Consider the following 142,510-nt stretch of genomic DNA (forward strand, 5'->3'; position numbering starts at 1 on the left):
ACCATGCCTGGGTAATTTTTGTATTTTTTAGTAGAGACAAGATTTCACCATTTTGGCCAGGTTGGTCTCTAACTCCTGACCTCAAGTGATCCAGCTGCTTTGGCCTCCCAAAGTGTAGAACCGCACCCGGCCTGTTTTTGTTTCTTATGGGTGATATGTACTTTCAGGTCACATATTGGTTTGGGGATCAGCCTCTGAGTAAGATGCACACTCACGTTCTGGAGGATGACACGGTTAGGAACAGGCTTTAGAGCCCCAGTGTGATCTCGGCAGATCTTTAATCTCTTCTCAATCACATTTGTAAAACTTAGGCAAAGACTGTGGTGACCTCACAAAGAATGTTCACTGAAAAAAGAAATCAGTGGTTCCCGGGCCACTCCATTCTTACCCCGTCACTCCCATGTCTCACTTTATTCTCAAGTGTAGTTGGAGATTGTCATCAACACCACCGGCCCCTGACGCCCCCTGCTGGCAACAAGGTCACCTGGGTGGGTCCTCCACATTAAGGGACTATGTGTGCCCTTTGTCACTCATCTGGGGCCCAAAGCTCTGTTCTCTGGATAAGTCACAAAGGGACATTAGTGGAAATACCAGCAAATCTTACCATATAGAAATAAAAAAAGTTCTGTGTTAAAACTGTTGTGAGCAAACTCAGAAAACAATCATGAAACTGGGAGAAATATGTGCAACTCATATCACAGGCAGAGGTGACTTTTCCTGATGCATAAAGAGCTTCCACTACTCAATAGGAAGAAGCCTCCCAACACAAAAAGAATAAAAAGGAGAAAAGGATCTAAACATACAGGTCACAGAAAAGGAAAGGCAAACAGATCTGGAAATTTTATTTCATTTTTTTAATTAAAAAATATTTTTTAGCTGACCATACAAAGCCTATTGTTCCAGACATTTTATTTTATTTTATTTTACTTTAGTTTTTGAAACAGAGACTTGCTCTGTTGCCTAGGCTGGAGTGCAGTGGCACAATCTCCGCTCACTGCAACCTCAGCCTCCTGGGTTCAAGCGAATCTCCTGCCTCAGCCTCCCCAGTAGCTGGAACTACAGGCATGTGCCAAGACACCAGCTAATTTTTGTATTTTTACTTAGAGATAGGGTTTCACCATGTTGGCTGGGCTGGTCTCAAACTCCTGACCTCAAATGATCCACCTGCCTTGGCTTCCTAAAGTGCTAGGATTACAGGTGTGAGCCACTGCTCTCAATCTGTTCTAGACATTTTAAAAGATGTGAAACCTTACACAACAAGAGAAATGCCTGTAATCTCAGCAGTATGAGAGGTCGAGGCGGTTGGATAACCTGAGGTCAGGAGTTTGAGACCAGCTTGGACAACATGGCAAAACCCTGTCTCTACTAAAAATACAAAAATTAGCCGGGTGTGGTAGAGGGTGCCTATAATCTCAGCTACTCAGAAGGCTGAGACACGAGACTTGCTTGAACCCCGGAGGCAGAGGTTGCAGTGAGCTGAGATCACACCATGCATTCCAGCCTGGGAGACAGAGTGAGAAAAAAAAAAAACCTAACAAATGAACAACAACAAAAAAACTGTTCTAAGAGAACGATTTTCCACCTATCATGTTGAGGAACATATTTAAGAGTTTCATGGCTAAACGTAGTGTCTCATGCCTGTAATCTCAGCACTTTAAGAAGCTGAGGCAGGCAGAAGGTCAGGAGTTCGAGACCAGCCTGACTAATTTGGAGAAACCCCATCTCTACTAAAAATACAAAATTAGCCGGACGTGGTGGTGGATGCCTCTAATCTCAGCTATTTGGGACACTGAGGCAGAAGAATTGCTTTAACATGAGAGGCAGAAGTTGCAGTGAGTCAAGATTGTGCCATTGGACTCCAGTCTGGACAATGAAAGCAAAACTCCATCTTAAAAAACAACAAAAAATTTTATCGGCTCATGCCCATAATCCCAGCACTTTGGGAGGCTGAGGTGGGTGGATCACCTGAGGGAAGAAGTTCTAGACCAGCCTGGCCAACATGACAAAACCCTGTCTTGACTAAAACTACAACAATTAGCCAGGCATAGTGGCAGGCCCCTGTAATCTTAGCTACTTGGATGCTGAGGCAGGAAGTTGCAGTGAGCCAAGATCGTGCCATCGCACTCCAGCCTGGGTGACAAGAGTGAAGCTCCATCCCAAAAAAAAAGGTGGAGGGATTATGACATGCTTTTTGGAACTGTGTGAGGAAAAAGGCACTTCTATACACTGAGGATGAGACTTCTTGTGCAGTATAGGACTAAAAGAACTCCAGAAATGCACACCCATATTGTTGTATATTGCAAGAATACATTTTTATTCTGCTTGTATATGTTTCTTCCTAAACTTACACATATTTATGGATAAAATAAGCTAGCATTGCTTTTACATAATGTTTAAATATGTAAATGTCAATCTGTGTTTAACAAAATTGAATTTTGTGTCAAAAGTTATCTTTTGGCTGGTTGAGGTGACTCTCATACCAGTAATCCCAATACTGTGGGAGGCCGAGGTGGGTGGATCACCTGAGGTCAGGAGTTCAAGACTAACCTGATTGATATGGTGAAACCATTTTTACTAAAAATACAAAAATCAGCTGGGCATGGTGATGTGGGCCTGTAGTCCCAGCTACTGGGGAGGCTGAGAGAGAATTGCTTGAGCCTGGGAGGCAGAGGTTGCAGTGAACCAAGATTGCACCACTGTATTCCAGCCTGGGCAATAGAGTGAAACTGTCTCCAAAAAAAATTAACTTTCATGGTATATTGACTTTAGAATAATTTCAAAGATATTTAGGTGACTCGAAACCCTGTACTCATTTAATTGATGGATATTTGCTGGGTACATAAATAATTTCTAGGAAAAATGAAAGACTAAAACATGCATTATGAAGCATAATTTAAGTGTATATGTTTTTGTTTCTTTATTTTTATTTAATTTTTTTTTACACTTTTTGTTCCTTTCTGTGGAAATTGGAGTCTTGCTATATTGCCCAGGCAGGTCTCAAACTCCTGGGTTCAAGCTATCCTTCTGCCTCTGCCTCCTTAAGAGCTGGGATTACAGGCATGAGCCACTGCACCTGGCCTTATTTTTATTTATTTATTTATTTTTTTTTTTTGAGATGGAGTTTCACTCTTGGTTGCCCAGGCTGGAGTGTAATGTCACGATCTCAGCTCACTGCAACCTCTGCCTCCTGGGTTCAAGAGATTCTCCTGTCCCAGCCTCTCAAATAGCTGGGATTATAGGTGCCTGCCACCATGTCTGGCTAATTTTTGTAATTTTTAGTAGAGATGGAGTTTCCATGTTGACCAGACTTGTCTTGAACTCCTGATCTCAGGTAATCCGCTGGCCTTGGCTTCCCAAAGGGCTGGGATTATAGGCGTGAGCCACTGTGCCTGGACTATTTTTATTTTTCAGACAGAGTCTTGCTCTGTTGCCCAGGCTGGAGTGCAGTGGCACAATCTTGGCTCACTCCAACCTCTGCTTCTTGGGTTCAAGTGATTCTCATGCCTCAGACTCCTGAGTAGCTGGGATTACAGGCGTGTACCACCATGCCTGGCTAATTTTTATATTTTTAGCATAGACAGGTTTTTGCCATGTTACCCAGGCTGGTCTCCAACTCCTGACCTCAAGTGATCCACCTGCCTCAGCCTCCCAAAGTGTTAGGATTACAGGCGTGAGTCACTGACTTACAAGTCCTTGCTTCTTTTTTAACATGCTACCAAGAGCTTACGTCTTTGGGTGTGTTAATGCACGTGTTTCTTTTTGCCACTTGGAGAAGTTATACCATAAGGGATGCATATGTCTGCAGAGAGTTGTGTCACGTGCGTTTATGAGCTTTACTGGTCTGCTAAATGTTAAATGACAGTCACAGTTACAAATATCCAACTTCCAGTTTTCTCTGTGAAACAGAATTTGCTTTGCTTAAAAGTTATCATTAATGTGAGTGATTGACACTGCTTTGGAGCAGTAGTCGCAGAGAAATACAACTGTGTGTGTGCTTCTGGGTTTTTTTATTATTGTTGCTGTTGTTTTTTTTTTTTTTTTTAGACAATCTCACTCTGTTGCCCAGGCTGGAGTGCAATGGCGCAAACTAAGCTCACTGCAACCTCTGCCTCCCAAGTTCAAGTGATTCTCCTGTCTCAGCCTCTCTAGTAGCTGAGATTACAGGTGTCTACCACCATAACCGGCTAATTTTTAGAAGAGATGGGGTTTCACCATGTTGGCCAGGCTGGTCTAGCACTTTGACCTCAGGTGATCCACCCTCCTTGGATTCCCAAAGCGTTGGGATTACAGGCGTGAGCCACTGGCCCTGGCTGCACTTCTGTTTTTTGTTGTTTTTGTTTGTTTGAGACAGAGTCTTGCTCTGTCGCCCAGGCTACAGTGCAGTGCACAATCTCAGCTCACTGCAACCTCTGCCTCTTGGGTTCAAGTGATTCTTCTGCCTCAGTCTCCCAAGTAGCTGGAACTACAGGTGCGTGCCACCCTTCTGCCATCAGGAGACTTACAATCTACAAGTACATACAGCAAATAAAACATAGTGACAGGTCCAGGACAGCAGGTTAGAAGCAGGTGAGCAAGAGAATTCACATTCTGCTGTGACCATAGATGCTATTATTACTCCGCCTTTGTTGGTGAGGCTCACAGAGAGGAGGTGAACTGCCTGAGGCTACACTACCAGTAAGAACAGAGTCACTATTTGAATGCAATTCCTCTGCCTCCATTACTAAGAGATGCTAACTCGGAAATGCTCTGAACAGTCAGCAAGGCAATGTCTTCAGACAGTTTAAAACTCTCACCTCAAGGAGCCAAAATAAGATTATCTCCCTAGAGAGCATTGCAGAGAAAATTCTCGAAGAACTCAAGGGAGATGCCAACCCACTGCTACCCGCCAAACCCACAGGGAATTCAAGAACAATAGCTTGATGCATTCTCAGGAAATAGCCATGGATTTCACAATGAGCTGAACTGACACTTAGCAATGTGAATCTGCTGCAAAAACACCTCAAAATTGAGTAAGTGGATACCAGGCACTATGGGTGGCTGAGTTCTTTTGCTGGACCCTCTATTTAGACCAGTTTTCTCCTCTTCTAAATGTGGATTTATCACTTCAAAAGACACTGGTTGGAAAACTGCTGTTGCTAAGCTCTGGGATAATCACAGAACCCATCGCATAGGGTAGCAGCCAAGATAACTGAAAAATAGACTATGTAGCATGGCATACTATGCAGCCATAAAAAGGAATAAAATAATGGCATTTGCAGCAGCCTGGATGGAGATGGAGACCATATTCTAAGTGAAGTAACAAGGAATGAAAAACCAAAGATTGTATGTTCTCACTTATAAGTGGGAGCCAAGCTATGAGGATGCAATGCATAAGAATGATATAATGGACTTGGGACTGGGGGGAGCTGGGGAGGGGTGAGGGGTAGAAGACTACACATTGAATACAGTGTACACTGCTCAGGCGATGGGAGCACCAACATCTCAGAAATTGTCACTAAGTAAATTACCCCTGCTGGTCAGGCGCAATAGTGGCTCACGCCTGTAATCCTGGCACTTTGGGAGGCCAAGGCAGGTGGATCATTTGAGCTCAGGAGTTCCAGACCAGCCCAGCCAACATGGTGAAACTCTGTCTGTACTAAAAATACAGAAATAGCTAGGTGGTAATAGTGCATGTCTGTAATCCCAGCATTACAAGGAGAATCTCTTGAGCCTGGGAGGCAGAGGTTGCAATGAGCCAAGATTGCACCACTGCACTCCAGTCCGGGTGACAGAGTGAAACTCTGTCTCAAAAGAAGAAGAAATAAAAGGACTTATCCATGTAACTGAAAACCACCTGTTTCAAAAACTATTGAGATAGATACAGTTACAATGAATAGGATCTACTATTTGAACAAAACAGGGTGATTATAGTCAACAATAATTGTACATTTTTGTTTGTTCTTTCTTTTTATTTTTACTCTACCTTTGCTATGTACATTTAAAAGTAACTAAAAGACTACAATTGGAATGTTTGTAACACAAAGAAACCATATGTTTGAGGTGATAGATACCCCATTTGCCCTGATGTAATTATTACACATTGTATGCCTGCATCAAAACATCTCAAGTGCCCCATAAAGATATATATCTACTATGTACCCATAACAATTAAAAACTAAAGATATTTTAATCAGAAAAAATAAATCTATAATAAAATTTTTACAAATTAAAAAGCCAGACTATGTAGTACTTCACTCCAGGTTGGACGTGATGTCAAAATCATGAATGCTGGCTGTTAGGACTATAACTATTGGTATTATAACTGTTAATATTATTATTATTTTTGAGATTGATTCTGGCTCTGTCAGACAGACTGGAGTGCATCTGCATGATCTCAGCTCTGTGGATCGAATCGATTGAACCTCTGACTCCCGGGTTTAATCAATTCTTCTTCGGAGTAGCTGGAATTACAGGTGCATGCCACCACATGTGACTAATTTTTAAAATATTTTTGGTAGAGTCAGGGCTTCACCACGTTGGTCGGGTTGGCCAACATCAGGCAATCCACCCTCCTCGGCCTCCTAAAGTGCTGGGATTACAAATTAAATCATGGCGCCACACCGATAGTATTATTATTATTTGAGACAATCTTGCTCTGTCACCCAGGCTGGGGTGCAGTATGCAATCTCAGCTCACTGCAAACTCCTCTTCTTGGGTTCAAGCAATTCTTGTGCCTCAGCCTCCTGAGTAGCTGGGATTACAAGTGTGTGGCACCGAGACTGGCTAATTTTTTTTTTTTTTTAGTAGATACGGGGTTCCACCATGTTGGCCAGGTTGGTCTCAAACTCCTGACCTCAGGGAATCCACCTGCCTCGGCCTCCTGAAGTGCTGGGATTACAGGTGTAAGCCACCATGCTCAGCCATAATTGTTAATATTAAACCTCTACCCTCACTCTACACTTGGCTTCTCCCTGTACCAAGCAGACCTTCCCATCTTCCTACATCTTCTCCTACCTGGGAGGATTCGGGGCCACATGTAAGAAAGGAGATAGATTAAAGGGGGATGTTTATTGCAGCACAATTCATAATTGCCAAGATACAGAATCACCGTAAGTGCCTATTGACCAATGAGTGGATTTAAAAAATGTGGTACATATACACCATGGACTACTACTCAGCCATTAAAAGGAACAAAATAATGTCTTTTGCAGCAATTTGGATGGAGGTGGAGACTATTATTCTAAGTGAAGTAACTCAGGAATGGAAATCCAAATACCATATATTCTTGATTGTAAGTGAGAGCTAAGCTATGAGGACAGAGACATGCACAGTGATGTAATGGACTCTGCAAATTCAGAAGTGAGTGCGGGTGGGGAGTGAGGGATAAAAAACTACACATTGAGTAGGATGCACACTCCTTGGGTGGTGTGTGCACAAAAATCTCAGCATTCACCATTATACAATTCATTCACATAACCAAATATAACTTTGGGCGCCCCCAAAGCTACTGAAATTGTATAACATGAATAACAATTTAAAAAGAAACATCTCCCTTTCTGCCTCCACTACTGCCATGGCACCCATGAAAAAGCTTGTGGTGAAGGGGGGCAAAAAAGAAGCAGATTCTGAAGATCACTCTTGACTGCACCCACCCATAGAAGATGGACTGATGGGTGCTGCCAATTTTGAGCAGTGTTTGCAAGAGAGGGTCAAAGTGAACGGAAAAGCTGGGAAACTTGGTCAGGGGCGTGGTGACCATCGAAAGGAGCAAGAGCAAGATCACCGTGACATCTGGGGTGACTTTTTCCAAAAGGTATGTGAAATATCACACTAAAAATGATTTGAAGAAGAAGAGTACGTGATTGGTCATGCATGGCTGCTAACAGCAAAGAGAGTTATGAATTACGTTACTTCCAAATTAACAAGGACAAAGAAGAGAGGAAGATGAGGATTAAATTTCATTTATTTGGAATATTTTGTATGAGTTCTTGAATAAAACTTGAGAATGAAAAACAAAAAAAACCTCTTTTCTTTTTTCTTTTTTTCAGACAGGGTCTCTCACTCTGTCACCCAGGCTGGCACACAGGGTAATCATAGCTTACTACAGCCTCGACTTTCCAAGCTCCTACCATCCTTCCACCTCAGCCTCCAGAGTAGCTGGGACTACAGGTGCGTGCCACCACACCCGGCTAATTTTTTATTTTTATTTTTTGTAAAGACAGGGTCTTGATATGTTGTCCAGGCTGGTCTTGAACTCATGCCAATCTCCCACCTCAGCCTCCTAAAGCACTAGGATTACAGGAATGAGCAACTACGTTCAACCTCAAAAAGACAATCTCAACCCATTGAGTTGCCCCCTCCTTTTCCTTCCCCCAACAGAGACATCCATCCACATTCACACTTCACTGGCTCACTTTCTCTGGCTCTAACTTCTGTGCCTTGCGTAGTAGCCCCTATCCATCTGTGCCGAGTAGCTAGCTTTGCCCAGCGCTCACTGAGAGCTCTCCAGGCGTGGGTCTTCCTGATACCTCTGGAAATCCTCTCTTGTGCCAAAGGGAGAAGACAAGGAGGCTTTGTCAGCTCAGGCCCTCCCAGCCACTGAGGCTCTTTTAAATGGGCTGTCTTTGACCTCACCTCTCTCCCCAGAGAGATGACCAGTCCCTATTTCCTGTTTCCTTTTGGCCCCTTGCTTTTGGGCCTGGGTCGGGAGAGCAAGCCCCTGCCAGATTCCCCACCACTTGTGCCCCGGCCCGGCCAGGCTGGGAGGACCGTGCACATCCTGTAGCATTGCCTGTGGAGGCAACGCAGATGTCTGGGAGGCAAATTCCCAAATTCCTAACTAGTCTCTGTATGCCCTGGGCCATGTCCTAACTTCTCCACACCTCACATTCTGTATGCTCCCGTGACCCTGGCAGGTACCGTCACAATCTGCGTGGATTGTGAGGCCACCTGCCAGGGTCATGGGAGTATTAAGTGAAAGAGAAATGTGTGCACATGAAGCACTTCATTCATGCAGGTGGTTATGAGCGTTCTCCCCTAACTGCACAGGGCGTGGCCCTCTGAGCCCCCCATATTCCATTTGTCCCTTTCTCACCTCCACTGTTCTCCAGATCCTCTATTTAGTGCCTTTCCTGGGACTTGAGAGTCAAGAGGCCTGATAATGCTGAGGACTGTACTTTTGAAATCAGATCTACCTAACTTCCAAAGTGGGATCTGCCATCCTCTAATCTTGAATCAAATATATTTAATAGATCTTTTTTGTTTTTTAGTGGGAATAGGATATCTACTTGATAGGTTTACTGATGCAAGGATTAAACAGGCTGATGCATGTACAGCCTTAGTACAAAACCAGGTTCAGAGAAATTCAGCAACAAACAGAATAATAATAGGCCGGGCACGGTGGTTCATGCCAGTAATACCAGCACTTCGGGAGGCAGAGGCAGGCAGATCACCAGAGGTCAGGAGTTTGAGACCAGCCTGGCCAACATGGCAAAACCCTGTCTCTACTAAAAATAAAAAATTAGCTGGTCATGTTGGCATGGGCCTGTAATCCCAGCTACTCAGGAGGCTAAGGCAGGAGACTCACTTGAATCCAGGACGCGGAAGTTGCAGTGAGCTGAGATCGAGCCACTGCACTCCAGCCTGAGCAACAGAGCAAGACTCTGTCTCAAAAAAAAAAAAAAAAAAAAAAAAGTAAAAATAGGATGATAATAATAAATAGTGAGAGGTATTATTAGATCCAGCTGGCCTGGCATATGGTTGGCATATGTCTCTAATTTCTGCCACTGATGCCAGTCTCCCCTACCTTTAATTTCACTGGTCACTTTAGAGAATACGGAAATAGGAGGTTTGTTAACTGGGTCCACTGGCTCCATATTATCATTTTTCCCAGGAGTTTCTCTTTACATGTTTGGGCTGGTTTCTATAGGTATAAGAAATAAATTGATTTCCAAACATTTATCTTAATTTAATTTTATTTTTTGAGATAAAGTCTCACTCTATCGCCCAAGACGGAGTATAGTGACACCATCTTGGCTCACTGAAACTTCCGCCAACTGAGTTCAAGCAATTCTCCTGCCTCAGCCTCCCTAGTAGCTAGGATTACAGGTGTGTGTACCACGCCCATCCAGTTTTTCTATTTTTAATGGAGACAGGGTTTTGCCATGTTGGCCAGGCTGGTCTTGAACTCCTGACCTCAAGTGATCTGCCTGCCCCTGCCTCCCAAATTGCTGGGATTATAGGTGTGAGCCATCGTGCCCAGCCAAACAGTTGTTGATAGTGGCATCTTTTTAAATTTTGTAATTTAATTACTTATTATTTATTTATTTTTGGGGACAGTGTCTTACTCTGTCACCCAGGCTGGGGTACAGTGGTATGATCATAGCTCACTGCAGCCTCCGACTCCTTGGCTTAAGTGATCTTCCTGACTCAGCCTCCCCAGTAATAAGTGCATGCCACAACTCCCAACCAGTGTTTTTTCTAAAAAACTTTTATTTTCTTTTTTAATTTTTGGTAGAGATGGGGTCATGCTGTGTTGCCCAGGCTGGTTTCGAACTCCTGGGCTCAAGTGATCCTCCCACCTGGGCCTCCCAAAGTGTTGGGTTTATAGGCATGAGCCACCATGCCTGGCCAATAATGGCATCTTTACCTCAATCCTAGTTTAACAAAGAATACATTTCTCCTTTCTCTTGTATGTACATGTGAACTATTTATGATAAAAGGAGTTGACTGGGCAGGGTGGCTCATTCCTCTAATCCCAGCACTTTGGGAGGCAGAAGTGGGTGGATCACTTGAGCCCAGGTGTTCGAGACTAGCCTGGGCAACACAGCAAGAGCCCACCCCACATATCTCTATTTTTAAATTTTTTTAATTTGAAAAATTATCAATACAAAAATTAAAAGTAGTTACCGTGTTAAGAAAATGTCTTACTTCCTTTGTTTTAATCTTGTTTGTTGTTTTTACTGTTTTTAAGTTAGCTAGGGCTGTTTAATTTCATCAAATTTGGTTTCAGCATTTATTGAAATTATGTCTATTTTGCATTTTTGTTTCCTTGACCTTGTGACAGACATGATGTATAGAGATTTTCCCAGAGCTCCCCTTGGAAATGAGTAGCTAACAAACTACTTTATGTTCAAAGTAGTGGCAAAAGGATTGGACCGTGCAATAAAGAACATGAGGACACTGAGACATCCGTTCAGGGGAAAATTGAAGTTTGATTCCTCCCTTGCAACCACATAACACTTCTAAGTGGATTAGACATTAGACCTTGAGGAAACCTTAAAACTGTTTGAAGAAAATACAGAAAAATATCTTTGCAGCCCTGATTCGAGGAATCATAGTCAAGTTGTGAACTCTGTAAGTCATAAAAGAAAATACTGAGAGATTTGGTTACCTAATATTTAAAACTTCTGAACGAGGAAAGACTCCACCAAGAAAGTTAAAGACAACGGAAGGCTGGGAGAAGATATTGCCAACATATATGACAGACATTACATTAATAATCAGATTATAGAAAGGAAAGCGAGGAAAATAGAAAAAAGTAATTGAAGAGGCAAATAAAGCCTAACCTCACTTATAATAAATAGTTTGTAAATAAAATAACAACTTTTATTTGGTAACTTTTTCCATCATCAAGCTGTCAAAATTTTAACTGACAAATATCCGGTGTTGGAAAATGTAGGTGACCGCTAAGTTTACACTCAGCTAACTGCAATCCAGAAGTATTTATGTAAATGGCGCCCCCTGCAGCCCAATTCCTACCGAGACCAACATATACTCCGGTTCACGTTGGAACAGCGCTGAAAGACTCCTGTCCCTCCTGTGGGCTTAGTGACAATTTGAGGAACAGTTTTTGGCCTACCTGGCAAAACATAAAATGTCCTTTGACACATGATTCCTCTTCCAGCCTTTCAGAAATACATGAACTATGTACATAAAGATATATGCAAAAGTATGTTTATTAAAGCATATTTTATATTGGAGGAAAAAAGCAATCTACATGCACATCAATAGGGACTGTTTGGACAAATAATCCTGCTTGTATCCATTCAATGGGATATTTTGTAACTCTTAAAGGAATGAAGTGGAATTATCTGTGCAACCTCCGCCTCCTGGGTTCAGGCAATTCTCCTCCCTCAGCCTCCTGAGTAGCTGGGCCTACAGACATGCGCCACCATGCCCAGCTAATTTTTTGTATTTTTAGTAGAGACGGGGTTTCACCATGTTGACCAGGATGGTCTCTATCTCTTGACCTCGTGATCCACCCTCCTCAGCCTCCCAAAGTGCTGGGATTACAGGCATGAGCCACCGCGCCCGGCCTGTTTTCTTTTTTTAAGACAAAGTTTTGCTCTGTTGCTCTGGCTGGAGTGCAGTGGTGCAATCTTGGCTCACTGACACCTCCACCTCCTGGGTTCAACCGATTCTCTTGCATCAGCCTCCTGAGTAGCTGGGACTAAGGAGTAGCTGGCGCCCAACACCACCACACTCTGCTAGTATTTTGTATTTTCAGCAGAGATGGCGTGTCATCATATTGGCCAGGCTGGTCTCAAATTCCTGACCTCAGGTGATCCACCCACCCTGGTATACCAAAGTCCTGGGATTACAGGCATGAGCCACTGCACCCAGCCAAGATTTAATGTTATGGCTGAGATAAACATGAATGAAAGCCAATCTTCAAAATATCTCTTATTTGATCTTATGTATATACATTTGCGTCTAATTGTACATTAGACAGATGAGGAATGCATGGAACTGGAACAGGCACAGCCTACCAAGCCGAGGGGACTGGACCTGAATCGTTGGATGGAGGGAATTCATAACAAAAAGGCTTTAATGTTTTACTCTGTATACTTAATTACTTTATGCTCTCCCACAACAAGAATGTATTGTATATGGTTTGTTTTTCTTCTTAATCTTAAATTCAGAATATAAGGTAGCCCACTGGCTCTGAGCTACAAGAATCCTTATCGGTTTGGCAGTGCTATGACAACTTTGCACCTGGCTGAACTATCAAGGAGTGTCCTACCACCAAGCATAAGATATTCTTGGCATTCCTGAAATAAATTCTTCTTCTGAGCCAGCTCATGGGGGCATCATAATCTCCTTGAGAGCTTTTGAAAGATCTAGACCTGGAGCCGGGCCCAGGGGCTCATGCCTGTAGTCCCAGCACTTTAGGATGCTGAGGAGGGTGGATCACGACGTCAGGAGTTTGATACCAGCCTGGCCAACATAGTGAAACTCCGTCTCTACTAAAAACAGAAAAATTAGCTGGGTGTGATGGCAGGTGCCTGTAATCCCAGCTACTCAGGAGGCACTGAGGCAAGTGAATTGCTTGAACCTGGGAGGCAGAGGTTGCAGTGAGCTGAGATTGTGCCACTGCCCGGCAGCCTGGGTGACAGAGCAAGACTCTGTCTCGATAATAATGATAATAAAATAAATAAATAATAGGTAATTTAGATTTGAGTCTGTCTCAGATTCTCGGGCTCAGAACCAGAATTTCTGTGTCCGAGGCTATCATGTCACTCTACGGGAGGAAGAACTGGATCACTGGTTAGCATGGTGACTGTTTTGGACAACACACAGCCACAGCCAAGAACACAGAAGGCAGAGGGGCAGCCTTGATCTGCAAGGGCTCCAGTTAACCCCAATGGGGACCCTTGATGGACAAGGGCATTCTCCCAGGCTTGCTGATGAAAGCGTTCTACTTACAGCCAGGCAAGGCACTCAGGGCTCTGCAGCAGAGAGGTCAGAGCTGCAGCTTTTTTGCTTTGTGTTTTCACTAAACCTTCATTTGTTGTTGCACTTTGTTGAATGGGCGTGTCCCATAGGGGAAGTTTCCACTACTGCGTTCCAAACTTTGGACTGCTTGTGGCATCTTACTTGTTGCCTCATTAATAATGAATTTAATAAAACCTTTAGAATATGCTAATTTCATCTTTACAAGAGTCACAATTTTACCTTTTTTTTTTTTTTTTTAAAGTACCAGTACCTTTTCACGTTGCTATCACTCCCTTACCAGAGCAGTGAGTTTCTGGGTCTCCTTCTTAGGGCCAGACACTGTTCCGTGTCATTAGAATTAATTTATCATTCGTAGGTAGACAAGCAAAAGCTTCCACACTCCCGGAGACAGGGATTCAGATCCTGTACCATCGCTGAGGGTAATGCCGAGGAAGGCACTTCTCTCCGAGCCTCAGTCTGCCCGCCTCTGAAATGGGCTCATAACGAACCCCTGACCCCAGGCTCCGCCGCCTAAAGCCAACGCCCTCACCCAATCCCTCCCCTTCCCTCCCGGGACCCCAGGAGGCGCGGGGACTCTGGAGGCGGCCCTTTCCCCGGGAGGCGCCTGGGTGGCACGGTCAGCGTCTCAGCTCCTGGGGTCTCTGGGCTCCGCGCTGCCCAAGGGGTGTAGAGGGGCCTCTGGAGGGGGTGGGTTCGCTCCAGCCAGAAAGCCCGGAGCCGCCCAGGAATGTTGGCTCGGACTAAGAGCATTTCCTCCCAGGCCGGCCGGGCGCGATCCGGGGAGGGCGGCTGCGGGCAGACGCGGCGCTGCGCTGGGCCGGGCCGGCAACATGCGGACCCTGCTTGGCGCGCTGGCCGGGCTGGCTTTGCTCCGCGCCGCGGGCGCTTTGGCTGGTGAGTGGGGCGCCGGGCGCGGAAGGGGACCCGCAGATAGCGAGGAAGGAATGGGAAAGAGAGAGACAGAGAGAGTTGGACACTACAGCGGGATGGAGAGAGAGGCAGATACAGGGAGGGAGGGATGGATGGAGAGAAAGACGGTGAGAGGAAACAGACGCAGAAAGGGCAGAGAAGCAGAGCAACGGAGAGATAAAGAAGAGAGGGAAGAATAAATCGTGAAAAGGAAAAAGGACAGGCCGAGACAGAAAGAGGCTTTGTAGATGAACAGATATGAACTAAGATAGAAAGAAAAAGGAGTTTAAGAGATCAAAGAGAAGGAAAGAGAAAGAGTGACTAAAATGGGGTGGAGGGAGAGAGGATATTGAAGCAAAGAGAAAGATTTGAGAGAGATCACAAAGGAGAGAGAGGGAAGCTCAATGACGGGAGTAGAGCTGGCAAGAGAGGAGCCAGGATCTGGGGTGGGAGGTCACAGCTGCTGCGTGGGGCAGCCCGGGAGGCCAGCTACATCTCAGAGGGCCTGCGGAGGCTCAGGCCTGGCTTTATAGGACATTGTCTAAGAAGCCAGACTCCAAAGGGTGAGTGACCCAGGCCAGCTCATACAGCCTCAAGGAGCCAGGCAAGCGGGCCCAGGAGAAAGGCCACTGCTTCACCTGCCAGGTGGCCGCAGGGGGTGTTGCAGTTGGTGAGGAAGTCAGCCTCCTGGTTTCCAGGGAGCTTCTCTGGGGGACTGAGCTGTTTTGGGTGGAGGTGGAGCCCTGGGTGGAGGTGGAGGGCTTTTCGGGAGGGAGAGGCTCTCTGGGTACTCCATTAGCTGGGTTCCTTGCCTTTTACTCTCCCTTTTCTTTCCCCCACCTCTCCCCTCAGCTTAATGTTGCCCCTTCACAGGTGAGGCTCAGGGTGACTCAAGTCAAGTGACTTACCTGACTGTAGTCTTGACTGTACACCGATGCTCATTCCACCACCCTGCCTATTGCACAGGACTCTATAGTTTACAAGCCACGACCCCATTTAGTCAGGGACGGCTATTGCTCACTTTAGTTGTCCAGGTGAGGGGTAAGCTCAGTTCTCATGGTGGTGCCAAGGCAGAGCCCTCACGAAACATCCAGGCCTCCTGCCCCCTCAGTCCTTGCCCCCACCCAGGCAGAAGTGCCCTGTGCTAAGATAGAAGCCCCCATCCCCTTTCAGGGCCCAGTGAACTGTGGGAGTGAGCACTTGGGGAAAGGATCCAGGCCAGCCCTCGTGATCCCTTACCTTGGGTGAGTCCTTTCCTTTCTCTGGGGCTATTTCTTCCTCTGTCAGTTGGGGAGAATAATACCCACTCCACAGGGCTGGCCTCAGGGATTAGATGAGGGAGGAAGTGCCCAGCAGGGAACATGCATCAGCACACATTCTCTCAGATGACTCCACTGATTTCTCTGAGCCTCAGTTTCCCCACCTGTTAAAGATAACCAGCAATGACTTTCTCACAAGCTGTATGAGGAGTGGCTGGGACTCTGCCCAGCATAGAGTAGGGCCCCAGTACACACCCTCTCATCCGCCTCTCCTTTACCCACATCCCAGCTCAGCCCCAGGCTCCAGGAGCTGAGGGCACAAAGCAGAGCCTGTGCTTCTCCCAGAGGGAGGAGGGAGTGGCCACTTTTGTAGAGAGAATTTAAACCCATTTTTAAACGTTGTTTTTCTTTCTGATTATGCACGTTCATTGCTACAGATTAAGAAGAAAAGGATTTGGGGAGGCCAAAGCAGGCAGATCACAAGGTCAGGAGTTCAAGACCATCCTGGCTAACACAGTAAAACCCCGTTTCTATGAAAAATACAAAAAAATTAGCCAGGCAAGGTGGCACATGCCTGTAGTCCCAGCTACTTTCAAGACTGAGGCAGGAGAATCGCTTGAACCCAGAGGGCAGAGGTTGCAGTGAGCAGAGATGGTGCCCCTGCACTCCAGCCTGGGTGACAGAGTGAGACTCTATCTCAAAAAAAAAAAAAAAAAGAGAGAGAGAGAAGAAGAAGAAAAGGAGGAAAGTATTCATGATTAATGCAATTTCACACTGACTTCATACGTTTTTGTGCATAATCTTTCAGATTTCAGATATCTTTTTTTTTTTTGAGACGGAGTTTCACTCTTGTTATCCAGCCTGGAGTGCAATGGCGCGATCTTGGCTCACCGCAACCTCTGCCTCCTGGGTTCAGGCAATTCTCCTGCCTCAGCCTCCCGAGTAGCTGGGATTACAGGCATGCGCCACCATGCCCAGGTAATTTTTTGTATCTTTAGTAGAGACGGGGTTTCACCATGTTGACCAGGATGGTCTCGATCTCTTGACCTCGAGATCCACCCACCTCGGCCTCCCAAAGTGCTGGGATTACAGGCTTGAGCCACCGCGCCCGGCCTGAATATTTTACATGGATGCCTGCAGCCCATGATGGCTACTGCTTTCTGCTGACAACCCCATCAGACATCTGGCTTTTATTATGGAACATTTCAAACCACACCCACAACAGTAGAGAGAAAAGCCGAATGTACCCCTACATGCTCATCATCCAGCTCCAATAATTAGCAACTCTCAGCCCATCTTGTTAGCTCTAAACATGCACTCAGGCCTCTCCCCCATCCCCACCCATGCCTGGATTATTTGGAAGTAAATCCAAGACAGCATAACATTTCATCAGTAAATATTTCAGTATGGGTCTTTAGAAGACTCGCCTTAAAAAAATAACCAAGGCACCTTATCATGTCCTCCTCCCTCCCCAAATTCAGGAATAACACCAGTATCTTTTGAAGAGTCTTTTCTAAGTTTAGTGGAGGGAAATAATGAAAAGGAAAATTTGAAAAACAGATTGTTCTCCACAAAAGATGCTCAGATTAGAAGGACGTTTTGTCCCTGGTCTTGTTCTTATCCCTGAGTGGAAGAGCTGAGATCTAGATAGAGTTGGAATTAGAAAATCACAAGGCAGGGGGCCCTACTTTGATGAGTTGAAGCCAGGAGGTCAGGGTGCCTGAGGTCCAGGCATTTGCTGATGGTGTGAGCTTGGGCAAGTCACTTGGCCTCTCAGTGTTACACATCCGTCACCAGCTCTGTCCTATCTCAAGACCTGCCCCCCTTCTAGACAAGTGCAGATGGCCCCTTGGCCAACCCATCCAACACCAAGGCCTTAAGCTACAAGCATTGCACCTAGAGAGCTCAAGCTCCGTAACTCTCTCCCCACACTGAGCTTTGTATGCCCACATCCATGGCCACAGCCTTGATATTGTCACTATCTCAAGCCGCTCTACCTGTAAAAGCGAAAATGGCAACATTCTTTACCTCCTGTTCCTCCTGTGATTCCTAAGACCTCCAGTCTCTTCAGCCCCCCTCTTCTCCCAGTTTATCAGCCCTCTTCTTGGCCTCATTTCCTTCCTTATCCCAGCTGGATTCCAGGGCTCCTCTCTTAAACCCCTGGCTGGTCCAAATCTCAGCTCCTTGGCCCCTTGCCTCCACCACATCCACCCTGCAGACTCCATCCAGCCATCTGTCTTTGCTGCTGTGTGCCTAGACTGTGGAGCACTGCTGGGGGAGGACTCACACTTCCAGGATCCCTTGTTGATGCCAGCTCATTCTGCATGGTCCTCCTACCCTGCCTCCCTCATTCTGCACATCCCCTTTTGAAGCCCTCTCTTTATTCAAGTCCCTTTCCTGGTGGTGCACTGATGGACTGGCTCTCAAAAAGTTAAAAAGGTGGGTGGGGTTGGTGATTTCTGTGGTGTAAATGTTCTCATCATGACCACCATTTTTTTTTTTCTTTTTACTTAAAAATTTTTTTTCTCTTAAGGGATGGGGTCTCAGTGTGTTGATCAGGCTGGTTTCAAACTCCTGGCCTCAAGTGATCCTCCCACTCAGCCTCCCAAAGTGCTAGGATTAAAGGCACAGGCTACCATTTCCAGCCACCATGGTCACTATTTTAACATCTGTGTTTAGTAACCTACTCATAGGATTCTTGAAATTTTAACAACTAGCAGCTCTCTTCCCTACGTGTTCTCTGTCTTACTGCACAGAGTGAACAGAGCCCATCAGGCAGGAGCTCACTCCACTTTCTGGCCCTCTAGTAAGATGGTTTACCTCTGCCCATTTGTGCTGCATTTCCTCTGTCTTCCTTCCAGATGTGTTCCCACCCCCTCTGGACCCAGGGCCTCCCATCAATTCAGGAAGAGCATTCCTTTGCTTCTCCTGTCTTCCTTTAGTCCCTCAGGCTGTAAACATCATTGTGTTTTCCAATGCTTAAAACACACACACACACACACACACACACACACACACACACACACACACACAAAACCTTCTCTAGACCTTGTGATCCAATCTCCTTTCCTTCACGGCCAAGCTTTGTGAAATTTTCCAGAATCCAAGTTTCTATCCCCAGCCTCACCTTCCCTTCTCATCTTACCATAATCCAAACTCTGCTTTTCTTCCACCACTCCTAAAAGTGCCGGGGTGACATCTAAGAAGGGCCTTTCCCATGCTCTTTTTCCAGTCCTTATCTTGCTAGACCTCCTCACTGCTTTTGATCATGCTGACCTTTTTCATTCTCTGCAGAATCTGTAAAGCTTGGCTGCTCTTGACCTCTGGGGCAGCACCCTTCTTCTTGAGTGTCAGTGTTCTCCAAGGTTCCAGCCAACTCTGATGCCCCAAAGGCATCTCAGGGTTACCAACTCTGAAGCCTGAGCTTGGAGTCCGGGCTCTTAGACTTCTGCGGTGAGGGTTGATGGTGCCTGGAAGAGCTAACTCGAGGAGAACAATGGAATGGCAGATCCTCTGCTTATGAGTAGTGAGTTTGGACACATACTTTCACCCCTCTATGCATCAGTTTTCTTACGTGTAGATTGGGCGTAACAACAGGTTGTTGGAGAGGTTAAGTTAACACCCTACGTGGTGCATGGTAAGCGCTCATCACATGCCAGCTGTTCCTAACGGGTCCCAGTGTCAATGCTGCTATTGAAATACCTCCTCTCACTTTTATCCTCACATTCCTACCGCTACTGCCTCTGCCCATCCCTTCTCCTTCATCCCTCTTACCCTGATTGCTGCAGTAACTCCCTGCCTTCAAAGGCATCTCCCTCCAGTCTATTCCTTATATTTTAAAAATTCATGTTTGACTCTGTAACTCTTCTGTTAAAATAAACCCCCTTGGCTGGGCGTGGTGGCTCATGCCTGTGATTCCAGCACTTTGGGAGGCTGAAGCGGGAGGATCACCTGAGGTCAGAAGTTTGAGACCAGCCTGATCAACATGGTGAAACCCCATCTCTACTAAAAATACAAAAATTAGCCAGGCATGGTAGCAGGCGCTTGTAATCCCAGCTACTCGGGAGGCTGAGACAGAAGAATCACTCGAACCCGGGAGGCAGAGGTTGCAGTGAGCCCAGATTGCCCTGCAAACATGCATCAGAACTGATTTACTAAAGCCTCTGGGCTAAAGCTCTGCCCCCTTGGTTTGATTTCCAGGATTTCCCTGTCCAGTCTCTCTCCCGACCACCCTGTATCTCCAGCCACTGCAGGCTCCCTGCAGGGTTTGTACACTGAGCCATGCTCTTTCAGGCCTCTCTGTCATTGCAGTTGCCATTCTCCCCGGGTGGAGCCCGTCTTCCCTTCCTCCCTGGGCTTCACCTCCTTGAGGAAGTCCATGTGGGTCTGTAGGTGACTGATGGGATTGAGATGGCTGGCACTCACACACCGACCCCACAGGGCCTTCCTCTGCTTGCTGTTGCATTTGCTTTGGGGACCGACCTCACTTGAGCCCAGTGTTTACAGGAGTATCTGGCATGATGGCAAACCAAGGGCCCCACAGTGACAAGACTTGTTTCCCCACAGCTGCAGAACCCTTCAGCCCTCCCCAAGGAGACGCAGCTCAGAGCACAGTGTGTGACAGACACATGGCTGTGCAACGCCGTCTGGTTGTCGTGGAGGAGGTAACAGCGTGGTTTGGAAGGACATGCGGGGTCAGGACCACCTTCTAAGACTGGGTTTATTTTTGAGAGGGAGCTTTGCTTTTGTTGTCCATGCTAGAGTGCAATGGTGCCATTTCTTTTCACCACAGCCTCCTCCTCCTGGGTTCAAGAGGTCCTCCTGCCTTAGCCTCACAAGTAGCTGGAATTACAGGCATGTGCCACCACGCATAGCTGATTTTATATTTTTAGTAGAGATGAGATTTCTCCATGTTGGTCAGGCTGGTCTCAGACTCCCGACTTCAGGTGATCCACCCACCTCCTCCCCCGAAAGAGCTGGGATTACAGGGGTGAGCCACCAGGCCTGGCCTAGGATGGTGTTTTTATGGGCAGATGCAAGCTTGCTTTGGAATGTCAGACTGTACAGGCCAATCTTGCACTGTGGCTGCCTTGTCCAGCATCACCCTCCTATCTAGTCTGGCTGTCCAGCCCCCAGTGGACCCTGCTTCTCCTAAGGCCTTACTTGCTCCCATGCAGATAGATATTTCAGCATCAGTGCTGGATGGGAAGGTAGAAATTCAGTCACTATTTTGTTATTTAGCCATGATTCCTAACTTGTGGGGAAAAAAGCTTGCATTTGTATTGTTGCAAGCCTTTAACTGAAATTGAGCATTCCCGTTCCTCATAAATACAGACAGCAAGCAGTGGTATTAACAGTACTATAGCTTGGTCATCAAGAGAAATCCAGATCATTTCACCTTGTTCTAGTTATGAATATCTCAACACATTATTTATAACCTTCCTATGTCAACTTTTCTGTTGTTGTTAGGCCTGATGTTAAATCATGTGACTTAATAAATACATTTTTTTTTTGAAGCATTGTCTCCCTGTTACCCAGGATGGAGTACAGTGGTGCAGTCTCACCTCACTGCAACTTCCACCTCCCAGGCTCAAGTAATCCTCCCACCTCAGCATCCCAAGTAGCTGAGACTACAGGTGCATGTACCACCATGCCTGGCCAATTTTTGTATTTCTTTTTTTTTTTTTTTGGAGAAGTGAGGTTTTGCTATGTTTCCCAGGCTGGTCTTGAACTCCTGAGCTCAAGCAATCCGCCCACCTCAGCCTCCCAAAGTACTGGGATTACAAGCATGAGTCACTATGGCTGGTCAATATGTATGTTATATCCAAAAGTTTAAATTTTTATTTTACAGAGTCCTGCTCTGTTACCCAGGTGGAATTCATGGTTCAATCTCAGCTCACTGCAACCTCTGCCCCAGGGTTCCTGTGATTCTCATGCCTCAACCTCCCGAGTAGCTGGGACTACAGACATGCACCACCATGCCTGGCTAATTTTTTGTATTTTTGGTAGACATGGGGCTTCTCCATGTTGGCCAGACTGGTCTCAAACTCCTGACCTCAAGTGATCTGCCCACCTTGGCCTCCCAAAATGCTGGGATTACAGGTGTGAGCCACTGTGCTGGGCCAAAAAGTTTAATTTTTAATAATGAATAATATTTTAATGCAATCGATGCCCCTGGTAATTCCATATGCTTTATTTTTTGCATTTAAGGCATTATTCTGAGAAGAGGTCTGTAGGCTTCATCACACTGCCAGTGGGGTCCATGGCATACACAGGGGAAAAAAATAACTATTGAGAACCCTGAGTAAATTTCAAAATCCCAAATCTGTCATTCAGCAGAGACACCACCAGGGAGCAGAGCAACAAAAGAAATGTGAGCGCCAGGCTGCAAAGTCCCAAAAGGGAGAAGGTATTCTAAAGGCGTTTCACCCCAACCTGTGACTGAGTGCCAAAAAGGAAGGAGCCTTAGAGAGCGAGCCCGCTAGGATATTGTCATCTGGGGAAACTGAGGCAGGTAGGGGCAGAGCCTGAGTGAGGAAAATCAGTTCCCGCAGCGCCCAGTCCTTTCCCACTGCACCCCACTGGACCGCTAGCTGCTCCTTAGGGCCTAGCTGATGAAGCGGAGTGCGGCACCACTCCTGTCCTCGACTTTACCCCCTTCCCACAATAGATTGTAGAGAAGACCGTGGAGCACCTGGCGACAGAGGTGAAAGGCCTGCTGGGCCTGCTGGAGGAGCTGGCCTGGAACGTGCCCCCAGGACCCTTCAGCCCGGCCCCCGACCTCCTCGGAGAAGGTAAGCACTGCAGGTGGCAGAGGAAAGCCTCTGAACTGCTGTCATCTGGGGCTGGACAGAGGCGGGGGGGGGGGGGGCTGCTCCACCGCACAGGTGTAGGCTGGACAGCAGGGAGGGCCCCAGCGCCCCCGGGGACAGAAGCGGGACGGCATCACCCCTCCTCACCAACCCACACCCGGTCGCTGCCGCCCAGTGTCAAGACGAAATTCGGGAAGAGCCGGCCCTAGATACCATCTCCGCACACCCCAGCGATGAGAAGCTGCCTCCTTCACTGGCCTTCTCCGGACTAAAGCTCCTCAGCTCCTTTCATTTCCCCCTTAGAAACCCCTCCTGTTCCACCCCAAAACCCTCAGGGAAGACGGCACCCCACTGATCAGGAAGGGACGGAGTTGCACTTTGCTCTCTTCTTGATCCCGGTGTCCCGGAGGGCTGAGGAGAGGAGGGAAGAAACTGTTGGGCAGCACAGGCCAGGGACCCTGCAGCACCCCAGCTTGCTCACTGGAGGCCGCCGCTTTCTTTCAGATGGCTTCTGAGCCCCGGAGCTGGAGCCCAGCAGCTGGAGGTGGTGCCCTTGCCAGGCAGCACCCTCTGAGAGCCAGCCCTGTCCGCTCGCCTTCCTTCCGCAGCTTCGTGTGCAATAAAAGCTCCTCCTTCTGTCTCCTCTGTGTCTGCTGACAGAGTAACCCGTTTAACTACAGCCCCCTCTCCCTCCACTTCCATGCCTGGAGGAGGCCTACAACCCCCCCCCAGGCTCAGACCTGGGGACACCCCCATTCCCGCCATCTGTGCTTTAGTCCTCCTTAATTACAGGAGCAGATGAGCAGGGGTTGATTCACAGAGGTGGGGGCTCTTCGAGTGGCCTTGCGTCTAAAAATGTGGCCATAGGTGAAAAGCAAGGGGATCAGGGTCTCAGGCCCCACCCAGACTTCTTAATCCAAATCTCCATTGCAATGAGACCCCCAGGGAATTTATGTGTACATTAAAGTGGTTTGTTGTTTTTTTAAAAAAAATTCCTATGAAGTGAAATTCAATGTAAAATTCATCATTTTAACCATTTTAAATTGTACAAGGCTGGGGGAAGTGGTTTACACCTATAATCCTAGCACTTTGGGAGGCCAAGGTGGGAGGTTCACTTGAGCCCAGGATTACGAGGCCATCCTGGGCAACATGGTGAAACCCTATCCCTGCAAAAAATACAAAAAATAGCCTGGCATGGTGGCATGTGCCTGTAGTCCCAGCTACTCAGGAGGCTGGGGTGGAAGGATCACCTGAGCCCAGGAGGTCAAGGCTGTGGTGAGCCATCATGGTGCCACTGCACTTCAGCCTGGGTGACAGAGTGAGACCTTGTCTCAAAAAGAAAAAATCATACAAATGCAGTGTCTTCCGGTACATTCACAAGTTGTCAGTCATTACCACCAGTTTCAGAATACTGTTCAAACTCTAGAAAGAAACTCTGTACCTGTTATGCAGTCACATCCCATTCCCGATCCCCCAACCCCCTGGAAACCACCGATCTCTGTCGCCATGAACTTGCCTATTCTGGACATTTTAAATGCAGTAGCCCGCTTTATCTGTGGTTTCACTTTCCATGGTTTCAGTTACCTGCAGTCAACCACAATCCTAAAATACTAAACTCCAGAAATAAACAACATATGAGTTTTCAGTTGTGCATCATTCTAAGTGGCGTGATGAAACCTCTCACCTTTCCCCTTTGTCCCACCCCGGACATGAACGCTTCCTTTATCCACCATGGTCCACGCTGTCTACACTTCCTGCCTGTTAGTCACTTAGCAGCCTTCTCAGTTACAGATCAACCGCCACAGTATCACAGGGCTTGTGTTCCAGCAACATTTCTTTTACTTAATCAAGACCCAAAGTTCAAGAGCAGTATTGCTGGCATATGGTGGTGGTTTTCCATGCAACTTTCCCGTCACAGAAACTGGCATATTGTTCTAATTGTTCTATTTTGTTCTTAGCTATCGTTGCTAACCTCTTACAGTGCCTGATTTATAAATTAAACTTTATCGTAGATATGCATGCAAAGGAAAAAACATAGTATGATAGGATTAGATATATTGTGGTTTCAGGCATCCACTAGAGGTGTTGAAATGTATCCCCTGAAGGTAAGGGGGTACTACTGTAAATAGAATCATACGATACGTACCCTCACTGTATCTGGCTTCTTTCTCTGATCATGTTTTCAAGGGCTGTCCGTATTGCAGCATGTATCAGTGCTTCATTCTTCTTATGGATGAATAATGTTCTCTTGTATGAATATACCACATTTTATTCATTTATTCATCAACTGATGGACATTTGGGTTGTCTGTACTTTTTGGCTATTATGAATAATGTTGCGATGAACATCCATATACGAGTTTTTGTGTCAATATTTGCTTTTTTATTTGTTTGGGGTCTATACGAGAAAGAAATTGCTGAGTCATATGGTAACTCTTACGTTTAATTTTTTGAAGAACCACCAAGCTCTTGTATTGCAGCTGTGCTGTTCTATATTCCCACCAGCAATATTCACTGTGGGTTTTTCCTGATGCCCTCTAGCAGGTTGAGACATTTTCCTTCTATTCTTAGTTTGTTAAGTGTTATTTTTCTGCATCAATTGAGATGATCATGTGAAATTTCTCCCCTTTCACTTTATTAATTATATGCATTAAAGTGGTTTTTTGTTTTTTGGTTTTTTTTGAGACGGTCTTGCTCTGTTGCCCAGGCTGGAGTCCAGTGGTACAATCTCGGCTCATTGCAACCTCCATCTTTGGGTTCAAGCAATTCTCCTGCCTCAGCCTCCCGAATAGCTGGGATTACAGGGTACCCACCACCACACCCGGCTAATTTTTATATTTCTAGTAGAGACAGGGTTTTGCCATGTTGGCCAGGCTGGCCTTGAACATCTGACCTCAGGTGATCCACCCGCCTCTGCCTCCCAAAGTGCCATCACAGGGTTGAGCCACCGTGCCAGACCTGATTTTTGTGTATTAAATGACGCATGCATTCCTGGGATAACTTTCACTTGGTCATGGTATATGATGCTTTTAATATGCTGCTGGATTTGGTCTGCTATCATGTTGTTCGGGATTTTTGCACCTATATTCATAAGACTTATAGGTCTGTAGGGTTTTTTCCCTTGTAATATCTCTGTTTGCCTTTGGTACCAGGATAATACTGGTCTCGTAGAATAAGTTAGGAAGTGTTTCCTCCTTTGCTTGCTTATTTATTTATTTAGGTAAGAGTTTGAGAAGGGTTGGTGTTACTTCCTTAAATGTTTGCTACAATTTACCAGTGAAGGCCCTGGCCTTTTCTTTGTTGGTAGGTTTTTGATCACAGATTTAATCTTTTTACTTATGATAGATCTATTCAGATTTTTTATTTTTCCTTGAGTCAACTTTGGTAATTTGTGAGTTTCTAGGAATTTGTCTATTTTATCCAGATTATCTAATATATTGGTATACAATTGTTCATAGTATTTTTTGTAATCCTTTAGTTTTTCTTCTTAAGGTTTTTAGTGATGACTCCGCTTTCATTTCTGATTTTAGTAATCGAGTCTTGAGTCTTTTATCTCATTCATTCACTGTCTCTCTCTGTGTGAGACAGAGTCTAGCTGAAGGTTTGCCAATTTTGTTGATCGTTTCAAAGAACCATTTTTGTTGTTGTTGTTCCATTGATTCTATTGCTTTTCTATTCTCCATTTTATTTATCTGCACTCCAACCTTTATTATTTCTTTCCCTCTGGTTGCTTTTGGTTTAGCTTGCTCTTTGTTTTCTAATTCCATAATATAGAAGGCTAGATTGTCTATTTCCCTTTTTTTTTCTTTTTTTATACAGACTCTTTCTTTGTTACCCAGGCTGGAGTACAGTGGCATGATCCCAGCTCACTGCAACCTCCACCTCCCTGGCTCAAACAATCCTTCCACCTCAGCCTCCCAAGTAGCTGGGACAAGAGGGGGGCTGCCACCATGCCTGGATACTTTTTGTATTTGTCGTAGAGACTGGGTTTCATCATGTTGCCCAGGCTTCTTTTGGTTGTTTTTAAATGTACAATTAAATTACTAGAGTCACCCTGTTTTCTTACTCATTCTTTTTGACTAATGTTTTTGTACCTATTAACCATGCTCGCCTCTCCCCAACCTGCCCCTGCCCATTACCCTTAGTAGCCTCTGGTGACAATCTTTCTGCTCTCTATGTCCATTAGGTCAATTGTTTTGATTTTTTTAGATCCCAAAAATAAGTGAGAACACATGATGTTGTCTTTCTGTGCCTGGCTTATTTCATTTAACTTAATGGCCTCCAGTTCTATCCATGTTGTTGTAAATGACAGAATCTCATCCTTTTTTATGGCTGAATAGTACTCCATTGGATATAGGTATTGCATTTGCTTCATCCATTCATCTGTTGATGGACACTTAGGCTGCTTCCAAATCTTAGCTATTGTGAACAGTGCTGCAACAAACATGGGAGTGCAGATATTTCTCTGATAGACTAATTTGCTTTCTCTTGGGTACATACCCAGCAGTGGGATTCCTGGATCATATGGTAGTTCTACTTTTATCCACTGAATTCTATCAAATGCTTTTTCAGCATTACTTGAAATGATCAAATGATTTTTGTCATTCATTCCGTTGATATGATGTATCACATTGATTGGTTTACACACGTTGAACCATCCTTTCATCCCAGGAATAAATCTACTTGGTTATAATAAATGATCTTTTTAACTCATTTATTATGAGTTAATTCATGTTTATGAGCTGAATTCAGTTTGCAAGCATTTTGTTGAAGATTTTTGCATGAATATTCATAAGGGATATTGGTCTATAGTTTTCTTTCTTTCTTTCTTTCTTTTTTTTTTGATGAGTCTTTGTCTGTTTTTGTTACCAGGGTAATACTGGCCTTGTAGAATGAGTTTGGAAATACTCCCTCCTCCTCTATTTTCAGAAGAGTTTGAGTAGGATTGGTATTAGTTCTTTAAATGTTTGGAAGGATTCAGCAGTGAAGTCATGGGGTTCTGGGGTTTTCTTTACTGGGAGACTTTTTATTACAGCTTCAATCTTGTTGCTTGTTATTGGTCTGTTCAGGTTTTGGGCTTCTTCATGGTTCAGTCTTGGTTAGTTGTAGGAGTCCAGGAATTTATTCATTTCTTCTACATTTTCCCATTTATTGACATAGTTCCTCATAGTAGCCACGAACGATCCTTTGATTTTCTGTAGCATCAGTTGTAATGTCTCCTTTTTCACCTCTGACTTTATTTCTTTGGGCCTTCTCTCTTGTTTTCTTAGTCAGTCTGGCTAAAGGTTTATCAGTTTTGTCTAACCTCAGAAAACCAACTTTTTGTTTCATTGATCTTTTGTATTGTTTTCTTCATTTCAATTTCACTTATTTCTGCTCTGACTCTTTCTTTCTTTCTTTCTCTCACTTTCTTTCTTTCTTTCTTTCTTTCTTTCTTTCTTTCTTTCTTTCTTTCTTTCTTTCTTTCTTTCTTTCTTCTTTCTTCTTCCTTTTTTTGAGACAGAGTTTTGCTCTTGCTGCTTAGGCTGAAAGCACAATGGTGCAATCTTGGCTCACTGCAACTTCTGCCTCCCAGGTTCAAGCAAGTCTCCTGCCTCAGCCTCCTGAGTAGCTGGAATTACAGGTGCCTGCCACCACGCCCAGCTAATTTTTTTGTATTTTTAGTAGAGATGGTGTTTCACGATGTTGGCCAGGCTGGTCTCAAACACCTGACCTCAGGTGATCCACCTGCCTCAGCCTCCCAAAGTGCTGGGATTACAGATGTGAGCCACTGCACCTGGCTGTACTATTTCTCTTCTACTAATTTTGGGTTTGATTTCCTTTTGCTTTTCTAGATGCATCACTAGATTGTTAACTTGAAGTTTTCCCTCTTTTTGATGTAGGTACTTACAGCTACAAACTTCTCTTAGCACTGCTTTTGCTGTATGCCATAGGTTTTGGTATGTTGTGCTTTCCTCATCATTTGTTTCAAGAAATTTTTCAATTTCCTTCTTAATTTCTTCATTGACCATTGGTCATTCAGGAGCATATTATTTAATTTCCATGTACTTGTATAGTCCAAAATTTTTTCTGTTATTAATTTCTAGTTTTATTCCATTGTGATCAGAGAAGATGCTTGATATTATTCCAATTTTTTAAATGTTTTAAGACTTGTTTTGTGACCTAATATATGACATGTCCTTGAGAGTGATCCATGTACTGAAGAAATGGTGTGTATTCTGTAGCCATTGGATGAAATGTTCTACAAATATCTATTAGATCCATTTGGTTTATAATGCATATTAAGTCTGATGTTTCTTTGTTGAATTTCTGTCTGGATTATCTGTCCAATGCTGAAAGTGAAGTGTTGGAGTCTCCAGCTATTATTGCATTGAGGCCTGTCTCTTTAACTCTAATAATATTTGCTTTATCTATCTTGGTACTTTGCTTTGGGTGCATATATATTTAAAATTATTTTATCCTCTGGGTAAATTGACCCATTTATCATTATCTAGTGACCTCATCTATTATAGTTTTTGTTTTAAGTCTATTTTGTCTGATATAAGTATAGCTAGCTACTCCTGCTTTTTAGTTTCCATTGGCATGGAATATCTTTTTTTTTTTTTTTTTTTTTTGAGATGGACTCTTGCTCTATCTCCCAGGCTGGAGTGCAGTGGCATGATCTCTGCTCACTGCAAACTCCATCTCCTGGGTTCAAGTGATTCTCCTGCCTCCTGCCAAGTAGCTGGGATTACAGGTGCCTATGACCATGCCTGGCTAATTTTTTTTTGTGTGTGTGTGTATTTTTAGTACCGTTGTTGGCCAGGCTGGTCTCAAATTCCTGAAATAAAGTTATCTGCCCGCCTTGGCCTCCGAAAGTGCTGGGATTATAGCATGGAATATCTTTTTCCATTCCTTTATTTTCAGTCTGTGTGTGTGTTTATAGGTGAAATCTGTTTCTTGTAGGCAACAGATCAATGGGTCTTGGTTTTTAATATTAAATTTAGCCACTCTATTTCTTTTGATTGGAAAGTTTAGTCCATTTACATTCAATGTTATTATTGATAAGTACTAACGTGCTCCTGCCATTTTGTCATTTGCATTCTGGTTGTTTTGTTGTCTTCTCTTCCTTCTTTCTTTCCTTCCTGTCTTCCTTTAGTAAAGGTGACTTTTCTCTGGCGATATGATTTAGTTTCTTGCTCTTTACTTTTTGTGTATCCATTATGTGTGTGTGTTTTTTTTTTAGTGTGAGGTTACCCAGAGGCTTGCAAATGCTGTCTTATAACCCATTATTGAAACCTGGTAACAACCTAAGACTGCATAAAGACACAAACAAGCAAAAAGAAAACGAATATTCTGTGCCTTAACTTCATCCCCCTGCTTTTTAACTTTGTTGTTTTTATTTATGTCTTATTGTCCTGTCTTAAAAAGTTATTGTAGTTATTATTTTTGATTGGTTCATCATTTAGTCTTTCTACTCAAGATAAGAGTAGTTTACACACCACAGTTACAGTTTTATAATATTCCATGTACTTACTATAATATTCTGTGTACTTACTATTACCAGTGGGTTTTGTACCTTCAGATGATTCCTTATTGTTCATTAATGTTATTTGGTTTCTGATTAAAGTAGCCCCTTTAGATTTTTTGGGGGCGTAGGGGACAGAGTCTCACTCTGTCACCAGGCGCCAGGCTGGAATGCATGCAGTCCGCCTCCCGGGTTCAAGCAATTCTCCTGCCCCAGCTTCCTGAGTAGCTGGGACTATAGGTGCACACCACCACACCCAGCTAATTTTTTTGTATTTTTAGTAGAGGCAGGGGTTCACCATGTTGGCCAGGATGGTCTCGATCTCTTGACCTCATGATCCACCCACCTCGGCCTCCCAAAGTGGTTTTTTTTTTTTTGAGATAGGGTCTCACTTTGTCTCTCAGACTGGAGTGCAGTGGTGTGATCTCAGCTCACTGCAGCCTGAACCTCCTGCGTTCAAGCAATCCTACTGCCTCAGTCCCCCAAGTATGTGGGACTACAGGTGCATATTACCACACCCAACTAATTTTTTTATTTTTATTTTTATAGACATGGGGATTTGCCATGTTGCTTAGGCTGCTCTCAAACTCTTGAGCTCAAGCGATCTGCCCACCTTGGCCTCCCGAAGTGCTAGGATTACAGGTGTGAGTCGCCATACCTGGCCCCCTTTAGCATTTCTTGTAGGACAGGTCTGGTATTGGTGATGAAATCCCTCAGCTTTTGTCTGGGAAAGTCTTTGTTTGTCCTTCATGTCTGAAGGATATTTTTGCCAGATATACTATTCCAGGGTAAAAAGGTTTTTTCCTTCAGCACTTTATTTTTTATTATTATTATTTTTTTTATTGAGATGAAATATTGCTCTTGTTGCCCAGGCTGGAGTGCAATGGCACAATCTTGGGCTCACTGCAACCTCTGCCTCTTGGGTTCAAGCAATTCTCCTGCCTCAGCCTCTCCAGTGGCTGGGATAATAGGCTATTTTTAAAATTTTTTATGCATTTTTTTTTTTTTTTAGATAGAGTCTCACTCTGTTGCCCAGCCTGGAGTGCAGCAGCACAATCTCAGCTCACTGCAACCTCCACCTCCTGGGTTCAAGTGATTCTCCTGATTCAGCCTCCTGAGTAGCTGGGACTACAGGTGCACACCACCATGCTCAGCTAATTTTTGTATTTTTACTAGAGATGGGGTTTCACTTTGTTGGCCAGGCTGTTCTCGGACTCTTGACCTCAGATGATCTGACCACCTCGGCCTCCTAAAATGCTGGGATTACAGGCGTAAGCCACTGCACCCAGCCTCCTTCAGCACTTTAAATACATCATGCTGCTCTCTGCTGGCCTGTAAGATTTCCATTAAAAAGTCTGCTGCCGGATGTATTAGAGCTTCATCGTTGCTGTTTCTTCTCTCCTGCTGCTTTGAGGATCCTCTCTTTATCCTTGACATCTGGGAGTTTGAGTATTACATGCTTTTGAGGGAGTTTTGGGTTTAATCCGCTTGGTGTTCTATAGCTTTCTTGTACTTGAATACTGATATCTTTCTATAGGTTTGGGAAGTTCTCTGACATTATGTCTTTGAATAAATTTTCTTTTCTTTCTTTTTTTTTGAGGGAAAAAGAGAAAAAGAAGGGGGAAAAAAGAAAAAGAGGGAAAAAGGAATATTACTTCATTCCTAAAATGGGTTTCAATAATGGCCGATCAATATTTTGAGTGTTTAAAGTGGTTAATGCATATTTTATGTGTTTAAAATGGAGACCTCTATTGTGTTTATTTGTTCTGGCTCTGAATTCAAGTCCTGGATATCGTTATCAATTTGTTGTCTCGTTGAATCTAAATCTCATTATGTGTCTTATGTATCTGGGTGTTAAGATCTCTTATTGTTACATTAATCCTTTTACCCTTGCATCCTTGTAGCTTTGAAATCTATTTTATTAACTGTGAGAATTGCAACTCCTGCTTTTTATTTATTTATTTTTGCTCTCCATTTGGTTGGTGAGTTTTTTTCCATCCCCTTGTTTTGAGTCTTTGTATATCTTTAGATATATCGTTAGACTTTGTGGATAATGTGTATTTTGTGTGTTTAAAATGGAGAGCTCTATTGAGTTTATTTGTTCTGGATCTTAGTTCCAGTCCCGGATATCGTTATCAATTTTCTGTCTCGTTGAATCTAAATCTCATTATGGGTCTTATGTATCTGGGTGTTAAGATCTCTTATTATTACATTAATCCTTTTACCCTTGTATCCTTGTAGCTTTGAAATCTATTTTGTCAAATGTGAAAATTGCAACTCCTGCTTTTTATTTATTTATTTTTGCTCTCCATTTGGTTGGTACGCTTTTTTTTTTTCCAACCCTTTATTTTGAGTCTGTGTATATCTCTGGATATACCGTTAGATTTTGTCTGTATCTTTTGATTGGGAGATTTGGTCGATTTAAATTTAGGGTTGCTGCCATTTGATATTAACTGGCTATTTTGTCCTTTCGTTGATAAAAATTCTTCTTTATGTTAACGCTCTTTACTTTTTGGTGTATTTTTAGAAAGGGTCATACTGGTTGTTCCTTTCTGTGTATAATGCTTCTTTTAGAAGTTCTTGTAAAGCAGGCCTGGTGGTAATAAAATCTCTGAGTACTTGCTTGTTCCTAAAAGATTTTATTTTTCCTTCAAATGTAAAGCTTAAATTGGCAGGATATGAAATTCTGGGCTGAAAGTTCTGTTGATTAAGTATATTGAATATTGGCCCCCACTGTCTTCTAGCTTGTAGGGTTTCCGTTGAGAGATCTGCTGTAAGCCTAATAGGCTTACCTCTATGGGTAACTTGATCTTTCTCTCTGGCTTCCCTTAATATTTTCTCCTTCGTTTCGATCTTGGTGAATCTAACGATTATGTGCCTTGGGGTTGGTCTTCTTGAGGAATATCTTTGTGGTGTTCTCTGTATTGCCTGGGGTTGAATAGTGTCCTGCTTTGCTAAATTAGGAAAATTTTCCTGGATAATGTCCTGGAGAGTATTTTCCAGCTTGACTTCATTCTCTCCGTCACATTCAGGTACACCAATCAAGCGTATATTAGGTCTTTTCACATAGTCCCATATTGCTTGGAGACTTTGCTCATTCCTTTTTATCCTTTTTTCTCTATTCTTGTCCTGTCGTTTTGTTTCATTAAGTTGGTCTTCGACCTCTGATACCCTTTCTTCTGCTTGATCCATTCGGCTGTTTAAGCTTGTACATATTTCACTAAGTTCTCGTGTTGTATTTTTCAACTCCATAAGTTCATTTGTATTCCTCTCTATATTGTCTATTCTTTTCAACATTTCATCTAACCTTTTTTCCAAGTTCTTAGTTTCTTTACATTGGGTTAGAACAAGTTCCTTTAACTCCCAGAAGTTTCTTATCATCCACCTTTTAAAGCCTACTTCAGATAATGGAACACAGTCCTTTTCCATCAGGGCTTGTTCCGTTACTGATGAGTCCTTTTCCATCAGGGCTTGTTCGGTTGCTGATGAGTCCTTTTCCAACAGGGCTTGTTCCGTTGCTGATGGGTTCTGATTTTGAGTATACTCGGCCTTCTTAGGCTGTTTTTTTCCCTTCATTGTAGATGAACCGCCTTTCTAATTAGGTTTCTGAGTCGACGTCCGACATATTGATTCCCAGTGCTGGGATCCGAGCAACCCACTGTGGCAGCCTAAATAGCAGCCATAAGACTGATGTTGCTCTTCTGCCCGGGAATCTCTGGTCTGGCTTCCCTCTTGAGTCCACAACAAGCGGCTCTGACTTCCCGGAGCTCCAAACTCCAGTCAGTAGGGGAAGCAGTCCCGTTGGCTCTGCGTGAAGAGCTGCTGCGCCGAGACACTGGCAAAACCGCTGCGGCGGCCACAAGAGTCGCGCTGGCGACCTGTGGGGCTCCTCCACTGGGAATCGGCTAATCAGTGAGTGACGAAAATTCGTCTGAAGATGTGGCATCGTCTCGTTCTCTGAGCTTTCACTGGGAGCTACAATCCTGAGCTGTTAGGGGTCGGCCATCTTGGATCGATCTCCCCGAATAAATTTTCTACCCCTCTCTCTTTCTCTACCTCCTCTTTAAAGTCAAGCATTCTTAGATTTGTTCTTTCCGGGCTATTTTCTATCTCTTGTAGGCACACTTTATTCTTTTTTATTATTATTTCTTGTCTCCTCTGTGTATTTTCAAATAGCCTGTCTTCAAGTTCACTAATTCTGCTTGATCAATTCTGCTATTAGAAGATTCTGATGTATTCTTCAGTATGTCACTTGCATTTTTCACCTCCAGAATTTCTGCTTGATTTTTAATTATTTCAATCTCTTTGTTAAATTTATATGATAAAATTCTGAATTCCTTCTCTGTTATGAATTTCTTTGAGTTTCCTCAAAACAGCTTTTTGGGAGTGGGGGGAACAAAGACTTATTCTATTGCCCAGGCTGGAGTGCAGTGCCATTATCTTGGTTTACTGCAACTTCTGTCCCCTGGGTTCAAGTGATTCTCATGTCTTCACCTCCCAAGTAGCTGGGAGAGGAGAGAAGAGTGGGGAGGACTTTGTCTTGTACCTTAGATACCAGCTCAGACACAGCAGGATAGGACTCTGGTCAGTCATGAGGCCCCTTTTCCAGATCCTAGCTCCTGGACATTTCTAGACACACCCTGGGCTGGAAGGGAACCCACTGCCTTGAAAGAAAGGACTCAGTCCTGGCTGCTGGCTGCATTCATTGCCTGTTAACTTTAAAGCCCTTGGTTCCTGAATAACCAGCAGAGATACCCAGGTACTATGTTGAGGGCCTTGGGTGAGACTCTGAGTCTTGCTGGGTTCAGGTTCAGATTCAACCAGCACATTCCCAGCCATGGTGGCTACAGGGCAAGACTCCTGCTTAAGAAAGTGGAGGGAAAAGTAAAGTGGGCTTTGTTTTATACCTTAGGTAGCAGCTCAGCCACAGGAGAGTAAAGCACTGAATGGATTTTTGGGACTGCCAATTCCAGGACTTGGTTCTTGGATGGCATTTCTGGACCTACCCTGGGCCAGAGGGGAGTCCACTGCCCTGAAGGGTGAGTCCATGCTAGGCAACATTTACCACAAGCTTGTTGAAGACTCCTGGGGTCTTAAGGGAACATCAGCAGTAGTCCGGCAGTACTCCCTGTGGGCCTGTGGCGACAGTGGCCATGGAGTGAGGCACCTCTGCCTTGGGAAAGGGGAAGGAGGAGAGTGAAGGACTGCATCTTGTGAATTCAGTGCCAGCTCAGCTGCAGTATAATAGAACACAAGGTAGACTTCTAAGACTTTTTACTGTAGTTGCTGGCTCCCAGATGGCACCTCTGGGCCCACTGGGGCCTGGAGGACCTTGCTAATCTAAAGGAAAGGATCGAAGCCTGGCTGGCTCTGCCACCAGCTGATTGCAGAGTCCCAGGGCCTTAAGCAAACATAGGCAGTAGCCAGGGAGTAGTAACAGAGGGCCTTGGTGAGATCCAGTGCTGTGCTGGCTTTCAGGTCTGACCCAGTGCGGTCCTAGCGGTGGTGGCCACAGGGGTGCTTGTGTTTTTTCACCCCCAGCTTCAGGTGGCTTAGAACAGAGAGAGAGAGAGAGAGAGAGACTCCACTTATGTGGGAGACAGTAGGGGGAAAAGAACAAGAGTCTCTCCCTGGTAATCCAGAGAATTCTGAATCTTGTCCAGGACTATCAAGGCTCTACCTCTATGAGGCTACAAAAACCAAAGTGTTATTGGGTTTGGGGTACCCCTAAAGCAGATACAACTTAGATCACAACACCCAAGCCATTCACATATCTGGAAAGCCTTCCCAAGGACAGGTACAAATAAGCACAGACTGTGGAGACTGTGATAAATACCTAACTCTTCAATGCTCAGAAACAGATGAACATCTACAAGTATCAAGACTGCCCAGCATTTTCCTTTCAGCACACTGAATATGTCCTCTCATTGCCTCCTCACTTCCATGATGTTGGGTGAGAAATTGGCTGTTAATCTTATCGAAGATTTCCTGTATGTGTCAAGGGGCTCTTTCTGCTTTCAGGATTTGCTTTGTCTTTGGATAATAAGATTATAATGTGTCTCAATGTCACCTTGAATGTCTCTTTGAACTTACCCTACTTATAATTCATTGAGCTTTCTGTATGGGTAGATTAATGTCTTTCATTATGTTTTCAGCCATTGTTTCTTTAAAAATTTCTTCAACATTCACTCCTCTCCTGCGATTCTTGTTAGGTGTGTGTCGGCACCCTTGATGGTGTCCTGCAGGTGTCAGGCTCAGTTAACTTTTCTTTTTTTTCTTTCTGCACCTCAGAATGGGTCATCTCAATTGACCTATCTTGAAGTTTGCTGATTTTTTTCTTCTGCCTTTTTTGGTATGCTCTGGAACGCTTCCAGTGAATTTTTCATTTGTTGTCCTTCTCGATTCCAGAATTTCTATTTGGTTCATTTTTATAATTCCAGCCTCTTTACTCATATTGGTGAGATATCACACTCCTGGTTACCTTCAGCTCTTTGACCTTTTTTAGAATAATTGACTTGAAGTCTTGTCTGTTAAGTCCAATCTCTGAGCTTTCCTCAGTTTCTATTTACAGATTTTTCCCTATGTATGAGCCATACTTTGTTTCTTTGAATACCTCATAATATTTGTTGAAAACTGAACATTTTGAATATTATTTATAATGTGGCAAGTTTGGAAATAAAATTATCCCTCCACTGGGTCACCTAGGCTGGAGTGCAATGGCAGGATTATGGCTCACTACAGCCTGGACCTTCCAGGCTCAGCTGATCCTCCTACCTCAGCCTCCTGGGTAGCCAGGACTATAGGTATGTGCCACCTGCTAATTTTTAGTACTTTTTGTAGATATGGGGTTTTGCCATGTTGTCCAGGCTGGTCTCAAAATCCTGCGCTCAAGCGATCCACCTCCCTCAGCCTCCCAGTGTAGGGATTGTAGATGTGAGCCGCCGTGCCCAGTTTTTGGTTTGCATTCTCCGTCAGGCGTGGCCACTAAGTCTCTGTTTGGTTAGCTTATTCAACAGATTTATTTGCACACTTGGAACAACAACAAAAAGCCTCCTAGCATTTGCAGATATGTTCTGTGTGTTGGGGCACACCTTTCAACCTTCACCCATGCAGTTTATAACTATGCCTTAGCCTTCACTTCCTGCTTGCAGAGCCTGAAGGTCAGGCACAGGTAAGAGCATAGAGCCCTCTCAAGTCTTTTTAAGCCTATGCCCAGCCCTCTAGGCATGGGTATGGCCTCCTAGATTCCCAGGAATATACAGAAGCTCTTTGAAGTCCTTATTCTCCCCCAAATAATCTTATTTCCTAGCCTTTCCTTCTGAAGCTTTTCAGATTGTCTCCTGTTTGCCCCAAATGCTATTCCTTCCCCTAGGCATGAGCCACTAATATTTTGACCTTGAAATGTCTCTCCAGGCTGACATCTTTGCTTTGGAGAGTTCCAAATTAGGCAAAATAAAAGCAAGGTATTTGAACCAGTCCTTCAGGGAGCAACCTCACGAATCAAAATAAACGTACTTCTTGAGAATAAGGTCTAATCTGCTACCTTCAGTGACAGGAACCTATACAGGGAATAAAGGATATTGTTTCTGATGCTGCTGCCATGCTAGGGAGGGGGATGGGGCCAGGGCAAGCTAAAACCCAACAAAGCTCTCTTACTAAATTCAGCTTTTATACTTAAGTATTCACCTGATTGCTGTCAACTTTCAATGAGTTTCCAGAGTTCCCATAAGTTTGTTTCTGAGTTCTTGCCACCTTATTTGCTGCTTTTGTGGAAGGACAGACTTGTGGAATTTCTTACTCCATTTTCATTGGCCACATTAAAGTTTTAGAAGCTCTCTTTTAGTCTACCCCTCATTTCGTAAAGACCCAAAGAGGGGAAGTGACTTATCCAGGGTCACACAACAAAGCAGTGGCTGAGCTGAGATTAGAATAAAGACGCTTGACTCAGGCCAGAGCTCTTTCTGCTTCAGGACTTCATCCGCTCTCGGTGTTGAAAAGGAGTCAGGCTCAGGCTAAACGCCAATATTAGGCCAAGGGGCAGCTTTCCAAAGAGTAGGGGCTGAGGGTGAGAGTCCTTGGTATACCTGGTGGGCTTGACTGACTCTTTTACTAAGAGGGGACCCTCTATGAGACCAGGTTGGAGACTGAGTAATGATGTCCCTGTCTTTTAGAAAAATACAGGCAGAGAGCTTTCAGACTTGATGGGGGTGAAGACATAAACATTTATCTGTCTGAGGACATGTATTTAGCTTGATCTGTTTCTAGGTCTCATTCCACTCCATTATCAGCCAGGGCAGTAAAGAGCCTACAGCAGAAATAAGGGACCAGGTCCTAAGCAAGGACTGTAATTCCCTAGAAGATGGGCACGGTGTGGCATTAAACCCCCACTTTGACTGTGGGCACTGCGAAGATTCATCTTTCAGCTACCTCTTCCCAAAGCTAGGGTGCCTCATCACCTGACTGAATTCCAAGCAGAGAAACACCTCGCCTTTTGGGGAGTTCTCTGTGTCAGAACAGCAGTATTTAGACCAGCATTAGATTACAGCAGGTTACAGATGCAGTTTCCCAGCCCCCACACCCCCTTGGAATGTGTGAGGGTCTGACCCCAGAACCTGCTCTTTAGCAAGCTCCCCTAATGGTCCTGATGCACACTCAGGCTTGAAAACCACCACTTCAGGACCTTCTACCCAGCCACAGGGTGAGCACTCCAAGGTTCCTTTCTTAAAATTTTGCACCTGAGACAAATGCCACCAGGACTAGTGTAAAGCGAGTGGGGCCATTTGTCTCAGGTGCAAAGCTTAACTAATAGTGTTTCTTCCGCCCCCACAGCTGCTGCAAATTCTCCCAGGGTTGAATTCATCTGGTGCTTTGTCCTCTACTTGCTATTTTAGAAGTCAGATTAGACACGGAGCACGGACTGGCCTTGGCTAACATATTCAGGAGGCAGGAAAAGACCCATTGTGTTCTGTCCCAGAAAGATGGCCTGTAAGGTTGCACGCCTATCTTCATTGTCCTAAGCATAACAGTGTTGATCCCACACCCCACTGACCTTGGAAGGCAGTAGGTGCCTTTGCCTCTGGGAAGATCATAAGGCATTCATGCAGTCGTCCAGCCCATACTTAACATGGGTTGGATCCCTTGGGAGGGACCATGAGGGCAACCAGAGGGACAGGAAAACAAGGAGAACAAGGACTGGGACAAACACAGGTGTCAGGTCCATGCCTAGGCCAATTGTCATGCCCAGAGTCAGGTTCCAGCCCATGCTGAGGTTCGAGGGGAGTGGGTGGATGGGCGATAGCTGAAGGAACATCTGGCAGGCCATAGGCAGGTAAAATGTAGCTTTATTCAGCAGTGATCTTATCAGCAGCTCTCTCACACTGTCTGCCTTTTTCTCAGCTGTGCACTCCAGCTCTGCAGCTCCTGCTGCCGCCATGCTTGCAGCTGCACTCCCTGGCCTGCAAGGCCAGCTACAGGATCAGCAGCTTAACTCTTTCCCTCTGGGCACAAGCCGAGCTGTGTCCTGGCTCCTCTCTGTCCATCTGCCAGATGGTCACTCTCCCTTACAGGGGTTGGTAGCTTCACTCTCTCTCTCTGGGTGCCAGTGCACACCATGTGGAGCCATGCCAATTCGAGCCCAAGAACATCTGTATAGCGTCAGCAGGGCAGTTATACCTTTTCCAAACAATAGGGGCTTCAAGCCAAATATGAACTTACACAAACAGGTTATATAACGAGTGGAGTATGCACCTGCGACCTAAACTCGCTGAGTCGCTCTGGCCTGGATGTCCGCCCCGGTCTATTCCTTGACCAAAGCACATCCATGTACCTTACAATAGGTGATCCCCAAGTGTGTAGACAAGGGTCTCAAACCCAAGGGCCTGCAGGGGCCACAGGGGTAACACTGGCTCGGTGTAATACAAGAGGAAGTGGTGGAGCCTATAGCAAATAAAAAGTACAGGCCCAAAGCGGCAGCTGCAACTCAGCTCCAGCCATGCAGGAATGTAAGCCCCGTGGCGCCAGAATTTGAGTTTTCAAGAGAAGCCAGAATTCCAGATTTTTAAAAATATAAATTTCTCAATGATTAAATGTTGGCAACAAATTCAAACGTCTATAAACACTCTTTGGGAACTAACGTAAATGTATCTGTAGGTGCAATATTGCCTGCTAGGCACGAGGCTGGGAACTTCGGTGTAACCAGGGCGAGGCAATGTCACAGAACATGGTCACATCAGAGCACATTGGTTCTAGGCCCTGTCACAACTCAGGAGGCCATGAGCATCACCTTGAGTTCACGGCAAGTTGTGTAATGCCAAGCAGCCCATCCCATCAGGCAGGTCCCACCTGGCACCCAAGGGCAAGGGGCCCCCCCAGCAGAGGAGTTCTTGGGAGACCAGCAGGGATGGGGTTTCAGCTTGGGCTTCAGGCATGGACTCTGATGCAGAGCCATGTTGACCAGGACCTGGTATCAATCTCAGTGCCCACACCAGCCTTTGGCTTGGGAGGGCAGGTCTAGGTAGACTAGGTTAGTTCTCAGCTCGTGCCTGCCCCACACCCTTTGGGTGTCATTCTTCCTCTGTGTTTAGGGGGCAGTCTTCACGCAAATGTCTGCAGATGAGCCACTCAGTGGCGTTCCTGGCAGGACTCAGCAGGCTTGATCTAGCCTAGTCTCTCTGAATTCTCTCATTTCTTTTTCTTTTTTTCTCATTTGAGACAGGGTCTCGTTCTGTTGTCCAGGCGGGAGTGCAGTGGTATAATCACAGGTCACTACTGCCTTGATTTCTTGGGCTCTAGCAATCTTCCTGCCTCAGCCTCCACAGTAGCTGACTACAGGGAATGCACCTCCATGCCCAGGTAAATTTTTTTCTTTTTCTTTGAGATGGAGTCTCATTCTATTGCCCAGGGTGAAGTGAAGTGGCATGATCTCAGCTCACTGCAACCTCTGCCTTCTGGGTTCAAGCAATTCTCTTGCTTCAGCTTCCTGAGTAGCTGGGATTACAGGGATGTGCCACCATGCCTAGCTAGTTTTTGTATTTTTAGTAGACAGGGTTTCACCATATTGGCTGGGCAGGGTCTCAAACTCCTGACATCAGGTGATCTGCCTGCCTTGCCTACCAAAGTGCTGGGATTACAGGCATGAGCCACCACACCTGGCCAAAGGATTTAGTAGAGACAGGGGTCTCACTATGTTGGCCAGGCTAGTCTTAAACTCCTGAGCTCAAGCGATCCTCTTGCCTTGGCTTTCCAAAGTACTTGGATTATAGGCATGAGCCATGTCTAGCTAGTCCTCTCTTTTTTAAACTTCAACACAGGAGGTTGGAAAGGGAGTGGAGACCCCGGATGCAGGGCAAGCTCTAGCTTCTGGAGCTTTCACCATAATTCTTAGAAACTCTTATGAATTCTCTGTCTTCACACCACCAACCAAGGGGCACAGGGTTCCCAGAGACCAGGGCCCGGAGCCCCTTTCAGCCTAGAAGCACACTGATGGGAGGCACTGGTCTTGTGACTGTCTGGTTTGTTCCCATCCTTCTCTCTGCCCCCGACCAAGGCGCATCAGGAATTAGCATATACCCTTCCTCCCACCCGGGACCTGGGTGAAGAACTACATTCCTCCCACCACACCTTCAGTGCACTTCACTGCACCTGCACCCAACCAAGACCCCTTTGCCTTTCCGGTTTCTGGGCCCCCTGCCTGGATTTCGGGAGCCTCCCTTCCCATGTCCTTACAGCCCAGTCCCCAAAAACCAGCATAAGCTCACGGTTTCCTGTGCACAAATTTCTACCTAAGGTTACGTGCATTTTCACTGGCTGATAAGATCAGAACTCTGAGCCACAGGGCAGAATCAAGCAGAAGAAAACAAGCTGGTACCAGAAAGACATTTCCAGAACATTCCAGAGCTGGCTGACTTTTCATGTGGAAACAAGTTTTGGCTACAGACATTCAGGTTTAAGGCACATTCCACAAATTACAAGCAGCCCTGTCACTAATAGGGAACTGGCTTTGTTCTCATGGCTTCTGCATGGAAGATGGAAAGAATGACTTTCTGGCCCCCCCTTTTTTTTTCTAAAAAGGAGTGAGTTTGGCAATAACAAAGCTGGTGACACACTCACCAGACACACAGGCACGCCTCCCTTTTGTTCCTCAGTGAGGACACGGCGCTTCACCACCCAGTCACCCTCACTAGCAATGTGTACACAGCAAACACATTTGTGTTTGTATGTGTCTGTCTGGCAATGATTGTAAGAAAAGAAAATATGCCTCCAAATAAAAATATACAATTACATGACGAAATGAAGCCAAGTCTTAGCCACAGCAAAAGGGAACGATTGCATGAGTCAGAAAAATGAAACGTCTACTTCAGCAGCAAGAGGCTGTGAGGGATGGGGTAGAAAAGGCATCCTGAGAGAGTTCTAGACCGACCCAGGTCCTGTGGCACAACATATGGGTGAGGGGGTGGAGGACAGGCCTGGGCTCTAGGATGGTGCATCTCAGGGCTATTTGTGGATTTGTTAGAAACAGACATTCTTTTGGCCTTTTCCTGGCACCGCTGTTGCCGGCACATGGGCAGAAGTGAGCCACCAGTCACTGTTCAGTCATTGCCACCACAGATCTTCAGCAGAATCTTCCGGTAATCCCCTGAAGTATCTCCCTGGCCACAGAAACAAGGAAGATATTCGTTAAGGGAGGCATGGTTGCTTGTAGCCTCTGGCTCCTGATTTTCTGCCCTGAGTGCCCTTATAGGGAGGAAGCCCCGTCCTGGGAAATTTTCCCCCGCTTCAGGTCCTGGAGCAGGCGCAACAGATCTTAGATAACGCAGTTTCACTTTCCCCAGGTCCCCATTAGAAGATGGAAAGCTGCACTCACCCCAACTATCCAAGTCAAATGAATACCCACAAAAAAAATTATAATCGTCCTAAAAACCACTTCCCAGGGCTAACCAATACTGCTTTTCCCAGTGCATTTATGCTGCCTTAAATTGCGGTTACCAGTTTAATGCAACAGTCTTCTGCTCAGGAAACGCAACCTTCTCACACATGACTGTCCAGTGAAGGGCTCCAGCCTCCCAGGTCCCATGGATCTCTCCTCTGTCTGAGGCCACTGCACTTACTCTAAGAGTGCAGGCTCAGCTTGGCTCATTTCTAATCATTTCCTTCCACCCTAAGCAACTTGAGAGCAAGGCATGTGGCTTCTTCCAGATGTCCACAGCCCGCTGGCATGCAGGAGATACTCTGTAAAGAATTACTAATTCTCTTTTGTTTTTTGTTTTTGGAGATAAAGTCTCAGTCTGTTGCCCAGGCTAGAGTGCAATAGAACAATCCAAGCTCAATAAATCTCCGCCTCCCAGGTTCAAGCAATCCTCCTGCCTCAGCCTCCCAAGTAGCTGGGATTACAGGCATGCTCCACTATGCCCAGCTAATTTTGTATTTTTAGTAGAGAGTGTTTCTCCATGTTGGCCAAGCTGGTCTCGAACTCATGACCTCAAGTGATCCACCCACCTCGGCCTCCCAAAGTGCTGGGATTACAGGCATGAGCCACTGTGCCCGGCCTAGAATTACTAATTCTCTAGCAACAGCTTCATTCATACAGCCAGGGAAAGGAAGTGAACTTCTCGTGATGACATGCCCACCATCATCAAATGCTACTGAGTCTAAGGTGGGGATGTGGTCCCATGGTGCAATTTCAAGGCTTATGTGAGTTCAGAATTTGAGTGTGGGGGCAACAGCAAGGTCATGACCCACCTGCCCTCAGAAGCTTATAATCTGTTTAGGGGCAATGGGATAAGCAAGTCTGAGATCCACAAACAAGATGCCCATACACGGTACAGGGGCCAAGCATATGGCCACTTCAAGGAGGAAAGGTCCGCAGGTGACTGGGATGCCAAAAGGAAGCCCAGTCTGGCTGTAGCAGGCCCGTACCGAGATGTCGTGGTACAGCGACTTGCCATACATCCGCTTATACTCCGATCTGATGTCCAGGAGGTTGGTCTCGCTGTGAGACACCATGATGCGAATGGTCCTTTGTTCCTGCCCCCTAAAGAGAGTCCACCCAAGAGCATGAGCATCAGGCTTCCCACCCGCCCTGGGCCCTCCAGTCAGTCCCCTCCCAACCCAAGTCCTCAGAACTCTTGGCTGAGATTTAGCTCTCCCCAGGCCTACTACCCTCAGCCCTTGGCAAAGGCGAGGCTAAGGCATCCGGATCTACATATGCAAGTTACATACCCTCATGGCCTTGTTAAGCCTCTCCGCAAAGAAGGCTGGGGTATTCTTGAGACATTTCACTAGAAGAGAGAAACACGGCATAACCAGATCTGCAGAAAATTCTCAGCCCAAGCCAGGCATGGAGTCTACAAGTGTCCTCTTAGAGGCCCAGATGTCAAACCCATCACTGCATCCATCTTTTCTCCTCCCCCTCCTGTTCCAGGCTCAACTATCCTACGATCTTGGCTCCAGTTCTTTGGAACAGTAACACGCAGAAACAGGATACCAACCCACCCTCTTTCCTGGCAACCACTGTGGTGAAAAAGCAAGAGCCAGAGGGGAGGGGATCTTTGTGAGGCTAGGAGCTGCGCAGGGAAGCCATGTGGATGGTGATGAGGAACTGTGTTGCTGCTCAGGCAGGAGGGGCAGACTGGAGAGGCTGTGCCCTTCATGGAGAAACCGTGCTGAGTGGAATGAGCATCTCCCTTGGCTGCCCAGGCCACGAGACCTACTGTGGGGGCAGGCAGGGAAAGGAGGATTTTCCATCTCTCCCATCCAGAAAGTTTCAAAAAAAGCATAATGAAAAAAGGCCAGACTGATTTTCCCAAGTGAGTAAAAAGAGGGGTTGTGAGGGCCTCAGGGCAGGGACCTGACTCTGCATAGCAGGGAGGGACCTGGAGCCCGCCAGGCCCTGCTGGAGGACACAGGCTGTGTAAGAGGCACACTACCACCTCTGAGCCAAGCCAGCTTTCCTCAGCATGGGCCTGTTTCGCTGTTGCAAGTAAAAATCTTTCCACGTGTTTCTATCACAAACATCTGACAACTGTCTGCAGGGATGTATTTTTAGAGGAAACTTGGCAGGAGTCATGCTCCTCCAGGAGTGCTGCTGGATGCCCTCCCACTAATACCCACACTGCAGTTCCCTTCTCTAGGGCTGTACCACAAACACAAACAAGACGCCTCCGGGACAGCGAAGGGTTCCACTGTATAGGGAAGTGGCATGACTTCCCAGCATCTGGACACTCTGGGTTGAGCAATCTTGGCTCCTGTGGTCCTTTCACAATGTCACCCCTCAGCTAGTGGACAGGCGAGCACCCTGAACACTCACAATACACGTTAGTCCCTGGCGGGAGGGCAGGCAAGCCCGAGACACTTACCCACGGCCAGTATGCCCTACTCCAGGTCCCCGGACATCTCCCGGAAGATGCTCTTCTCAATGTCCTGGCCTGTCATTCTCTGGTACTCATTGAAAACTAGGGGGATGACATACAGAGGCTTATATTATGAACTGAAATGTATCTCCCCGAAGTTCATATGTGGAAGTCCCAACTCCCAGGACCTCAGACTATAACCGTATTTGGAGACAAGATCTTTAAAGAGGTAATTAAGTTAAAACATGCTGCTAGGGTGTGCCCTGATCCAATCTGCCTGGCCTCCTTAGGAGAAGAGGAAGTTAGGAGACACACAGAGACCCCAGGGATGTGCGTGTGCAGAGGAAAGACCTTGTGAGCACAGTGAGAGCCACGAAGAGGCGGCAGGAGAAACCGGTGCCGCTCTTGGACATCCAGCCTTCAGAATGTAAGAAAATGAATGTCTGTTGCTTAAGCCACCCAGTCTGTGGTATTCTCTCATGGCAGCATGAGCAGGTTAACAGAGGACTAACAGGAGGTGGCCTCTGCCCTAAGACCCCCCCGCCTCCCACTCTGCTCCCACACCCTGCATGGCCCCAGGCCTGCCCAGCTTTCAAGGAAGCCAGAGTCTTCATCACAAGTCATGTGTGCTGCCTGATGTCCCTCCCTGTGGTCCCCTTCTCAGGACTGCCAATCTGTTTAACCAAATCACACCTTAATTCCCCTCCAGGGCTCACTTCCATTGCACCCCAACACAGTGTCCCCTCTTCTCAAACCCCCCACACCTCCAGTCTCTGCCATGCCTTGGCCTTATTCATGCATCTGTGTCTTCCTCAACCTGCCTGTGAGCTGAGGCCCAGCCTGGCCCAGACAGCCTGGCTTTTTGCTGCCCACCCCTGCCAGTCCAGCTCAACCTAGGACATGCTAAGCACCCATGGGAGTGGACGGCTGACTCCTAAAGAGGCAGGCGGCATGATGGAGACCTGGGTCCTGGGTCCAGCTCTGACGCAGGACATAAAACTTTCCTTCCTCAGCCTGAGTGTCAGCTTCTATATGCATACTAAAGTCGTGATTTCTGCTCTGTTTCTTTCTCAATTAATATCTCTTCAAATCAGCTCTGCAGTTCCAGAGCCACAGAAACCTTTGACAACCCACAGCTCCCTTACCTTCCACATCCAGCCCAGACCTCTCCTGACCTCCACGCACAGCAACCCAGAAGCCTCCCGGTAGCTCCACCCTACAAGCACCTATAGCCAGCTGCACCTACGGCTCCCCTATCTCAATTGAGGGCCACTGCATTCTCCCACCGCTTGGCCTAAAGAAACCCTATGTAATCCTCAACACCTTTCTCTCCCACATGCCACGTTTCCAATTCATCAGCAAACAGGGCTAGAACATGATACCCGCTCACCACAAGCCCCTACCGCCATTGTTCCTCCCCTGGGCCCCCCTGAGCAGGCTTCGCTGCTCGGCCATGCACCCTTCCCTCCATTCTCAGCACCGCAGCCAGGGATTCTGCACAGCCTCCTCTGCTCAGGGCCCTCCAGTGGCTTCCTGTTTTGCTCAGGATAAATACCCAATTTGGGGAAGTCATCAGCAGGGCCCTCTCTCCTCTCACTCACTCCATCTGCTCCACACAGTCCCCCTTCACTTTCTCAGTCGTGCTGGGAGCCCTGGGCAGATTCTGTGCCTGCGTCTCCTTTAGGTTTTTAAATCAAATGTCATAAACTCAGTGAGGACTGGCCAAGAACCTCCTGGTGGATCCTACCATCACTCCCTACTGGTTTCCAGCTTTATTTTCCTCTACAGGATTTATCATCTGATACAGATTTTATTTCATTGTTTACTGTCTGTCTCCTCAAATGAGAAGGTGCAGCCCATGGAACAGACTCTGCAGTGCCCTGCCCCTCATCATGTCTCCACACCTGCTCCACTGCCTGACCTGACGTACTGGCCCATGGGGGAGCATGATTTACATTTGTTGAATGAATGAGTAAATGAATGGCACCCAGTATTACTGCCATGACTGTTTCTTATGCCAGGCCTTGAAAACACTGGATTGGGTGCTCCCAAAGGATTCTCCCGGCTCTAACAGTCCACATTCCTGTGTATGAAGATACCAGGTTTCCACACCAAGTGGAACCTCCAGAACTGGATGCTTGCCAGAACTCAGGAAATCCTCTATCTTTTAAATCCCCACCGGGGGGCTCTTCTAAGGAGGCAAAAGCCCTATGCAGGGAGGAACCACCAAGTGTTCCCACAGCTTTGTCTCCCCGCAATGCCCTGACTGCCCTCATCTAACTGGCCCCAGAGGGATCCAGCCTGGCTTACCTGCCACCAGGTGGGCCCGGCTCCGGGAGACAGTACTGCACTGAACTTGGACTCATCTGTTCCCAGGCGGTTCTCCCCAGCCGCATACAGCTCCTGGAGAGAGAAGAAGATTCACAGGCGGCACAGGCCACACCCAGACCCCAGGCCCAGGTCACCCAGGAGAGCTTGGTAAACTTCTGAAGGTTTGAGCCTAAAGTATTTGCCAATTTGCAACCTCTGAACTAGACAGCCTCTAAAGTGCCTGCTAGACCTCAGGTAGCAGCCCTGAAGAAAAGCAGAAAGCAGCAATCAGGGGCTGAGATCCCACAAGTCAAGATGAGGCCATAGCAGGTCTGGACTGAGAAGGCAGAGCCTGAGACAATTTTCACACCACTAGAAGTGGCATGCAAAACTCACTGGAGCAAGAGCCAGAGCTCCAGGGGTGTCCAGCCCTGAGTGCAGAATAGGAATGGATGTCCCCAGCCAGAGAGACACTGAATACAGTAGACCCTACAGGAGCAGCAGGTCTGAGCCTAGGACAGAAGCAGGTGCTAACTGGGCACAGAGGACTGAGCCAGGGATGTCTGGGCTCTGCCTCTAGCTTTCAGTTGGGAACAGTGCTCAACCTTTTTGAGCCTCCGTTTCCTCATCTGGAAAGCAAAAGGACCAGACTAGAGGAGTAGCTCTCCACCAGCCCTAACAAGGGGGCATTCCTTCAGGTCTTGTACCAATCCAGCAGATGGTAGAGATAATCAGACTGCTGGCAGCTCCTGGTGAGTGTCCTGCCATGGGTGGTAGGAACAGTGAAGGGGGACAGAGAGGTATGGCCAACTCCACTGCACCAGGAAGTCACTGCTCTGCCCTGCCATGATACTATGGTCCAAATTCATTAGTGGGAAACCCAAACTTTTCTAGAGAGCAGCTCAAGTGCCTGGACTCTTTCCCTTTTGTCTGCAACTCACAAGGGTGACAAGGACAGAATTCTAAGGCTGCTCAACTAATGTAGCAGCTGGTTTCCAGGCTCAAACCCTCAAAAACTTAACAAGCAAGTGCAAATTCTGCGCCTTTGTAAACATAATGGTATGCGCAACTAAACATGGGGAAGGTGTGCAGTCACATGAGATCCCACATCCAGAACTGGCATCTATCAACTACTGAAAAACTTACTCTCCCACATGTTCCCCACTCCAGGTGGGGAAACTGAAGCCCAGGCAGACAGGTGATCTGCTCGAGGTCACACAGCTGAGCAGTAGCCCAGCACATCTGAAACTCGCAGCGTATCTACTGTTCTTTCCACCCTAGAGCACCTCTCTCAGGAAGCAAGAAAGCGGGGTACAGCCCTGCTTTAGAAAGCCCAGGGGCTTGGTCACTACACTCACCTGGGCATCTCTCTGGACCAGGGTCATGTCCACGTTTGTGCTTTCATCACGGTTTCCCTGAAAGGAAGCAGGTGTATGGTCAAGCCTACTCCTTCCCCATTTCTTTTCTCTCCCTTCATGCTGGGATCCTACCTCTTTGAACTCCATCACTTGGGGGCCCCCAGCCCTGTCATGGGAAAAGTACCTGAGAGAGAGAGATGAGGAGCCGCCGGAAGTACCCTGACATGTCACTTTGAATGGCCTCTTCCAGTGTCTTTTTGAATTCTGAAAAAAAGAAGCAAGGAAGGTCTACTCTGTAGCTCTGTTTATGGAGCTGCCCATTGTAAACACTATCAATAGCGGGCACTGGGGAGAAAAAGGCTGGGGGTCTCGGGCTTGAGGGAACAAATAGCCCATATGGCCCTCCAGGGACATACAAGCCTGTGACCTCCAGGCTGACCTGGCCTCTAGTGAGCCTTGGCCCAGACCACATGCAGGTTTTCCCTGGCCCTCCCTTACTTTAGTCATCTGCACCATGTACAAACAGCGGGAAGGGCCAGGTCTTGGCTCAAGGCCCAATGTGTATGGGGTGGCAGGAGATGGGGTGATAAGATGACCAGAAAGGAGTAAGAGGCCCTGGGAGAGAGTGAGGCCACAGCCCCGAGAGCACAGGGATCTGCAGAGGGCAGAGGGCAGAGGGCAGAGGGAGCAGCCCCACCTGCTTTGTAGGCTCTGTTTAATTCCCGGATGTGCTCGTTGCTGCGGGAAGCAAGGATCTCAATCAGGCAGGCTTCATCAGTGCCGACCCCCTGCAGGGGCAGAGAACACAACCAACCGTGCGCTTGTTCCAGCAGCCTCACCAGCACCCAGGAAGGAGAGCGGGGGCCACGCTGCTGCCCTGACCCCAGGGACAAACCCCAGCAACAGAGGCCCTGACGCAGAGACACACCCTCCAGCCACTCCCAGGCTTGAGGGAGTCAGCTCCTCTGCACAGCCCAGGCAAGCACAGTGACAGTTCAGTGGTGATAAGCAGGGCTCACACAAAGGAGCATCCACGTGGATCAGAAAACTGAGTATCAGAGAGGGGTACTTCCTGGTCCAAGGCCACACAGTAAATGGGTAGGTTAAAATGTGGACCGAGGCCTGCTTTATTCAGGGTGCAGCCGGAAGTTAGATGACAACAACTGAAAAAAACGGGTAAAAAGTCAGAGAGATCCAAGTAGACACATGGAAAATCCAGTCCTAGAGCGGGTGGCGGAATGTCTGGAAACAACTAGGAAAAGGCAGGGACAACGAGGATGAATGGGACAACCATGGCAGGACAGTGAGAAGGCAGAGGACAGGCTGAGCAGCCTGGCTTGTATGTTAGTTTGAATCCTGGCCCTGCGGCTTACTAACTGTGTGACCTCGGGCACGTTACTTAACCTCTCTGTGCTTCCAATTCCTTGTCTGTAAGACGGAAGTGATACTGGGACCTACCTCCCAGGGAAGTCATGAGGATTAAGTGAGTTACTGTATGTAGAACACTTAGGGCCTGTCAGGCAGGACGTGCGGCATTTTGTCAGCCGTTTCCCGCTGCAGCTACTGTTAGGTTAGTACATGTTAGTACATGTTAGCCCCTCACCCAGTAGTCCCAGCATGTCCTGAGACAGCATCCACTGTCCCCATTTCACAGGTGCTCCAGGACACACAGCTGGTGAGTGACAGCTGCCCAAACCTGTGGTTTCTAACACTCCCCAATCACTAGCTCATGACTCTGGCTGAAGACGGGGGCCAGGCAGATGTCTGGGAGCCACTCCCTGGGGCCCCAGGCCATCCCCCTGCCCAGTCACCTCCTGACCCCCTCCCTAGAATAACACATGTAGACGTGTCTCAGTGGAGACCTCTCTCCTTTCCAGGCCACCACACTTAAGTCTCTGCTTCTCCTGGGGAGGGAACAGTCACTGTGCTTATCAGGCCTCTGAGTGACAGGCTCCTCCTGGGCTCCTGCCTGACTCATGGGATTACCCTTCCAAGGGAGCCGCTAGGCCCTACCTGCAGGGTGCACACAGAGCTGTGGGACTGCACAGAATGGACAGGACCCACCCCTCGGTCAAAACCTGTGGTTTCTAACACTCCCCAATCAGGCCTTAAGGAAACAGTGAGCCCAAGCCGTGCCCATCTGAATCGGCCCCTGTTCTAGAGCTGGATCTCATAGGTATGTGGGGAGTGGTTGACAGGCACCCTCTACAAGCAGCCATGGCAGGAGAAGCACAGAAACGGACAGAAGAGCGGACGCTCAGGAGAAGCAGAGACCAGAGAGACATCTGGCCTGGCCCTCTCCATGCCAGGCAGCTTGGCTTTACCTACATAACTGATTTCCCACCTTCATTCTGCTTAAACCGAAGTGTGTTTCTGTCATTTGCTAGTAACAGAGTCCTAAAGATGAGAACAATACCAGCCATGGCCTCCTAACCCTCTTCTTATCAGAGTCACTACCTTTAAACCCCAGCTCCACCATTTCTTTAAGATGGAGAGAGACTTAAGGCTCCCTGATAATGACGGCTGCATCATTTGCCTCTTGGGGAAATCGAAGGGAGTTCCCCTTTCTACAGTACGCAGACTCCAACCCAGGAGGGCCTGGTAGTCATACTGACAGCAGCAGCTAATGAGTGGGCTAGAACACAGCGCACTGTCCAGGCCTCCTTCTGGGCTGTGTCCACACACATGAACACACGCACGCACACACACACACACGTACACACCTTGATGGCTTCCTTTATCTCATAAACGTCAAAAACGACTGGGGTCTTCATCAGAGCCAAGATTGTCTTCTCAAAGTTTCCTCATGGTTCAGATTTCAGATCTTTGATCAAATCCTGATTGGATATTTGAATAAAAAACATAACCGAAAACAAGTCTATGTTTAAAATCCACAGGAGGTGACTAATAAGAGCCATATCCCAGATCCGAGGACCAGCAGCATGGACATCCCCCAGGGGCCGCAGATCTCCCAAGTCGGAGACCACTTTTTACCAAGATGCCCAGGGAATCCGTGGCACATTGAAGTATCAGAGGCACTGGACTAGGACACAAATCTAATCAATAGTCACCCAATTTTTACCTTTCTAAGATTCAAAACCCCAGAAGTTCAAAATACACTCATACACACTCCCTGCACTTGGGCAGCACTCACGGCCTTTTCCTGCAAAGCTCTTGTAACAGCTAAACCTCCCAGGGTGATCATGAAGAGGGCAGGGGAGGGAAAATGATGTGGCCACAACCTCAATGAGTTGTGGCAGAGCCAGGGCTAGACCCCAGGGCTAGACATCTGGAGCCTCTCAGCAAACTTCGGCACCCTGTGGACTCGTTTCTCCCTCAGGGCATCCCTCACCTCCAAACGCTGCCACCAGCTCGGTGGGCAGAAAGAAATACCCTCCTGCTCCTTACTGTCCATCCAGGAGACTTGGGCCCACCCAAGGAAAAGCAGGGGTGAGCAGGGCTCTGCTGAGCCGAGGACACACCTCACTGTCCCCTGCCCCCACCCCGCAGCTCACCTTGCCATAAGCCGTCTTGAAGGACAGGATGATCTGCTGCCGTTGCTTGTTGGAGCGACTCCCCATCGACAGATGATGGCCTTCTCATTCGTGCCTGGAGGAAGAGGCAACAGGGGTGGCTGGGGTGGGGGTCATGAAGATGTTCTGCAGCTGAGACTTCCCTGGCCTGTGTCCCTTAACTCTTCTGGGCCTCCCAGCTGCACCCCCATATCCACCTTCTCTTTTATCACCACTGAGGCCAGGGCTGCGTCCCCTGGCTACCCCAGCCCACAGAGCCACTGTGAAACTGCCTGGGGAATGGGCAGCAGGGGTAGGATTTGAGCCACCCAGGGTCTCTCACCGAAGCCTTTCATGGCCTTCCGCAGCACCTCGGCATCTCGCAGGGGATCAAAGCCAGGAGCATCGGTGATGGTGCCTCGGTTTCCAAACTACTCAGACAAACAGTCACAGGTAAGATGACGTGCACGCCGCCTTCCCCAGATGCGAGACTGCTCCAGCCCCAGACTCTGGGAACAGCCCTCTCTCTAAGAGCTGGGGTATCTGAAGGTGCCCACAGTCAATGACGCAGAAGACTCTATTCCGAGTCTGCCTAACTTGACTGTTATCTGGCCTCCTGTTCTGGTATTGGAGCTTCTTCCTGGCTCCAGCGGCTGGGAGCCCACCTATAGCTGAGTCCTGACACTGAAAATCTGCCCGGTACCCAGGTCCTCCAGGACTGGGGCTCAGACTCCTGAGGAAGGGCAGGCCTCAGGAGCAGGGGCTGTGGCCTCTCTCATCAATGCCTGGCCTCCACAGCACATGTGAGCACACATGGGTACTCCTAACAGGGCTGGCTAGCCCACATTTCCCCTCTGGTGGATGTAGGTGCCCAGCCTCCACAACTGTGCATGGCACCCCGACAACCTCTTGATCTAGCACTGGTTCCCTGGCACTGTGCTCTAGACTACCACCTCCAGACCCTGGCAGCTCCACAACCCAGCAAACTTGAACTGGAACTTTCCAGGCTAAACTGTCTCCCAGCGGACTGTCTTCCTAGGGGCTGGTATAAACTGGTTATAACACAATTATGGGAACAGCCCAGGGAAAAGATAATGGAGAGAGTCTGGAGGATGGCTCGGGGTGGGGGAACATGTGGGTGTAGAAGGGAAGGAGGAAAGGAGACTCTCGGTCTAAAAATAGTCATCAAGCACATAACCACTACCCCTGTGCTGGCTGGTTGGGCCATATAACCAAGACGATGAATTCTAGATTCTGCAACCATGAACTGTTCTCCAAAATGAGCGAAGATCAACCCTGGAGAAACTGCCAACATTTTCCCTACCCAAAGGGAACTTTAAGAATCCTCCAAAACCTGTCTGTAGGGGTGAATATCAAGGGGACCGAAGATAGCTGTTGGGCACAAAGCCTTGAGATGTGTGGCCTGGGCAGTTCTTACAAAACACACAGCCCAGACAGTAAATGACAGAGGAATGAGGAGCACTCGCCGGGGCATTTTGACCCAACTCCCAAGTGGAGTCTCTCATCATGCTGGGAGAAACGGGACAGCTCCCTCAGGCCTTAAGCAACACAACCCAGAGGTGGGGAGGTGGGGAGTCTGCGAGAAGGTGACACTCTTTGCTTTTCTATAATTTTTTTTTTTTTTTTTTGAGACAGAGTCTCACTCGGTCACCAGGCACCAGGCTGGAGTGCAGTGGTGACATCTCGGCTCACTGCAACCTCCGCCTCCCAGATTCATGCAATTCTCCTGCCTCAGCCTCCTGAGTAGCTGGGACTACAGGTGCGTGCTACCACGCCCAGCTAATTTTTGTATTTTTAGTAGAGACGGGGTTTCACCATGTTGGCCAGGATGGTCTCGATCTCTTGACCTCGTAATCCGCCCACCTCAGCCTCCCAAAATGCTGGGATTACAGGCATAAGCCACCGCGTCTGGCCTGTTTTCTGTTTTTTTTTTTAAAGACAGGGTCTTGCTCTTTACCTAGGCTGGAGTGCAGTGGCATGATCTCGGCTCACTGCAACCTCTGTCTCCTGGGCTCAGGTGATCCTCCCACCTCAGCCTCCTGAGGCACACACCACCATGCCCAGCTAATTTTTTTCTATTTTTAGTAGATATGGGGTTTCACCATGTTACCCAGGTTGGTCTTGAACTGCTGGGCTCAAGCAGTCTGCCCACCTCAGCTTCCCAAAGTGTTGCAATAACAGGCATGAGCCACTGTACCTGGCCCACACTAAAAAAGAGGTTGCAGCTGGAGGCCTGTGCCTTTCCCTGTCTCCCCATCTACTGGGCCATGTGTCTCCAGCCTTTGGGTCCCAGGCCTGGACCGAGGGAGGCAGTAGGCTGACACTTACCTGGGTTGGGGGCACAGCGGGGGTGATGGTCCCAGACCCTGGGTATCCTGGGTAGCTTGGCACTGGCTGCTGCTGCTGCTGCCCAGGGAGTGGCATTGGAGGCTGACGGGGATAGGTCGCTGGTGGCTGCCCAGTGTAGGCCCCTGGGGGCTGCTCTCCAGGGGGTGGCATGGGCTGGCCCGGCACTGGGGCCCCTGGGTATGGCGGATATGAGGGCATCCCGGAGGGTGGGTTTCCTCCTAGGGATGGATACATCTCATAGACAGGAACAGGCTGCTGGGCAGGAGGGGGTTGCCCGAAGCCCCCAGAAGGCACTGTTGGATAGCCAGCTCCAGGGGCCCCAGGGTATAGATTGGGCATGTTGGCTCCTCCAAATGTCCCAGACATGTTGGCCGCCTGCAAGGACACAAAGTAGAGCCTGAGGCCACCAGGCCCCGCTGTACTCTGTCCCTCCACCCTTTTACATACTTTAGCCAAGTCAGTCCTCACAACGTCTCCACTTGTGGAATATGAAGTATCGTTATACCCATTTCATAGACCATAGAATGAGTTTACTTGCTCAAAGCTACACAGTCAGTAAACAATGCGGCTGGATCCAAACCAGAGATCCTCACTCCCTTCTGCAGGGGAGGTGCCTTCCCTCTCCACATAGCTGTTCATCCCATCCCAGACCACCTGGGTGAAGGTTAAGAGCTCACTGCCCAAGAAGGTGCATGGGTCCCATATGCAGGCTTGGGGCATCCCCATCACATCAGCCTGCTACCTACAGACACCTCTGGCAGGCGTACTCAGGTGAATTTGTACTCAACAGGAATAAAAGCCTAAATCCTTAGGATGGATGGCCTCCTACACCCTGCAAGAGCGGGACTCCCAGACTTCATTTCTCATCTCACACCCTCGCCTTTTCACTTTAGCCACACTGGCCTCTCTTCACTCTCCTCAAGCACCTCAGGCCCCCTGGCACCTCAGGGTACTGGAGTTGCCCAGACATCCATACAGTACTTCTTCCCCCTGCTGCAGGTCTTTGCTCAAACATCCTCTTTTCGGCAAGACCCACCCTACCACCAACTTAAAATCATCATCCCTGCACCACCCCCACCCTGCCCCCACTGCTGACCCCTTTACCCTGCGCCTCTTGTTCCCATGGCACCTACACTTTCAGTAACCTCACATCACTGACTTAAGTTACTGCCTGCCTCTTCCCCATAGAAGATAAATGCAGCACGGCCGAGGTTTTTGTTTGTTTTGTTCACATATTCCCAGTGCCTAGATCTGGGCCTGGCAAAATTAGGGTGTGTATTGGTTACATCATTTCCTCTAAAGATCTGTTTTAGATCATAAAATGTATTATTTTAAAAGCAAAACAATACATTTAAAAAGTAGCATGTCTGCCCAAGACACCTGCCACACACCCACCCAGGCCTAACCAGAAGAACCCTCCATATGTATACCTACATGCACACACAGGTACATGAATGTGGATACTCATACCCAGTACATGCATGCACACTCATGCACACACCATCACCACGCTCCCAGCCCTAACCCCTTCCCCTCGTTTTACAGATCGAGAAAGTGAGACCCAGAGAGGGGCAGAGAGCAAGTGGCAGAAGCCTGGTGAAAACCCTGTTCTAAGGAGCAGCTCCACACACTGCATACCACAGCAACACACATAGACAACTTTGGAGCCCCGGAGGCCAGCAGTTTTGATTCCTCTGGCCCCAGGGCTGCCTCGGCAGGAGGGCTGGACTCACCATTCCCAAGAGGTAGTCCGGGCTGAACTGCCCCGCAGGCTCTGCCCTCCCAAGTTCACCATCTTGGAGCCAGAGGACACACAAGGACAGACTGTTGTGGGACACCAGGCTGAGCCATGACAGAGGTGACCACGGGGAGCTCTGAGATTTTAGTAACATGAAGGCATTGATGGGAAGGGGTTTGGCTGTTTGCTATTATATGTCTGTAAAAGACAGGGAGAAGCAGGATAAGAGGCTGGAGGGAGATGACGCTGGGTCATGGGAACACATATACCAGTCTGAAAGAGGACAGGAGGAAACAGAGGCGAAAAGCCCCTCTGAAACCAGCAGGACCAGCACGTGCCCTGGGGCAGGGCTTTCACCCTCGCCCTTGTTAGGCTTGATTCCTCAGCTGACAAATGGGCTAATGAGGAGTGTACGGCTGGACTGCTGTGATGAGGACTGAGGTAACGCCTGTCTGGCTCAGCTGGGGGCCCGAGGGGCATTCATATATGACACTGTCACTGAGACTGGCATCATCCTGTGGCCTCTGGCCTGTTAGATGCTTTCCTGTCCACGGGAGCTTCAGATCGGCTCTTCCGCTCTAGGGCTCCAGACCCTCCAGGAAGAACCTTCCCTAAATCTCCTGTCTCCTCCTCTCTTGCTGCTCAGAGGCTGCTCAGCTGTGCTAGCGAAGGTGGCAGTGGCAGGACCCAGTGGGCAGGATTTCTTTCTACTCGAGAGAGGGGACCAAGGTCAGTGCCAGCCAACCTGGGATGGGCTTGTTCAGAGGGCAGTGGCCCAGCTCAGCCCCTAACATGCTCTGGGACAGTGGCTGAGCCACCTCCCAGTCTGGGCCTGTTCATTACCTGCTGAATGGTAGGGAAGGTAAATGGCCTGCAGGCCAGGGGTGCTCAAACCACAGGAACTCAGCTCCAAGGAAATGAATAATGCCTGGGGGTCCCCTGGGGTGAGGGGCAGCGGCTCAGACACCCTCAGGATGACCAGCCTTGGAACAGCCCTTTTCTCCCTTTGGTCCTACAAACCCTCATATTTCCTTTCCCACTGTGGGGACCAAATCTCATTTGAGGAAAACCAAAAGGGGCCAGGGCCAGAGAAGATGACTTCTACGTGTGACTACCCACAGCTCCTGCAGCCACAGGGAGGGAGTGACCTTTGACCCTTAGCATCTGCCTCTACTTCCTCTCTTGGCGAGGGGGATCTCATTGCTGCAAGCCCACACACCTTGAGCAGAGAGTAGGAGAGGTGGCAAGGGGCAACCATCACCTAGCAATGCTTCGGAGGGCACCGCATCAGAGGCTCTGCTGTCTATCTCATCGGTATGCAGAACCCCCCAATGAGGGAGAAATCCTTGAAGCAGTTTTGCAGAGAAGAAAACGGAGTCTCAAAGTGATAGCATTTGCTCACTGTTACCAGTGACTAAGGCAAGAGACCCAGCCCTGGGCCTGGTCCAGGGTTTTCTGGAGCCAGTTTCAAACCCAGGCCTCCCATGGCTCCAGCATCATGCTCTTCTCCAGCCCCTGTCCCACTGGCTGTCCCTCCATTCCCTTGGTCTGTCCTCCCCTCCCCTGCTGGGCTGGGCTGTGAGGGGAGAAGGGAGTGAGGGGAGGAGGGACTGAGGAAACTACTGTTCTCCCCTCTCTACTTCCGGCCACTGTACAGAGGCAGAATTCACTCTCCTCCCCACCCAGACCCTCTTACCTGGTGCAGCTTGGGGGTAGCCGCCTGGGGGCGGGGGATAGCCCGGGTAGCTCATGGTAAGATCTGGAAGAGAAGAGGAAAGCATATTCAGGCTCTGCCTAAGAGCCCCTGCAGGCCTGTGGGAGCCATTTTCTCAAGGGAGCAGCCACCACTACAACCAGGACCCAGCAGGAGAAGCGGCTGCATCTGCCCTGCTTGTTGGCAGCAGTTCACTGTCTACTGCTGGCGCCTCCAGCTGGGAACAGTACCCACCAGCATACTGCCTGACTTCTGGGCCAGGGCCACACCCCTGGCCCCCCACCCACAGTGACAGAATTCACTGCCCAGGAGACTGTTTCCTTGAAAGCCCCTCTCACTGAAGCTTTGCTCCTGCCTCTGCTGATGAGGGTGCAGTGCGTCTCTGGGCCTGCTCTCAGAGCTAGAGGCACACTGCCTCATCCTCAGGGCTCCAGGTCTGTCTATTATCTTCCTGTGTCCTTATTGCCATCCCTCCAGCAACAGGGGAAGCCAGAGGCTTCCGTCTTCCTTCAGTTTCCAACCTTTGGTTCATCGGGCAAGGGAAGCTGGTAAGGTATGGAAGCTTCATTCCTAGAAGCAAGAGCCCTCAGGAGGTTCATCTGATGCAGGGTGGAGAACCAGGGAAAATGAGGCACCACCACCCTGTTTCTGCAGCGGACGCTGCAGAAGTAAGTGATTTGCAGATCTGTCAGTAAAGCAAGAAAGTGATTTACAGATCTGTCAGTAAAGGAAGAAGAGAGGCCTGGACAGGTGCCAGGTGAGACACCTGCTCTCGTGGAGTCTCTCTGAACACAGATCCCTTGGCAATGCCCCATGCCAGCTAAACTGTGAGGAGGGACACAGATCTGCTGTGACAACAGCCACATTGTGCAACCTGCCTGCTCTTGCAGTTCGCAGAGACACCCAATGGCAAATGACAGGCGGGCATGTGAGGAAACCTGAGGCTCCCTCAACAATCACACCTGCTCGTCTTGGGTGAGCGGTTTCTTTTGACACACTGGGTCTCATGCTGCAGTGCACATCACAATCACCTGATGGGATTATTAAAACAGAGCCAGCATTTGCATTCTGAACAAGTTTCCAGGTGATGTTACTGGTCCAGGGAACCCACTTTGAAGACCATTGTTCTGGCCATGCTATCCAACTACAAGATTCTAGCTGCACCTCATATTTACCTTTAAAACTGGGCATGTTAGATTTTGTTTATTTTGAGACAGTGTCTCACTCTGTCACCCAGGCTGGAGTGCAGTGGCACAGTCATGGCTCACTGCAGCCTTGACCTCCTGGGCTCAGGTAATCCTTCTGCCTTAGCCTCCTAAGGACATGTGCCACCATACCCTGCTAATTTTGGGGGGGGGCAGGGGGCAAGAGTTTATTATGTTGGCCAGGCTGGTACATGCTGGTTTTTATTTTATTTTATTTTATTTTATTTTTTATTTTTTTGAGACAGGGCCTCACTCTATAACCTAGGCTGGAGTGCAATGGCTTGCTGCAATCTCTGCTTCCTGGGTTCAAGTGATTCTCCTGCCTCAGCTTCCCAAGTAGCTGAGATTACAGGTGCCTGCCACCATGCCTGGCTAATTTTTGTATTTTTAGTAGAGACAGATTTTTACCATGTTGGCCAGGCTGGTCTCAAACTCCTGACTTCAGGTGATTTGCCTGCCTCTCAGCCTCCCAAAGTGTTAAGATTATAGGCATGAGCCACTGCACCTGGTCTATTTTTATTTTTTAGACAGGGTCTCACTCTATCACCCAGGATGGAGTGCAGTGGTATGATCTCAGCTCACTATAACCTCCGCCTCCTGGGTTCAAGCAATTCTCATGCTTCAGCCTTCTGAGTAGCTGGAATGACAGGTGGGCACAACCATGCCTGGCTAATTTTTGTATTTTTACTAGAGATGAGGTTTCACCATGTTGGCCAGACTGGTCTGAATTCCTGGCCTCAAGTGATCTGCCCACCTTGGCCTCGTACAGTGCTGGGATTGCAGGTATGAGCCACTGCACCCAGCCTACATGCTGTTTTTCAGGAAGCTAAAGAACTTCCTTAAGGTGCCACTGGTCCCCACAGAGTGGGCTTGGTTTTCAGCCCTATGGGTATGGTCATTTGTTTGGGTCAGTGGGTTCAGAGGTGACTGTAGGCAAAGCACTATGGCTTTGGAGAGAGCTGGAATTGGCTCCCTGTAGTGTGGACCAAGGACCGAGTCCGTGCACAGCTTTCAGTCTCTTGGAGCCCCTAAACTCTGTTCTGGATGAGGTGGATAAAGTCCCTGGTGGCATCACCTTCAGAGAGGGTGTGACTCATGTCCCTATGGCTGGGTGAGCTGGCTGTCAGTAAAAAGCCCTCCCCATCCTGGCCCCAGCCTGACCCTTCTGCCCAGACTCTGCCAAACCCTCAGACCTCACTGGTGGGGAGGCAACCTGGCAGATGTGAATGGCCGGTGGGCTAGGAACCTTCAGGAGGAACTGCCCCACAGGTGAGCAGGGAAAGCCAGGATGGTGTCTCTACCACCTTCCTCCCTGGAGACTCCCCTAGGCAGGACCTCTAAGCACCAAAGACACTCTCCACTCCTGGCCTACTCCCAGAGGAATGAAGCCAAAAGCCCCATCCACAGCCAGGCCAGGGAAAAACCCCAAGAAACAAAAGCTGGATACCACCCTGTTCCTTACACCAAGTAAATTCCAGCCAGGCCAAAGATTTCAATGAAAGAAGTAGCCCCAAGAACCAAAGGCCTAAAATAAAATTTCAGCATAATAAGAAACAAATTTAAAAAAATAAAGATTAAAGAAAACTTAGGGAAAAAGTTGTATTAATATAATAAGAAAAAGATCAATAACCACTAGAGAAACTGTCAAATGATGTGAACAGATCTGGCAGTTATAGAAAAGGAGCTGAAGATGTTCACCCTCACCAACGTGTAAAGGAATCACCAATTAAAAATACACAGGCACAGTGGCTCATGCCTGTAATCCCAGCACTTTAGGAGAAGGTGGGTGGATCACCTGAGGTTAGGAGTTCAAGACCAGCTGGGCCAACAGGTGAAACCCTGTCTCTACTAAAAATACCAAAATTCGCTGGGTGCTGCGGCAGGTGCCTGTAATCCCAGCTACTCAGGAGGCTGAGGCAGGAGAATGGCTGGAACCTGGGAGGCAGAGGTTGCAGTGAGCCAAGATTGCATCACTGCACTCCAGCCTGGGTGACACAGTGAGACTCCATCTCAAAAAAAAATAAAAAATAAAAAAATACAGAGATGTCAAAATTTAAAATGACACACCTTTTGACCCAGCAACTCTACTTCTAGAAGTGTCTTTCCCAGACACACAACTGTGTGAAATGTCATACAGACATGAATTTTACTACAACATTATCTGTAACAACTCCTGAACTTCCACCAATGAGGCTGGTTAAATAAACCACAACAGATCCAACATACTCTGTAGCTATTTCTGAAATTAGCCAGCTCTGTATATGGAAAGATACCACCATTATCAATCAAGGTACACTACTGTACATGTCCTAAGCTAATAAAAAACTCAGAAACATACAAACTAAGTGGTTCCTATGTGTATATCTGCACACACATCCTAGTAAATGACACACAAGAAACTAGCTACCACTAGCTGTCTCTGGAGAGGAAAGTTGGGGCTAGAAAATGAGGCTCCCAGTTTAGATCTGTGCCCTCTGCCTTTCTGCCACATACATGTATTGCCCATTAAAAAACAACTTTTTAAAAAGGCCCAATTCAGGTGTGGACTTCTGAGCTCACTTGAGGCCACTCCTCTGGCCCCCAAAGTCCTGGATGCTCTTCCAAGACTAAAAGAACACACACAGGGTCCATTCAGTTCCAGGCAGACCTAGAGGGCCCGCAGGCCAGCCTTGCCGGCGCTCATGGGGCTCATTCCTGGGGTGGCTTTTAAGGGAGTTCCCAGCAGGAGTCAAAATCCACCTCCTGGCTAGGAGCTCTGCCCTGCAGGGTCCCACAAGGCAGGTTGACCCCACTGCGAGCTGCAGTCCTGCACCCCAGGTCTTTCCCTCTACTCAAGACACACTTCTAGTCCTCCCTTCTTAGAATAGCCTCATTTTCCCTACCATTCTCTGCCTGAAATAGCTTCAAGTCTGCTCCCCACTCTATTTTTTGGGGGATGGAGTTTCACTGTGTCGCCCAGGCTGGAGTGCAGTGGTGCAATCTTGGCTCACTGCAACCTCCACCTCCTGGGTGCAAGCAATTCTCCTGCTGCAGCCGCCCAAGTAGCTGGGACTACAGGCACCTGCCACCACACTGGGCTGATTTTTGTATTTTTTAGTAAAGACAGGGTTTCATCATGATGGCCAGACTGGTCTTGAACTCCTGACCTCAGGTGATCTGCCTGCCTCAGCCTCCGAAAGTGTTGGGATTACAGGCATGAGCCACCACACCTGGCCTGCTCCCCACTCTTCTCTCTTTTGGTTTTTTTCCAGAACCAGATACCCCAGGTATGGTCTGCAGAGCACAGGGCAAGGCTGTCATCTCCCTCCAGTGGATGCTACTCCCCACCTCCCTGAACTGGTACACATGGTTTCCCAGGCCATGGAGACATCATGCGGGTTCCTGTGAAATTTCTCCCTTGGGTTCCGCCATTGCTCCAGTCTGCCGAGACCTTCTGGGATTCTGCCCAACATCAAACATTTTTCCCCTCTCTCAGCTTTGTTTTACATCCACAGATGCAATAAGCATGGCATTTGTGCTCTGCCAAGTAACCACAACAAAAGGGCCAACGAGGGACACTGCAGAACTGTCACACTCAGAACTCCCCAGTTCAACATCAAACACTAAGTGCCATGTGGATGCAGGCATTTAACCAGCTCTCTCCCAACTCACTCTTCCGCCACCCAGTACACATGCACAAGTGAGTGTTCTAGCACACCTCTCTGAAGAGGGCCTGTTTACCTGCCTAATTACCCCAGGAGAAAAGCACCATGTAGTCCAGTAGCCTGGGGTGACCTTCAGGTAGATAGAGGCTCCCAGTACTGACCAGTCTCCCTGCCAGCTGTCCATGTTCTAACAGGCTAGAGGCTGCAGGATCAGCACATAGCTCTCTGACTCACAGAAGCAGCATTCTTCTCCTCCTTTTCTTTGAAAATTAAGAAATCTGTTCATGGTCCAGTCTTCTGGTAACTTTGGCCTCTGCAGTTTTTCGAAAAAGCCACCACAAGGGGCTGTCCTTGGAGGAGTCGTTCCTGGCACCCCAGGGCTGCCATATCTGGGCTTGGCAGGACTTCTAAGGCCCTCATGTCCCCTTCCTTAACCTGTCCAACCCCTACTCTCCAGGACAGAGGCAACACAGTGAACTATATATAATCCAGCAGATCTGCTCTCTCTCTCTGGCATCCATGAGAATCACACCTTCTGCACTGACAACTGCCTCTCTCCTTCTTTCCTTGCGTGGAGCAAGGGGCATGCTTCACACTGCTGGTGCAATTCTGACGGCCAGGGCAGGTCCCTGGCTCTACGCCTGCTTCTGATCATGGCCCTCTGACACAGGGACTCACTGGAGAGGGCCTCCTGCACACCGCAGGCAGCCAGCCCCCTTAGGGATTGCTTCAATTCTTAGAAACCTGTCTCTGGGGAACTTTTGGCCTCTGGTCCTGCCTCTTAGGGTAGACTGCGGCACAAACACTGCCCTTCCATCCTCACTGCGACCATCCAGCTGCAGCTGTGCACCTGATTTCATCCAGCTGCGGCCCTCTCCAGTTATATCGGTGCTTCTGGAAAACAGTCACCTATAGGACTTGCTAAAACCCAGATTTCTGGGCCCCACCTCCGGAGCCTCTGAATCAGTGTCTCTGGGGCAGGGCCCAAGAAGCTGCGTTTCCAACGGCTCCCCGGTGATGCTGCTGCTGCCCGACTTCAGGCTACACTGCCTCATCACACATGAGAATCACCTGGAGAACTCGCTAACAATGCTAGTGCCGGCCCCCATATTCTAAACCTAGGATAGGCCCAGGAGTCTGAAGTGCAAACAAGCATACATACCCCCCAATCCCAGTAATGCTGATGTAACTGGTTCTGTGGTCCACACTCTAGGAAACACCCTTTTCTTTAAGGTATTAGACACTTTCTAGCTTATCGATCTCACTCTTTGATATGGTTGGATTTGTATCCCTGCCCAAATTGTAGGCTATAATTACAATACAATCAGATTGCCATCCCCAGCATTGGAGGGTGGGCCAGGTAGGAGGTGACAGAATCATGGGGGTGGATTTCCCCCTTTGGTGCTGTTCTCATGAGAGTTCTGGTGAGATCTGCTTGTTTAAAAGTGTGTAGCACCTCCTTCCTGCGCCTCTCTTCCTCCTGCTCCAGCCAGGTAAGACCTGCCTGCTGCATAACTGTAAGTTTCCTGAAGCCTCCCCAAGCATATGCCAGCATCATGTTTTCTCTTACCTGAAGAGCTCGCTAAAAATGCTGGTCCCTTGGCTCCCATATTCTGGGTGCTTCAACCTGGGATAGGCCCAGCCTGTAGAACTGTGAGCCAATTCAACCTCTTTTCTTTATAATTACCCAGTTTCATAGATTTCTTTATAGTGGTGTGAGAATGAACTAATACACTCTTCTTCACAATAGTAAGCTCTAGGGACAGGCACTATACGTAGGCATCCCCCCACCACCTGCAGTTACATGGCAGATGTACCTGACCACAATCACTTAACTTAAGCATACCCAGAACGACTCTACAGTCTAAGAAGGATGTGTGATCAGAGTTTTGAGCTAAGGAACTGTGGCCAACCTGGAGACCCATTCCTTATCTATAAGGAACATCTGAACCCCTAAGCCATTCCATGGAATGCAGACCATACAGGAAATCAAGATTCTTTGTTCTGCATTAAATGAAGGTTGCCAGGTGGAGGTGGTTAGGAAGGAGGCTGCTAAATGAAAACGCCAAATGAAATGCTTTTTACAGTCAGCAGTGATCCTTCCATCCAGCCTGTCGCCCCTGGACCGCCCAGTATGTGAGTGCCCTCAATAAGCCCTATGCCTTGTTCACTGGCTCTGGGCCTCTCAAACATGGTGCCATCCCTACTAAAGTCGACAGGAGTCTGGCATGACAGCACTGCACCAGAAGCCAGTCTCAAAGCATTCGGTGGATGCCGAAAGCACAGAGCAGCTATCTGGGGGTGCTTCTCAGGGACTGCAAAAGGGCCTGTTCCCTAAAGCTGTGTTATGTATATGTAAGTGTACCATTCAATTTCACAGCTCTAAAAGGGCACTGGCTGGAGTCCCCTAACAAGAATCTAGAAATGCTACATTGGGACAGGAGGCAAAACTGCCAGAGCAAGAAGAGTCTCACTGCCCCCACTCAGCCATCCCCTACCACAAAGGGAAGCCTTGCTGTGTCTCTACCCAACAATGCGAGGTAGAGATATGGGCTCCAGCCACCAGCAAGGCTACGCCATGCATTTGCTGGTGTCCTCCCTGACTTCAGGGACACAGAGGGAAAGGAGAGGTGGCTGGTGTCAGTGCCATGCCTGGGACTCTGGACTGTCCTCCCCAGAGGGACAGCACAGGGCTCATTTGGGAACAGAGGCTATACCGGGCTAACGCTGAGAGGCAAAGGCCTGGAAACATCATCTTGGGCCAGAAGTCACACAGCAGTGACACCCCCTGCCCCTCAGGGCCTAGCAGCAAATGAATCAGGCCTGGACTAGAGCAGATGCTTTCGTGGGGTGGTTTTCCACTGACTGTCCCCAGCCTGGTGGAAAGAATATTTTTGTATTAGTTGTTTTTAACATTAGATCTTTAACCTGTTTTCACACACACACACACACACACACACACACACACACACACAAATTTATTTATTTATTTTAAAAAATACTTTCTCCATAAGGTTGCATCCATGAAGTTTAAATATATTGTTGCTATGGTTTCAATGTGTTCCCCAAAGTTCATGTGCTGTGAGCTTAATGGTTGATACAACAGTTCTGAGAGGTGGGACCTTTAAGAAGCTCTGCCTCATGAATGGATTAATGTGTTATGGAGGAAGTGGGCTCCTGACCACCAGTGGTTTGTTACAAAAGTATAACATGCTCTCTCTTTCACTCTTGTTCTCTCTCACCCATGTGATATCCTCTGCCATGTTACGAAGCACAAGAAGGCCCCTGCCAGACACAGCCTCACAATCTTCCCAGCCTTGAGAACTGTGAGCTAAATAAGCTTCTGTTGCTCATCAATTACTCAGTCTGTGATATTTTGTTAGAGCAGCACAAAATGAGCTAAGACAATAGTTTAAACCATGCAGCTCCAATAATCCCTGCTGATATATTCTTTAAAATGAAAAGATGAGGCAGGGTGCAGTGGCTCATGTCTATAATCCCAGCACTTTGGGAGGCTGAAGCAGGCAGATCATTTGAGCTCAGGAGTTGAGAGCAGCTTGGGCAACATAATGAGACCTTGTCTTTACAAAAATAAAATACAAAAATATTAGCCAGGCATCATGGCATGTGACTGTGGTCTCAGCTACTCAGGAGGCTGAAGCAGGAGAATCGTTTGAGCCTGGGAGGGGGAGGTTGCAGTGAGTCCAGATAACACCATTGCACTGCAGCCTGGGTGATGGGAGTAAAATCCTATCTCAAAAAAATAAAAAATGAATAAATAAAATGAAAGGAAGAAAAAACAAGCCATAGAATGGGAGAAAATAATTGCAAAAGATCTGATAAAGGGACTATTATCCAAAACACAAAGAACTCTCAAATCTCAACAAGAAAACCTTATGACTTAAAAAAATAGGCAAAAGACCTGAACAGGCACTTCACCAAACAAATATACAGGTGGCAAATAAGCATATGAAAAGATGATCAACATGTCATTAATACACTGCAAATGAAAACAATGAGATACCACTGTACACCTATTAGAATGGCCAAAATCCAAAACACTGATAACACCAAATGCTGGTGGGGATACGGAGCAATGGGAACTTTCATTCATCACTGGTGGGAATGTAGAATGGTACAGCCACTTTGAAAGACAGTTTGGCAGTTTCTTAGAAAACGAAAGATAGTTTTACCAATGATCCAGCAATCATGCTCTTGGTTTTTACCCAAATGAGTTGAAAACCTGCCCACACACAAAACTGGCTTACGGATATTTACAGTAGTGTTATTCAAAATTGTCAACAATTTGGAAGCACCTAAGATGTCCTTTACTAGGTACCTGATAAACTGGTACATCCAGACAATGGAATATTATTCAGTGCTAAAAAGAAATGAGCTATCAAGCCATGAAAAGACATGGATAAATGCATATTAAATGCATATGACAAAGTGAAATATGCCAATCTGAAAAAGTTACACACTATATGATTTTATCTCTGATGTTCTGGAGGAAGCAAAACTATGGTGTTGGGATTCACTCGGGGTGGTTGGCAAAATATTAGGGAAGTTATAAGATTATAATCTCAAACTTTTTGGAAGGCCAAAAGGTTTTAATGGAACAGGCTGAAGGTAGCCAGTTCTTACGTTAGAACTTTAAGTCACAGGGTAAAGGTTAGAATAATAAAAGCTTCCCCAGGTAAGTGTGTTTACCCCACATTCCTTTTTCCCTACACTAATTTGTTTGCTCATGTAAACTTTATGCTGGATGGTCCTCTCAGGGACCATCTCAGGGGGATGTCAAAGGGAAATAAAGGAAATTACCCATTAATGGTGTTTATTCTGGGCCCAGGAACCAAGACCTTTCATCATTCATAAAACCACTCTTTTAACCATGTTAATTATCCACAAGTATGTTGACTTAGAACCTCTGTTATTAAATGTATACTGAATAAATGCAAGAAAGGACAGGGAGTTGTGGCTGATTAGCAGCAATCACCCTCTGAAAGTAGTTGATGACCATCCCTAGCCCACTCGACTCATACTGTACTCTGGTGTGTATGAGTGTATTTCATTCATCTGTTGCTGAATCAGGGTCTGCAGGACAGACCTTCACAAGTCATGATCAAGGTCTTAGGTGGTGACCCCAACATGATACTCATCACAGCTGGTACCCAAACAGGGACACCGACATGATCAATGTCTCGGGTGGTGATGCCAACGTGATTGAGGTCTCACTATGGTGACAGCAAAAAGATGAGTAGTTGCCAGAGGTTGGAGGAGGAAAGAATTAACAGGTGGAGCATGGAATTGTAGGGCAGTAAAAGTATTCTGTGTGGTACTGTAATGATGGATACATGTCATTACACATTAGCCAAAACCCAGAGATAATTCAACACCGAGAGTGAACCCTAATGTAAGCTATGAACTTGGGGTGGTAGTGACATGTCAATGTTGCTTCACTGGTTGTAACATATAACCACTGTAGTGGGGGTGCGTGTGGGGGGGAGGGGGAACAGGGAAACTCTGCAGTTTCCACTTAATTTTGCTGTAAATCTATAACTGCTCTAAAAACTAAATTTTATTAAAAAAATAAAAGGAATACAAGCACACTGTAGGGAAATTCAAATGGAACAGAAACATACAAAATGAAAAGTCATTCTTCCCTCTATCCTTGTACACAAAGGTCATCACCAACCAGTTTCCGACGAATAGTTCAAGACACATAAATACACACACAGAAATGTATAATACATGTGTATATATAGATTTACATAAAACATAAATGTATATGCATATGTGTTTAGCTTATATATGCTCAGATATATGTATAATTTTTTTTGCTTTAATTTCTGGTATACATGTGCAGAACATGCATGTTTGTTACACAGGTATACATGTGCCATGGTAGTTTACTGCACCTACCAACCTGTTATCTAGGTTTTGAACCCTGCATGCATTAGGTATTTGTCCTAATGCTCTCCCTCCCCTTCTCCTCCACCGCCCATATATGTACAACTTTTTTAAAGAGGAAAGAAACTGATGCATCTGCAAACTCTTCAGCAGAAAGCTCAGCTCTGGTTAAGTAATGGCTCATGTGATAACGTGATATAAGAAATACATATCTGGCAGTCTTGTGGGACTGAGCCCTTTAACCTACCAGGTCTGCGGTGAGTGACCCCAGTTAGGGTCAGAATTGAGCTGCACTACAGACACCCAGTTGGCGTCAGAGAATTGGTCAGTGTGGGGGAAAAAAACCACACATCTGGCCGAGGGTGAAGTACTGAGAGTTTTGCTTGGAGTTTTCCTTCTCAGTTCACATTCTGACCTGATGCCCCTCCTGGCATACACTGGGGAAATGGAGACTGAGCTGGTCTGAGTGGCTCACAACCTCCACACACTGCCATGTGAGCAGCTGGGCACTTATGCGTCCCAGGTCACTGGGCAGGAGAGAGGGAGGCGACAGCCCACAGCAAGGTGCCAACAAGAGCCTGGAGCCCAGAACTCAAGTTGGAAGGTCCAAGACAAGGCAGAAACATCTACTACGGTAGCCCTGTTCTAAGGATCTCAGCCAGTGACCTGAGGCCTCCTTTCCAGAACTCACTTGTCCCATAGGCAAAACCAGGGGCATCCCTTTTTGAAGTCCTTCCTTCCTCTGGGATCTTAGGATTTCTGAAGGGGGCCTCTTTCAGCTTTCACCCCAAATCCTAGACTTACAGACTCACAAAATGTCCACATTGGAAGGGATCATGTTCTAACTCCCTTGGTTTTGTGGCTAAAATACACTAGGGACATAGCTTGCTCAAATCACACACGTGTGGCAGAGAGGGTCTGTGATAGAGCTTGGCCTGCTGGCAGCTGATGACAACACCTGACACCCCTCATAGTGCTGCATCGCAAAATGTGTGCTGCTTCCATCCAAGCTGGACTGGCTTCACTGGTGGTTCCAGTGGGTCCTTCCCTTGGCCACCTACTTGAAGACCCCTCCTCCAAGGGCAAAAGGAGACAGTGCAATAAGCATGCTTTTAAAAAGAGTCTTCCAAGGCCATTCCTCATGGCCAGAGGTTCCAGAAACCCTCCGTGCATCAGCTCACAGTTCCTCATAGCTATGATGATGAGGAAAAGCAGACAGAGCCCAAACTCTGCCCCACATACCCCTTCAGTGGCAGGAGCTGGCACCAGCAGACCATGTACCTAACTGTGGCTGTGGAATTCCATGGAGTGAGCCACAATATTAATCTATCCATTAACCACAGAGGCACTGATTAATAATGGTCGACTTTTTTCACAACATTTTGTTATGGAGCACATATACAAAACAGAACAATTTAATAAACCATCATCCCTCAGCTTCAACAATTATCAACTTAAGACCCATCTTGATTCATCCCACAACCCACTCACTCCCCTGTATTGTTTTTAAGCAAATCCCAGACATCATATATTATTTCACATGTAACTGTTCATATTTCTAAATATTAGGAACTTTAATATAAATACATACAGATGCTCCTTGACTGAGGGTGGGGTTACATCCCAATAAACTCCTCATGAGTTGAAAATGCATTTCATGCTGGCAACACAGCAGCCCCAACTTATGATGGTTTTACTTAACCATTTTTCAACTTTGCGATGGTGTAAGAGTGGCACATACTCAATTAAAACCACAGCCTCATTGTAACCCCATCGTAAGTGGAGGAGCTGGTTATATCCTGATAAGCCCTTCTTAAAGTGATGTAACCCCATCATAAAGTTGAAAAAGTGTGAGTCAGGGACCGTGTGTGTGTGTGTGTGTGTGTGTGTGTGTGTGTTTGTGAGAGAGAGAGAATGAATATGTGTGTATGTGTGTGTGTGTGCTTATATAACTACAATAGAGCTGGGACTCTAAGCTGGAATCAGGCTTCTATACCAGCAAAGGACTCAGGTGCGGATTCACATTAGGAAGAGTGCAAGCTTGGAATGCTTGAGAGGGCCCCTGTCAATACAAGACGGCCAGAAAACCAACTTCCCCAGGATTCTTCCAGGACCATTGAGCTCTACCTAGTGATGATGCTGCCAACCATCTGTGAATGTTATTTTCCAAAGTCCAAAATGCAGACCACAGCCTTGCTCACCACTGTTACCGCAGCGTCTGGCTAAATGTGCACACTATAAACGCAGCTTGAGTGAAAGAATGGAGGGAGTTCTGGGGCCTGGCCCGCTTTGCCAGTTAGTCCATTTTCTCCTTTATAACCTCTTCCTTCATTGGCTCCTAAGATCATTTAAGTATCAAATAGGATGTGTTTGGCCTGCAGGGCAAGGAACCTCATAATGAACACACAAATCTAAGGCTCTCAGCAAGAACATCACATTCCCACAATATGCAATTGGCCTTCTGCAGAGCAGGACCCACGTGGTATGTGACAGTCAACCCTGATGACAGCTGAACGGCTACAAGTATCCAGATCATACACACTCCAAACCTTTCCTCCAGGCAAACCTTTCCTCCAGGTCTGTTCATTTGCACTATTAAGTCCATTTGCTTCTGAACACCTACCATCTACGGCCCCCAAAGTCTTGCTCAGATCTAACCGGGATGCCCAGGCCCAGCTCAGCCTCACCTAGAAGCAAGCAGTGTGATGTGCAGCTCAGTGCTGCCCAGAATGTGTTCTCTGACACCAGCTTAATATCTTGCAAGTTGTGAAGTTAGCAGGTATGTAGTTTAAGGAGAGAGTGAGACAGACAAGAGCAAGAGATTCATTGCTCAAAAAGTTTAGAAAATGCTGACTTCTACATATAGTTATATACCGCAACTACACATCCCCTTTCTAGGAAACTGCCAATTTGCAATAGTAATAAAAGCTCTGATAAATCCTGTAACAAAGAAGCCTGCTTAACTCTATTCTCAAATTATAATTAGGCCATCATAATAGTTACCATTTACTGAATGCTTTTCATGTGCCAGGCACTGTGTTAAGTGCTTCACATGCAATCGAACTTTACAACAACCCTGAGACAAATACTAAAATTATCCTTCTCATAACAGAAACGAAGACTGAGGGACAGCGAAGCTGTGTAACTCACCCAAGATTATAGCTACTGAATGGCTGAGCCAGGCAGACGGCCTCCAAAGCCCAGGACTTTACCACGATACTATACTACCTCACAGAGTCCACTGGCCCCAGGAACTAGTATTTTAAGGACAGAGCTTTAGAAACACTGGTGATGAAACAGCATAAAATGAGGAATCAGGATACCTGCCTTCTACGTCCAGTTTCACTGTATGATCTCAGGTACTTCATTAAAGGCAGTGGGGGACGGTGAGAAGAACATGGACTCTGAAGCCAGACTACCCAGGTTCACATCCCAGTCCTGCTCCCTGTCAGCTATGTGATCTTGACAGTTTACATGACCTTTCTGCACCTCAGTTTTCCCCATCTGTAAAATGGGGATAGTAACAGTTTAATTCCAAGTTTGTCCTCATTATATCATGTAACATATCATGATATCCTGTTTCTCCAAAACAAAATAAGAAAGAGAAGACCCTGGGCCATTTGATAACTCAAGGGGGAAGGGAGGGGTGGGAGAGAAACACAGAACTGGGGAGGGCCAGGGCAGTGTGAAGGGTGGAGGATGGGAGTGAGGAGCACACTGGCATTGCTGTGTTGGGTTTTCCAGCCTCCCAATAGAGAAAGTACCAACAGGAAATTGGCACTATTTTCTTTCCATCCCCTCCACATGCCTGGGTGTCTGGGGGCCTGCTCCAAGCTCAGGAGTAGAGGGGGCAGCAGAGGCAAGACTGATAGTGGAGGGAGGCCACAGGGCAGGGGGATCTGAAAGACCCTCAGAGAAGAAACCTGCCTGGGAGAGGGACCTGCAGAAGCAGGGCCTCGGCCTGCACAGTCTCCAATCCTGCGGGCACTGGAGCCCATTCTCAGGACCTTCACTGCAGCATGGCACAGACAGCGCCATCTTCTCTCCCCCGCCTGCCTTTCCACACCAGGTCCCTGGTGCTGAGAAGGGGCAGGGGCGAGTGAGGAGGAACTCCCTTTCCATACGAGGAAGGCTGAGAGCACATAGCATGACACACAGGTCTCTCCGTCACACTCCACAGCAGGCTTCCCTGCAAGCCGGGCCACTCCTCTTTGTGGGCAGAGTCCCCTCGGAGGCCTGGCCACACCGAACAGGCTCACAGAAGAGCCAACACTTGGTCAAATGCCAAGTCTAGTTCAAAATTTCTAAGGAGTGGAAAGTGGGCAGCAGAGGAAGGTGACAGAGACACAGCATTAATATGTGGCTGCCATGCAGGCCAGGCTGTGATGGGCACTCAGGTCCTGGAGGACACTGAGATTTCTTGTAACAGACACAGTGACAGTGACAGGAAAAGCCCCCATCGAAGTCCTGACTCCAAAGTGTAGACAGGACCTGCTGTAGTTTGAATGCTTCTATCTCCCTCAAATTCGTTATTGAGATCCCAACTCCCAATGTGATGACATTTGGAGGTGGGGCCTCTGGAAGGTTATGAGGTTGGAGCCCTCGTGAATGGGATTCACACCCTTATAAAACAGAGCCCAGAGAGCTCAACCCTTTCCACCATGTGGGGACACAGGGAGAAGGTGCTAGCCTATTTGTGAACCAGAAAGTGGGCCCTCACCAGACACTGAGTCTGCTGGCACCTACATTTTCAACTTCCAGCCTCCTGAACTGTGAGCAGTATGTTTCTGTTGTTTAGAAGCCACCTGGTCTATGATATTTTATTACAGCAGCCTGAACAGATTTAGACAGAACCTAAGGACGTACACACACACACACACACACACACACACACACACACTCACTCTCAAAAAGGGAAACAGTGGGTTGTGTTTGTAAGTGCCGGTGGCGGGGAGGGAACACAGGTCTCGGTCTTTGCTCACTTCCACATGGGGAAGCCACCCCCAGTTACACCAACTGAGCAGAGGAGCTTCTCCCAAGGTCTGCCTAGGAGGGACCAGCACAACAATGGAAGTGAGCTGATGTCATTCAGGCTCAAGCACCAGGGTGGCACTGTCTAAAAAGTAACTCTTTTTTACTGTCTAAAAGGTAACTCTTCCAGCAGCTCTGCCAGGAAAAAGCAACAGGAACTCCTTCTCTAAACCCCTCCCTCAAAAAAAAAAAAAAAACAACCCTCCCTCATCTTGCAATGGGAAGGGGGAGCTGAGCGGCTCACCCAGGACACGCAGCCCGAGCCTCACTGACACTGACTTTCACAATGTCTACCCCTAGATTCTCGGCAGGTCCTTCTAATCACCGCCCCCAATCACCCTTTCTCTCACACTCTAGACCAGCTCCCCCATCTTTTCACAGCCCACAATCCCCCATCAGGAGCCGCAAACATCACAGGACAGTCACAAGAGATTTCTCAATTCTGCTGCATGAGTTTTACCACAGCCCACACAGCTCTGATATCATCTTCTATCACTGCTGCTGGGCCACCGGGGTGGTACACAGGTTTGGAGTCCAGTGACAATGATTCCATTCTAGCTCTTCCTCTTGTTAGCTGTGTGACACCAGATATACAGATTGACCTCTCTGAGCCTTTTTCCTCACCTGTAAAATGAGAAAAAATGATCCATCTCATTATACAGCTGTAAGAATGTAGTATTGATTATATATATATATACACACACACACAGAGAGAGAGAGAGAGAGAGAGTGAGTGAGAGAGAGAGAGAAAGCTCTCCAACAGGTATTAGCATGCAGCAGGTGCTCAGTTAATTTTAACTTACTCCCTAGGAGGCATTCGCCTGGAGCCAAGGTCTGGTTCCTAACACCACTGCTTGCTGTGTGACCCTCCCTGGGCAACTTAACCTCTCTGAGTCTCAATGCTGTCTGCAAAGATGTGATGTGCCCCACTTACCCTGGATTATTATGAGGACTAAAAGTAAAAGAACAGGAACGTGCTTTGTAAAGCCTGACACAGTTATCTTCACTCTGTGGCCAACACACCTAGTGTTGGTCTCTCCCGAGTGGCCAAAGAGGCCAGGCTCTGACATTCGGAGAGGGAGAAAAGGGTCATGGATTCTGGGCAGACACTAACCTGGCCGGGTGTCAGGCTCCTGCCTCCCAGGGGATCAGCCCAGCCCACACAGTGAGGGGAGTGTCCAGCCAACACTTAAGGTCCCGGGGCCTCAGGACAGTGCTGGTAAGGGAAGGGTACAGGGAGGGTTTAGAGCCTGAAACTCAGCTACCATCAGCTTCCTTGATTAGGTCCCTCAAAGATATCCCGGAACCTGTGAATGCGTTACTTTACATGGCAAAAGGGAGTGTCCTGATATGATTAAGGTTACCCGCCATGAGATGGGGAAACTAGCCTAGATTATTCAGGTGGGCCCAATCCAGTGGGAAAGGTCTTTCAAAGCAGAGAGGCTTTATGGCTGGGTTAAAGAGGAAAAGGAAGAATAAGCAGGAGAGAACTGAAGCATGAGAGGGATTCCACCCACTGAGGAAAGGAGCCAAGCGCCAAGGAACGCAGATGGCCACTAAAGCTGGAAAGGACAAGGAAGCTTCCACCTCTAGGAACTCCAGACACACAACCCTGCCAACACCTTGATCTTAGCAACATAGATCCAAGAGACCATGAGATAAAACTGTTAAGATAAAAAAGGCAGGTGGTAAAATAGTGCAGCCACTATGGAAAACAGTATGGAGATTCCTCAAAAAATTAAACATAGAACTACCATATGATCCAGCAATCTCACTCATGGGCATAAAGGCTGAGTACCCCTCATTCAAAATGTGTGGGATCAGCAGCCTTTCAGATATTCTGGTCTTCAGACCAGACGATTTCAGATTTTGGAATACTGGCATTACACTTACCACTGTGCATCCAAAATCCAAAATCCAAAATGCTTCGATGAGCGCTTCCTTTAAGCGTAATGTTGCAGCTCAAAAAGTTTCAGATTTTGGAACATTTCAGATTTGGGATAGTCAACCTATATACCCAAAGGAAATGAAAGCAGGGACTCCAATAGACATCTGTACACCCATGTTCACAGCAGCCTCATTCACAGTACTGAAAAGGTGAAAACAACCCAAGCGCCCATCGATGGATGAATGGATAAATGAAACAAGGTCTCCACGTAAAAACAGAGTATCATTCAGCCTCAAAACGGAAGAAAGCTCTGACATATGCTACAACATGGGTGAATTTGAATACGTTATGCTAAAGGAAACAAGCCAGGCACAAAAGAACAAATACTTCTGATTCCGCTTATACGAAGTCTCCAAGTAGTGAAATTCCTAAGGACAGAAGGTAGACTGCTGTTGCCAGGGCTCGGGTAAGAGGGAATGGGGAGTTTACATTTCATGAGTACACAGTCAGTTTGGGAAGACGAGAACCTTGTGGAGATGCATGGTAATGACTGTTGTGTAACAAAGAGAACGTATTTTAACACCACTGAACTGCACACCTGACAGTGGGTAAAATGGTAAATTTTATGTTGTGTGTGTATATATATACACGTGTGTGTGTATATATATACACGTGTGTGTGTGTGTGTGTGTGTGTGTGTGTGTGTGTGCGTATTTGAGATGGAGTCTCGCTCTGTTGCCCAGGCTGGAGTGCAGTGGCATGATCTCGGCTCACTGCAACCTCTGTCTCCCGGCTTCAAGCAATTCCCTGCCTCCGCCTCCTGAGTAGCTGGGATTATAGGTGCCTGTCACCATGCCGGGCTAATTTTTTGTATTTTTAGTAGAGACAGGGTTTCACCATGCTGGCCAGGCTGGTCTCGAACTCCTGACCTCGGATGATCCGCCTGCCTTGGCCTCCCAAAGTGCTGAGATTACAGGTGTGAGTCACTGCACACGGCTCTGTGTATATTTTTACCACCAAAAAAAGTTGCATGGTTTTAAGCACAAGTTTGTAGTAATTTGTTACAGCAGAAATTGAAAACTAATATACTGTACACAATGCAATGAGGAGGAGTTGGGGAGATGACGGTCAAAGGTACAAAATCTCAAGCCGGGCACAATGGTGTAGTGTATAGTCCCAGCCAGTTAAGAGGCTGAGGCAGGAGGACTGCTTGAGCCCAGGGGTTTGAGGCTGCAGTGGGCCTTGATTGCACCATGAATAGCCACTGCACTCCAGCCCAGACAACAAGCAAGACCCTGTCTCAAAAAAAAAAAACCCTCAGTTAAAGAGGAGAAATATGTTTTTTCCTTTGTACAGCATGATAAATAAATATAGTTAATAATAGAGTACTACACATCTCAAAATTGCTAAGAGAACAAACTTTAAACTTTCTCACCACAAAAAAATAAGCATTTGAAGTGACAGATATATTAACTAGTTTGCTTTAATTACCTCACATTGTATTCATAGATTATAACATCACTTTGTACTCCATAAATTTACATAATTAGAAATGTTAATTTACAATAAAAAATGTTTAAAGAAAACTATTGGCTAGGCACGGGGGCTCATCCCTGTAACTCTAGCACTTTGAGAGGCCGAGGTGGGTGGATTGCAAGAGGCCAGGAGTTTGAGACCAGCCCGGGCAACATAGTGAGACCGTGTCTCTACTAAAAACACAGAATTAGCTGGGCCTGGTGGCAGATACCTGTAGTCCCAGCTACTCAGGAAGCTGAGGCAGGAGAATCACTCGAACCTGGGAGGCAGAGGTTGCAGTGAGCCGAGATCATGCCATTGCACTCCAGCCTGGGCAAAAAGAGCAAACTTCTGTCTCAAAAAATAAAAATAGAAACACAAAAATTAGGCAGGCGTGGTGGCACACACCTGTAATCTCCACTACTCAGGAATTGCTTTGGACCCAGGAGGCGGAGGTTGCAGTGAGCCAAGATTGTGCCACTGCACTTCAGCCTGGGCAACAGAGCGATACTATGTCTCAAAAAAAAAACCTTACAGAAAACTAATATATACAGTGACTATTCCTTCTCTCTTTCCCTCCACATTCTTCTATGGCACCTTTCTAAAGGTCTCTGCCCTCTTTACATAAGAGCTCTGTGAACATGTCTACCTAACTCAGCAAGATTTCTTCGACAAGGAAAGCATTAAACCACCAAGACTACAAAAAAAAAAAAAACCCTTTCCAACAATGGAAGCAGGGACCAAGTGCTTGTCTCTCCCACATGTTGGCAATGGGGCTTGGCACAGGTGTATTAACTTGAATTACCAGTCAACATGAGACAACAGGGGACTCGGGCTTCCACGTGGCCAGGCTACACACTCCCTGTCATTTGCCCAGTCGTAATTGCACAGGCAGGGTCATCACATCCCATCAGCCAGGACCTCACGATCGAATGCCAGAGGTCAGTTCAGTACCTCAGAGATGACTCAGTTCATTTCTACCCACTCCACCTCACCCCATTTCAAAATGAGAGGAGAACATGGCACACCAAGGTGATACAGCAAGACTCTTAAGAGGGCTGGTGCCAAATCCCCCTGACCCCTACTCCCAGGCCTCATCAGGCCTGGGATGAGATGAGGATGCCCCTACTCTCATCATCCCCAGGTCAGGGTAGGTACAGAGGCTTATTGTCCTCAGAGCCATTGGCAGACTCAGACCCAGTTCTCTAGGATGTTTCCTTTTATTCCATGGGGAGGGGAGCTGCCCATGGGAGTTCAAGCCTGGGTTGCTGCTTCTTGCCTGAGGCAATAGCAGGCACAGTGGGAAGACCAAGGCTGAAAAGAGATTAATTTTGCAATATTGGGGAATGACTGCCTTCCAAGAAACACACCAAAGGTGGAAGAGATGTGATAAAATTCTGCCCCTCCTATACATTTCACCTATGCACGCTAATCAGATTTGTATGTGCTCCCTCTTCATATAAACAGACAGCAAAGGGTCACAGAACATCTGAGGAAGGCTCTACCAAGAAAGGGAGACACCAAAACAGAAGAAAAGGAACCAAAGACACAGACGATGAGAAGTAGAGGACAAAAATATAATCAATATCCTCAGAGAAATATTTATAGCCATAAAACAAAAAGATCAGCAAAGCAATCATTGCGAAATTTGAGAGCACAAGAGGCAAAGAAAAGATACTAAAACTTCAGAAAAGAAGAAACAAGGGTCCTTTTTGGGGGGAACCGTAAGGACACTGGACTTCAACAGTCACACTGGAAACTACAAGACAACAAAATAATGTGTTCAGTGTTCAGAAAGGAAATTATTTTCAGATTATAATTCTATACCCAGCTAAATTATCTACTACTGAGAGGATGGAACGGAGATATTTGGAGGCATGCAAAGCTTCAAAAACCAAAAACAAAAACCTACCTCCCGTGCACTTTTCTTAGGAACTTTTGGACAATTTCAGCAAAATGAGAACATAAGTAAGGAGAATAAAGAAAATAAAATATATAGGATCTAGGAACGGGTATCTAACACAGAAGACTGTAAAAAGTAGTCCCCAGATTATAGTTGAGCAGCAGGCCTGGGGAGCAACTAGACCAGTTTGGAACAATAGATTAAACAGAAAATCAGGCCCCAAAATGGGGAAAGCATCCACTTGAGGAATAAAGGGACATGAAAGACTGTACTCCTAAATGTGTGACCACAGCACATTACTGGCACAGCATCAAACAATATAATTTATGGTCACAATAATGCAGACATTAAATATTGATGTATGTATTGGTTGGTTCCTTAGCTATCAAGCAGGAAGTCAACATATTTCAAAACTGACAAATTAAGAAACAGTAACATAAGCCTATAATTAAAAATAATGAGGTAGTTAAAAATGGTTAACTCTGGAGAAAGAAAGAGGAAGGATGTGTTAGGGAACTGCTGGTTTCATTATAAGCCTTTTAGATCCACATGTTTGGCTTTTTTCATTTTTTTATTATAAAATATTTTTTATAATGTAGCAATAAATACAACTATATATGAGTTATAAAGCATAATAAAATAAGCATCCATTATTATCTAAATTTAGAAAGAAAATTATCTGCCAGGCAGGGTGGTTCACGCCTGTAATCCCAGCACTTTGAGAAGCCAAGGCAAACAGATCACTTGAGGCCAGGAGTTCAAGACCAGGCTGGCCAACATGAGAAAATCTCATCTCCAGCCAGGAGTTCACCAGGCTGGTCAACATGGTGAAACCCTGTCTCTACTAAAAATGCAGAAATTAGCCAGGCGTGGTGGCACATGTCTATAATCCCAGCTACTTGGGAGGCCAAGGCTGCAGTGAGCTAAGATCGCACCATTGCACCCCAGCCTGGGTGACAGAGGGAGACTCTGTCTCAAAAAAAACAAAACAAAACAAAACAAAAACGAGAGAGTATTACTACATTCTTCTGTTTTTTGAGACAGTCTCTCACTCTGTCCCCAGGCTGTAGTGGTCACCCAGGCTGGAGTGCAGTGCTGCAATCTTGGCTCACTGCAGCCTCAGCCTCCCGAGTAGCTGGGATTATAGGCATGTGCTACCATGCTGGCTAATTTCCGTATTTTTAGTAGAGACAGGGTTTCACCATGTTGACCAGCCTGGTGAACTACATTCTTCAACTGCTTTCTGAAAAAATAGACATACAGCTTTTAGGGGAAAGTTAAACAAAACACTAGCAGCCAGTCTCTGGGACTGGTACCAGCATCTGCAGTAGGTCCAGGTTTTGTGGGGCCTGAAGCTTACAAGATTTTAGGGGTCCTCTTCAGGACAAAAAATGCAGAACATCTTAGTTATTTGCAAATGTTATGAACCATATGACTCTGTGAACTCACTGCTAGGGCCCCTCCCACGGTCCCTCACTAGGGTGCTATGAGTCCGGGGACCCGAAGCTTCCATTTCGTTAGCTTCCCAGTAATCCTACCTGGGTTTATGGAGGCACCAGGGGCTGGACTAGACTCCACAGGATAGGGAAGAAAAAAATAAAATCTCGGCCTGCATCATGCTTTTTCTCTAGCTGGAGAGATAAACACAATAGCGCACTTCCAAGAAAACACACACTACAATATTTCAGAGCCATTCCCAGGAAGAGTGGGGAGAAAGACAAAGAATTCAGAAAATGTGTTCCCTGGGAGCAGAGCATAGGGGCATCTGAGAAACTGGCCTTTCTCTGACGGGCCTTGGCAAACCTAAGCCCTTCGGGCCTTGTCTACCTTACCTATATCCAATGAGTGCGCCTGCAGGGCCTCAGTGGTCTGCAATGCCACCTCCCAGAACCTGGGCTCCTGAAGGTTTCTGGAGCTGAATAGCATTATTTCATTGAAGGGAGGAAAGGGCTGGAAAACGGGGACGCTCTGGCTTAAATCTTCAAAAATATTAAAACAGGAGGAGCTCTGGCAACAAGGGCCCCACATTCCTGCATGGTGACACTTGGCTAGGGCTGGCAACAGCTCCACACCTCCTTCCCTCCCCCATTCAGCAACCTGGGCTGTCCTTGCAGGAATCTGCATTTGTGATCTCAGGAATAGAGGTTTACCAAGGCCCTTCCGGTTGGTGTGTGATCAGCCATCCCATTTCCTTGTGCAAGGCTGGCACACGCCCTTCTCTCACCATAGGCTGAGGAAGAGAGGTAGAAAAGACTGAAGAGTGTGAGGGGGCAGCAAGGTGCTCCCTGGTCTCTCCCGAGGAGGCTGTGATGCCCATCAGCCAGTCCTTGGGGCCTGTTCAAACCACTCTGGAAGCCCAGGCCCTTCAAGCCTGGGAGACTTAAGAGAGTGTATATTCTAGCTCCAAATGACTGAACACCCCTGCTCTGCCTGAAAGCCTCAGAAACCTCTCCAAATAGCCCTTATCAAGAACTGCTCTTGAAATGGTACCAATGTCCCCAGTCAGTGGCATGCAGCTAGAAGCTGCAAGAACCTGCAGCTCACTCTGGAGGAGAAAACACCTTCACTTGGGAATGGGCTGACCCTTCTGCAGCTGGCATCCTAAGCTGTGTCAAGCAGTCTGGGGGCCAAGAGTCATTCACACCGGGCCACTGAGGAACAGCAAGGTAACACGAGGTACCCCCAGGGACATGCATGATGGAGAGAAGCACAAAAAATGCCATGTCCTTAGCCCAGCCCTGCTCAGCAATTTCCCTTTTCAAGACACCTCTGCTCAGGTGGTCCCTCTAGCTGGACTGACTCTCTTGGCCTTCCCTGAGTCTAGATGAAGTTAATCCACTTTCACACTAATAAAGACGTACTGAGACTGGGCAATTTACAAAAGAAAGAGGTTTATTGGATTTACAGTTCCACATGGCTGGGGAGGCCTCACAATCATGGCGGAAGGTAAAAAGCACATCTCACGTGGCAACAACAAGAGAAGAGAGCTTGTACAGGGAAACTCTCCTTTATAAAACCATCAGATCAGGCTGGGCACGGTGGCCCACACCTGTAATTCCAGCACTTTAGGAGGCTGGAAAATACAAAAACAAAATTAGCCAGTATGGTGGCAGATATCTGTACTTGGGAAGCTGAGGCAGGAAAATCGCTTGAAACCGGGAGGCAGAGGTTGCAGTGAGCCGAGATTGTGCCACTGTACTCCATCCAGCCTGAGCAACGAGAGCAAAACTCCATCTCAAAAAAAATAATAAATGAGTAAATAAATAAAATAAAATAAAAAATAAAACCATCAGATCTTGTGAGACTTATTCACTATAACAAGAACAGCACAGGAAAGACCTGCCCTCGTGATTTGATTACCTCCCACCAGGTCCCTCCCACAACATGTGGGAACTTAAGATGAGATTTGGATGGGGACACAGCCAAACCGTATCACACCTCTTTCAGGAAGCCCACCTGATCTCCCACCCACAATGCTCACTCTTCCTGGAACTCTCCCAGCACTTGTCCTAAAATGTTTTCCACATTCTCTAGTGTTCTAATAAGCTCCCCTTTTCCTGGATTCAGAGTCCAGAGTGCTCACCATTACACTATGAAACCACCCTAAGCTCCCCTTTTTCTAACTCCTAGGATAGATACATATATTACCTTCCTGTATACCACCTCATTAACCTCCACAATGTGCCTACTGAATAAGTATTATCACCCTCATTTTATAAGCAAGGGAACCAAGGCTGAGCTGGCTCTTGACATGCAAAGTTCACGCATCCAAGTGTCACAGCCAGACACTTTTTTCTAGGCCTCCCCGTGAGAACATCAGTTGCTGCAGGCTGTAGGACAGCCCTCTCCTCCTGTCTCCCACCACCGCCTGCCACAGGGCTGGAACCATGAGGTCCTTGACACACACTGAATATTGGCAGGAATCCCAGTGGACCCTGACTCATTTCTTCCATTCTCTGGGTGGCACCTGTTTGGGTAGCCTCTGTTACATAGGCCCCAGGAATTCTGGGGGCAGGGAGGACACATCTAGGACATTCCCCTCTCCCCAACCCCAGGGCAGGACCTTAAGTGATGTGAGTGGGCATATGAATATCCCAAGTTTTTCTGAGAAAAGGGTGGGGACCTCGGGTGGGGGCTCCAGAGCCCCACTGCCCTGCCCCTGCTGGTCACAGGTGTCATTAGGTCACCAAACTAGCCAGCTAGTCTCAGGGCAGCACTCCACCAACGCTGACTACATTTTCCCAGGCACTAAACAAAAAGCCTATGCAGGTGCTGTTAAGCATTCAGCTCCCCACCCACATGCCAGGAACTAAAAGTAGCTGCAGCCTATGTCAATCATTAGCCAGGCTGGGCCTCAGCCCTCCCCTCTGAGCGCTGGCACCTGGGGCAGCTCAGGCTGGGAGAGTGGCAAGGGGCAGCATCTGGGGCCTCACCAAGGAGCTGAACTTGAGCAAACAAGTTCTGAAAGACACTTCTTCAAGATAAACTCAATTCCCAGTGCACTGGCATTTGGATTACATGAGAATCCTAACATATCGGAGCTGGGAGAGGCCTTCATGAAATCACTTCATTCAACCGGTTTATTTTATTTGAGGTGGCAGCCGAGACCCAGAGAGCAGGAGGACTCTGCCTGAGGTCTCAGAGCTGGCATGGGGCAGGGCAACGACCAGAACCAAGTCCCTGGATTTCCAGACCAGTGCATTATGGACTAGGCTGGTCCCCCAACACTCAATGCATTTCTGGGCTCCATCCCACCTTCTCAGGCTGGAGAACGGACTTGAGAAATACAAAGAGGTTAAACCTCGGAAAGAGAGAAGAAGAAAGTGACTGCTGCCTCCCAAATAATGTCCCATATAATCAAGCCATACAGAAAAGCACCAGCAGCTCCATGGGAGCCTTGTGGCCCTGTTTCTCTCCAGATCACCTCCCTTTGTGTTCATGACAACAGAGAATGGGGGTTGGCAACCACTGCTCTGATCTCTCAAGGATATTACCAGCCACGGAGACCAAACATCAGCCCTACCTCAGTTCAGGGTTCAAATAGACTCTGCCCCCAAGCTCCCCTAGAAACCGTCACCTAGGTAACACATTTGGAGTTGAAGAAGGCAAATTGGGAGGAGGTCACACAAAAAAATAACCCCTATCCCACTGGGTCTTGGAGGGGCCCCTTGATCCCATGGGGTCTGGAAGATCTGGTGGTGGCTCCAGAGACGGAGCACGTGGATGCCAGACCAGACAGTTGGGAGCAACAGATGACTCTCGGGGCGGCAGCAAAGTCACAGCAGCTTGCCAGCCTGTGTACAAGCCCACAGGAACAGAGGCTGCCTTGTTTGCACTGCCTGCAGGATTGCCACTGTCATGAGAATCCATTCCCACTTCCTAACCTGAGGAACACAGGCTTAGACAACAGCAAGACTGATAAGCATAGCAGCAGTAGTTTCAAATTCAGGAGAGCAGTGGGTGGTGTTCCAGAAACTTCTGGTTGTCCTCCTCAACCATCTGTTCTCTCTTGCTTTAGTAACAGAACACTCACCATAGCCTGGCACACAGCAGCCCCAACTAAGGACTGTTTCTCAGACTCCTAGCAGCTCGGAGGGCCTGCCATGGGGATGTGAAAGTGAGCAGTCTTGGGCTGTGCAGGTAAGGGAGGCACCTAGACGGTGCTACCGAAAATGTGGCCCAGAGACTGGCGGCATGACACAATCTGGGAGCCTATAAGCAATTAAAATGCCCAGGTCCCATTGCCGATCTCCTAAATCAGAATGATCAGGGGTGCAGTCAATCTAAGAATCTGTGTTTTAACAAGTCTTCCAGATTGTTCTTATACATGTTCAAGTTTGAAAACCACAGCCCTAGAGAACGTTAGGGACAACAGTCCATAAGGAGCCTGAACAACCTCATGGAACACACGCTTAACCTGGACTCTAACTTTTCAAGAAAGAGTGAGAGTGAGAGAGCGAAAAAGAGAGAGAGGGAGTATCCTCTCTTCACTCACAACCAAACCTGAATCGTAATGCAGGTGGCACGGGGAAGATGATGTATTGCTTAACCCAAACAGCAAAAATCGGGAAAGGAGTAACATGCAAGTACAGGTAATAAGCAAGATGCAAGGAATAAAATCAAGTACACACGGTATGTGAAGAGTCAGAATTCCTCTGCCAAAGATAGAAACCACGCAATTAGGTTCGTTGCTGTTACTGCCTTCCGTCATCCTCCATCCACCCCCAACCGTGTGCTGATTGTAAGAGAAACAATTTTTTTTAATGAAGCTTCCATCTTCAAGAAAAACCTTTTTAAGTGGGAAAGAAACATTTAAAACTAAGGGTTGGTCAAAGACATACCAAATAAATGCAAAGAAAAACCAGAGATGGAAATATTAATATTAAAAATAGGCGACCAGGCATGGTGGCTCACACCTGTAATCCGAGCACATTGGGAGGCCAAGGCAGGTGGATCACCTGAGGTCAGGAGTTCAAGACCAGCCTGGGCAACATGATGAAACACCGTCTCTACTAAAAACACAAAAATTAACTGGGCACGGTGGCACGTGTCTGTAATCCCAGCTACTTGGGAGGCTGGGGCAGGAGAATCCCTTGAGCCTGGGAGTCCAAGGTTGCAGTGAGCCAAGATTGCACCATTGCACTCCAGCCTGGGCAACAGAGCAACTCCATCTCAAAAAAAAAAAAAAAAAAGGTCTGGGCACAGTGGTTGGCTGGGTGCAGTGGCTCATGTCTGTAATCCCAGCCCTTTGGAAAGCTGAGGCGGGCAGATCACTTGAATCCAGGAGTTTGAGACCAGCCTGGGCAACATGAGAAAACCCTGTCTCTACCAAAAATACAAAAATTAGTCTCTTAATCCAGTCTCAAGATAAATAAAAATGAAAAACTTTATAAAATTTAAAAATACATACATTGAGGACTTTTCGATAATCCTGCCTTAGCAGGTCAAGGGGTTTTTCCGGCCATTTCTCTAGGGTATTAACCTTTATCTGTAAACACAGGACTTGGAGAACTACTCACCAGGATCTCAGGGTACAACAAGGCTAGGCTAGTCCAGCCTGCTGAGAGAGTTTATGCCGCGTAAAACACAAGCACAGACACGAGCTTAACACTTGTGGCCTGCATCTTTCTGCCCTCTGGCCCTGGGAAGTGTTTGTGTACTGGCTACCCTGTCAAAAGCCCATCTTGCTGCCTGGAATGAGGAAGGAAACACATAAATTCGAGGCAGAGCAGTCTGCTCCTTGGATCTACAGGAAGGGGGCAGGAACCGCAAAGTGAGAGAAGAGGTACCTAGGCAACGTCCCCAGGTTTGCACACAAATCTCATTTTAGTCACCTCTCCTAAAAATCTGGCTATCATGGGGACCATCAGGACAGCAGAGGACAGGGAGCTCATGATTATCAGTGAGACCTGATTACTAGCCACTCTGTGTGAGCCTGGACAGAAACTAAAGGGCTTGAACGTCCTCTGACTGATGCCTACATTTAAATTTCTGAGCCTTTCACTTACTATCTTATAAAATGCACTTATTTATTAATTTTAAGACTGTAAAGAAAAGAGATTCTCCCAGATCCTTGGCCATATATTGTCCTAAAACAGACAATATGGGATTTAAGGCCAAAGACCAAAGGCATTAAATGACCAACAAATGACACAAGGTAGGAAGATCAGCTTGATAAACCTGTATACAGGAAACAAGAAAGCCAAATTCAAAAGGCTAGAACTTCCACAAATATAAGTAGAGCTGGACTTTGAAAAACTATAGTGAGGCTGCGCACAGTGGCTCATGCTTGTAATTCCAGCACTTTGGGAGGCTGAGGCAGGTGGATCTCCTGAGGTCAGGAGTTCGAGACCAGGCTGGTCAACATAGTGAAACCCTGCCTCTACTAAAAATACAAAAAATTAGCTGGGAGTGGTGGCGGGCACCTAAAATCCCAGCTACTAGGGAGGCTGAGGTAGGAGAATCACTTGAACCCAGGAGTCGGAGGTTGCAGTGAGCCAAGATGGTGCCACTGCTCTCCAGCCTGGGCAACAAGAGTGAAAATCCACCTCAACAAACAAACAAATTATAGTGAGAGCTTTTGTCATACCTCCCAGAATCTGACAGCCAGGCAAGCAGGGATATAAGGTCAACTGAACTTAACAGATCTATCTACAGTCAGCATCCCACAGAGTTCCTATTTTCTCCTTTCACATCCATCAAACATGTTAATATTGATCATGCAGTTGGCCACAAAGAAAATTTAATACCAGCCAAGTGCAGTGGCTCACTCCTGTAATCCCAGCACTTCGGGAAGCTGAAGCAGGGGGATTGCTGGAGGCCAGAGCTTTGAGACCAGCCTGGGAAACATGCTTCATTCATTCATTCATTCATGAGAATGAATCCGTTTTGTGAAAGGAGCAAACCCTTGCAGGTACCTAGGTCTCATGAGCATGGAGCGCTGTGGGGAGGGATGTCAGTGGCAGTGAAAGGGAGCAGGAGGGTAAATTGAGGAAACAGAATCAAACACTGCCTCAATGACATCCTCCTTGCCTTCAAAGCCAACATTTCAGAGCCTGTCTAAATTTACTATCACCAGATCCTCACGTCCTGCTACTCCTCACCCATTCATTCCAACTGCTGCCATCATCCTACCAAAGCAGCAAAGGCAGACGCATCTCTTCCACGTCACTCACCACAGCCACAATGCCAAGCTGACCACTCTATTCCACAAAGCAGACTCACCCTGGCTCCTGATACAACTCCATCCTGGCTTTCTGGGACCCTCTCAGGCCACTCTTTTTCTGGGTCCTTTACAGGTTCATCTTCCTTTAATCAGCTGTTTGAGGTGAGTTCTTCAATCTCACCGTACCCACAACTTCAAATACAAAAACAACCTAGACAAATGTCTGTCTAGCAACACCCCCTGAGCCCCAGACCCACCAGCTTATTTGGTATCTCAAAGACACCTCAAATACAACAGGTCCAAAACCAAATACATGATCTTCTTCATCCTCCAAACCTGATCCCCATCCAGTGTCCCAGGTCTCAGGGACACCAGGGGGATGACTCTAGGGTGAGTAGGGGTGGTCTCTCCTTTTATGCACACCTCGCAAGCTGAGGCCAACTGCTCAGCAATGAGCAGTTCTACAGGAACATGCCTTGTCACCTACTTCCTAAAAATAGCCACGACCTTTTTAGTAGACACAGCAAGCTCACATCTGCTATCACCGCTCTTTCCCCACCCACACACTCACCCTTTACTCCAGCGGTGCCACTCCCCAGGCTGGATGTGCCATCTTCTCCCTCAGCCTCCACGTTTCTCCTCTCTGTGAGCAGCCTCCACGTTTCTCCTCTCTGCTCTCACTTAGATTCCCCCCATCTCACATCCTCCATGCCAGCTGCCCCCAGGTGTGAGGGGCAGGGGACACTTGACTTCCCTCTCAATTTCCTTTCTTTCTTTTCTGCTAAGGCAGAGCCCAAGCCCCTGGAAAACTAGAGATCCCAGAACCAGGCTTTGACAACCGCATGCTTCCCACCACCCCTTCACAGCTCCAGGCAATCACACACCCACCATAATTAACATTGTCATCACCACTCCCGAGCTTATCTCAAACCCCTTTGGGATCATCTCATCTGATTCTCCATTCCAGGTAGGCATTTTATCATCCAGAACATGGGGCTGTGTGTGGCTGGGTGGCTTGTCCCAGGTTACGCAGCACAGAGAACTCTGTCCCCCAACTCCTTGGTTGCCCCAGCCCATTCCTTCCTCACATCCGCGTAGGCAAGGCCAGCAGTGGTTTGGGTCACTGTTCAGGCTGTACTTCCAGGATCCTCCCAAATAACAAACAACTATGTGACTATCAGGTTTTATTTCATGGGTTATAGCAGATAGGGTCAGTAAGCCTAATGTGTAACAGTTTCAGTGGTTATCAGACAGCTCCACTGAATTTCAACAACTCCCTTAAAAATGCAAACTCCCACCAAGAAAACCTCAGTTTCTTCATTAATCCTAAGAGCTTTCCTAGGTATCACTCAAAATTCCTACTATTCTGGGGGAATGGGATCAGAGGGTGTTACAGGAAAAAATCCAGAGAAAGTGAAAAGTCTGTTTTCTCGGCTGTGCTGATGAAGCATACCCTTGTGTGGATGCTTCCTTATGGAACCAAGTGCCAGGAACTGCTTCAGGCTTAAAGGGGAAGACGGTGGCTAAGAGAGAGGAGGCCAGGCGTGGTGACTCACACCTGTAATCCCAGCACTTTGGGAGGCCGAGGTGGGTAGATCACTTGAGGTCAGGAGTCCAAGACCAGCCTGGCCAACATGGTGAAACCTCATCTCCACTAAAAATACAAAAATTAGCCAGGCATGGTGGCATATGCCTGTAATCCCAGTTACTCAGGAGGATAAGGCAGGAGAATCACTTAAACCCAGGAGGCGGAGGTTGCAGTGAGCCAAGATTGCACCACTGCACTCCAGCCTGGGCAACAGGGTGGGATCCGTCTCAAAAAAAAAAAAAAAAGAAAAGAAAAAAAAAAAAAAGAGAGAGAAAGAAGGGGGGGTGAATCCAAGAGGAAGGAGGGGGTGCACCAGAAAGGTTCTCTAATGTTCCAGCATTCAGCAGGCATTATGGTTCCACATTCACCTCCTGCCCACACCAGTTTCTCTTCTACAGTGAGATCCCAAGAAGAACCCACACTAACCTATTCTGTCTCAATCCCCACTCCTGTCATTCCAAGCCACACATCACTTCCCCAATCACATTACCTAAGCGTCACTAATCAATCCTGGCCTTCTAGACACATCCACTCAGGGCGGGCCCCTTCTAAAATATCATGCATAAAGGCATCAGATGGGACTTCCACTCCCACCTCTTAGTCCCAATTCATCTCCATCTCACCCTCCCCACTTTTCTCTGCCTATCCAAACCCAGCCTTCAAGGTCCCATATTTTAACCACAGGAAAACCACTTCCCTGCGCTGCCTCTGTTGTTCAATTAACGACAACTAACTTCCTAAGCACCTATATTAGGCAGGGCCCATCCTGAGTGCTGCCACCAAGAGGTAAGTTAGAAACAGCCCCACCCTCCAGGGTCAGAGGACACGGCAGAGATAAGCCACATGGCCACACAAATGCTACACAATGCGAGAGACGAGAACTGGGTCAGTACTGGAGGGGCTGAGTGAGCTCAGAGCATATCCCAGCCCTCCTGCTAGGGAGCAGGCACCCGAAAGGCTCCCAGGAGGGTGGAGAATCCTGGGCAAGACAAGGGAAGGAGGGCATTCCAGGAAGACAGAGAGCATAAGCTTAGCATGAACCAAGCCAGAAAGATGGTCAGGAGAAGCGCATTTCAACTTTAGCTGGACCGTCCACTGCTACTATTTTTTTTTATCCTTACACCTGATTACTTATAAGCCAGGCCTGCCTGACACACTTTATGGCTAATACAGGTGACACCCACCTGGGACAAAAAGGTATGGTGCAGCACTCACCACCTGTCTGGTCCATACCTGAGCGCTGTATGGTTGTTAAATAAACGAATGCACTGAATCTCACAACAAGCCTGTGAGGCAGGGATTAGTATTACCCTCAATTTACAGATGAGGAAACCAAGCACAGACAATAGTCAGACACAAGATAGCAAAGTATGCACCCAAGGTAGTGGGCACCCAATGCCAGGACAACAAACTGCCTTGGCACCTCACCTGGCCTCTCTTGCCAGGCAACACCTTGCAGCACAAAGAATGCCGTGAGGAAAGGGGCCCCGTTAATCCTCCTGGAATCCCCAACAACTGACTGCCACATAAAAGGAATGAGGGAAGCAAGGAAGGCCAGTGAGGGGTGAGCATACCAGGCCCTGCCCTGCCAGCCTTTAGTCCCTATTGTGCCCAGGGCATGCCCAGGGTAGAGAACAGAGGGGAGAGCTACCACAAACGCCCAGTCTCCACAGAGAGGTCACTGACTGGAGGGCAGAGACAGAAATGCCGGGGCCAACTGCTCCCAGCTTGGGCTAGCACTGGCTGGCTTAACTTTTCTCCTCCAAAGTCTCTAGGTGACAAACTTCACATCTCTTCTTTAAACCAACAGAGCGTTTTATCTTTCTAAGTCTTAAGGGCCTGCCCTGCGCCCGTGGGGAGATGCAAGTCCTGGAATCCCTTTCTGAAACTGGGGATCAAGGCTGGAGAAGTGAAGGCAGCCACAGCACCTGGGATGGCTCCCGCATTCTCTCAAACACTGGGAAGAGTTCCTTGTAAATAAACTGCAATAGTAGCAGCTCCCAGGAATCTGCGTGCTCCCTGTTTCGGAGGAAAGTCCTGAAGGCAGCCTTCTCTGCTTGCTCTCCCCGAGCCCTGCCTGGAAGGGCGCGCGCACCCTAAAAGGCTCCGAGGGGCGGAGGAGGGGCTGGGCCTCCGGCATCCCTCCTGAGGCCGGTCGCCTCCTGAGCGCAGGGTCAAGGCCCCGGGTCCGCCATCGTGCGCGCCCCCGACCCTACCCAGACTCAGACGGAGCCCCTGACCCTGACCCCAGGGGGCCCGACGAGTGCACCCCTATCCTACGGGAGGGGGCAGCTCCCGACGCCGCAGCTGATCGAGGTGGCAGCCAGGCCGACACAGCCCGCTCGGGACCCACCGACGCCCTCCTCTGCCCCCACCCCATGCCTGCCGTGCAACCAAGAAGACGCAGGGCCACCCTGGGCTGGGCGCTGGATAGCCCCGGGCCTCACCCGCGGGACCGCGGTGCACTGCCGTCGCCAGGTCCCAGGCCCCCGGCCGGCCCGGGACCCTCACCCACCTGGCAACGGGGACCCGGGACGCTAGGGGCGAACCGGGACGTGGGAGGGAGTCGCTCTCTCCGCGAGTGTCCCGGGCGCGGCGCCTGGGTTCTGCCTGGGGCTGGGTCCCGCCTGGGGCTGGGTCCCTCTCGCACTCGCGGGGCACTCGGGGCACTGGGAAGTCGCGGGCGCAGCAGCCGTCAGGGCGGGGCGGAAGGAGGAGCCCGCTCGGCGGAAAACTCCGCGGGCACGGCTGCCCCAGGCGCCGGGGGCAGGGCGGGGAGGGGCGGGGCCTGGGCGCGGCCCCGCACCCGAGATGAGGCCGGGGCTGGGCGGGCGCGAGGGGACCCCAGGCCTTCCGGCTGTGGAGCTGCTCCGGGACGCCTCGGGCTCCGGAGGTTCCTCTGTCGCCCTAACCCCTTGCGGCTCCCGGTGCCGGGCAGAGTCGCATTCGCCCTTCCGCAGGGGTGGGCATTTCCTAAGCCCCCTCCAGCCTAGTGTGCGTCGTTATTGTCCCACTTTAAGGTAAAGAAAAGGTTTTACACTGAAAATTCCTTTATAGCAACATTTTCTTTATGGCAACACTCAGTGGTGGGGAGGAAGGGGGAAGGTCTAGCTGAAGAAGGGAGCGATCTCGGAGAAACCTGACAAACCACCCAGCCGTCAAGGTGACCTCGACAGGGGTAAATCATACATACTGACTGCATGCACCGCTGTGGTCTTCCTCCCAAGAGCACCTAACCCCACTGTAATCATGAGAAAAACATCACAGATCAGTTGAGGCCCTTGCCACAGAATACATGACCAGTACTCCTGAAAACTAGCAAGGTCATCAAAAACCAGGAAAGTCTAAGCCACTGTCACAGCCAAGAGGAACCCATGGCGATATAAAAATGGCATGTAAAGTGTTATCCCGAACAGGGTCCCGGACGGACAGTAGGTAGAAAATAAGGAAGACTGAATATAATATGGACTTCAGTGCCTCAGTTTTGGTTCATTCGTTGTGGCAGAAGTGCCACACCAATATAAGATGTGAATATTAATAGGAAAACCCCGGGCTTATGAGAACTCCCTGTATTCACAATTTTCTGTAAATCTAAAGCCGTTCTAAAAATAAAGCATATTTTTGAAAGGTCATGGAAGTAATATATGCATATATAGTAGGTATAATTTTTTTTAAAAAAATGAGTGGTGGCTGACGCCTGTAATTTCAGCACTCTGGAAAGCCGAGACAGGAGGATGGCTTGCAGACTGGGCTTCCAGACCAGACCTGGGCTCTAAAAAAAGTAAAAATAAAAAATTCAAAAACCGAATAAAAATTAAGATTCACTCTTCCCTCGACTCCCAGAGCCCACTGTTAGGTATGTCCTTCCAAATATCTCTCTTCAACACATTTTTTTTTGTGTGTGTGTGCGTGTGTGTGTGTGTGTGTACATAAACATATGGTTTACAAAACGATGTTGCGGCACTTTTCTGCAACGTGTTGTTTTACTGACTGTATCCTGGAGGGTCTTTCCATACAAGCGCTCCGGGACAGACCTGGTTCTTCCCATCCACTGCACACTGTGCGCCATCGTGCGCGTCACCTTTCTTCATTACCTAGCTCCTTACTGAAGGACATTTAGGTTGTTGCCTGTGTTTGGCTGTTACAAACAGGCTGCTGGTTCTATTTCCCCCCTCTTTTTTTTTTGAGACGGGTCTCGCTTTGTCGCCCAGGCTGGAGAGCAGTGGCGCGATCTCAGCTCACTGCAACCTCCCCCTCCCGGGTTCCAGCAATTCTCCTGTTGCTGGGACTACAGGCGCCCAGCCTGTAGAGACGGGGTTTTGCTATGTTGGCCAGACTGCTCTGGAACTCCTGGGCTCAAGTGATCTGCCCGCCTCAGCCTCCCAAAGTGCTGGGATTGTAGGCACCAGTAGCCACCCCCGGCCCAATTTGCATTTTAAAGTAGTTCTGAACAATAAAAGCTGGAAGGACTGGGTGCGGTAGGCAGGTCCCGGACCGAAGGCGAGGCTCTGACCTCCACCCTGCCGGGGCAGGTATGCGGGTGCCAGGCAGAAACCGCGCTCTGGGGCAGCCTGGCCTTGACCTCACGACGGGCCCTGGGCGCTCAGTCATAACCCGTGGCCGCTCCAACACTCCCGCCCCCCACTAACAGGCGCGGCGCTCCTTCGGGGCTGAACTACATTTTTTGGACATGAGTGGGCGAGTGCGGGTGAAATTCAGGCCACAGGCTCCAGAGCGGCTCGGAGAAAACGCCGCCCGGAAACGAAGAGCAGAGGGTCAGAGGTACCAGAAAGACTCTCAAGAGTGGGTTATTACTCTGGTGGGGGCGCCCGCTGCGGCGCAAGAGACGGCGGGACTCGGAGCATGGGTGTGAAGCCCCCACGAAACCAGTGCGACGTTCCTGGGGAAGTAATGTCTCCAGGCCCTCTCTCTCGGCCCGGGGATTGGTCCAAGAAGGTCACCTGGCACCGACCCAGCCCTCTGCCTGGACGCCCGCGCCGGCCCTGCAGCCCCACAGCGACCACGAAGGCCAGCTTGAATGGCCCACTTTTCTCCGTGGCTGAGCGAATACTCCTAGAATACCACGTTTATAACAAATCATGTAGGGTGAATTCCTGCTGGATGTATACACCGTTCTGGTCTGACACAGAAAGGTGTATCCATCCAGCAGGAATTCTTTCTGTGTCAAACCCAGAATGGTGAATAACCACCCCTGTGCTTACCCTTCTATAATTTTCAGCAATTCTGCAGTGAGCCCCAGCTAGGTGCCAGCAAGGTGCTAGGGACTGAGGAGGCTCTGCAGAGGGCCCAAGCTGAGGTCCTAATCCTCAAGACCAATGGCAGGGGTCACCACCCAGAGCATGCAGTGTGAAGGAAAAGACGCCATACTCAGTGTTCAAAATGTCTGGGATCTATTGCAGTTCTGATTCTGACACTTGCAAGTCATGCATCCTCTAAGCCTCGGCTTTCTCTCTTGTATAAAATCTTCAATAAGACCTGTACAAATCCATAAAATCATCCCTGCTTCATTGTTTCCCAGGGCTCATAGAAACATCCCACGAGGTAAGGGAAAGTGAGTGCCTTGTAAAAAATGATGACGTGCTATGTAGCTCTGAGTAGTATGGTGTATAAGCTTCCTTTTAAAAAAGTTTTATTTTTACGGCCAGGCACAGTGGCTCGCAGCTGTAATCCTAACACACTGAGAGGCAGAGGCAGGTGGATCACCTGAGGTCAGGAGTTCAAAACCAGCATGGCCAACATGGTGAAACCCCATCTCTACTAAAAATACAAAATACAAAAACCTCGTCTCAAAAAAAAGTTTTTTTAATTTTTATGGGTACATAAGGTGTATTAATCTTTCTAACATTGCCTCCCTCAAGGCAACAGTTGAGCACAGCCAATGTGACTGGTCATGTGCTTGGTGCCCAATAGAGAGACAAGTGAAAACTCTCTTGTTTTTTCTGGTTTCTAGAGTTGAACACTAGAGTCATGTATTTTCAAAATCTTTGGTTGTTTTCTTTCTTTTTTATTTTATTTTTGAGACAATGTCTCACTCTTGTTGCTCAGGCTGGAGTGCAGTGGTGCTATCTTGGTTCACTGCAACCTCCGCCTCCAGGGTTCAAGCGATTCTCCTGCCTCAGCCTCTCCGGTTGCTGGGATTACAGGCATCTGCCACCATACCTGGCTAATGTTTGTACTTTTAGTAGAGACAGTGTTTCGCCATGTTGGACAGGCTGGTCTTGAATTCCTGACCTAAGGTGATCCTCCTGCCTTGGCCTCCCAAAGTGCTGGGATTACAGGCATGAGCCACTGTGCCCACCTCTTTTGTTATTTTCTAATAAGTACATGGGAGTATCATTTCCCTCAAAAGTCTGCTTTAGCTGAATATCACAAGTTTTAATATGCCATGCTTTTGTTATCTCTTAATTATTAATATTTTGGGTGTTTTTTTGTTTGGTTGGTTTTTGTTTTGTTTTTTTTTTTTTGAGACAGAATCTTGCTCTGTCATCCAGGCTGGACTGCAGTGGCACAATCTCAGGTCACTGCAACCTCAACCTCCCAGGTTCAAGAGATTCTCCTGCCTTACTTAGCCTCCTGAGTAGCTGCGATTACAGGCTTGTGCTACCATGCCCGACTAATTTTTATATTTTTAGTAGAGATGGGGTTTCACCATTTTGGCCAGGCTGGTCTCTAATTCCTGACCTCAAGTGATCTGCCTGCCTCGGCCTCCCAAAGAGCTGGGATTACAGCCACTGCGCCTGGCCAATATTTTGGTGTTTATGTTAGGAGTGTATCCTTAATTCATAAATTATTTAGAAATACATTTTCCTTTTTTTTTTTTTTTCCGCTTTCAAACTTCTGGAGTGTTTGTTTGTTTGTTTGAGATGGAGTTTTGCTTTTGTTGCCCAGGCTAGAGTACAATGCTGTGATCTTGGCTCACTGCCACCTCCACCTCCTGGGTTCAAGCAATTCTCCTGCCTCAGCCTCCTGAGTAGCTGGGATTACAGGCATGTAAATTAGCCACCACACCTGGCTAATTTTGTATTTTTAGTGGAGATGGGGTTTCTCCATGTTGGTCAGGCTGGTCTTGAACTCCTGACCTCAGGTGATCCTCGAGCTTCGGCCTCCCAAACTGCTGGAATTACCTGTGTGAGCCACCATGCCTGGCCACAAACTGTTTTTATTTAAAAAAAATAATAATCATTTGGGGAGGGGCCCAGTGGCTCAGCCGTGTAATCCTAGCACTTTGGGAGGCCAAGGTAGGAAGATCGCTTGAGACCAGGAGTTTAAGACCAGCCTGGGCAACGTACTGAGAGCCTCTCTACAAAAAAGTTTTTAAAATAAAAATAAACCAATCATTTTGTCATTGATCTCTCACTTTGATGCTTGGAGATGAGGAAATGTGTTTTTTTAGAATTTGTTAATGCCTCCTCTGTGGCCTCATATACAGACTTTTTTTTGGCTGTCCCAATTTTTGTGAATGTGTCTTCACTTTCTATGTGTGTGTGTGTCTGTGTTTTTTTCATTATATATCTCAGTCTGGTTTGGTAATCAGGTTATTTAGATCTTTTATCTCCTAGGGGTTTTTTTTCCTCTCCTGTTCAATCCATTAATTTCTGAAAGAGTAGGTTTAACATGTCCCACTTTTATTGTAGTTTGTCAATTTCTCTCTTTAACTTAGTCTGATTTTGCTTTATATCTGTTTTCAGTTTTTTGATTTTTGTTTAAGTGGCAGGGTCTCACCAAGTTTCCCAGGCTGGAGTGCAGTAGCTATTCACGGGTGTGATCATAACTGTAGCCTCAAACTCCTGACCTCAAGCCATCCTCCTGCCTCGGCCTCCTAGGTGGCTGGGATTACAGGCATGCAGCACCTCACCTGGGCAGCCTTATAATTTTGAGAGCAAATTATTAGGCTCATACAAGTTAATATTGTTTTATCCTTTTATGACTTACTCAGTTTTATTATTTTTCTATTAGTATTGTTATCCTGAGATAGCATTTGTCTAGTATATATTTTATTCTCCTTCTTACTCTTTCTGTATTGTTATTTAGGTTTATCCCTTAGAAATGCCATGTTGTTTTTTTGCAACATTTTAAAAGTTCATCTGAATTTCTATTTGTAATTGGTGAGTTTAACCAGTTCACACTGATAACAGAAATATTTGGGGTTATTTCTGCCATCTTTCGTGTTATACATAGATCCTTGAAATGGATATTCATCTAGAACACATCAGTAAAACCATACAAAATATTACAAATTGGAATTCTTCCATGCTGCTTGCTAAATAGCTGTTCACCTGAGACCCCACAGTGCCCCCACACCTAACCTTCTGATCTGGAAGAAAAGGAACAATGCCTGTCAGAGGGAGACCCTCTAGGACCTTTTCTGAGATTCTAGTTAGTTCACAAACAGGACATACCAGTGGCTTAGTGTTTTGAATATCATATACAATATGCTTTCTTGTTTTTTTTGTTTCTCTTTCCCTGCATTTCTTTGGGTTGTTTGAATTGTCTTTAATAGGAGGGTGGTATTAGAATTACAGAGGTATCAATAATACTGGCCTACTAGTACCTTCACCAGGATATCCCTCAAAAACTCAAATTTATCAGGTCAAATAATGAACTTTTTTCTCTCTAAACCTGTTTTTTCTCCTGGGTTCTGTCTCCCCTTGATGTACCACATCCTGCCAAGCCATTCCAGCTAGAGATCTGATAGCAACTGGATTTCCCTCTGCCAGAATTTCTTTTCAAATTCTGTTAACAGAGAAGGATTCACCAGGAAACTGCCCAGCCTCTTGTTTGCATGGGCTCCTTACAAGGTTGTGGTGGGAGAGGCTTTAGCAGTGTTTGACATGGTAATATGTTTTTACAGACTTTGCAAAAGTAAGCTATTTTAAGTGCAAATGCAGCTATGTTGCTTAGTGACAGGGATGCTTTCTGAGAAATGTATCCTTAAGTGACTTGTTGTTGTGCCAATGTCATAAAGTGTAATTACACAATCCTAGATGGTAGAGCCTCCTATACGCCGAGGCTGCCTGGTTATAGCCTATTACCGTACATTCTGCATATGTACGGTATATGCTATAAGAATATGCTAGGCAGGTGTAACACAATGGCAAGTATTTGTGTGTCTAAACATACCTCAGCACAGAAAACGTACAGGGAAAATTTGATATGATAATCTGAAGGGACCACCGTGGTGTATATGGTCCGTCATTGACTGAAATGTCCTCGTGCAGCCCTTGGCTGTAGCTAAGATGGCTGGCTCTTTCCACTCTGATTCCCCTCCACCTCACTGCTTCTCATGCTCTCATGTTGGAGTGCTCATAGGCATTTTTAGGATCTGGCTAGGGATGAGACAGCTACATGTAGTTTACAGTCACTTCTGTGTGTGGTTGCATTACTTCCAGTGTAGGAATGACTTCCGGGAATATTGTTCTGATTCAGCCAGCAGGGTCAGAGATGACATCTAAATAATAAACATTTCCCCAGCACCTGTTTTCAGAAATATGTCAGCAGTGGAGGAGAAACAAGTATACAGCCAGAAACTAGTCTATGGAAAACTCTCTCACCCATCATATGTATAGAGTTTCAAGCATGTAAGGCTATTTACATCCATGCCTGTTTAAAATGGAAGTTCTCTCCTGCAGGGAATATACTCAATAGGGCAATATACACACTTGTAACACACAAATATAAATGCGTCTTTTTGAGCGATTTCAGTAAATGTATTTTCTTAGAACTACTGAGTAGTAAGGCAGAACTAGAGGCGTATTACAAACAGATGTATGCTTTTGTGTGAAAAGCAATGTCGTATGCATCTCGCTGTATCTGATTTCATCTTAGCTTGTCTGACATGTTTTATCTTGAAGTGTGCAAGTTCTAGATGCGCACACTAAGAAAAATTCAATTTGATAACTTGATATGAAATACTAACATCTAAAGGACAACATAAAACTCAATCCACTATTACAAGACCATCCATGACAAACTGGATAATACTTACATCAATTCAAGAAGTATTAAGATTAGACATTGCACAGAAAACTTAAAATGCCCAGTAAACTTATAGCTCATATACGAAACTTGACAGAAATATTTTCCAACTTCGACTATAGTCATAAGAATTTACATGCTAGTACCAATGGGATTAACTGTCTGCAGTTAAAATAGCTTACTTCTGCAAAGTTTTAAAAAGCATATGGCCTACTCAAGCAGAAAATGAAATAGAAAAGAAAAAAAAACATACAACCACAGTGGAAAAATATTAAATTATCTTTCTATTATATCTAAAGAAAACATTATTAGAAAATCCTCCTTATTTATACATTTTTCTTCCTGAATATTTGTTGAATCTGACTCCTACTTTCTGTCCCTCACATACTGCTGTGCTAATTTTCGCTCATTTTCAGGCCCTTGTAGTTTCTAACTGGTCTCGACTTTAGTCTCATTCCCCTCAAATCTAACTTCCTGAGGGGTCAAGATGCACATCTGACTATGTCACTTTCTTTCTTTTTCTTCTTTTTTTTTTTTTTTTTTAAAATTAAGATTCACAGAAGGAAAGGAGAGGAGAGTGGGGGAAAAGGGGAAGGGAGGGGAGGGGAATGGAGGGGAAAGGAGGGGAGAAAAATGTTCCTGAAAAGAAAGTCAACCTACATCCTCTCCAAAGTGTATCAAGGGAGTCCCTGCAGGCAGAGACAAGATTCTCTTTAGCAGGAAATTTGAGAGTTCCCTAACAGTACAATGAATGGCTAACTGATCCCCACAATTCCATATCATAACATGAGACAGCAACAAAAATTAGCCCAGAAAAATTGTAAAGCAGGGATGTAACCATATACCATTTGGCTACACTACACACATGCGTGTGCACGCGCGCACGCGCACACACACACACACACACACACACCTGCAGGACATCTAATTTTGAGCAATAAGCCCAGTTAAAGCTGGTTGTGAAATGTACACCCAAAGCAACTAAATAGAATGATTTATTGTTTATTATTATTTTCCATAAATCTCCCTACAGTTGGAGGATTTCTATTAAAAGATTATTTCAGATACAGATTTGGTGGCCCTTGTTTCTGGAGGTCATTAGATAGCAGTATTCATTGACTATTTAAACTGCTCCTAGTCCATGATACGCACATTGGGTAATTTGCATCTGAGACAATGCTTGGACTTCCGTGCTCCAGTGCAGAGCAGGGTGGCAGGGCCCTACCATATGCAACAACCTGCAGGCCACAGACACTGACCCTTTGGAGCTGACACTGGCCTGTGGTCTGCACTGTGCCTAACAGTTGAGCAGGTCAGTAGGAAAGCAAACTTACGGCTATCTCAGTGTGGTTTCACGTTAAAAATAAAAGGATCCAGGACACATCTTTGTTTTACCCAACTGGAAATTACAAGTAGGATAGTTCATATTTTTCCTTATATATCATGTCAAAGGCTGGAAGAGGATCAACAAAAGTCACAAACCATTTAATATGATTTTTGGCCGGTGTTGTCACAAGATCATATAATTTATAGCAGATGGCTGTGTCCCCAGCCTGTGAGCTGTGAGTATAGGCCAGGCTTGTAAATTATTAAGCAAAGCCATGCAAATGGGTGTTGCTTGCACACGCTAGAGTGGATGACTATCTCGTTCTGCTCTGCCAGAGACGTCCTGTTTTAATACTTGTCTTGTCCATTAAGTGTTGCTATAGAAGAATACCTGAGGCTGGGGAATTTATGAAGAAAAGAGGTATTTGGCTCACAGTTTTGCAAGCTGGAAAGTTCAAAAAGTATGGTGCCAGCATCTGCTCAGGTTCTGGTGGGGGCTTTTTGTGCTATGTCATAACATGGTGGAAAAGCTCAATGGTGAGTGGATATGTGGGAAGACAAAACCTGAGGGGCATCCTGGCTTTACAACAGCCCACTCCTTCAGGAACATTCTCACAAGAACTAAATCCAGTCTCATGAGAGAGCTGGAGTGCACCAAGTCATTCATAAGGGATCGGCCCCCATGACCTCCCACCAGGCACACCTCCCAACACTGCCACATTGGGAATCAGAATCAACATGAGTTTTGGTGGGGACAAACTCAAACATAGTAGTACTGACTGTCCCATGTCCTGTGAACCCCCTGGCAAACCAGGGTTTCTCACTCTTTCTGGAGTCCTCACTCCCAGGTAGTGTAAGCCCTGGCTGTGTATTCACATTTAGGGGTGAGGCACAAAACGCTGACTGCAGTCTCTGTGTGGGAGCAGGGCTCGTTGACTGATGGAGCTCACCACAAGGCGTCTGAGCATCAAGTCAGCTCCTCATTGAGGAAACCAGCACACATCAACCATTGGAGTCCCTTTGTCCAGGTTGTTCCTTTTCTACATGACTGAATCCTCCAGATCCCTGCCTGTAGATTGCAAATTAGGTTGCTCACTCTCTGGGGACTGGAGTCCCACCATTCAATATGTAGATTGTGGCTTAATCCTTGTGTTTAAACTTGACCTTTCCTCCTCCTCCCAAATCTGTGTGGCTCACACCTCCCATTGTACAGTTTCTTCAGTTCAATTTATGTGACAAATATACTCTCCTTTCTCCCCTGGGTGGAGGGGACTCCTGGCTGAAGAGGGAGGGAAAGTGGTCTAGGGTTTCCACTTATGCCCCTGTTTTCCTTTTTGCAGTCTTTCTGAGACTCTGGGGGTGGAGGAGAGAGAATTCACAGGCTTCTCCTTATTTTCTCCCTCTGGGGCATCCAAGTTAAAGCACCTACCATTCTTCCAAGTCACCTCTCCATTGTACATACTATCTCCAAAATACATGTCAAAATTCTTGATTGCTGTTTTCTCCTCTCTTGTTCCTTTTGTCCTTGCAGGATTTTACCTGTGCTGTTCCTCTACTGCCATTTTATTAGGACTTGGGGAGGAAGAGGAAATAAACTTGTGTTGCAAATCAACCATGTCTCATTGGACATCCATTTCTGTAGTGGTAGCTCTTTTCATACACATAACTCCTTTCAACATTCATGGGTGAATGCTGGCACTTCTGGAACTGTCTTCCATGTCTATGATCACTTCCATTTTCTATTTATTTATCCCAGTCTGCTGTTTTCCGGGAGGATTCCAGTCTTTCAGTTCACTAATTAGCTCTTCAGCTGCATACATTCCACTACATAGCTCATGCACTCAGGTGGTTTTATTTTTTTAAACTGTGAATATATTTGTATTTTTTATTTTCATGACAAGCAATACAAAATGAACACATTGTTCATCTCTAACATCTCTAATTGATTCTTTTCCATCCTTTCTCATTTTAGAATATTAATTATACTTACTTCAAAGCATATTACTGGTTGTCTAGTTGTTCTGTTTAATCTTCAGATCTGGAGCCAGACAGCTGAGGTAAAATTGTGGCTTCTCATGCTAAGCTAAGTGACTTTGGAGAAAATTACCTAATCACTTGACACTTCAGTTTCTTCCTTTGTAAAACGGTTATAAAAATACCTTATAAGATATTCATGTGTCAGGCACTATTACAAGCGTAAAATAGTCCTACTTCATGTTTGCAATAGTGCCTTAAACATAAATGCTCAGTAAATATTAGGCATGGTTATTATGTTTCCTCAGGTGGAAGTCTCCCTTTCATGGTGGTGCTTCTCAAATGATATTTTTTGACAGTGAACTCATCTTTACCCATGAGATTTTCTGCAAGAAATCTGCTGTCCTGGTTGCTGTGAGGGAGGGCTGGAAATCACTGGAGGAGCTTGTGCTCCGTGTTGGTTTCCAGGAGAGTGCGGAACAGGCGGCACTAACAGGTGGACCGGCCCTGCTCTCACAGCTGGTCTTTGGGGCGTGGCTGCTACTTACTCTTCCTTGGCTTTGCCAGGCATATGGGGCCATGTGTGTGAGCACAAATAAGGCTGGTATTTCTTTTTTTTTTTTTCTGAAGTTTCACTCTTGTTGCCCAGGCTAGAATGCGATGACGAGATCTTGGCTCACTGCAACCTCTGTGAGGCTGATATTTCAAACACACTCCAGCTCTCCCTTCGGCAGGACATCCAGCAGCCCAGGGAGGAACCCTCTAGGTTTGCTTCATTTCCACCCACTGCAGCTGCCCTGCATCCACCCAGCCTTCCAGGGAGTTTCCAGTGGTGTCTCCATGAATGAATAGGGAGATGACAAGGTAAGACAAAAGGACCAGAGCAAAGGAAAGGACCAAGTGTGGCTGGCCTGCCTCTGAGCAGCCTTCCGGGTGTGAGTGTCTGTCAAAGCAGGAAAGGTCAATTGGGCAGAGAAGCTTCTCATGGTGTCTAACTATCTCTTTCTCTGGGGCGGTGGGCTCCAGACACCTTTGGAACCACACACATGAAGCCCCACCAGGGCTCAGGCTCTCCAGGCAAAGCTGTGCTCAGGCAGGGGCATAGGAGAGGCAGGCAGCAGGGGTGGGAAGGGCTAGCATCTGGGGTTCTGCCTCTAGCTGCCTCCCCTGATCAGAAGCCAGATGGGCTGCCCCGAAGTCACCTCAGGAAGTTAAGGAACGCGTCTGCCACATACACTGTGTCGGGAGAAACTTTCAGCTGACTGCAAGCTTCCCAGGCTGCATTCAGTGGAAAGTCTGACTCCTAGGCTGGGAGGTTCCTTCTCTGCCAACACCCTTCTGAGCCCACAGGCCGGCAGTGAACAGTGCAGTTGGCACCTCCCTGCAGCTCTGGCTGAGCCTTCAGGGTCATATCTCAAGGGGCTAGTAAGGGAAATCATCACCTAAGGAAGGGTCATCTCGTTTTTTTGCTCTAGTCACAAGTTAAGGAATTGTGTGAAACAGTCAAGTGGGGGCAGACATTGGATTTCAAGAAGGCTCAATCAGTGCCGTCATTTCCATTCCAAAATATGGCCTGAGCCTGTGCCACCCAACCTCCTCGACCATGTAGACTTCATCCCTTCATTCATTTACTTGTTCCATGCTTCAGTGGCTCTGCTCACCATACACAGAGCTCAGGAAAGACTTCACATTCATTGCTGAGCCAAAAGGCACTGGGGTACAAGTCTGACAGTGTGATCCCAAGCTAAACATCATCACATGCCACCAACCACAGAAAGTGTCTCCTGGCTCACCCAAAGCCTCTGCTTGTCCAGGCCCCCATAGTTAGGGTTGCCAGGTAAAATGCAGAGCGCCCTATGGAATGTGACAATGAGTAAATTCGTGGTGCCCATGTATTCTTCCAAATGGTGTCTGGAGCTCCCCATCCCCCTGCACCATCTCAGGGAGGAGAGCAGGTGGCCCCTGCCATCCAACAAAGAAAGCACATCCCGAGATTGAATTTTCCAATCTTCAGAAAAGTGGGGGCTCAGACTCAGAGCTAATCTGATTTACAAAAATACAGAAATGTGATGTTTCTTGTAACCCACGCTATGGGAACTCATGTGAACACATTCACAATTTGTTATGCTTAAATCATCTTTATTCAGCTCAGGGGTGGGGTGGCTGGGAGCATGAGCTTCAGGTACAGGAAGATGGGTTTGGATCCAGCCTCTGCCACTTGCTCTCTGGAATAACACTTAAAACATTTAACTCCTCTAAGCTTCAGCGTGCTCATACAAAAAATGGGGGTAACCATACTGCTCCTATGACATTGTGTGAGGATAGAATAGTGCATAATAAGCCACATTAGAAGTGCTTGTTAAGATGTGTGGTACACAGTATGTGCTCAGTCAATAGCCTCTGTGTGTAGCAACAGCTCTGGTAGTAATTTCGGTAGCTGGAGGGATGGCAATAATTGTGACAGTAACAAGTATTTTATCCGCATTTCACAGATGAAGATATAGGCTCAGAGAAAATAAATATCCTCGAGTCACCAGGTACCTTGCCACCCCAAGACACAACCTAAAACCTGGCACATGTTAATTTTAATGATTATCTGGGTGAATGGATTAATGAAAGGGAAAAGCGGAGCCGGTGGTGTGGAGGTTGGTGTGAATGCCCACTGAGGTCTGAAGTGGGGTGCAAATTCGTCCATCAGTAGAAAGTTACTCCGGTCACATCTGCAGTGGGGGACTCTTCCCTAGAGGCCTAGGCTGGGAAAATCTAGCAAGGGCAATCTGTCGAGAAAAAGAAATAAAGAGCATCCAAACCGGAAAGGAGGAAATTAAATTATCCCTGTTTGTAGACAACACAATCTTGTATATAGAAAGTTCTAAATGCCCCACCAATCTTAAATTTAGCAAATTAATTCAGTAAAGTTGCAGGATGAAAAAATCAACATACAAAAATCAGTAGCATTTCCATAAATCAATAATGAACTAGCTGAGAAAGAAATCAAGACAACAATCCCATTTACAATGGCTACAAATAAATGAAATGTCTAGGAGTGAATTGAACCAAGGAGTAAAGAATGTCTACTATGAAAACTATAAAACACTGAAGAAAAAAACTGTAGAGGATACAAAAAACTAGAAAACACTAAAGAAAAAGAACTGAAGAGGACACAAAAAATGGAAAGACATCTCATGTTCAGAGATTGAAAGAATTAATATTGTTAAAAATGACCATACTACCCAAAGTTATCTACAAATTCAATGCCATTCTTTTAAAATACCAATGACATTCTTTAAATAAGAAGAAATAGTATTCCTGGCCAGGCATGGTGGCTCACACCTATAATCCTAGCACTTTGGAGGCCAAAGCAGGAGGATTGCTTGAGACCAAGAATTCAAGACCAACCTGGCCAACATAGCACGACCCCATCTTTATTTTAAAAGAAAAAGAAATCATAAAATTTGTATGGAACTAAAAAAGACACCAAATGGTCAAATCAATCCTGAGCAAAAAATGAAAAGTTTAAGGCATCACACTACCTGATATCATAATGTATGATAATCAGAACAAATCTATGATATCAAATCTCTGATAATCAAAACAGCATAGTACTCATATAAAAGCAGACATATAGACCAATGGAATAGAATAGAGAACACAGAAATAAATTCACATATTTATAGCCTATTGATTTTTGATGAAGGCACCAAGAACATACCCTGGGAGAAAGGACAATAAATGTTCAATAAATGGTGCTGGGAAAACTGGATATTCATATGCAGAATAATGAAGCTAAGTAGACCCCTATCTCTTACACATTAAAAAATCAAAACAAAATGGATTAACCCCTTAAACATAAGACCTAAAGTTACGAAACTAGTAGGAAAAAGCACAGGAGAAGTGCTTCAGGATATTGGTCTGGATGAAGACTTTATGGCGAGACCTCAAAAGCACTGGGAGCAAAAGCAAAAATAAACCAATAGGATTATATCAAACCTAAAAGTTTCTGCACGGAAAAGAAAACAATCAGCTGAGCAAAGAGATGGCCTGCAGAGTGGGAGAAAATATTTGCAAGCTATTCATCCAATAAGGGACGAATGTCCTGAGTATACAAGGAACTCAAACAATTCAACAGCCAAATACTCAAATAATCCAATTTAAAAATAGGCAAATTATCTGAACAGACACTTCTCAAAAGAAGATATACAAATGATCAAGTATATAAATAACTCTCAATATCACTATTCCTAAGATAAATGCAAATAAAATCAAAATAAAATATCTCAACCCAGGTAGACTGGCTTTTATCAATAAGACAAAAAAAGAATAAATATGGATGAGGATGCAGAGAAAAGGGAACTTTATACACTGTTGGTGGAAACAAAAGTACTACAGCCACTATGGAAAACAGAATGAAGCTTTCTCAAAAACCTAAAACTAGAACTATCATATGATCTAGCAATCCCACTACTGGGTATTCAAAGAAAAGGAACCCAGTATGCTAAAGAGGTATCTGCACTCCTATGCTTATTGCAGAGCTATTCATAACAGCCAAGGTATGGAATCCTCCTGAGTGGCTGTCAGTGAATGAATGGATAAAGAAAATGTAGTAACTAAACACAATGGAATACTGTTCATCCATAAGAAAGAATAAAATTCTGCCGTTCATGGCAATGGATGAGCCATTATGTTAAGTGAAATGAAGCCAGGAAAAGAAAATTAAACACAGCATGTTCTCACTCATTTGTGGAAGCTAAGAAAACTTAGTTAATCTCAAAGAAGTAAAGAGTACAACAAAATATAGTAGAGGCTGGGAAGATTAGGGGGGATGAGAAATGGGAAAGGTGGGGCAGTGCGTACAAAATTACAGCTAGATAGGGGAAATGAGTTGTAGCCTTCTCTAGCACTATAGGATGACCATAGCCACAAAAAAATATTGTATACTGTCAAATAGCTAAAAGAGAGGATGTTGAATGTTATCAACACAAAACAATGATAAGTTTTGAGGTGATGGATATGGTGTTTACCTTGATTTAATCATTGCACATTACATACATGTGTCAAAATAGTCCACTGTGCCCATACATATGTAAAATAATTGTGTCAAAAATAAAATTGTTTAAATTAAAAAGAGAGTAAAGAATACATTACCAAAATTAAAAACAAACTCCAAGAAAATACTATAGTTATACTTATATCCCTATGTGTTAATCTGAAAAGATGGCTGGGGCATGTAAGAGAAAACAATTGTAGGAGGGTATCTGCAGTATGATCTTATTGGTGCAAAGTAAGAGACTATGTGTGTGTGTGGTTGCATGTGTGTGTTCCTGCACCTATTTCGTTGGAGACAGTTGCTGCCATCTGCCAGTTACAACTCCTCCAAGGTGCAGAATGGGAAAAGCTGTCTCCTTCTCCTCAAAACCTCAATACAGCATAATGTGTTTCTCTGGGGTTTGGAAGGTTCCAAATGGTCAGGACAGAAAGAAGGGTGACAGAGTTGCATTGGCGAAAGTGAAAATAAAACAGGTAATGTGATTTTAAAAGCAAATTGGATGCTATTCCTAGGTAACAGAAATATATTTATGTGCCATTCTTTTTAAGAATGAAATGGCATTATTAGAGAGGAATCAATATAATATATATGTGTGTAAATATAGAGCACACAATATATTTTGTGTGTATACATATGTATATAATGCATACACACGTATTTGCTTAGTTTCCTGGCTGCCTCAGGAAAGAAAAGCCCTAACTTCCATCCCCTTCTTGTGGCTGAGTTGTCCCTTAGTGATCGTGAAATACATCCATGATTAGTAAATTAATTTGTGTACCCCTTTGTCTTCATTCTACAGATAGAATAAGCATGTTCCTCTTCCCAGAGTCAAAGGAAGAGGATTGAGCTGGAAAGAGGATTTTTGGGTAATTTTGGCAATCCATGCCCCCCCTGTCAGCCTCAGTTGACTGAAGTGTGGAATGGGGATTTACACTCTCTGCGACTCCTAGAGTGCTGTGATGATCCAAAGTGACAGAAAGCTCCAGCAGTCACAGACTGCTGGGTTACAGAAAGGGATACAGAAAGCAGTCACACTGGCCCTCTGCCCTTGAGATAAGGCCGCCTCCTGCTGCTAGCACTCAGGGCAGCTGGAAAAGAGGCCAGGGGAAGGCTCCCCTGAGCACTAAGAGAGAGGCCTCAAATATGCTGAGAAGCCCATGCACTGTCCTCAGGGTGTGTGCATGGCCTCCACTGTGCACCTCTTTGAAACAGGAGAATCCCCTGATCTCCCTCACCTGGTGTATGATGGGGGTGTGGCTCACCTGTTTGGCTGCCCCACTACTCAAACTCCTAGGGGGAGCATGCAGATGGGCAGGTTCAGAGGCTGGGGTGAGTGCTTTGGGCTCTGGCCCTGCAGTAGTGTCGAGGAACTGGTGCCTGTAAACCCGTTGTTACAAAGCTCTCTCAGCTTTGCTGTACACAGATGGCTTGCATGTTAATCAACTGAATGGACCCTCTGCCTTATCACAAGGGCAGAGGGCCAGTGTGACTGCTTTCTGTATCCCAAGAGTTCTTGCCCAGCATTCTGGAAGAATCCAATCACAGGCAGGCTAGAAGGATGAATGCAAAGTTTTATTGAGTGGTGGAGGTGGCCCTCAGTGAGATGGATGGGGGGCTGGAAAGGGGAATGGAGTGGGAAGGTGATTTTCACCTGGAGGGGGGCCACCCAGTAGCTGGTCTCTTCTCCGATCACCCCTGTCTAAACTCCCCTCAGTATTCAGGTGTTCCTCCCCTTCTTTCTCTCTCTGCCATATCATTCCACTGTCGATCGGCTTATCAGCTGGTCTGCTGGTCTGCTTCTGCAGTTCAGGGTTTACACGGTTGCAAGATAGGGGGTGTGGAAGGCCAAAAGGCAACTTTTTGGGCACATTCTACAAAGGAACACAGAGGCATTCTACACAGCAATTCTGTGGTCTTCACACCATGCTCAGGTCAGGAAGGTGAAGAGAAGACAGAGAGACTTTGTGGGTTTCAGGACACTGAAGAACCGTGACAACTGAATAAAGCACATGGCTGGGAAACGGATCCTTTGCTATAAAGAACACTACTGGGGCATTGGGTACATTTTGCATAGGGCCTGAAGGCTATTTGGAGTTATTGTATCAGTGTTAATTTCTTGATTATGGTTATAATAGAAAACTGCCTTTGTATGAAACAGTCAATAACGTATTGGGGTGTTGGGGTTTCATGTTGGCAATCTACTCTCATAGATACAGGAAAAAATATTTGTACTGTGCTGGCAATTTTTCTGTAAATTTGATGTTTCAAGATAATAAAAAGAAAATGGAAACTGAGGTTCAAAATCTTATATAACCTGACTGAGTCCACATGGGTAATAAGTGACAGCTCTGGGTCAAAACTCCAGTGCCTTTACCCTAAAGCCATGCCCTGCCCCGCCAACCACATCCAAGGTCCTCCACATCCGAGTTGGCCTCTGTTCCTGCTCATCACCTGCAAAACAGCCCTGACTCCCCACAGCTGAGTTGCCGGAACTGCTCCCCACCTGCCCTGCCCTGCCCTGCTCTGACCTGGCTCCCCCATCCCACACCTGGCCCAGCACCCACCTCATGATGTGGCAGACAGCACTGGGGCAACTGAAAGACTCCATGCTGCAAATCAGCACTGCCCGGCTTTCTGCTCCCCGGAGTGAGGTCCATTGGCTGAGCTCTCACTCTCTGGAAGAGCTCCAGACTCCTCCTCAAGAGTGTGAGATTTTTCAAACCAATTTCAAATAAGCCGGGGGAGGTTTTCCTGTCTTGGTTCCCATCATTACCACCTCCATAGTTGGAGATTCCCTCCTAATTGAGACACTTGAACCAGGACCTCACCAGCTAGGGCTTCATATATCACTGGGCCACTTAACATAGTCAACATTGCAGGTTACCAGACATCACTTAAGACAGTTCTGCCACAGACAAAAACTGTGGCTCTCCTGTGATCTTCCAGGTGCTTCCCTGACTCTTCCAGTGAACACTCCAGGGCAGAGGGAAGTGGAACCTGCAACATATTTGCGTGCCACTCTGCCCATGCACACACCAACTTGGCTGCAGGCTCCAGGGACACGAGCTGGAGGGGCCTGGGGCTCAGAACTGAGTCAGGTCACAGGGCAGACAGGTTGCCTAGACCAACCTGACCACCCTCAGCTGAAGCAGTGACATCTTCGTTGTCTGAAACTAAACCAGGAACCCAGCGGGGTTCCCTGAGTGCCTGTGTAAGGGCTCTCAGCGTTCACTGCTAAGGAGCTTGCTAGGGACAGGGTGGGTAACCTCAGCCAGGTGGGAATTTCTCTTCTTATGGACCTGGAGTTTCTCTTTGGCAGCTTCTGTGCTCCCCTCAAGGGTCCTTTGCGATCCTCCAGCCTGAGTGCTCTGTGAGGAAATGTGCTGTGTAAACACCATGCCTATTTCCTGCCTGGAGCACATGTTTTGGGGTAGGGCTCTCAGGGGTGTGGAGGAAGCCTGGCAGCACCCACCCCTATAAATGCTGCTGTCTACCTTGCCCTTTGACTTAGAGGCGGAGACCCATGCAGCTGAAGGTTCTGTGTGTGGGTGAGTTTAGCTCCACCCCCTGGATGTTCTCCAGCATGAGGATCGCAGGCAGAGAGGACCAGCCCAGCAGCCACAGGCCTGACCAAGGCCCAGCTGGGAAGAAGGGTGACTCCCCATCCCCCACTGGGAGGTGTTCATGGCACAGTCAACATGGGTAACCTGCAAAGACCCTCATGCTTTGATATCTTCCTTGGCCAGGTCCATCTCTACCAGGGCTCAGCAGAACCTACGGGAGGGAGAATGAGAGAACAGAACCCAAGGAGAAGGGGGATACTCCATGACTGACCACCTTGAGGGGCCAGGCTGTGGGCCCCGCTTATCCCTTTTCATTCTCAGGTCCCTGATCTTTCAGAGCTTGAAAAGAAGGTAATTGAGCATATGAGGGTCAGATGAGTGAGTCAGTGAGTGAATGACCTCATCCTTCCTCTTACCAGCCAGGGAGGGACAGGAGAGGTTGTCTGCAGAGCACTGAAGATTCAGCTGAAGTCAGAGAGGTGAAGCCAGTTCCCCAGGGTAACATGGTGGGGCACCAACAGAGAGGAGACTGCATTGCAGCCCAGGTCCCCGGGCTCCCCAAAACTCCTTACTCTTCCTCCTCCTCAGCAGCCTGTGGACCCCACCACCTCCAGCCTGAGGCCTGAGGCGTGAGGCCATGCCAGGTGCCAAATGATGCTGGGAATTTTCCGTTGTTGGATCTTCCCAGTGCTCTGGTCTCACCTGCCCTGGCTCGGGCTCTGCCCAGCTTCCTGAGTCCTGACAGAGCACTGCGGGGGAGGTGTTGGCAGAGGCGGCAGATGAGCTCAAAACTGTCCCTCCTGCAGGAGCAGCAGCTGGAGCTGGAGCCATGTGGCTGATTCCGCTGGCCCTCGCCCTCATCTTGATGGCAGCCTCTGGCACTGTGTGTGAAGTAAAGGACATTTGTGTTGGAAGCCCTGGTATCCCCAGCATTCCTGGATCCCATGGTCTGCCAGGCAGGGATGGAAGAGATGGTGCCAAAGGAGACCCTGGCCCTCCAAGTACTGTGCTGAAGACCCTGCCCTCAGCTGCAGGACACAGACCCCTTTTCAGGAGGCCCATCTGTCCACGCTCATAGGCTGGGGGCCATAGTGAGCTGGGTGGGACCTGGTGGGTTCCTGGGGCCCTTAGGCTGGTGCATCCTGGAGAGTCTGTCCTCAGAGTGCCCATGGAATGATAACTGAGTCAGCCCTAGTGATAATGGGGTCGAGTCTCACTAGCTCCAACCCAGTTGTGGGTGACAGATCCCACACATCCATGTCCCTTTTCTCTGCAGGCCCCATGGGTCCCCCTGGAGATATGCCAGGTTCTCCTGGGAATGATGGGCTCCCTGGCATCCCTGGAGAGTGTGGAGAGAAGGGGGAGCCTGGTGAGAGGGCCCTCCAGGTGAGCAGGGTCGGGCAGGTGGGTAGTGGGATGATGGGCACAGTGACCCTGAAGTCAGTTACACAGGGATGACAGGGATCAGACAAACCCTGCAGGTTCCCCAAGGCCATTTGGCTCAACCAACATAAGAGAACATGAGCTTGAGGAAGAAAGCCAACATATCTGGGGAGTGTGGTCACAATTCAGGGAAGGGCAGATGTAGGAAGTCCTCCCTGCCTCATGACTCCCAACGAGGAGTCACTGAGTCAGGTGTGGGACAGGGACAGCGCTGGGAGGCAGGGCCGGCATGTCCTGAGACAGAGGTGCTGGAGGCAGTCTGAAGGGTGAATGCAGACCAGGCATCCAGGAAGATGGTGTGACCGGGAGCCCCACAGGCAGAGGGGAGCTTGGACACTCTGAGTGGTAATCAAGTCCATCAGGGCAGTGCAGAGACCATCAGGCTTGTCCTTGGTGGAAGGTGTGGGAGAGGGACCTGCCCAGAAGGCAGAACACCCCACAGGGGAGGGCAGACAGAGCCACTTGAGGGACAGAGCAGGAAAGAGGACAAGGGGTGGAGGTTCAGCAGGGGCAAGTCTAGTCTGCATTAAAGAATGGGGAAGCAGGGATGTGGAAACACACTGGAGTCTCCTGGACCCTCTGAACTGGGGTCCTGCGCAGTGCATATGAGCAACGAGAGGACAGAGCTCCAGGATTGCAGACAACAAAACGCCTGCGTGACAGCAAGAGGGGGTCTTCACTGGCCTGCCCCTCATTCTGTGTGGGGCTCTCTCCACAGGGCTTCCAGCTCATCTGGACAAGGAGCTCCAAGCCACACTCCAGGACTTCAGACACCAAATCCTGCAGAGAAGGGGAGGTAAGGGGACCCCTGAGCCTCAGAGGGTAGGGGTCTCCCACAAGTTTCCCTCATTCTCAGCACCAGCTTCTAGAACTTAGAGATGAAAAACAAGAGTGCACATTCAGGTCTTGGGGAAAGGAATGATGTGTGCTTTTCTGATGTCTTTGAATGACCCAGAGGAGACAGAAGCAGACACAGTTCACTCCCCATTTCAAAGGAGAGCAAGTTCTCCACCTGCCTTGCTTTCCACTGAATCCCCAGAAATGGCACCATTTCTGGCAATAAGTAGTTGTTAAATAGATGAGTGAATAAATGGATGAAAGCCTAGAAGTGAATTTAGAAAACTAGGATTGGAAGAGGAAGAGAAGACACAGAGAGAGGCAGAGATGAGATGGAGACACCAGGAGAGCCCTGTGGCAGAGAGCCCAGGTAAGGGAGATGGCTTAGAGACAGAGCCATTGGTGGCCTGACCCGGACTCCTCTGCTTTCAGCCCTCAGTCTGCAGGGTTTCATACTGGCAGTGGGAGAGAAGGTCTTTGCCACCAATGGGCAGTCCGTCACTTTTGATGCCACTCAAGAGGCATGCACCAGAGCAGGCGGCAGCATTGATGTCCCAAGGAGTCCAGAGGAAAACGAGGCCATAGCAAGCTTCGTGAAGAAGCACAACACATATGCCTACATGGGCCTGACTGAGGGTCCCAGCCCTGGAGACTTCCGCTACTCAGACGGGACCCCTGTAAACTACACCAACTGGTATCCAGGGCAGCCCGCGGGTCGGGGAAAAGAGACATGCGTGGAGATGTACACAGATGGGCAGTGGAATGACAAGAGCTGCCTGCACTACCGACTGACCATCTGTGAGTTCTAAGAGGCGTTTAGGCCACGGGACAGGGAGGACCCTGTTCTGGCCATCAACCTCCATCCCAACTCTTCACTTGGTGTGTGAGATGCTGGAACTCCCTTTCAGTAGAATTTACTTGTGGCCATTAAGTCTGGAAGCATCCTTAGCCACTTCATTCCCCTGATGGGACCTGACTCTTCCCCATAATCACTGACCAGTCTTGACACTCCCCTTGCAAACCCTCCCAGCCCTGCACCCCAGGCAGCGACTCCTAACCTTGGCCTTCAGCATGAGATGGAGCCCTGCTCATTCCCCATCTGGTCTAGCTCCTTCACTTACAGATGGCAGCAGTGAGGTCTTGGGGGAAGAAGGACCCTCTGAAGTCACACAGTGTGCCTGCCTCCTGGTCCCCTCTGCTCTCACTCTGCATCTCACTGCCTGCCCAGTGCCATCAGGATGAGCAGTCCTGGCTGTGTGAGCACTGCTCAGTACCAAGCTTGGATTTTCTAATCTTTTCAGGCAGATTCGTGGGAAGAAAAACACCAGCCGAGGTATATAGAGAAAAAGAGTTTATTTACAAAGAAAGGAAAAAAAAGTTTATTTACAAGGATACCTAGAGACGCTCACAAACTTCAACACCGGCAATAAAGCAGCACGGGTTTTCGCAAGTCCAAACCAAATTACCATCGAAGCTCAGTTCGGCTTCTGCTAAACAATCTTTTATACTTTTTAAAACAAAGAAGGGTCAAGTCAGGACACTGTCCATGTCTTCATCATGTAACTAACATCCTTGAGGTGTTTACTAAAAATTGGATCAGGGAACTGGCCAGGTTCCCAGGTCCGGCTCTTCAGAGCCTTTTTTTGCATTGGGAAAATTCTGAGCTCGGAATACTCCCAATGATAAGGAAATGAAGACAACATAAAGTCTGTCCATGACTTGTAAACTTAATTAACTCCTTCTGTTCCATTACACTGGCCAAGCATAATGACAGAGAGAGGCGGACTTCAGGGAAGCCCTGGCTGTGTGGAGCTGAGGACACAGTGGAGATTCTCTGGCACTCTGAGGTCTCTGTGGCAGACCTGGTCAGGCTCTCCATGAGGTTAGAGGGCCCAGGGGTGCCCCAGAACAGTGGTGGCCAAGCCAACCCCATGACTGACATGTACAATTCATTCCTTTGAGTCTTTGGATGCCAACTCAGCCACGTGACCTGAAGGCAGCCAGCCTAGGCCTCTAGGGAAGAGCCCGCTCCTGAGTAACTCTCAACTGATGGATGAATCTGCACCCCACATCAGACTTCAGTGGGCATTCACACCACCCCCACACCACTGGCTCTGCTTTCTCTTTTCATTAATCCATTTATCCAGATATTTCATTAAAGTCATTATGTGCCAGGTCTTAGGATATGTCCTGGGGTGGGCAAGGTACCCAGAGATGATTGAGGATTTTTTTTCCCTGAGCCTATATCTTCATCTGTGAAATGGGCATAAAATACTTGATGTTGTCACAGTTATTACCCCTCCCAGCTACAAAAGTTACTACCAGAGCTGTTACTACACATAGAGGCTATTGACCAAGCACATACCAGGTGGCAAGCATTTTGACAAGCACTTTTAATACAGCTTATTATTTACTATTCAATCTTCACACAATGTCATGGGACCAGTAGTTTTCCCCATTTTTATAAGGCCACTGAAGCTTAGAGCAGTTAAATGTTTTGAGTGTTATTTCAGACAGCAAATGGCAGAGGCTGAATCCAAACCTATCTTCCTGAATCTGAAGCTCGTGCTACCAGCCACCCCACCCCTGAGCTGAACAAAGATGATTTAAACATAATAAATCATGAATGTGTTCACATGAGTTTCCATAGTGGTGGTTATAAGAAACATTATATTTCTGTATTTTTTGTAAATCAAATGAACTCTGGCTCCGAGCCCCCACTTTTCTGAAGATAGGAAAATTCAATCTCGGGATGTGCTTTCTTTGTTTGGTGGGAGGGGCCACCTGCTCTCCTCCCTGAGATGGTGCAGGGGGATGGGGAGCTACAGACACCATTTGGAAGAACACATGGGCATCATGAATCCACATGGTCCATTTGTGGGTGGGGATACCGTGCCTTCTGTCCCTCACCCAGCCACCTGAATGATTTCTGCAGCCCAGCAGTGATGGTGGCACTCAGGGCTCAGTCCCAGGTCTCAGTGAGCCCTTGGAGTCTCAGGTCTGCGTGGAATAGGACCACACTCCCATGATCTAGAGCTGCACAAAAATGAGGTCCTGTTCCTACTTGCTTGAGGGGGCAGCCACGTATGTGTCCCACCTCCCACTTCTCCCCCTGTAACACCTGTGAACACCTTCCTCAGTGCATTTATTGCTTTTCTTGGGTGGAAGGAAGCTCTGGATCAACACTCAGAAAACCAATGGGAATGAGGGGAACAATTTCACAGTCCTTTCTGAATGACAATTTTTAATCTGATTATTATTCCACATGTGCTTAGGACCCAGCACACAAATTATTCAGGCTTCTTCAAAATTAAGAAAAAAACAAGCAGAAGCATTTACAGATGTTTCTCGACTTATGATGGGGTGACAAAATCAATGTTGAAAAATCACTAGCAACCCTATACACCAATAGCAGGCAGGCTAAGAGCCAAATCATGAATGAACTCCCATTCACAATTGCCACAAAAGAAATAAAATACCTAGAATACACCTAAGAAGGGAAGTGAAGAATCTTTTCAAGGAGAACTACAAACCACTGCTCAAAGAAATAAGAGATGACACAAACAAATGGAAAAACATTCCATTTCCATGGATAGAAAGAATCAATATCATGAAAATGGCCATACTGCCCAAAGCAATTTATAGGTTCAATGCTATTCTCATTAAACTACCATTGCCATTATTCACAAAATTAGATAAAACTATTATAAAATTTATATGGAACCAAGAAAGAGCCCAAATAGTCAAGACAATCCTAAACACAAAGAAGAAAGCTGGATGCATCACGCTACCCAACTTCAAACTACCTTGCAAGGCTACAGTAACCAAAACAGCATGGTATTGGTACAAGAACAGACATATAGACCAGCGGAACAAAATAGAGAACCCAGAAATAGGACCACACACCTACAACTATCTGATCTTTGACAAACCTGACAGTAACAAGCAATAGGGAAAGGATATCCTATTTAATAAATGGTGCTGGGATAACTGGCCAGCCATAGGCAGAAAATTGAAACTGGACTCTTTCCTTACACCACATACAAAAATCAACTTAATTGGATTAAAGACTTAAATGTAAAACCCAAAACTATAAAAACTCTAGAAGAAAACCTAGGCAATACCATTCAAGACATAGGCACGGGAAAAGATTTAATGATGAACACACCAAAAGTAATTGCAATAAAATTAAAAATTGACAAATAGGATCTAATTAAACTAAACAACTTCTGCACAGCAAAAGAAACTATTAACAGAGTAAACAGACAACTGCAAAATGAGAGAAAATTTTTGTAAACTGTGCACATTGATTTTGTGTCCTGAGCCTTTGCTGGAGTTGCTTATTAGCTCAAAAAGCTTTTGGGCTGAGACAATGGTTTTTTCTAGATATCAGATCATGTCATCTGCAAACAAAGATAGTTTGACTTCCTTTCCTCCTATTTGAATACTCTTTATTTATTTTTCTTTCCAGATTGCCCTGCCAGAATTTCCAATACTACACTGAATAGGAGTGGTGAGAGAGGGCATCTTTGTCTCATGCTGGTTTTCAAGGAAATGCCTCCAGCTTTTGCCCATTTAATATAATATTGGCCATGGGCTTGTCATTTATGGCTCTCATTATATTGAGATATGTTCCTTCAATACCTAGTTTCCTGAGAGTTTTTAACATAATGGGATGTTTAATTTTATCAAAGGCCTTTTTTGCATCTATTGAAGTAATCCTGTCATTTTTGTCTTTAGTTCTGTCTGCGTAATAAATCACTTTTATTGATTGGCATATATTGAACCAACCTCACATCCTGGTGATGAAGTCAACTTAATTGTGGTGGATAAGCTTTTTGATATGTTGCTTGATTTGGTTTGCCAGTATTTTGTTAAGGATTTTTGCATCAATGTTCATCAAGAATATTGGCCTGAAATTTTCTTTTTTGTTGTATTTCTCATATCAAAATGATGCTGGCCTCACAGAATGAGTTAGGGAGGAGTCTATTCTTTTCAATTTTTTGGAATAGTTTTCAGTAGGAATGGTACCAGCTCTTCTTTGTGGCTCTGGTAGAATTAAGCTGTAACTCCATCTGGTCCTGGGGTTTTTTTGGTTGGCAGGTTATTTATTACTGCCTCAATTTCAGAATTCATTATTGGTCTATTCAGGGATTCCATTTCTTCCTTGTTCAGTCTTGGGAGGGAATATATGTCCAGGAATTTATCCATTTCTTCTAGATTTTCTAGTTCATGTGCGTGGAGATATTTATAGTATTCTCTGATAGTTGTTTGTATTTCTCTGGGATCAGTGGCAATATCCCCCTTATTGTTTCTTATTGTGTCTACTTGAATCTTCTCTTCTTTATCAGTCTAGCTAGTGATCTATCTGTTTTATTTATTTATTTATTTCAAAAATCCAGCTCCTGGATTTGTTGATTTTTTTTTAAGAGTTTTTCGTGTCTTGATGTCCTTCAGTTTTGCTCTGATCTTGGTCATTTATTGTCTTCTGCTAGCTTTGGGGTTTATTTGCTCTTAGTTCTTTAGTTCTTTTAGTTGGGATGTTAGACTGTTAACTTTCTAGCTTTTTGATGTGGGCATTTCGTGCTATAAATTTCCCTCTTAACACTGCTTTAGCTGTGTCCCAGGGATTCTGGTACATTGTATCTTTGTTCTCATTAGTTTTAAAGAACTTTTTGATTTATGCCTTAATTTCATTTCAGAAGCAGGTTGTTCGATTTCCATGTACTTGTGTGGTTTTAAGTGATTTTCTTAATCTCAAGCTCTACTTTGATTGCATTGTTGTCTGAGAGACTGTTATTATGTCAGTTATTTTTCGTTTGTTGAGGAGTGTTTTACTTGATGTATTTGATCAATTTTAGAGTAAGTATCATGTGTCAATGAGAAGAATGTATATTCTGTTGTTTTGGGATGGAGAGTTCTGTAGATATCTAACAGGTCACTTGACCCAGAGCTGAGTTCAGGTCCTGAATATCTTCGTTAATTTTCTGTCTCAATTATCTATCTAATATTGACAGTGGGGTGTTAAAGTCTCCCACTATTATTGTGTGGGAGTCTAAGTCTCTTTCAAGGTCTCTAAGAACTTGCTTTATGAATCTGAGTCCTCCTGTATTGGGCACATATATATTTAGGATAGTTATCTCTTCTTGTTGAATTGAACTCTTTACCACTATGTAATGCCCAGTTTGTTTTTTTTTTTATCTTTGTAGGTTTAAAATCTGTTTTGTCAGAAACTAGAATTCCAGCCCCTGCCCTTTTCTGCTTTTTATTTGCTTAGTAAATTGTCCTCCATCCCTTTACTTTGAGCCTATGTGTGTCTTTGCATGTGAGATGGGTCTCTTGAAGGTAGCATACTTGATGGGTTTTTTGTTTTCTATGGGGTTTTTGTTGTTTTTTGGGGTTTTTTTTTTTTTTTTTTTTATGCCCTACAGTCCGGCATGTGAACCATGATGGGTCTTAATTCTTTATCCATCTTGCCATTTTGTGTCTTTTAATTGAAGTCAGTTAGGCCATTTATATTTAAGAATGGTATTGATAAGTGTGGATTTGAGCTTGCCATGACGATGCTGGCTGCTTATTTTGCAGACTTGTTTATGTGGTTGCTTCATAGTCTCACTGCTCTGTGTCTTTCAGTGTGTTTTTGTAGTGGCTGGTACCAGTTTTCCTTTCCATATTTTGTGCTTCCTTCAGGAACTCTTACAAAGCAGGCCTGATCAGGATGAATGCCCTCAGCATTTTCTTGTCTGAAAAGGATTTTATTTCTCCTTCGCTCATGAAGCTTAGTTTGGCCACATATGAAATTCTTGGTTGGAAACTCTTTTTTGAAGAAAGTTGACTATTGGCCCCCAATCTTTTCTGGCCTGTAGAATTTCCACTGAGAAATCCACTGTTAGTCTGATAGACTTCCCTTTGTAGGTGGCCTGGCCTTTCTTTCAGGCTGCCCTTAACATTTTTTCTTTCACTTTGAACTTGGAGAATCTGATTATTGTGTGTCTTGGAAATGGTCTTCTCATGAATTATCTTACTGGGGTTCTCTGTGTTTCCTTAATTTGAACATTAGCCTGTTTTCCTAGGTTGGGGAATTTCTCCTGGATGATATCCTGAAGTATGTTTTCCAACTTGGTTCCATTCTCCCCATCACTTTCAGGTACCCCAATCAGTCATAGATTCAGTCTTTTTGCATAATTCCACATTTCTCGGAGGTTTTGTTTATTTCTTTTCATTCTTTTGTGTCTGTTTTTGTCTGCCTGGCTTAATTCAGAAAGTAAGTTTTCCAGCTCTGAGATGCTTTCCTCTGCTCTGTCTATTCTGCTATTAATACTTGTAATTGCACTGTGAAGTTCTTGTAGTGTGTTTTTCAGCTTTAACAGGTTGGTTATGTTTCTCTCAAAACTGGCTGTTTTGGCTGTCAGTTCCCATGTCATTTTATCAAGATTCTTAGCTTCTTTGCATTGGATTGCAATGTGCTCCTGTAGCTCTGCAAAATTTGTTATTAACCAGCTTCTGAGGCCCACTTCTGTCCTTTCAGACATCTCAGCCTCAGCCCGCTTCTGTGCCCTTGCTGAAGAGGTGTTGCTGTCATTTGGATAAAAGGGGGCACTCTGGCTTTTTGAGTTTTCAGCATTTTTGCATTGATTCTTTCTAATCTTTGTTGGCTTACCTACCTTTGATCTTTGATGTTGCTGACCTTTGGATGGGGTTTTTGTGTTTTTTCTTTGTCATCGTTGTTGTTTTATGTCTGTTTGTATTTTTTTTAGCAGTCTGCCCACTCTTCCATAGGGCTGCTGTGGTTTGCTGGGAGGCCGCTCCAGACCTTAGTTGCCTCGGTTCTTCCCATACCTGGAGGTATCACCAGTGAAGGCTGTCTCAGGGAAAGAGCAGAGCTCTGTCCATCATATGAGCCAGTGGGAGTGGCTGAAGGGCCTGGCTGGGAGGTCCTGCCAAGTGAGGAGAAATGGATTGGGTCCCCGCTTAAAGCAGCAGCCTGGCCATGATTGGGCAAAGCCACTGAATTGTGCTGCTGGGGGGATCCTTTCTTGTCTGAACTGTTTGGACTCTCCACAGCCCGTAGACTGAAATGGCTGAGTTGATCCTCCTCTCTGGAACTCCGTTCTGTCTCAGGCAGGCTCCACCCTGTTACTGGTAGCTGCCTGGAATTCCAAGCCAGTGGGTCTTATCTCATGAAGTCCCATGGAAGTGGAGCCCACAGAATGAGGCTGCTCAGCTCCCTGGATTCTGCCCCCTTCCTAGGGGTATGTGTGGACCTCCCACCTCGTCTGAGTGGCAGACACATTTGTGGGGATCCCGGGGCTAGAGTATATAAAACTTCTGGGTCTCTGTGTGTGCCTGAGCAGCTGCTCTGCCAAGACTTTACACAGCTCTGTGTGTCAGACCTGGCATGGGCTCACAAGGGGATCTCCTGATCAGTGGGTTGCAAAGATCTGTGGGAGAACAGTGGTTTCCTGGGATCACACAATTGCACACCACCCTTGGCTAGGGATGGGGATTTCCTTGGCTCTGTGTCACTCCTGGGTGGGCCGTCATCCCACCCTGCTTTCCTCCATTGTCTGTGGGTCAAGTTGTTTCCCTGATCAGTCTCAGTGTGACTCTCTGGATATTTCCAATTCAGGTGCTGTATTCACTTGCCCCTTTCATTCCTCTCTGTGAGTGCTGTGAACTACATCTGCTTCTAATTGGCCATCTTGGCCTCTTTTCTATCTTCTCGTTTCCTTTTAGATTTATTTGTACTTACTTTATGGTCTAATTTTTTATTGTTGCTATACTATTTTATTATAAATTAATTATTGCTGGTTTTAAGAAAAACTCCTGATATATTATTTGTTGATCTTATACCTTACCATCTTTTTGGATCCTCATGTTCCCACAATACTTCTATTATAACTGATTTTGTTATATTTTATATGTTTCTGTTTATGAACAGTAGAAGTTTTGTGTATCTCTTTATGCCATTTATATTTTTATATCCCTTTTTATAAGGGCCAGGAGAGCCTATACTTTTTTTTTTTTTTTTTAGGGAGGAAGGGAGGGAAGGAGGAAGGGAGGGAGGAAGGAAGGGATGAAGGAAGGGAGGGAAGAAGGAAGGGATTAAGGAAGGAAGGGAGGAAGGGGGAGGGATGGAGGGAGGGAGGGAGGGAGGGAGAGAGGGAGGGAGGGAGGGAGGGAGGGAGGAAGGAAGGGATGAAGGAAGGAAGGGAGGAAGGGGGGAGGGAGGGAGGGAGGGAGGGAGGGAGGGAGGGAAGGAAGGAATTCAAGCAATGAGAGAGACATTGCCGACCTGGATCTAGAGGTTTACAAGTTGATTTCTTTTTTTGAGAGAAGGAAAGAAAAAAAAATGAGTAAAGGAGAGAAAGAAATAGGAAGAGAGAGAGGGAGGGTGAACGGAAATATTGCTTTATTCTGAAAAATAAAAAGGGTATTAATAATGGCCAATCAATGTTTCATTTAAACCTATGAATAGGTGTGATGTGGTATTGACAAGAATGTATATTTTATGTATTTGAAGTGGAGAGCTCTATAAATATTTATTAAGTTTACTTGTTCCAGATCTAGTTCTAGTCCTTGATATCCTTATTAATTTTCTGTCTCATTGAATCTAAGTCTCTATGTATCTGGGTGTTAGGATCATTAGCTCTTGTTGTTGTATTGATCCTTTTCCCACTATATCTTTGTTGCTTTAAAATCTATTTTATCTGCTACGAGAATTGCAACTCCTGCTTTTTGTTTATTTATTTATTTATTTTTGCTCTCCATTTGGTTGGTAAATCTTTCTCCATTCCTTTGTTTTGAGTCTTTGTGTATCCTTGCATGTGAAACAAGTCTGGATGTAACATGCTGTTGGGTTTTGGCTGTGTCTTTTGATTGGGGGATTTAGTCGATTTAAATTTAGGGTTACTGCCATTTGATGTTAACTGGCTGTTTGATCCATTCGTTGATGAAAATTCTTCTTTATGTCGGTGCTCTTTACTTTTTGGTATATTTTTAGTAAGGCTAATACTGGTTGTTTCTTTCTGTGTGTAATGCCTCTTTCAGAAGCTCTTGTAAAGCAGGCCTGATGGTAATAAAATCTCTGCATACTTGCTTGTTCATAAAAGATTTTATTTTTCCTTCAGTTGTGAAGCTAGTTTGGCTGAATATGAAATTCTGGGCTGAAGGTTCTGTTCTTTGAGGATGTTGAATATTGGCCCCCACTCTCTTCTGTCTTGTAGAGTTTCTGCTGAGAGATCTGCTGTAAGTCTGATAGGCTTGCCTTTGTGGGTAACCTGACCTTTCTCTCTGGCTGCCCTTAGTATTTTCTCCTTCATTTCAATCCTGGTGAATCTAATGATTATGTGCCTTGGGGTTGCTCTTCTCGAGGAATATCTTTGTGGTGTTCTCTATATTACCTGGGGTTGAATATTGACCTGCTTTGCTAGTTCAGGAAAATTTTCCTGAATAATATCCTGAAGGGTATTTTCCAGCTTGGATTCATTCTCTCCGTCGCATTCAGGTACACCTATCAAACGTAAATTTGGTCTTTTCACATAGTCCCACATTTCTTGGAGACTTTGCTCATTCCTTTTTATCCTTTTATCTCTAATCTTGTCTTCTTGCTTTCTTTCATTAAGTTGGACTTTGACCTCTGTTATCCTTTCTTCTGCTTGAACAGTTCGAGTGTTTAAACCTGTGCATATTTCTCAGAGTTCCTGTATTGTATTCTTCAGTTCCATTAATTCACGTATATTCCTCTCTAAGTTGTCTATTCTCAATAGGATTTTGTCAAACCTTTTTTCAAAGTTCCTAGTTTCTTTACGTTGGGCTACAACATGTTCTTTTAACTCACAGAAATTTCTTATTACCCATTCCTTGAAGAGTGATTCTGTCATTGGGATGCGCTCGTTCTCTGTCAAGCCTTGTTCCATTGTTGATGTGGAACTGTGATCATCTTTAGAGGGAGAGGAGTTCTGATTTTGAGTATTCTCAGCCTTTTTATGCTGGTTTCTTCCCATCATTGTAAATTTTTCCTCCTGTCATCTTTGAAATTACCAACTTTCAGATTAGGTCTCTTGATTGGACGTCCAGGTTGTTAGTTCCCAGGGCCAGAATGGCAGCGTTAAGACTGATGGTGCTTTTCTGCCCAGGATTCTCCTGTCTGGCTTCCTTCTTGTGTCTGTAATGGGCGACTCTGCCTTCCCCGGGCTCCAAACCTCGGTCAGAAGGGGAACCAGTCTCGTTTACTCTGCGCCGAGAGCTGCCACACTGAGGTGCCAGCGAAACCGCTGTGCCAGCCACAAGAGTTGCGCTGGCGACTGAGTTCTCTGCGCTTTGACTGAGAGCTGCAATCCCGAGCTGTTATCGATCGGCCATCTTGGATTGTTCTGAGCCTATACATTTTTTTAAGAGACTCATTGAAATTTTTCATTGAGTCACTGTGATATAATTTTATGTCTAGAAAACCCCATAATCCTGCCCAAAATCTTCTTCAGCTGATAAACAACTTCAGCAAAGTTTCAGGATACAAAAGCAGCATTAAAAAATCCGTAGCATTCCTATACACACCAACAAAAGACAAGCCAAGAGCCAAATTAGAAATGCAATCCCATTTACAATTGCCACAAAAAGAATAAAATACCTAACAATACAGCTAACTGGGGAAGTGAAAAATCTCTACAATGAGAATGACAAAACTCTGCTCAAAGAAATCACAGATGGCACAAACAAATTTTTTTAAATCCCATGCTCCTGGGTACTAAGAATCAATACCATTAAAACAACCATATTGCCCAAAGCATTTTACAGATTCAATGCTGTTTGTATCAAACTACCAATGACATTCTTCACACAACTGTCAAACACTATTTTAAAATTCATATGAAACCAAAAAAGAGAACAAAGCTGGAGGCATCACATTATCCAAACCTTAAACTATACTACAAGTCTGCAGTAACCAAAATGGTGTGGTTTTGGTTTGTACTAGTACAAAACAGATGCATAGACTAAGGGAACGGAATAGAGAGCCCAGAAATAAGGCTGCACTACTACAACCATCTGATTTTCAACAAAGTTGAAAAAAACAAGCACTGGGTAAAGGACTTCCTATTCAATAAATTGTACTGGAATAACTGGCCAGCCATATGCAGAGGATTGAAATTGGACCTTTTTTTTCAATACCATATACAAAAATCAACGCAACATGGATTAAAGTCTTAAGTGTTAAACCCCAAACTATGAAAACCATGGAAGACAACCTAGGCAATACCATCCTGGACATAGAAACAGGCAAAGGTTTGCATAACAAACACACCAAAAGCAATTGCAATGAAAGCAAAAATTGACAAATAGTATCAAATTAAATTTAAGAGCCTCTGCACAGCAAAAGAAACTACCAACAGAGTAAACAAACAACATACAGAATGGGAGAAAATATTTGCAAACTATACATGTGACAAAAATCTAATATCCAGCATCTATAAAAACTTAAGCAAATTTATGAAAAAAATATTAAAAACTGAGCAAAGAACTTGAACAGACACTTTTCAAAAGAAGACATATGTGCAGCTAATAAGTATATGAAAAAAACTCAGCATCACTTATTATTTAAAAAATACATATCAAAACCACAATGAGAAAACATCTCACACCAGTCAGAATACCTATTATTAAAAATTTTTTAAATAAGAGTTGCTGATGAGGTTGCAGAGAAAAGGGAATGCTTATACACTGTTGGATACAGTGTAAATTAGTTCAATTGTTGTGAAAAATAGTGTGGCAGTTCTTTAAAGAGCTAAAAACAGAACTACCATTTGACCCGGCAATCTCATTACTGCGTATATACCCAAAGGAATATAAATTATTCTACCATACAGACACATGCATTTGAATGTTTGTTGCAGCACTACTTACAATAGCAAGGATGGAATCAACCCAAATGCCCATCAATGACGAAAGAGTTTTGAGAACAAGTGAGCTTCAAGCTCCAAGATCTGAGAGATTGAATATATGCTCTTAATAAAACTTGCTCTCTATTAAATTAGTGATTTACATTTATTTATTGTTGGATGTTGAACCATCCTTGCATTCTTCTGTTATACTCTACTTGGTCTGATGCTCAATATGCTCATTACACAGACTATGGACCGGGTACTAGTATTAACTCATGTAATCCTCATTAATCTTATTTTATAGATGCTGTCATTCTTTCAAATTTACAGATGAGAATATCAAGGCATATAGAGGTCAAAGTAATTTTTCAAATATTATACAGCTAATATGAACATAGGAAATCAGATTCCAGAGACTGCTATTAACCATGAATACATTGCTGGACTTAAGAGCTACTTTTTTACATTGTGTAAAAATTTTGCACCTGTACTCACAGATTAGGTTGGCTCAGAGTGCCTTTCTTTTTTTCTGTCCTTATGCATTCTGAGTTATATATTCAGCTAATCGTTTTAGCCAAGAACTTTTGGATACAAACAATTTCTATAACAGAGAAATTATCTCTTCTCTGAAGATTTAATACAGCTCATCTTAAAACCATGTTGTTGATGGATAAATGGTTGCTAATTTTTTACTTCCATTTTAGTATTTTATGTGATAAAATAATATAGTCATTATTCTAACACTTCTTGGGCCAATGTAAGTAATTCTAAACTTTCTTAGAATATTGTGTATTTTAACTAGTACTAGTTAAAATACACAATTTTAATTTCTTTGTTAACACAATTTGTTAATTTCTTATACCTTTTCTATGAATCATTGATACTGTATCAGTCAGCTACACAACAGTAAATCTCCCTCTCAGGGCCTTACAACAGTGAACATTTTATTTCCTGTTCTGAGTCTTCCAGTTTGTTGAGCTTTGGCTGACTTCAGCTGAGTGGGCCTCTACTCAGTAGCAGTCAGCTGGACTCCAGACTTTCAGATGAGTTCATGTCTGTTCCATATCACTTTCCAGGGATATATAATTCCCATGATTGGGAAAGTAATACAAAGGCCATATCAAACCTGTAAGCACATGTAAAGCTGCAGCGCCTTTCAGCTCATGGTCACATGGCCAGGCCAAACAGCAAAAGGGCTGGAGTGTTTACACCTTACACTCTAGTGGGAGCCTTTGCAAAGTCCTACGGCAAAGGGCCTGAGATGTAATTTTACAACAAGGAAGAAACAACCCAATCTACCACCACCATATTTGCTAAGTTTATGTCTCATACAAAGAACCAGTATTCTATTTTTTTAGCTCTATATTTATTTTTTATTCTAGTTTATTAATTTAATTATGTAATATTCCTTTATTCCTTTTATTTATTTTTAATGGCACTTTAGGTTCTGGGGTACATGTGCAGATCATGCAGGATTATTGCATAGGTACACACATGGCAATGTGGTTTGCTGCCTCCATCCCCCGTCACCTACATCTGGTATTTCTCCCCATGTTATTCCTCCCTGACCTCCCCACCCCCCCGCTGTCCCTCCCTTGGCCAACCCCAACAGACCCCAGTGTATGATGCTCTCCTCCCTGTGTCCATGTGTTCTCATTGTTCATCACCCTCCTATGAGTCAGAACATGCAGAGTTTGATTTTCTGTTCTTGTTTATTGTACCCTCTTTTGAAGTGCCTGCTATTTCTGAGGCTTGTCATTTCTGTCAGTTCTCACTCTGCTTGTCCCCTACAGTGTTTGGTAATTGTCCCGTGGTGAACTCAGATCTGCCTGGCCTCCATCTGAGACACCACTGAGGTGCCTGATCTACAGGTGTCGTTCTCCACTGCATTTACATCTCCACAGTGTGGGAGATCATGCTGTGCTGAGACACTGGAAACACTATTGTTCATCTTGGCATAAATAGCAAAATTCAATAATAGTCATAATAGCAACATAAGTTCACCCCGGGTCTAGGAGAGGACAGACCTCTGGGTGCACACTCTTGGGGGAGAACCTCGTCCCCTCCAGAATCCAGGCTTTCTCAGGTTCCTTCACTTGCAGGTGTATTTGCCTCTCACCTACCGTCTTCCTGCTCAAACCACTCTTTCTCTAAGTCTGTGGCACAGTTAGGATCCTGGTTTAATGCAAATCTGTCAGTTTCACATTTCCACCTTCCTGGGAGGTCTGCCTATTTGCTGTGTGAACTGAAAGTCCTTTGTCCTCTGGGCCTATGGGCTCTTCAACATTGTGTCAATGGCATCAGGAGACACAGCCCTGAGAGGGATTTTCTTGACCATAGAAGCCCTCTTGGTGCCTGGCAGGCCTCCTGAATGGGAACCAGGAGGGCCTCTGGACAGGGTCTGATGACATGGTACACAGGGATGAGGACCCTTGAGAAGTCAAACACCCATCACAAGGCAGAGTTACAGAGAAGTGACCCACCCCACTCCCCAACTGGGAAAAACAAACCTCTCAAGTTTTTTGGTGACAGGAAGTGTTTCAAAGAATGGGTGTGAGTTTGGAGGAAGGCAAGCATCAAAGGTCACATCCGGGACCTGAACGGCTTGACCATGCTCTGGCGACAAGAACTAGACACTTTTGGAAACTCAGGCTTGGATGAGCGCAGATGGTCTGGTGTCTTCTTGAGGTCTCTGCCTCTCTCCTCACTCTCACACCCAATCCTCCTGTGTGCCCAGCCCTGGGTTGCACCCTGGGGACAGAGATGTGGACTGAGTACAGCTTCTGCCCTAGAAAAGCGAGATCACTGGTAAAGGGGACACAGATGGTAGCTCCAGCCAGAGAGAAGAGGGCTGATTTGGGGACATGCTGCTGGAGGATTCATTTGTTCCATAAATGTTTACTGAGCATCAAATCTTTTTCAGGCACTCTTCCCGGTAGAGAAACAACATCTGGGGAACAAGACCCCTGTTCTCATGAGCTTCTTGTTCTACAGGGATGCGGGGTAGTTGGTGGTCAATCAATATGCAACCAAATAAGCAAAGAGTCAGGGAGATGTCTGGACAGAGGAGCAGCAGGTGCCAGCACCCACATTCGGCTTTGGATAGAAGTCAGCTGCAAGTACCCCTCCAGCTTGTGCCTGGCCCAGTGAGATACCCAAAGAAGACATTTGACAAACATTCTAAATGAGAAGAGAGGAAAGACGTGACTCAGTGCCAGGGGTCTTTAGTCTCTCCACCCCAGCCCTGCAATAAACAAAACACAAATGGAAGTAATCCACCAACTGATACAAAGATGTGTACGTGTGTGTGTGTGCATACATTTTTCTGGTGGAAGATCTATGCATTTTTCTTCTGAAAATAAATATCCGAAGAAAACTACCCCGGGAACCTGTGACTCTGGAAGCTCAGAGGCACTGAGTCATAGAGATGGATGCCTGAGAAAGGGTAGTAGAGGAGCGGTTAGGGCACTAATGTAAAGAGTTGCCCAGTGCTGTGCTGGAAGCCCCACCAGCAGCCCGGAGAGCTTCCCAGCACACAGCAGTTCTAGGAGTGGTTGATTATTAATCTGGGGTTGAAGGCCAGTCCAGCTCTGTCCCTGGTCACCACACTAGTAACTGGACTGGACATCGCTGAGGAACCTGCCAGAGGCCTGGGCTGGAAGGCCAGCTTCCCTGCCACTGACTCATCTTCAAGGAAGCCCTAGTAAGTTATTTGTGGAGGAAAGAGGTGAGGGCCTGGGCCAAGAGATTGGCCTCTTGACTAGATCCTGGTGAGGTCCAGGTAGGGGTTTAGAGGAGTCATCAGGTCCACCTGGGGCCTCTCTTTCTCTCTGGCCGAAGCAACTGGGAGGTTTCTGTATCCACTTGGCCATCAGGAAACTAAAGGGTGGTCTTTGCCAAAGTGAAGAATAGAAGTGGCATGTGTGTGCCAGCTATGGATACAAGCCCTGACTGTGTCATCCAGTGTCAATTCAGTGCCATCAGGGGAGGTTCAAAAAAGAGACAAAAATGATAGAAAGAGGCAAGTTGGAGAAGGATGTGATCACGGAAGTTCCCTTCCAACTGGGTACCTCTCACTGCGTCCTGGAGGAAGGGAAGGGTTAAGGGACTGAGGCCGGGACAGCAAGGGCAGATGCAGGGGTTGGGCAGCAAGAATCAGGACACTGGGATTCGAGGCTGCAGCAGAGCAGAGGGAGAGTCCCATGGGGTCCCAGCTGCCAAGGGTCCTGGAGGAGGGGCCAGCCTGGGCAAAGGCTGGAGGGGACTCTGACAGCTGGGTAGGGGCACAGAGCTAGGGGCATCTGGGAAGCCTCTAGGAGAGGGAGCAGGAGCTTAATCCCTCCAGACTTAGGCTGAGCAGAAATTTCAGAACCTGGGTGATGCCTAGCAGAAATGGTCTCTCAGTGGAAGATCTCAAACCGAAAGAAGTCTCATCTGGACAGGATCAATCACCAAAAAAGATCCCATTTTGAGGATCAGAATCCTGCCTTAGAGCACTCTCGGTCCTAATCCCATAGCAAGTGGCTGTCACAAAATAGACATTATGCAAGATGGTCTACAGTTGGCTGGAGAAACAGGGACCACTCTGAGGACAGCTGGGGTCCAGCATGTCAAAGAGAGAGTTTTATAGGAAATGAGAGGAAGGAGAGCCATAGTGGCTCAGGCCAGTCGTGCGGGTGCTTGAGGAGGAGAGGTTACATGTTCGAGGCCAGCCTGGGCAACATAGAGGGCTCTCATACTGGAAACGAGAGAGTAGATCTCAACCACTGGATCCATCTCAACCAAGTCCAGCCAAGAGATGGACCTTGTGGGACCTCAGGTCACCTGCCCCAGTCCGAGTCCAGCTCTGCAGCCCATAGGAAAGGAAGAGGAGGGAAACCACGGCTCTTTTGGCACTTCAGAGAGAAATCTGAGAAATCCAGGGGCCGAAGCTCACCCAGGCAATGAGCTCGCTTCACTTTTGTCTGGGCCGCTGGACACAGAGCTCATGGATAATCCTCGGGCCCTGTGAGCTGTCAAGTAGGAGGTGCTAGCAGGAGCTCTGGGACCCAAGGGAGAATGGGCTTGTATTAATCTTGCACCTGCCTCTGTTTTAGCACTGATCTAACTCACATTTTTTACCCGCCTGTCTCCCTAGTAGTCTGAAAGTCACTCAAAGCCAGGGGTTGTGATGGTCCCCTCTGTGTCCACTGTCCCCAGCACTGGGTCCAGCACAACCACGGTGAATAGCAAATACTATTTAAATACGATGGGATGAAATTCTCTCCTTTACTTTCTCCACCCCAAGGTAAGGACCATGTTCCTGTTTCCATCACTCCCTGTCCTTCTCCTATCTGTGGTGACGGCTTCCTGCTCAGAAACAAAAGCCTGTGAGGATGCCCAGAAGACCTGCTCCATGATTACCTGCGGCATCCCTGTCACCAATGGCACCCCAGGCAGAGATGGGCGAGATGGACCCAAAGGGGAAAAGGGAGAGCCAGGTCTGGGACAGGCTGCTGTGGTTTCCTAAATCTCCACCTCCAGCAGGCATTCAAGCAAGTCTGTGCTTGAACCCCCAACACAAGGGTTTGAGCACAGACTTGGGGAAGCTCCCCTTTCCTCAGGCCCCATGCTACGCTCAGAACAATCCCTGTAGAATGCCATTGCCTCCAAAACAAAGCTGCTTGCTGACTCTCTTGGATCCCACATTTCCACACAGGAACTGGGGGTGTGTGGTTGTCCCTATAGAGGGGGTGTCCTGCCTGCTTAGGGATCTGGCCTTGGTGCAGGCCTTCCCCTGGGATGCAGGGGAGTCTTGCTTCTTTGAGTCACCTCTAGCTCACTGGCTGTCCTGGGGTGAACAGGAATGGAGTATTGAGCTTTTGGGGGAAAAAGAATGAATGACAGCCACTGGGTCATGTTTCCTTCATCTTGCAACAGGTCAAGGGCTCAGAGGTTTGCAGGGCCCTCCTGGGAAGTTGGGGCCCCCAGGAAACACAGGGCCTCCTGGAATTTCAGGGCCAAAGGGCCAAAAAGGAGATCGTGGAGACAATTCAGGTAATGGGCACAACTCAGCATGGGTGGCCTGGGGAGCTACAGAGCTAGCTGGGAGGTCCCCTTCTCCTGCTGCCTCATGGGAAGATGCTCAACTCTGCTTTCTGGCCCTTGGCCCTTGGCCATCTCAGCTTTACTTGGGGCCTGAGGGGATTCCCATAGGTGCGCAGGTGCAGACGTTCAAGCCATGTAGGGCCATTCCCTCATCAGGCCCCTTAGCAGATGGGCCCTGGCTTTTCTTCAGCAGAAACAGTCCAGTGTGTGCCTCCGGGGTGCCAGGGAGGAAACAGGCCCTTTAGGGGGTTGGGTTTACGTCCATTGTCACAAAAATGGCAGGCAAGTGGTCTGCCTTTTAGGACCCCTGGGTGTTAAAGAACATGACAGCAACTTGGTTCAGAGTAAAATAGAGCAAATTCAGTAAGAACAAAAGAACAATGACAACCCACTTACCCATATTTGTCTATCACCGTCACGATTAAAGGTATTAAAAAGCATATCTAAAATGAGAAATGAAAATGAATGACAAAGAAAAATTTTCAAAAAGAAGAGTAATGAGTTGAGTATTTTCTTATGAATTTTCACAATATGACGATAAGCAAGCCTTATGCGGAGACAGGGGTCTGGAGCTGAAGTTCCAGGCTGTGACAGATGCGGAGATATAGCTGGGAAGCAGGAACACAGTCATTTACCCGCCTTTTATTCTTTTGCTTTCTTATTATTCTGGAAGAAGCATTCTTCTTAGTAAGCCACTTTGTTTTTTCAAAATGCTCCACTCTCCAACTTAAGGTCTTCTCCATAAATACCTTCTCCCTATTGCTTTGCAGTTGCTGAGGCTAAGCTGGCCAACTTAGAGAGAGAGATACGGAGCCTGAGATCAGAACTGGACCACGTCAAGAAGCGTGAGCTTTCTCTCTGCCCATAATGTGTTTTTGGCTCTCACTCTTTTCTTCAGAGCACTCTGGGTTTGGAGGAGGTGGGAGGAGAACTAACTTATGAGCACTTGTCCTACACGAGGGCCTGTCGTGGGTGGCATTTTCCCATAAGATGTTTTCATTCAATCCTCTCAACAACCTCAGTTGTGGTTGTTAAGGTTGCTTTATTGACAAGTGAGGAAACCGAGGTGCAGGAAGTGTTGGTGACTCATTTGACGTCACTCAGCCGGGAAGTGGCAGAGGAAGGGTTGGATGGAGGTCGGTCTTCTCTGAAGTCTGAGCTCCTTCCTTGGCATCTACTGTGCTCAGATGTCTGTCCCCACCTCCTCCTTATCCTGGTGCCCAAGGCTGCAGTGAGGTCCAAGACTGTCTCCCTATGTGCACCTGTGCTGGGGCAGATTTTAGTAAATGCTTTTTCAAGGAGGGATATCCCAGGGGAGTCTGGGCTGTCTGCAAGGGCCTGGACGCCCCTTCTCAGGCTCTGCAGCTGAGCCCGGCTTCCTGGCCAGGCTCTGTCCTGAGCTGCTTGGGCACAGGGAGATTTTTCAGAGGTCTGACTTCCCAGGGAACCTGGACTACTTGCCTACTGTCCTGGGCTGGGCTCCAACCCCAGTCAGCCTCACCCACCCTTTGTGATTTCAGTGCAAGCCTTCTCCTTGGGGAAAGCATCTGGGAAGAAACTCTTCGTGACCAATGGCGAGCGGATGCCTTTCGCCAAAGTGAAGGCTCTGTGTGCTGGGCTCCAGGCCACAGTGGCTGCCCCCAAGAATGCCGAAGAGAATAAGGCCATCCAGGATGTGGCCAAAGACACTGCCTTCCTGGGCATCACAGATGAGATAATTGAAGGCCAGTTTATGTATGTGACAGGCGGGAAGCTGACCTACAGCAACTGGAAGAAGGATGAGCCAAATGACCATGGCTCAGGGGAGGACTGCGTGATTCTCCTGAAGGACGGACTCTGGAATGACATCTCCTGCACGTCCTCCTTCCTGGCCGTCTGTGAGTTTCCCGCCTGAAGAGAGGTGCTCCTCAGCCCACTCCTTGGCTCCCTGTTGAACTCTCTGCTGCTTTGGAAAAGAATTCAATGCTGGTTTTCCTCTCCCCTGTGTTGAGTCCTTCCTGTGGATGGGAGGAAAATGAAGGGGATATATTTGATTGTGGGGTGAGGATGGGAGAAGAGGCTGGCTGTGGGGCACAAGGGTTCTGGTTCAGCCATGGCAAAGGGCACCCCATCCACTAGGAGCACAGTGCTGGGTCAGAGTCCACCGTGGAAAGGGCCACATCTGATTTTCTTATTTCATATTGAAGACACTGAAGCCCACTAGAAGGGCCCGCTGGGACCACACCTGGGTCAGAGTAGGCCAAGATCCCAGCAACCGAGAGATCTCCTTCCTTTTCTCCAAGAGTTGCCATTACTGGACAGGTAAACTCCTTCCACGGTGAGCCCAGACCTCTCTAGGACACAGGCATCGTTTCTAGTTGTTCACAAGCTGCACCAGATAACCTCTCACTACCTGGCTGTAACACCTGGCAACCTTCCTCGAGGGCAACAGATGTGAGTCCTAGGAATCCTCTCACTCTGCCCATGTGGCCGAGGTCTCCCTTTAGTCACTAGGGTGACCTTGAGGCCAAAGAATAGCCTTTCCTCTTGCATCATTTTAGGAGGCTGACTCGATATTGAGGTGTGTCAGCTGCGTGTAAGGAGGCAAACTGTCACACAGGGTATGCCCTTCTCCGCAGATCTCATGAGTCTCAGCCCCAACCCCTACCCCAGTCCCCCACCTGCCCAGCAGCCCCTCCCTTCCCTGTAATATCCTCATCTCATTATAGGTCAGTAGGCCCATCATCAGTACAGACAAGAGCAAAATCATCCCAAAGGCAAGCTTCATAGCCTATGGGTTAAATTATGTGGCCCCAGCTGGCCAGCAAATGCAGTCCACCTTCGGAGCAGGCTCCCAATGCCATCGGGGCCCACTGCATCATGACCATGGCTGTTTTTAGCTGTCTCAGGGTGGATGGATCTGAGATGACATAGAGCCCATGCAGCAAACTAAAAGAAGGGAAAGGATTCCAGTGCCTGCTGTATGCCATTCACACAATGAGATGGGAAAACATTTCATGAATAGGCTAAGGGCCACTTTAACTCAGTAAAAAGCTTTAGTTCATCTTAGTTTTCTATTTTACTTCTCTTCGTATCTGAACTACCAGGAAAACGGCTTTATGGTTGGTAAGTGCTTGATGAACATTTGTCAAATGGGTGCATCAAAAAATAACACAGAGACACATGGGTTGGATCCCAGGGAGTGAATGTCAAGCACACCTTCTCCCCAGGTGTGCTGCATCTGTGGGACGATCCGGGCAGGGAGGGACATGTGGAGGGCATTGGGACCAGCAGGGTGAGGGTGGTAGGACCTGTGTCCTTGGCCTTGAGCCTACATAGACAGCCGCATCACCAAGTTTTCAATTCCAAAAAACCCTTCTACGGGAGCCATGCTTGGGTCAATGAGAGGAGTATTTCTGTGACGTAGAGCAAAATAATTAACCGCTTCCAATGCAATCCAGACTGCTTACCGAGGGACTAGGAAACTGGTCAAGCTTTAGAAGCACACATGAAGCCATGCTTTCTGGCAAATAGAGAAAGGAAAGGCAAAAAACTTTTTAGAGGGAGAAAAGACACACATACGGTGACCCAGAACAAAAGAATGACCATAACCCAGCATGAATGTTACACCTGAATGTTCTCACAGCCAAGACGAAAATGAGAAAGCTGGCCGGTGATGGTTATATTGTTCTTCCTATTTTATGCTAAGGAGGGTTGTCATGGCCAATGCTGAGATGAATGCCCCCTTTTCCACACTGCATTAAGGATAGTATCTTCAGCCATGAAACTGTGGCGCATGTAGTTATGTTCTTCCGAGGGGTGGTTTTCCAGCCTGCAATGATTGCCCCTCAGTCAGGGAAGTGCAAAAAATCTTGCAGGGCAAACTCCAATTCTTCCATTACCCTTTCAAACCACTTCTCTTAGTTCCCTCTATGGGGCTCTTTTCTTCCTATCTCTCTCAATCCCTACAGCCTCACATCCCTGCTCTAAGACCTTTTCATGCCACCGATGCTCTGTCCTCCTCCCCAGCTCATAAGCCTCCTCCCCTGCCCCCTGGCACTTTGAGGTTCTTTGCTGATTCTCTCCTCTCAGCTCACCTGGCAGGGCATGAAGACTCCTATTTCTATTTTGAAATAGAAATTCGATTTGTATTTGAAGATGGTAAGGAAGATTGCCATGGTCAGTGCTTCTGGATGGGACGAGCTTTGTTCTCTCCTTGAGCCCCTCTCTCTAAATGTACCTGCTGCCACACTATTCTTCCTTCAGTGTGGAATTGAGACAGACTGACTCTCTGAATTCATTTCTCAGTTCTTATTTGCAAGCAATTGGAGACTGGTGTGAGTTAGTTGGGGATAAGGTGGAGTTAATCTGAAGATAGAGGATTCTCTTTCTGCAAGAAAGATGCCAAGAAAAACAATTTTTAAAAAAGATACAGGATTCTCAGAAAAGTCTAAAAGTAGAAACTGCAGTTCATCCAGACCTTCTAGGACCTGGGACAAGAGGAAAATTTTGGATTTAAGATGACCCTCCAGTCTCCCTCCCTCCTGCCCATCCTTCCTTCCTCCCTCTCTCTCTTCCTTTTTTCCTCCCTCCTTCTTTCTTTCCCTTCCTTTCTTCCTTCCGCCCTCCCTTCCTTCCATCCCTACTTCTCTCCTTCCCTTCTCTCTCCCTCTTTCTCTGTCTGAAGGGCTAAGGGCACACAGCTTCCTTTACTAAGGGACAGACAATGATTGACATCTCTTGCACAGGAAACCCAATGAAGCCGCACACTCCAAGGACAGGCCTGAGGGGCCCCAGGCAGCTCACTCCCCTGAGACTGCAGGAGTGGGGATGACTGTGAGGAACCTCTTGAGCCCTCCTCTTTGTTCTAATGGAGTAGATGTCTCTGCCATTCATTTCTCATGTTGGTTTTTGGACCGTGTAACTGGCTGGCTTCTCCTAGCGGCAGTCCTAGCTGCAATCTTTATTTGCTGCCTCTTGCATGGAGTAAGAACCTGAAGACCATGCTCAGAGGATTCCTGAAAGGGAAGCTGGTGTTCATAGCTCTGTGCAGCCTGGGCTCTGCCTTTGGGCCATGTCCAGGGGAATAGAAAGCCTGGGTCTTTGCGCATTATGTTAGGGCTGAAAGAGAGATGGCTTGGTGGGTGGGAAGTTCAGATTTGGGGAGTAGGAGACAGGGGTTTCAAGTTAGCTCCCTGACTAATGTACTGAGTAGCAGATTGGTTTCCTGGGCCTCAGTTTCCCTACCTATAAATAGGTCACTAAAGACTTCTTTCTTCTAAAGCTTAAGGAATCAATTGTCACACCCAAGTCCAGATTGTAGGACCCAATTCATAAGCAAAGCTGCAGGATCTGAGAACTGTTTTCAGTTGTTTTTTTGTGTATGTTTTGTTTTGTTTCAAGACAGGGTCTTACTCTGGCACCCAGGTTGAAGTGCTATGGCATGATCACAGCTCACTGCAACCTCGACTTTTTTTTTTTTTAAATTATACTTTAAGTTCCAGGGTACATGTGCAGAACGTGCAGGTTTTTTACATAGGTATACACGTGTCTTGGTGGTTTGCTGCATCCATCCCCCCCACCCATCTACATTGGGTATTTCTCCTAATGTTATCCGCTCCAATCCCCCCACTCTGTGCCCCCTGCTATCCCTCCCCTAGTACCCCAGCCCCTGACAGGCCCCAGTGTGTGATGATGTTCCCCTCCCTGTGTCCATGTGTTCTCATTGTTCAACACCCATGTAACCTCAACATTTTGGGCTCAAGTGATCCTCCCACCTCAGCCTCCTGAGGAGCTGGGATTACAGGCATACACCACCATGCCCAGCTACTTTTAGTATTTTGTAGATATGAGATTTCACTACGTTGTCCGGGCTGGTCTTGAACTCTTGAAACTAAGAGATCACCCCACCTTGGCCTCTCAAAGTAGTGGGATTACAGGCGTGCGCCACTGTGCCTGGCCCTGTTTTCAGTTTTTGTTGCCTTGAAATTCTGTCCAAACTAATTATGGGCTAAATATTTACCAGCTATTTCTGAATTCTACAGAAGCCAGTCTGGGTACATTAGAATGACAAATACGCCTTTGCCTCAAGGCGGGAACTTTGGGTTTGAATTATGTCTGCAGAAGTAGAGGCACAGAAAGTAAAACGACAGTTTCCCTCCTGTGTCAAGAATGCAAACAGCTATCACAGCTTGCGACACTCGAGGCCCAGGCTCCTGGAATTGGAGGGCCTTGGGCCTGCAGGACACTCTCCAGAGTCTAACAGCTCTGATGGCTTCACTTTAGCCAAGTCCAAGCCAGAAGATGGGGACTTGAGGTATCAGCTAAGGGCCCAGTGTTCACATCTCTCAAATATTCCTGCTGGTGCCAGCCATCCTCCCTTCTCTGTGGCTGTTGGAGGGGGACCAGTGCCAGGGGTCACAGTCAGTGCCTGGATTTGCCCTCCATGTCACAGCAGAGCTTCTAACCTGGAAGGCTATTTGTTTGTCATTATGTAACTGATCTGTGCTTTGGAACCTGCCAAAGCTCAGGGTTTTTCCATTAACTGAAAGGGATCAGATGTTGTCAGAGGACCTGGGCTGGAGATGTCGGGAAGTGGATTTTGTAAAACGATGTAGTCCTGGTAATCCCGAGTGGCTGATGGGTTGCTGGGAAGAGTGGAGGAGATCAGGACAGTGGACCATCTGGGAAAGCGTGCTCACAACTCTGGTGGCCACTGTGTGGGGAGTGGACAGTGTCCCCAATTGTGAACCAGTGGTTTGTCCAGCAAACACAGGTGCATGTTTGAAAGAAGTGGGGTGCATGCAGCCATTTATTAACCAAGCAAATGCCTTGGTCAAGGCCAGCCGCTGCCAACCCACAGCGCAGCTGCCCTGCCCTGGCTTGTGCCTGTGCCACTTTGTTCATGTCTTCTGAGTAGTGACCAGCAGAAGTGACTGGAACGCTTGACAAAATCATAGGCTCTTGGCCTCATTCTAGACCCAGTGAGTGAAAAACTCAGAAATCTGTCATCTTCATGAGGTCCTCAGGCGTTCCAGATATTTGGCCAGTTTTGAAACCACTGCCCCAAGAAATACAGACACCACAGTGGCTTTCTGCCTACCACTCACCATACAGGGCAGCTGGAGCCTGGAAGCCAGCGTTTCCTCATAGGCCCCTCATTAGGTGAAGGGGGTGCTGCTTAACCGTATAGTATCAGACCCCAAATAATCTCCCTCAATGGACCAGCACCCCACTAGTGAAAACCAACTGCAGCCCCAAACCTTCCCTACTATCTCCAGGTCTCACTGCTTCCTGTGACTTTAAGGAGGGAATCTGGGGTGGGGGCAGTTCTGAGGAGCATCCGAGCATGTGAGGCACTGGATATGTGAGACTCTGAGTGATAAATTGTGTGCACATGGGCTTGGGGGCTGTTTGTGTGTATTGTGGTATGTGTGTGAGTAACCTGTAACTCAGGACACTTTGGGGACTCTGCCTGGGACCTATTAGGCTACCAGCAGAGGATCCAGTGCACAGAGGGATGGTGGGGCTCTCCTAGGCCCAGCACTTGAGGTTCCCAGCATCCTGCCTTTGGGGGCTCAGCCCCTACCTCCCCAAGCCTATCACCAGGTCTACCTACCTCTGCATACTCCCCACTAAAAAGCATTGGCTCTGGCTGACCCCAGAGGCTCTGAGTGAGGAGTTGGGGTGCTTGATCATGAACAAAAGGTCCTTCATAAAGGATCCTAAGCTGTGTTCTAGGACACCAGGGGCCCTACAGATGTTGAGCCCTAATACAATACTCTTGCTCTGCCAGGTATTGGATTATATGTCACCATTCCCCCTCCACTACCCGAGTCCTTACCTGACCACTGAAACTAAGGGGGCCCCAACCCCAGTCACCATTACTACACGTCATTGTATTTTCTTCTAACAATTATGGTTACCTGACATCATCTTGGCCATCTGCTCAAGTTATGTCAGTGTTGCAAAGTCATTAGGTTTGAGGAATCTAGCTGAGGTCGGTGGCTCATGCCTGTAACCCCAGCACTTTGGGAGGCTGAAACGGACATATCATCTGAGCTCAGGAGTTTGAGACCAGCCTGCGCAACATGGCAAAACCCCACCTCTACTAAAAATAGAAAAAATTAGCTGGGCATGGTGGCGCACACCTGTAATCCCACCTACTCCTGATTAATCTGAAACAGGAGAATCACTTGAGTTCAAGAGGTGGAGGTTGCAGTGAGCAGAGACCATGCCACTGTGATCCAGCCGGGGCAATGGAGTGACACTCTGTCTCCAAAAAAAAAGAAGTGAGGATTCTAGAATCAGACTACCTGGATTCAAATCCTGGTTCTACCAATTTGCACCTGTGTGACCTTGGGCAAGTCACATACACTCTCTGTGTGTTAGTTCCCTTCTTGGCAAAATTGGAATCATGACAGTGTCCACCTTCAAGAGTTCTTGAAGGAATAGATGAACTGATATAAGCAAAGCAATTAGGACAGCAATGGCCTTCAATAAATGCCATGCAAACATTAGTCCCTGCCGTTGTGATTAGTACAAGACCATATCACTCGCCTCTGCAGTCCCAGTGCCTTGAAAAGAACTGGAAACTGTATACACACTCAATCAATAACTGTTGAGCGAATAATGAATGAATAATAAATGTATGCATCTGAGTCCTCCACCAAGATGTGTAACCCAGATCCCTTCCCTGGAGCTTAACTCAGCTCTATGCTGGATCCAAGAGAGAAACAGCAAAACTCATTTTGCTGAGTATGGTCATGGGTACAGCCTCCTTTCTCTGATAATTGAATATCCCTTGTGCAGCCAGTGCTGTGGCCTCATGCTGCCCTCTGCTGGTTGCCTCCAAGACAGGGCCAGCAAACCCAGAGAGACTCAAGCCCAGCTGGGTGAGTGGTAGGGATCCCATGAGCACCTGGTCTGCAACTTCGGATGCTCCTGCTTTTCTCCTCTCCAGGATTCTCCAGGCTGCTTCGCTCACTTGGGTTGTGCTCCCACCCTGCAGGGCCAGGGCCAGATGCACCCTTCCACTGCGTGACTGCAGTCTTCAGCAGGCTGGATCCTGACAGCCGTCACTGCCCAGCAAGCCCCTGGGACTGGTGGGATTCTCTGCTACTTGTCTAGGTATCTGTCTTATTTCCAAGCCTAGAATGTGAATTCTTTAGGGCGGGACCCATAGGTCACCCCCACAGCTCTCCTTGTCTTCCCCTCCACAGGTCTCTGTGTCTGAGGCAATTTCAGAATCCCCTCAAGACAAGACTTTGCTGCTGCTCTTGCCTGAGCCCTGTCAGGGCTGGATTTGTGAGCTCCTCTCTGGGTTCCCTCTGCAGACTTTCTGAGTATCTCTTGAAATGCAGTCACTTTTCTTTTAGCATCAGCAGGGAAAGAATCTGGACTTTTCTCTGAATCAGGTTCTTTTGGAGGATACTACTAAGTATTTGCTTATGATTTTCATATGATGACCCCCACATCCTT

At 46.8% G+C, this 142,510-nt stretch overlaps 4 protein-coding genes and 1 pseudogene across 9 annotated transcripts; 4 read left to right on the forward strand and 1 right to left on the reverse strand.

Annotated features, from left to right (window-relative positions):
• Positions 1 to 7,552: 7,552 nt before the first annotated feature.
• LOC118146082 (large ribosomal subunit protein eL22 pseudogene) lies at positions 7,553 to 8,956 on the forward strand (annotated as a pseudogene).
• A 5,343-nt stretch (positions 8,957 to 14,299) lies between these two features.
• Positions 14,300 to 52,090, forward strand: LOC118146270 (placenta-specific protein 9-like). Of its 2 annotated transcripts, XR_013524377.1 has the most exons (5): positions 14,475 to 14,610; positions 20,451 to 20,548; positions 22,555 to 22,678; positions 45,840 to 45,976; positions 47,399 to 52,090. XR_013524377.1 is itself a non-coding variant. In XM_035267793.3 (4 exons), the coding sequence occupies exons 1-4, from the start codon at positions 14,547 to 14,549 to the stop codon at positions 23,209 to 23,211; spliced, it is 297 nt and encodes a 98-aa protein (XP_035123684.3). In that variant the 5' UTR covers positions 14,300 to 14,546; the 3' UTR covers positions 23,212 to 23,688. The 2 variants fall into 2 exon arrangements, 1 of the variants encoding a protein (XP_035123684.3); XM_035267793.3 differs by lacking the exons at positions 45,840 to 45,976; positions 47,399 to 52,090 and adding an exon at positions 23,201 to 23,688 and having other exon boundaries at positions 14,300 to 14,610.
• Positions 42,075 to 92,571, reverse strand: LOC100393932 (annexin A11). Its single transcript, XM_078343984.1, is given in 18 exon segments — positions 42,075 to 42,849; positions 44,117 to 44,213; positions 44,215 to 44,231; positions 44,420 to 44,478; positions 45,556 to 45,651; positions 47,860 to 47,889; positions 47,892 to 47,952; positions 49,218 to 49,274; positions 49,402 to 49,481; positions 49,915 to 50,005; positions 51,941 to 52,054; positions 52,733 to 52,803; positions 52,806 to 52,826; positions 53,073 to 53,160; positions 55,079 to 55,474; positions 56,833 to 57,035; positions 58,534 to 58,596; positions 92,416 to 92,571. Coding segments are annotated over 16 exon segments (1,497 nt in total). The 5' UTR covers positions 56,992 to 57,035; positions 58,534 to 58,596; positions 92,416 to 92,571; the 3' UTR covers positions 42,075 to 42,789.
• A 19,870-nt stretch (positions 92,572 to 112,441) lies between these two features.
• On the forward strand, positions 112,442 to 115,302 carry LOC118146271 (pulmonary surfactant-associated protein A1-like). Of its 4 annotated transcripts, none has more exons than XM_078343987.1 (5): positions 112,442 to 112,454; positions 112,610 to 112,807; positions 113,083 to 113,187; positions 113,962 to 114,045; positions 114,519 to 115,302. In XM_078343987.1, the coding sequence occupies exons 2-5, from the start codon at positions 112,636 to 112,638 to the stop codon at positions 114,893 to 114,895; spliced, it is 738 nt and encodes a 245-aa protein (XP_078200113.1). In that variant the 5' UTR covers positions 112,442 to 112,454; positions 112,610 to 112,635; the 3' UTR covers positions 114,896 to 115,302. The 4 variants fall into 4 exon arrangements, with proteins under 4 accessions (XP_078200113.1, XP_078200114.1, XP_078200111.1 ...); XM_078343988.1 differs by having other exon boundaries at positions 112,610 to 112,726; positions 113,113 to 113,187; XM_078343985.1 differs by lacking the exon at positions 112,442 to 112,454 and having other exon boundaries at positions 112,636 to 112,807.
• Positions 115,303 to 130,571: 15,269 nt separating this feature from the next.
• On the forward strand, positions 130,572 to 135,029 carry LOC100397554 (mannose-binding protein A-like). Of its 2 annotated transcripts, none has more exons than XM_078345416.1 (5): positions 130,572 to 130,667; positions 132,102 to 132,251; positions 132,884 to 133,000; positions 133,822 to 133,896; positions 134,572 to 135,029. In XM_078345416.1, the coding sequence occupies exons 2-5, from the start codon at positions 132,218 to 132,220 to the stop codon at positions 134,943 to 134,945; spliced, it is 600 nt and encodes a 199-aa protein (XP_078201542.1). In that variant the 5' UTR covers positions 130,572 to 130,667; positions 132,102 to 132,217; the 3' UTR covers positions 134,946 to 135,029. The 2 variants fall into 2 exon arrangements, with proteins under 2 accessions (XP_078201542.1, XP_002756232.1); XM_002756186.6 differs by lacking the exon at positions 132,102 to 132,251 and adding an exon at positions 132,252 to 132,444.
• Positions 135,030 to 142,510: the final 7,481 nt, after the last annotated feature.

The sequence above is a fragment of the Callithrix jacchus genome, chromosome 12 (assembly GCF_049354715.1).
Source record: "Callithrix jacchus isolate 240 chromosome 12, calJac240_pri, whole genome shotgun sequence".
Taxonomy (NCBI): domain Eukaryota; kingdom Metazoa; phylum Chordata; class Mammalia; order Primates; family Cebidae; genus Callithrix; species Callithrix jacchus.

Excerpts from the sequence above, each read along its gene's own strand:
- LOC118146270 (XM_035267793.3), top strand. The coding sequence starts at position 14,547 with ATGCGGACCCTGCTTGGCGCGCTGGCCGGGCTGGCTTTGCTCCGCGCC. Across the intron at positions 14,611-20,450 it reads CGCCGCGGGCGCTTTGGCTG|CTGCAGAACCCTTCAGCCCT; the intron begins GTGAGTGGGGCG and ends GTTTCCCCACAG. Across the intron at positions 20,549-22,554 it reads GTCTGGTTGTCGTGGAGGAG|ATTGTAGAGAAGACCGTGGA; the intron begins GTAACAGCGTGG and ends TTCCCACAATAG.
- LOC118146271 (XM_078343987.1), top strand. The coding sequence starts at position 112,636 with ATGTGGCTGATTCCGCTGGCCCTCGCCCTCATCTTGATGGCAGCCTCT. Across the intron at positions 113,188-113,961 it reads GGAGCCTGGTGAGAGGGCCC|CCACAGGGCTTCCAGCTCAT; the intron begins TCCAGGTGAGCA and ends GTGGGGCTCTCT. Across the intron at positions 114,046-114,518 it reads AATCCTGCAGAGAAGGGGAG|CCCTCAGTCTGCAGGGTTTC; the intron begins GTAAGGGGACCC and ends CTCTGCTTTCAG.
- LOC100397554 (XM_002756186.6), top strand. The coding sequence starts at position 132,261 with ATGTTCCTGTTTCCATCACTCCCTGTCCTTCTCCTATCTGTGGTGACG. Across the intron at positions 133,001-133,821 it reads AGATCGTGGAGACAATTCAG|TTGCTGAGGCTAAGCTGGCC; the intron begins GTAATGGGCACA and ends ATTGCTTTGCAG. Across the intron at positions 133,897-134,571 it reads ACTGGACCACGTCAAGAAGC|TGCAAGCCTTCTCCTTGGGG; the intron begins GTGAGCTTTCTC and ends TTGTGATTTCAG.